Source organism: Callospermophilus lateralis, chromosome X (assembly GCF_048772815.1).
Source record: "Callospermophilus lateralis isolate mCalLat2 chromosome X, mCalLat2.hap1, whole genome shotgun sequence".
NCBI lineage: Eukaryota > Metazoa > Chordata > Mammalia > Rodentia > Sciuridae > Callospermophilus > Callospermophilus lateralis.
The window spans coordinates 11,995,132-12,134,651 of record NC_135325.1 but is presented as its reverse complement, the minus strand read 5'-3'; the positions used below and the strand labels follow the sequence as shown (position 1 = coordinate 12,134,651).

The 139,520-nt window shown below is 37.3% G+C and overlaps 2 protein-coding genes and 1 pseudogene across 5 annotated transcripts; 2 read left to right on the top strand and 1 right to left on the bottom strand.

The window, feature by feature from the left end:
* Nucleotides 1–40,464: 40,464 nt before the first annotated feature.
* Nucleotides 40,465–72,672, bottom strand: CXHXorf58 (chromosome X CXorf58 homolog). Its single transcript, XM_077106949.1, has 9 exons — nt 72,590–72,672; nt 69,414–69,543; nt 67,439–67,529; nt 58,956–59,050; nt 58,426–58,537; nt 53,271–53,402; nt 46,076–46,305; nt 43,310–43,469; nt 40,465–42,651 (listed from the first exon to the last, which is right to left on the bottom strand). Exons 2-9 carry the CDS (start codon nt 69,521–69,523, stop codon nt 42,475–42,477), a joined length of 1,107 nt encoding a protein of 368 aa, XP_076963064.1. The 5' UTR covers nt 69,524–69,543; nt 72,590–72,672; the 3' UTR covers nt 40,465–42,474.
* LOC143639380 (translation machinery-associated protein 7-like) lies at nt 63,667–64,004 on the top strand (annotated as a pseudogene).
* On the top strand, nt 72,104–127,413 carry Apoo (apolipoprotein O). 4 transcript variants are annotated; one of them, XM_077106950.1, is made up of 10 exons: nt 72,104–72,300; nt 90,366–90,473; nt 93,952–94,071; nt 97,438–97,492; nt 99,777–99,872; nt 104,770–104,805; nt 105,749–105,840; nt 109,657–109,737; nt 121,911–121,976; nt 126,117–127,413. In XM_077106950.1, the coding sequence occupies exons 1-9, from the start codon at nt 72,292–72,294 to the stop codon at nt 121,944–121,946; spliced, it is 633 nt and encodes a 210-aa protein (XP_076963065.1). In that variant the 5' UTR covers nt 72,104–72,291; the 3' UTR covers nt 121,947–121,976; nt 126,117–127,413. The 4 variants fall into 4 exon arrangements, with proteins under 4 accessions (XP_076963065.1, XP_076963066.1, XP_076963068.1 ...); XM_077106951.1 differs by lacking the exon at nt 121,911–121,976; XM_077106952.1 differs by lacking the exon at nt 104,770–104,805 and having other exon boundaries at nt 72,113–72,300.
* The last annotated feature ends 12,107 nt before the right edge of the window (nt 127,414–139,520 follow it).

The window sequence follows — 139,520 nt, the reverse complement described above, 5'->3', positions numbered from 1 at the left end:
CCTAGGAATTTTTTTCTCTCTCTCCCTCTTAACCCTATCATCTTAGTTCACCCAGCTCTATTACTTTAACTTAAACTGCCCTGTCCTCTGTTCTCTCCACCCATACTTTCCTAGTTCAGGCCCTCTCTTTTTTTTGTGGGGTACTGAGGGTGGATCCCAGGCACTCTACCACTGAGATACAGTGCCAACCTTCGTTCTTGCTAGACTCCTACTGGAGCTTTCTTTCTGATCTCCTACTTCCATAATGAGATTCAAACTCCCTAGTGTGCCACACAAGGCCTTTCATGTTTTGCTCCCTTTGTACCTGTTGAGTCTTAAACCCCATGCTCTAGCTATGCAAGCTAAGTGGAGTTCCTGAAAAGACCATATTTTCTCAAGCCTCACTGCTTTTGTACCCACTCTCTTCCACTTCCTCTCCTCGATCACCTTTTCTTGACTTTCAAGAACCAGCCTGGGCCTTAAGGCCTAAATCAAGTCTTTAACTTCTCTTCTTGATCTTACCATAGCTTCTGTGTTTACCTAGACCTCATTTTCTCTGATTATAGCTATCTTCTCCATTCCCACCCTTAACTGTACTCTGAGGGCAGATACTGTGTCTTTTTATCTTTATCTTCCAAGAATCTGACTTAATATCTGGCAGATGGTGTCATCCTCCTTAATAAAATTAGAATTCAGAAACTTGGAAGGTTACCAATAAAATGCACCTGGTGAGGAGGGGGAGTTGTATTAGAAAGCTTGATTGTCTGCCAAAATTGACCTCCCTGAGGAATTTCCTGCCATTCATTTCTACTACCACTGCTTGTGTGTCTGGAAGGTTGATGCATACATTTATCATAGTTGTAAACAAATACTTCCCTTAACATCTCACTATTCTGATTCAGGCTGAAAACATCAAGTAAAACAGACCAAAGGGTGTTTTTTTTTTTCCAGTACTAGGAATTAAACCCAGGGCCTCATGCATGCTAGGCAAGCACTCTACCACTGTGCTACATCCCCAGCCCCCAAAGGGTGTTTTGCACAACTTTACTTCCATGAAATGCTCTGAGAGGGTGGGGATGTTCAGTGGTCACAATAATCTTGAGACACATTATAGACCATTTCACTTAGAGAATCTCAACACACCTTAGCATATTGAAGGCTCTGAGAAGTCTTATTCATTTTGATTTTGTTTAGCTCAGTGTAAACCAAACATTTGACCACTGAGCTCTTTTTCTCATGGAATATAGATGATCATGAACACTCTTGAAAAAAAAGAGTCATTCTACATGATCATAGGAAGGGGCTGACTTTATTTGGAGAGAGCATGGAGAACCTCATTGAAGATCGTCTGAAATCTCAGTTGGGATTTGGGCTAGCAATAGACTGGCAGACAAAGCAGCCAGCCATTGAATAGGAAGATTTTGGGAATGAGACAGAATGGACCTTGATAAGATCCAACATTGTCCCTGGTGGGCTGGGAGGCAGTGCTCATGCACAGGGCTATGTGCACCCAAGAAGAGACCAAAAAGAGTCCTACCAAACTATTTGTCTTGGTATGTAAAGCCTTGAAAACACAGAAAATAAAAGCTAGAATAGCTCTGGAAACTGCTCAAGCTTTGGGTGCATTCCCTAGGCCACACATATTTGTCAGCAAAGGGTGGAAACTTTACTGGCTCAAGGTACTTTAAGCACACTTTCTGATTAATCATTGACCATTAAAGTTGTTGATTGAGGGGTGATCCCTGGGATCCAGGCTTAAAAGTAAAGATAATTTTTTAAAACCAACAGAAGACATCAGTAGTCACTGATGGAGTACCCAGGGAGGGAGGGATGGGTGGGGTAAAGATGCCACAGAATTAGTTCAGGCAAATCATTAAACAAAACAAAACTCAGCAAAACCACCCCCCATTGGGACACAGAATCCAGAGTTGCTGCAATACATTATCTAAAAGAAACAGGACATGCAAAGAAACAGAAAAGTATGACCCATGCACAGGAAAATAAGGAGTTAATGGAAAACTCTCAGGAGCCAGCCACAGTGGCACCATCCTGCCATCCCAGCAACTTGGGAGGTTGAAGCAGAAAGATCATAAGTTCAAGGTCAGCCTCTGCAACTTAGCAAGATGCTATCTCAGAAAGGGTTGGGGATGTGGTTCAGTGGTAGAGCACTCTTGGGTTCAATACTCTGAAAGGAAAGAAAGAAAAAATATCTCTGAGGAATCAGTGTAGAGATCAGTATAATTATAGCTTTGTATCCTTTTTTTTGCACAATTTTTTTGTTAGAAATAATTTCATAAGCCTTTAAAATTATCTTTAGTAGCTGGGGATTGAACTCAGGCACTTGACCACTGAGCTACAGCACCAGTCTTTTTTATTTTTTAAAGAGAGAGTGAAAGATAAAATTTTTTAATATTTATTTTTTAGTTTTCAGCGGACACAACATCTTTGTTTTTGTATGTGGTGCTGAGGATCGAACCCAGGCCACACGCATGCCAGGCGAGCACGCTACTGCTTGAGCCACATCCCCAGCCCAGTCTTTTTTATTTTTTGAGACAGGCTCTCACTAAGTCACCAAGGCTGGCCTCAAACTTGTGATCCTCTGGTCTCAGCCTCCCAAGTTGCTGGGATTACAGATGTATGCCACCAACCCTGGCAACCATTAATTTATGTTTTGGTACCAGGGATCAAACCCATGGATGCTTAACCACTGAGTAACATCCTCAGCCCCTTTTTGTATTTTATTTAGAGATGGTCTCACTGAGTTACTTGGGGCCTCACTAAGTTGCTGAGGCTGGCTTTGAACTTGTGATCCTTCTGTCTCAGCCTCCCAAGCCTCTGTGATTATAGGCATACACCTCTGTGCCTGGCTAAATTTTTTTTTAAAGTAGTATTTTTAGTGATTACTTGGTGTTTTATAATATGATCACACCATAATTTATTTAATCATGCCCCTAAATGAGATATACTACATTTTAAAGTTCTTTTCTTTTAATTAGTCTATTTATAGTGTTCACATTTTAGTTTTCTTAATGTAGTTTTCAAAAAATGGAATTTAAAATAAGTTATTTAAATTTTATTTACTTTTTTTTTTTTTGCAGTGCTGAGGATTGAACTCAGGGCCTTGCACATACTAGGCAAGCACTCTACCACTGATACCCCAACTCCAAAATGAACTATTTAAAGTCCTTCACAAATATTGCTAGATTAGGTTCTAGAAAAATTGTAGAATATTATCCCCACATCAGCATTATATATGATTTTACTGCCATATCTCCATTGGTGTTGAGTGGTATTCTTTAAAAAGAAGGAAACCATTAGTCATCTAATAGGTGAAAATTATATTTTCATTTCTATTTTATTATACTGTGTGTTGAGTAATTTTTCACATCCTTTTGCCAAATATATTCTGTGATTTCCTGTTCATGACACTTGTGAATTTTGCAGTGGCATTTTGGTGTTTCATTATGGACTTTTAAAGGATTCTTTATCTATACTTTGTCCTACTTGAGTATGCTATTCCAAAGTCATCTTTATTAAGTGATTATTTTTATCCTATAATCATCTTTCATTAAATGTGGAAAGCAAATGAAATAATTTGGAGAAAACAAAAGGGATGAGAATTATGCTGATGGAGCAAAATGATTAAGAATCATTTGAGAGAGAGGGAAGCTGACAAAGATATTGAAAAAGACACACTTTACAGATTCATGAGGAGACCTATTCAAAAGCTAACAAATAACATTCTAATTAGATATGGAGTATGAGAAGTTTCTTTGAAGTGTTCCATCTTCTGTAATGGAAACACATTTAAACTTTTATTGAATACCTGTCATGTGGGTGCCAGCAGGAGTGAAGTCAGGAAGTGAAAATCAAGTATGGTCTACTCTGCTTAATCTAATGAGGGAGCATAAATAACTAAAAAAATCACTGAAAACAGGAAAAAGTGCTTAGGAGAAAAAAAAAAGCAGCATATGTGGACCTCAGAAAGTTACAATCACCATTGATGAGAATCAGGAAAAGTTTCATGGAAGAATTGACTTTCTATTTGGTCATGGAGATTAAGTAGGATTTTTCTAGGTGGAGAATCAGAAAAGGACTTTCAAGAGGGGATGTGTAAAAATGCACAGAGAGGTCACATGAGGCTGGAGGTTCTAACCCAAAGCATGCACTCAGACTCCATGCCTTTACTCTTCCAGTAAATACTAGCAATCTTCTACTCAAATGTGTTCTAGTACTGATAGGAATAACAAAACTGTGCCTAGTAAACTTTGTTCTAAACAAACAAAATAGATTGAACGTATTTTAATTGATTAAAGAAAAATTTAACTCTCAAGAGTTAAAAAAAAATAATGACCATGGAAAAATAGAGTTGGTATTTTACCAACACAATAAAACAGACAATGGCAAAAACGAAATAAATTACATTTGTGGTCTTAGGTTGGGCTCCCCTGAAAAGAGCATGAGAGTAAAAGTCTGAAGTTACTTCAGGAAGCATCTGTAGGGGAGGGGAAGGCAAGGGAATGAAGTCAATGAAGGCTGTATCATCAAGCAGTTCACCACTGGGAACAACTCAGTTCAAGTCCCCCCCAGGGGAACCATAGACAGTGTACACATACTTGACATTCCTCAGAGTCCTACCAGCAGGACGAGGAAGTGAGGAAGCCAGGTGTTTCTCCTCCCAACTGCCACTGGTCCTTGGTTTAGGGTTGTTCTTAGGGATATTAACTCCCTAGCACTTTAGGCAGGGGTGGGGGGGGGTGGCGGGGAGGGGGGTTGCTGCCTGGAAGAAAACCCTCTGGTGGAGAGTTGCAGGTGCTCACATTGGGAACTGCTATTCTTGCCATTCTTGTGTTCTGAACACTGAGTGCTAAAGGGATATAGGTAGAGCATCCCTACTGTCTGCTACATTTGTTATCAAGAAGAAGCTTTCTGAAGAACGGAATAATCACATCTTGACAAAATTTAGACAAAATTTTCAACTGTGGAAAATTATAGAAATGATGTAACAGTAACTGGCTTGTAAAAAGTTAAAATTCATTGGGACCCATTTTTCTTGTTAACAAATATTCATGTTAATATTTATATGAACAAATATTTTCAGAGGAAAATATCAATAAAAATAAATATGTGAGAAAAATACTAGGAATATTGTATGTGTGGTCTATGGAAAATTGATATCAAGAAAGCAAGTGGATTTGAGTTTGCTCAGGGAAATACATTCTTCAAAAAATGTCATGCATGTTGGTATAGTCCATATTAAAATGTTTGGACTCACAAAAATGGAGTCATAGTGTCCACAGGCTCAAAAACAAAGGGACGTCCTGTTTTTGAGTTGCTAGAGGCCAAGAATGAAGGAGATTGTGTCAGGGGAAGCTGCACTGGTAAGTGTGGAGTGGAAAAGCATATGGAATGCTTTGGGAAGATGAATTCCACACTGAAAGAGCTATGGGAGCAGATGTCAAGCAAAAAACAAATCATATTCATGAATATTCTGTGAATCTTCAGATTACTTTGTTAAAAGAGGATAAGAAACAAATTGGATTTTACACCCCCTAGTGAAATGCCTCACAACTTTTCACTACCCCATGGCCTTATAGGAGAAGGATAAAATCCATTAAAATAGCAAGAGATTGACAAAGCATAATATAAAATTGTGAGCAGCCTTGAAAATAATTTTAAGGCAAATGGAGTTAGACTGACAAAAACAGATTCATTCTTCACTTTATGGAATACTCATGTTTTTAAGGTACATTGTTCTTGCTCTAAAGATGTTCTGACTCAAAGATTCAGGTCTTCACTTGCCAGAGGATTAGGCTTTCATCTCTTCATTCCCAGAAGCTACACTGTGAGGCAAGCAATTGATTTTGTTCCCAAGTTTTGACTTCTTGCTGCATCCCCTTCCCCATCTACCCATTGTCTTTTTACAATGAGACAACAATTCCTGCAATCAATTGGACAGGAAGTAAGGGTGCACTGGCACTAGCCACAGTATAAAGTTATTCTCTCCATTATCCACTCATTGTAGGTGACCAGAGAGATAGGGAGAACTGTCCCACTTGCTGCCACTGGCTTCCAGAATCAGTGGAGAGGATGATACTATCAGATTACAAAGAGGTACAACAAGGAAAAACTAATTAGAAACTGAAATGTGGACTAGAAACAGGACCTGTCAACTTGCTACTATTTTTTTTATTCAGGAATTTTATTTTTTGTTTGTTCCTTTTAAATATAAATGACAGTAGAGTGTGTTTTGACATATTATACGTACATGGAGTAAAACTTCCCATTCTTGTGGTTGTAAATGATGTGGAGTTTCACTGGTCATGTATTCATATATGAACAGGAAAGTTATGTCTGACTCATTCTACTGTCTTTCCCATTCCCATCAATTTGCTACTTTTCAACTTGCAGATTTATCAAGGGGGTGGACTCATTACCAAGTGAATATAAGTTGGGACTAAAGACTACCCACACACTCTGTTTTAACACACTTGAGTCTGGAAGGATCCTTCCTCATTTGGGTATGAATTACGAGAAAAAAACAAACTGGAATCTACCAACCAAGACTATGGGATAAAAGAAATAGAAGACTCAAAGAAAGAAAATGCTTCCAAAAGTTGTTTGCTTTCAGAAACAAGAAGATGTCAAACTTTGCAAATAGGAGGCTGGGGTTGTGGCTCAGTGGTAGAGCACTTGCCTAGCATGTATGAGGCACTGGGTTCAATCCCTAGCACCACATAAAAATAAATAAATAAAAGAAAGTCATTGCATCCATCCACAACTAAAAAAAAAGAAAGAAAAAGTTGCAAATAATTATGACCTCTGTGCACAAGAAGCAAAAGGTCAGGGATAGAAGAAGCAAAAGTTGAGAAGGTAGATGACTCAAAGAAAGATAGTAAGAAAATTCCAATGGCAAAAGCAGACTTAAGGGTCTGAGGTTCTGGCTCAGTGGTAGAACGCTTGACTAGCACCTCTGAGGCACTGGATTTGATCCTCAGCACCACATAAAAATCAATAAAATAAAGGTATTTTGTTCATCTATAAGTAAAAACACTTTTTTTTAGAAAAGCAAACTTAAAGCCTATACTGCACAGCTCAAGAGGCTGAGGCAGGAGGAATGTGAGTTCAAAGCCTGCCTCAGCAACTTAGCAAGGCCCTAAGCAATTTAGCTAGACCCTGTCTCTAAATACAAATACAAAAAAGGGCTAGGGATGTGGCTCAGTGGTTAAGTGCCCCTGAGTTTAACCTCTGGTACCTGAAAAAACAAAAGTCCATACTGCAGTCAGTAAAGAACAGAAAGACTGTTGTAGAGAATTCAATCATGAGTGTGAAAGACATCCTTGAGATACTTTCCCAGAATACAGATGAAAATCACAGAGATTTGGTTCTTCACCACCTGCTTAGTGAACACTGACTGTGTGCCACTTCCAGTGGTAGGTGTGGGATAAAAAGACCTTCACATTCTCCATTTTCAGAGTGGACAGGCAGCCATTAAACCCTTAAACACAGGTCAACATATAATTGCAAACTGTGATGGTCACTGCAAATGGAAGCCAGCACTACAAAGATTGCTCTGTAGAAACTGGTCCTGACTGGGTGCTCAGGGAAGGTCTCTGAAAGAAAGGAACATAACACTGGGGATATAAAGAGGAGTAAGAGATGGTGGAGGAAGAGTAAGAGAGCAGGAGTGGGCAGTCCTGCAGCAGAAAAGAGCCTGGGGCAGCCAAGAACCTGAAACAGGAGCAGAGCCTCTGGAAGAGGTGAGGAAGGCAAGGAATGTAGTACAAGATCAAGGGAGATACTGACACCAGATCATACGGGGACATGCACAGAAGGGATCATGAAGAGTTTGTATTTTATTCTAAGGGAATTTGCAAGTTCATGGAATGCTTCTAAGTAGGTGACTGATGTGACTTACGTTTTCTTTCTTTCCCTTTGAGATGGGGTCTCACTAAGTTGCCGAGGCTGTCCTACAATTCCTGGGCTCAAGCAATCCTCCTGCCTCAGGCTCCCAAGTAGCTGGGCCTACAGGCATGCACTACACCATGCCAGACTTGAGATTTGTTTTAAAAGGTCATCTGATTCGTGAAAGGAGATAAGGATGGAATTGGGAAGCTCAGTGAGGAAATCAGGGCAATGTTTAGGTGAGAATATCTTGGACAATGGTGGTGGCTGATACTGTAGAAAGAAATGAACAAACCCAGGACATATTCTGGAGGTTGAGACTGCAGAAGGTTGTGATGGTCTGGGTATAAAGATGGGGAAGATGGGTAAAAGAGCAGTTTTTACCAAAGAGAGAACAGCAAGAGTGTGGAGTTAGGTGCAGTAAACCTCAGATGCTTGTAAGATGTTGGAGAGAGAAGAGGTCAAAAAAGTCACTGGATACATAAATTGGGATGATTTTTTTTTGACCTCTCAGGTCAGAATGGGAGTGATACATTGGATGGTCATCCACTATTATAGCTAGTAGTTATTGATTTTGGTTTTATGTACTTTCTGCTTATGAAAATATTCAAACACATACAAAAGTATATACTATAGTTTGGATCCAGAATGTTCTCCATAGGCGTGTGTAGTAAAGGTTTGGTCCCCAGTGCAGCTATTGGAAGGCGGTGGGAGCTTTAAGAGCTGGGGCCTAGTGGAGGGAGAGTCTTCTAGTCATTCTAGGTGTGCCATCAAGGGGCAATGTAGGATCTTCCTGTCTCTTTCATTTGCTGCCCAGGAGGTGAGGGGTTTTCTCTGTCATGTGCCATTGCTATGGTGTCCTATCTTGCCACAGGCCCAAAAGTGATGGGGTCACTAGAACATGGACTAAAACCCTGAGCTGGAGAGCTGACTAACACAGTAGGCAAAAATATTATAATGAATCTCTAACAGACCATTATGGTACAAATTTTTTTTTGCCATTTCTCCTCAAGAGAAAGAAAAATATCGCAATTGCTGCTTATTATTCCCACCTCAGTTTTCTCATCTGCAAAGTGGAAATATTTTAATGTAATTCAGGGAGTCATGGTGAATATAAAATGAGATTAACCATGCCAATAATGTATGGTAACCAATATTAGCCATTGATATTTTGCCAATGTTGAGTGGGATACATTGATCCAATATTGGAGACAAAAATATATCAAGATTAGTGAGTAGAAACAAAATGAGTTAAGTATCTGAACTCAGGAGGAAGCATTCAAATCAATGGCTTTCATAGAGAGAATAAACAGAAGCTGCTGACATAACTTTGGAATCCTTGTAAAAGTAAGAGAAGCCAAGGACATAGCAAGAGAGAGCAATTAGTGTTAAGGTTTCAGAAGTTTGAATCATGTAAATAAGACTCCTTGGTGCTGAGTGCAGTGGTGCCCGCTTATAATCTCAGGGGTAGGAGAATTGTAAGTTCAAAGCCAGCCTCAGCATCTTAGCAAGGCCCTAATCAACTTAGTGAGACCCTGTCTCAAAATAAAACAGGCTAGGGATGTGGCTCAGTGATTAAGCACCCCTGGGTTCAATCCCCAGTACCAAAAAAAAAAAAAAAAATCAACCAAACAAAAAACCCCAAAATCTCATAGGTGCCTAGCAAGCAGGTTCCTCCACTTCTTAATAATATCATATTAAGGGGAAAATTCACATGAAAATGAAGATAATAGTAAGGAGAGTCAGATCATTACATGATCTGGTCTGATGAGGAGTTTGGAGGTTTTTTTTACTATAGAGAATGGCTTGGTGGGTAGAAAAAATGGATTATGAATCCCAAGGGTTAAACTGAGCCTGTTCCCTCAAACAGAGCTTCTCAAACTTTGATGTGTACACAAATTCCCAGAAATGCTATAAAAATGCTTATTCTAATTTAGTGGGTCCAGGATGGTGCCTGAGAGTCTGCATTTCCAGCAAGCTCAGATGATACCCTTGAATGCTTCTGGTCTGAGCAGAGGGGCTTCTGGGATTCTGCAGAGCTTTGCTTCTCCAGCCAGCTTTGCAGAGTCTGAGTCACTGGTAAGTCACACACTGCATGTCCTTGCCAGCACTGCTGCTAGGGAGACAACAGGGGCTGGGAAATGGCAGAAACCCGTTCCCTCAGGTGGCCTGTAGGAAGGGGCTGGGCTTTTGGAGGCCAATGGCTAAGATTCCTCCCTTGTGCCTGATGTGGCCCAGGAAGGTTGGGAGCAGCACAAGGAGTCAACTTCTCTTAGGATTACAACTTTTGCCCAAGGTCAGCCCCCAGGAGCTCCAACATTCAGAGGTGGGGAAGAGAAAATTCTGAGATGAGATATCCAGAGAGCAGAGAACGCAGAGAACGAAGCACCAGTGCACAGATAACAGTACTTGCTGTTCCAGCCAAGGGAGACAACAGTGACATATTTTAGAAAAAAAGATTTTCCCAAGCTTGAGAAAGATCTTTATCTGCAAACTGAAAGAACTTACCACATTTCAGGGAGAATTAACTCCCTACACCTAGACACGTTCAGCAACAAGTTTTTACTACAAAAGGAAAATCTCCTACAATGATTAAGAGGAGAAAATCATTCTTTCCTGAGCACTGGCCTTGGGTTTGGCACACTGCTGGGTGCTTCCTGGGAATTCTCATTCAATCCCCCCAGCAGCCCAACAAAGAGGCAGTGTGGCCTTGAAGTCAACTGGATTCAGGAGGTGACTGGGTTTAGGAACCCACGTTGCCAATATTGTGGGGATCCCTTTGCTCCCTAGCTGCTCAGCCTTTTTTTTCCCCCCCCAGTGTGATGCCCAAGTCTCTCCAAATGCAGACAGGCTTCCTGGAAAACAGCACAGGCAGCTCAAGACCCATGTTCTCCTAGCCCCAGGAGCCCAGGAAAGGAGGGAACATGTCTCCCTCCTGGTTCCCCCATGGGAAAACAAAACAGAAGCTATGATAAGTTTTGGAATTATTGCAAAGGTGACACAAGTCAAGGACACAGCCATGGAGACTAAGTAGAGTTAAGGTTTCAATGAAGTGTCAAATTTGCATAAGACTCCTGCCCGGACAATGGAGCCCCCACTTTATGGTAATTAGGTAAAAGGACTCAGCTATGTCCTCACACTTATATCCAACATAATGGCCAAAATAGTGGAGCATGATAGTTGGTCATGGGACAAAGCTTCTAAGATTGGAAATCCCACCAGAAATAAAAGGTTGGTGTGAGGGGGGAAAAAAAAAAGGAAGGAAGGTTTGGGCAACAAATGCAAAGGGTGCATGACAGAGAGGGCCTGCAAGTTGCCCCCACATTACACATGATGACAGTAAAGATTAGAGGTCCAGTAGTTTGCCGAAGGTCACAGATCCAGTAAGTGGGGGAGCCAGGATACAAACCAAGACAGGCTAACTCCAGAGCTCTTAACTGATCCTCTGTAAGCAAACAGATCCAGTTTGCTTTCAGACTTCTCTGCATAATTAGCTTTCAGAAGAAAATGGAGCAATAGCTAGATTTGTTGGATAAAAAGATTGTAACTGAAGATTCACATGCTCTGCCCAATTATCTTTGTGTGTGTGTGTGTGTGTGTGTGTGTGTGTGTGTGGTGCTGGGGATTGAACCTAGGGCCTTGTGTATGCAAGGCAAGCACTCTACCAACTGAGCTGTATTCCTAGCCCTGCCCAATTATCTTTTACTAACCAATATTAAACACATGCTGTATGACAGGTAGTGTTTTATATGATATATACATATATTGAGTCATTCAGTAATAACCTTATCAGATAGGATTTCTTATTATCTTCATTTTGCATAAGAGAAAACGGAAGCCCAAGGAGGTTAAGTAATTTATCAAAGAGCCGTAGCAGGCTGATGTTCTAAGCTCATGCTGTCAACTACTCTTCAATATGAACAGAATTTAAAAAAAGAAAAACATAACATTCTTCCTCTTCCTGTAAGCAGCCTGAGGTGATCTGTGAAAGTGGTCAGCTACTTTCTTGACCCAGAAAACCCCACAAAATCATGCTAATCAAGAGGTTCAAATCTTCATGTTAACTTTAAGAACACCTGTGAAACTGCATAGGCCATCAAGGGTGCAAAAAAAGCCACCAAGAAGTCACCAAGTACCTGAAAGATGTCATTTTAAAGAAGCAATGTGTACCATTTTGGCATTATAATGGTGACACTGGGAGGTGTGCCCAGGCCAAACAGTGGGACTGGACACAGGTATGGTGCCCCAAAAAGAATGCTGAATTTTTGCTGCACATGCTTAAAAATGCAGTAATGCTGAACTTAAGGGTTTAGATGTAGATTATCTGGTCACTGAACATATCTAGGTGAACAAAGCACCCAAGGTGCACCAAGGTACTTACAGAACTCATGGTCGGATTAACCCATACACAAGTTCCCCCTGCCACATTGAGATGATCCTCACTGAAAAGGAACTAATTGTTTCTAAACCAGAAGAGGAGTTTGCACAGCAGAAAAAGATATCCCAGAAGAAACTAAAGAAGCAAAAACTTATGGCATGAGAATAAATTCAGCATACAATAAATGCAAATGAAAGTAAAAAAAAAAAACAACCCTATAACATTAATGCACACTTCTCGAAAAAAAAAATCTAGTAAAAATATACCACTCTAGTAATGAAGGATCAAGCCACATGTGGTGACACACAACTCTGTTCCCAGTTACTCAGGAATCTGAGGCACAAGGATTGTTTGAGTTCCATAGTTCAGGGCCAGCCTGGACAATATAGTGAGACACGGTCTCAAAACCAAAACAAAGCATTACAAAAGATCAAAGCACCAAAGATCTAAAAAATGGGGAATTAATGTGAAAACTACAAAGGCAATTTTTTAAAGTCAAATAATTCATCTGTATCTAAACCTAAGGCTTTATTAATAAAAAGGTAAGAAAGTAAAAGTGAGCTCAACTAGGCAGAATCATGAGCAACTAAAAGGCTACCATCTTATTAAAAAATTTCTAATAAGCAGTATAGGGCATAGATTTTTGTTTTAAATAAATCATTGTTATCTGGGGTTGAAGGTGTAGAACAATGGTAGTGTATACTTAGCATGAATGAGGCCCTGGATTCAATCCCCAACACCAGAAAAATTGATATCCTGCTTGGATTTTTTTATTTAGAAGTTTTCCAAATGGAGTTTGTGTCATAAACTCCTCTAAAGGAAAACAATAAGGGTTTTTTTTTCCTTCTTTTTTTTTTTTTAAGGTAAATGGAAGGATTTCGTTTTTGGATAATATGATGAACTCACAGATTGAAACTTCTCTGTTGTTTTTCAGCCCACTGCTATTATCTATACTGATGTTTGCATTATCCCAATGTGGCTAGTGGGAACTTCTTTAATTTGGCTCCTGAGTCATTTTGCCATGAGATAGCTGTCTTTGATAGCTTTCTTACTGTCATAACACCTTGTGTGTGTTCTTCCCCAGACTTACAATGCTTCAAGGTCATACTTAGTAGGCCTAAAAAGAGTATATATACCCTTGAAAACATTTAAAAAGAAAAAAGCAAAGAAAATATTCATTAAAGAAAAAAAATTAGAAAAAGGAAAAAGCAATGAACTATTTAAAATAGCAAATAAAAATTATAAACTAAATGTAGTAGTTATAATGATAAATATAAATGAATTCCCATGTTTAAAAATAAAAGTTCCAAGATTGGATTTTTTAAAAAAAATCAACTCTCTGTTATTTATTATTATTAATTATTATTACTACTACTATTAGTACTATTATTATTGTTGGTACTAGGGACTGAACCCAGGGGTGCTTAATAACTGAGCCACATCCCAAGCCCTTTTTATTTTTTATTTTGAGACAATGTAAGAAAATATGAAAACATAAAAATTAGACACAAATTATGGGAAACCAAAGATCAAACTACTTAAATTGAAAGGATTTGAGACCAAAACCAATCTGAACAAAATGTCATTGAAATGTGTAAAGGTAAAATATGATGGAGACTCACTTAATAATATGGTTAGTCAGTCTTATTTAATAGCTTCCTGGAAAGAAACACGTATAGCAGACAGTACACTTTTTTTCCCCTAGTACCTGCACAGTGTTTACAAAAATTGAATATATAGCTGCACTAACAGTAGCATTTAAATAGGGTTCAAGGGCTAGGGTGCAGTTCAGTGGTAGAGCAAGTACTTAGCATGTGCAAGGCCATGGGTTCAATCCCCAGCACTAAAAATTAAAAAAAAAATTAAACCAGGGTTCAATTGCTAAAGGAGACTCACAAGACCTCAAATATCTACACTTTATAACAGTAAACACACTATGTCAAGAGCATGAAAGTCAGGCTACAGGTCAGGTGATGGCTTCTAATGTCCTCTCTCTGTGAAGGGCAGGCCAGATGTTTCCTGGATAGAGAATCAATGCTGTGTGTACAGAACAGTTCAGAACTGAGGAAAAGATAAAAGGAAGTATTTGCTGGGGTTGTTTATATGTTGCTGATCACCTAGGCATATTGCTACTGCAAAACTAGCAGATCTCCTGGGGAGGAGGATAAGATGGGGGTGGTTATCACATCTCATTGTTATCAATAAACAATCTTGACAAGTTGGGTCAAACTGCCCTGAAACTCTTTGGACTCATGGTTACATAGAGACACTATTAATCAATATGCTTCATGCTTTGACCAGGAGTCAGTGTCAAGAAAAATTTTTTAACCAAACATCTCATTCGAATTGCAGACCTACTGTGATTAACCCTTACAGTACCAAAGCACTGAATCTCAACAATTTCTAAAAAGGAAAACCATACAAGCTCCATTTTAGACCACAATTCAAAAAATGAATAAGCATGATGAATAAAAAGCAATCAAATTGCAAATTAAAACAAGGTACTTTTTTTTTTTAACAATGTAAGTCTGATGAAAATGAATAAGAATGTTAGTTCAGTATCTGTAAGGATCTGGGCAAACTTAGCCTCTTTATTTACTGCTTCTAGGACAAATTTGTGGAAACTTTCTCAGGTACCTCTTGGCAATATGTATCAAAATCCTTAAAAAGGTACATTCTCAATGCTCAGAAATTACATATTTGTCTTTTCATCCTGCGGAAACAATTAAGGGCTGACAAGGATGTTTATTACAGCAAAGCATGAAAAACAGAAAAATGTAGGAAAGAACCATGATGTCCAGCAATATACAGTGATTTCAGCAAGTTATATCTATATGAAATTATTCAAAATAATTTTGTAGAGGCTTACTTATTTTGCAGCAGACCCCATTAGTTGTATTACTAATATCCTTTCCTTTCTTCTATGCTAACAATCCAGATGTTGTTCAGGGTAGCAATATTCACTGTTCCCTACACAAAATTTTGACAATCCTGATCCCAGTCTCCCAGCTTCCCTGGTGACTAGGAGTGGCCACAAGTTCCAGTTCTAGTCAATGAGATGTATGGAAAGGTCTTAATAGGGGCTGCTTTTTTTTTTTTTTTAGTTGTAGATGGACACAATACCTTTATTTTATTTATTTATCTTTATGTGGTGCTGAGGATCGAACCCAGGGCCTCACATGTGCTAGGCAAGTGCTCTACCATTGAGCCACTACCCCAGTTCTAATAGGAACCTTTTTGAGAAAGTTTTTGGCTTTCCTAATAGGAGGGACCAATGCTGTTGATGTCAGGAATCGTCTACTGCAGACCTTGTGTTACATGAGAAAAATGAACTGTTTATTAAGCAAGGATCAGTTAGCTTTTCTGTTATGTGGAGCCAAAATTGTCTCTAAATGTGGTAGATTCTGTGATCCACCCTGGATCTCTCTTCAAAAACTCCCAGGTACCCTGTTAGCTAACTTCAGGAATTGTACTCAGCTGTACTTAGCTGTCTTGCCCAATGTCTTTGTAACCCCTTCCAGAGGCAGCCCACATCAACCTACACAGGGGTATAAAAGCCCAGCCTTCTTTCTTCCATTTGGTACCACTCTGTAGGGCCTTCTCAACTCCAAAGCTGAAGATCTTCTGGCTATTACAACATCACCTAACTTCCCCTACTGCTTTATCCTACCTTATTCTCTTCCCCCATAGGTATTGATCTCCAGAACATTCCCTAATAAATTTCCTGCACACAAATCTCTATCTCAATCTATTTCCTGGGGAACCACACCCGTAGCACTACTGACACATTTATTCATGCAAAAGATCTGATCTTCCGGGCTGGGGCTATGGCTTAGCAGTAGCACACTTGCCTGGCATGTGTGAGGCACTGGGTTCGATTCCCAGCACCACATATAAAAATAAATAAATAAAGGTCTATCAACAACTAAAAAATTATTTTAAAAAAGATCTTATCTTCAAAATATATTGTTGAATGACACAACTGGTTAAAAGCAGCACAATGGTATTTTTTATTATATAGATTACATATCTGCATGGAAAAAATTCTCCAAATAAATACACTTATATCTTAACAGCAGGACTTGTTTTTTCCAACAATATACTGCATTAGATGTTCAGAGAAACTTCTAGTTCAGAACACGTTAAGTGCCCAAAAAGTTTTAATATTTTAATATATAGGGTAATAGTGAGAAAATAAGGGAGTTCCTGTCAAGGTACAAATAACAGGAAAACACAAATCCACAAGAGCTAGAAATCATATTTACTATGGAGTTATCTACTGATACCTGTTGGCTTAGAGCCAAGTTTTAATGAGACCTTTCTGTGTGGGATGGGAAATGAAGCCCAGAGCTCAGGCAGTGGTCAAGGTCAGATTGGAGACCCTTGCATGTGAGAGTCAAGGACATACTATCTCAAAATATGCCAAATTAGTATATTGATTATTTCAAGCTGCACTCACTTGAGGAACTGTAACTGTCTCAGGAAGAGCCATTTGGCCTATCTTTCCCTACATGCAGTAAGCCATAAAAATTATTTTGGAAGGAATGTTCTTCACATACAAAGACCGGAAAATAGCCTTGATCACCAGAGACCGGTAACTGGGGCTTCAAAGAACCTGAATAAACAAACTCTTTCAAGTGACCCTTATCTTCTACTACACTGTACCCCATATATCTCTTAGTAACATCTATAGAATTTACTACTGTAGTCCAGATATCCATTTGTCCTGTCATTCCTTCACAAATGTATATTCTTTCCTTGAGTTATGTCATTAGACTCCATGCTCTTATGAAGATCCCCATATATATGTAAATTAATAAAGCTTTTATGCTTTCTCCTTGTTAATTAGCACTTGTATTAATTGGGTTCCTAGATCCAGTCAAAGAGCTCACAGAATAACTAAGAGGGGAGTGGTAAAAAAAAAAATTCCCCTTTTCCCTTACACATGAAATCAGGAACCAAAAAGCAACACTCTCAGGAAGTTAAATTTGAAAAAGCCCATCCATGGCTGGGGTCTGTGGTACACTCCTATAATCCCAGTGACTCAGGAGACTGAGCAGGAGGCTGAGGCAGGAAGATCAGAAATTCGAGACCAAGCATGAGCAATTTCACACGGGTGTGGCCAGATGGAAACCTCAATCTCAGGCCCAAAGTAACCTCAATGCCAAAAATAGAGTTCAAAGTGGTCCTGAGTAGTGCCTACAGGAAATTTAAAAATTCTCTGCAGATATACATCCTACAGACTTTAAAAAATTCCCATAAAGTTACAAATTCAGATTTTAAAAAGTTATCAAACCCATGAAGAAAGAAGCCATCATTAGGGCAGAAACATCAAACTTCAGAAGCAGGCACAGAAAAATGATGATAGATAGTGGGATTTTCAGATATTGTATATAAAGAATTAAAGATAAATTTGATAGAATTAGAAAATAAGAGACTATCAAAACTGTCCTGGAGATTAATATCCAAAATACATAAAGAACTCAAATAATTAGCTAGCAAAAAATAGTTAATATGATTAAAAAGTGGGCAATAGACCTAAATAGACATTTCTCAAAATAAGACATACAAATAGTCAACAGATATATGAAAAAATGTTCAACATCACTAATCATAAGGGACACGCAAATCAAAGTTACAATGAGATATCACTTCATTCCAGTTAGAATGGCTATTATCAGCCAGAATCATTATTGAATAATTATAATCCTAGTGGCTTGGGAGGGCGAGGCAGGAGGATCTCAAGTTCAAAGCCAGCCTCAGTAACTTAGCAAGGCCCTAAACAACTTAGTGAGACCCTGTATCTAAATAAAAATTATAACAGGCTGAGGATGTGCTTCAGTGGTTAAGCACCCGTGGGTTCAATCCTCATACCAATAAATAAATAAATAAGTAGGCTGCTAAATTTTGGGCTAATTTGTAATGCAGTAATAAACAATACACTGTCAATTCTCTCTGAATTGACTGAATGATTCATTGCAACCCCAACCAAAATCCTTTCAGAAAGACTTTGTAGAAACTGTCAAGCCAACTCTAAAATTAATATATTTTTAGGCAAAGAATCTATACTAATTATACAACTTTGAGAAAGAACAAAGCAAAGAACTCACAGTACCTGATTTCAAGATGTACAATGAAACTGGAGTAATCAAGATGGTGTGGTATTGGCAAAAGAATAGGCCCAGGGGCTGGGGCTGGGGCTCAGTGGTAGCACACTTGCCTGGCACGTTTGAGGTTCTGGGTTCGATTCTCAGAACCACATATAAATAAAGATCTGTCAACAACTAAAAAAATTTAATAATAATAATAAAAGAATAGGCCCAAAGGTTCATGGAATACAACAGAAAGTCGAGAAATAGAACCACACATATACGGCCAATTGATGTTTTAAAAATATTTTTTTTAGTTGTCGATGGACCTTTATTTATTTATATGTGGTGCTGAGAATCAAACCCAGTGCCTCACACATGCCAGGCAAGTGCTCTACCACTGAGCTACCACCCAAGCATGGCCAACTGATTTTGATGAAAGTGCAAAGGCAAATTTTAAAAGATAATCTCTTTAACAAATGTTGCTGGTGACATCCCTAACAAATAAACAAAAGAGCCACATTGTCTTCCCCATGTCCTGTGTAAAAAGGAACTAAAAATGGATCAGGGATCTAAATATAAAACCTAAAACAATAAAACTTGTAGAAGAAAATATTTTTTAACCTAGGTTAGACAAAGACTTCTCATTTCTTATATTAAAGGAATAATCCATAAAAAAGTTAAATTAAGAACTTCTGCTTTTTTGCAAAACACACTGTTAAGGGGTGAGGGAAAACCACAGCCTTGGGCTAGGGCTGGGGCTCAGCAGTAGAGCTCTTGCCTGGCATGTGTGAGGCACTGGGCTCGATTCTCTGTACCACATATAAATAAATAAAAAATAAAGGTCTATCAACAACTAAAAAAAAAAAAAAAAAAGAATGAAAGAAAGAAAATAAAACCATAGCCTAAGAAAAATATTTTGCAAAACACATATCTAATAGTTGGGCACAATAGCACATGCCTATAATCCCAGAAACTTGTGAGGCTGAGACAGGAGGATAGCAAGTTTGAGGTCAGCCTCAGCAACTTAGGGAGGCCCTAAGCAATTTAGTGGCACCCTGTCTCAAAATAATAATAAAAAAGGGCTGGAGATGTAGCTCAGTGCTCAGTGGTAAAGCATCCCTGGATCCAATCCCCTGTACCAAACCAAACCAAACAATCCCACACATATGATAAAGGAATTGTAAGCAGAATATATACAGAACTCTCAAAAGTCAATAATAACAACTGTGGTTCTAGGGATTGAACCCAAGGCCTTGCACATCCTAGACAAGTGGTCTACCACTGAGCTACATCCCTAGCCCTCTCTGGCCCAATTTTCTATGTGCAGTTTATAACCACAGTCATGCTTGACTAGGTACCCACCATTCACGCAGCAAGGATTCAAGGCCTAAGTTAGTTTTCTCCTCTTTGAAAATTATTTATTCTATTTTTTTTTGTACTGGGGATTGAACTCTCAACTGCTGAGCCACATCCCTAGCTCTTTTAAAATTTTTATTTATGGGGCTGAGATTGTGGCTCAGCCATAGAGTGCTTACCTAGTACAGGCAGGACCTGGGTTCGATCCTCAACACCACATAAAAATAAAGGCATTGTGTTGTGTCCATCTATACCTAAAAAATAAATATTAAAAAAATAAAATTTTTATTTAGACACAGGGTCTCACTAAGTTTGCTTAGGGCCTCCTTAAGTTGCTGAGGCTGGTTTGAACTCGATCCTCCTGCCTCAGCCTCCCAAGCTGCTAGATTTATTTGCTTTTAACTTTCAGATTAATCAGGTTCAATCCTGATTAATCAGTACAGATCAACATTGGGCTGAAAGAGAGAGAATTTTAATAAAGGCAGGAGGAAATCAATGAAAGATAAGAAAACAAAACTTAATTAAAAAATTCTATCATAAAGTGTTGCTCATTATTATTGTTGATCTCTCAGTATGAACAAAATACTAGTAAGTATTATTGATTTCAAGAGTGAGGAGCTTCTAATCTGGAACCAATAATGGAAAAAAATGGAGTCTTGTCAAAAAAGAAGTGTGACTGCATAATTCAACCTTTGTTCTAGCTATTGTAGTGTGCAAAGCCACACATTGTCAAACATTTATGCATCAAGAACATATAAGATGGGGTTGGGAATATAGCTCAGTTGGTAGAGTGCTTGCCTCGCATGCACTAAGGCCCTGGGTTCAATCCTCAGCAGCACACACACACACACACACACACAATATATACATATATATGGACGGGCACAGTGGTACACGCCTGTAATCCCAGCAGCTCGGGAGGCTGAGGCAGGAGGATTTCGAGTTCAAAGCCAGCCTCAGCAAAAGCGAGGCACTAAGCAACTAAGTGAGACCCTGTCAGACACTGTCTCTAAATAAAAAATACAAAAGAGGGCTGGGGATGTGGCTCTGTGGTCAAGTGCCCCTAAGTTCAATCCCTGATACCCACCCCCCAAAAAAAAGAACATATAAGAAAATAATATAAATAATTATTATGCAAGTTGGCATAATGTGGTGAATTTCTTCTTAAAAAAGACTTTCATGTTGGGCAAAGAAAATAAAACATAGTTATATGCTATTTATCAAAGACACATTGGACTGGGGTTGTGACTCAGTGGTAGAGCGCTTGCCTAACATGTGTGAGGCACTGGGTTTGATTCTCAACACCACATAAAAATAAGTAAAATAGGGCTGGGGTTGTGGCTCAGCAGTAAAGTGCTCACCTAGCATGTGCAAGGCCCTGGGTTTGATCCTCAGCACCACTTATAAATGAATAAAATAAAGGTATTGGGTCCAACTACAACTAAAAAATAAATATAAAAAAATAAGTAAAATAAATGTCCACTGACAAGTAGAAAAAGTACTTAAAAAAGACGCATCAATAAAGACAAAGTTGGGGCTGAGGTTGTGGCTCAGTGGCAAAGCACTTGCCTCACATATGTGAGACACTGGGTTTGATCCTCTGCACCACATTAAAAAAAATGAATAAATGAAATAAAGCTATTGCATCCATCTATAACTAAAAAATATTTAAAAATAAAATAAAATCTGAGCAAAGCTATATCAAGCAAATTCTGGCAAAAACAGAGCATTATGGAAATTTTAATAATAGGCAAAGTAGAATTCAAGAAAGCAAACTTTTAATAAGACAAAGATGGATATTTTACAATTACATAATATATAATCCATGAACCTTTATGTATGCCCAATAGTAGCAAAATATAGAAGAGCGGGTAGAAACACAAGAGTACAGCCATAGAAAAGGCAGAAAGGTCTTGCCCTGTGACAGCATTTCCACCCGAATGGGCAGGACAAACTCCTCTTCTTTATGCTTCTTGAACACTCTATTATGGCTTTTATAATGATTGGTAATTTGCATTTGCCAGAAATTTATGCATACCAATTTGTTTACTGTCCCAGGGGCTTATATTTTAAAGTACTTATATTATTTCTAATTGTGGCTTAAAAGATTCTTTCTTTAATTAAAGAGATTTTCCCATGTAAGTTAGTTGGGGAAAGGCAGGGCAATAACATGGCTTTTCCTGCAAGAACACCTGCTTCAGTCTTATTAGTGTGCCAAGTGAGGCGAGATCAAAAAGCATAGCAGAGTACATGGGCCAGGCTCCTTTTTCCCTCATCTCACTCCTATTCCTTGGCAGAAAGAATAATGAGGCACTGGGATGTGGTAGAAAACCCAATAGAGTAGAAGTAATGGTTCTAGCTCTAGCCAAGCCTTAACTAGTTTTATGTCAGTCTATACTTTAATCACTTGAAAAATGATGATAACCAAGAATACAAAACCAATAGTTAGTGTGTCTTTCCCTCTTTTGTTATAAACACATAACTCAGAAGATTTTTAAAAAGTAAAAAAAAATTTTTGGTTCTGGGTATTGAACCCAGGGATGCTTTACCACCGAGCTACATCCCCAGCCATTTTTATTATTTATTTTGAGATAGGGTCATACTAAATTGCTGAGGATCTTAATAAGTTGCTGAGGCAGCCTTGAACTTGTAGTCCTCCTGCCTCTGTCTCCTGAGTTGCTGGAATTACAGGCATGCACCACCACACCCAGCTTAAACTCAGAATTAAAAAAAAAAATTTACCTTGAAATAACTAAACCTATAGGAAGTGGCAAAAATTGTATAAAATGTCCCATGTACCTTTCTCTCAGTTTCCCCCAATGGTGATATTAAAAAAATTTTTTTTAGTTGCTGATGGACCTTTATTTATTTATTTAAATGCAGTGCTGAGAATCAAACCCAGTGCTTCACATGTGCTAGGCAAGCGCTCTACCACTGAGCTACAACCCCAGCCCCCCAATGGTGATATTTTATACAGTCATAGTATAATATATCAAACCCTAGAAAATGACACTGGTCAATTACTCTTAACTAACTATGCTGTTCATTAGACATTCAGTTTTCAATCATTTTTAATCTGCAGTCATTTTAATTTAGATCTTTAGGTGGGTGTATATTTTATCCACATGTAGATTTGGGTACCAACTACCACAATCAAAATATAAAACTGTTCCATACCCACTAAGAAATGCTTTCTCCCTACTTCTTTGTATTTGCATCCAGTCTCCATCCTATCTTCCTGTTCTTGTTGTTGCCTGGCAACCACTAATTTGTTCTCCACCTCTATAGTTTTGTTATTTCAAGCATATTATATAGATGAAATTATACAGTGTATAACCTTTTGAGACTGACTTTTTTCCCACTGACAATAATGCCCTTGAGGCCCATGCAAGTTATTTTGAGTATCAATAATTCATTTCTTCCTAAATACTATTCCATTCTAAAGATGAGTCAGAGTTTGTTCATTATTCACCCACTAAAAGAATTTGGGTTGTTTCTAGTATTTTCTAGTATTACAAACAAAGGTGCTATGAACATTCATGCACAGGTTTTCTCATTTCTCCAGGATAAATGCTCAACAGTGGAAATATTCACTCATGTGTTTAGTAAATGGTTAGTTTTGAAGAAACTGCTAACCTACTTTTTAGAATGGCTGTACTCACTTTACATTCCCACTAGCAAGGTATGAATGGTCTAGTTCCTCTGCATCCTCACAACCATTTGTTTTTTTTTATAAATATTTTATTTTTTAATTGTGGTTGGACACAATACCTTTATTTTATTTATTTATTTTTATGTGGTGCTGAAGATTGAACCCAGGGGCCTCACATGTGCTAGGCAAATGCTCTACCACTGAACCATAGCCCCTTCCCAACCATTTGTTATTTTTACCATTGTACCTTGTAGCCATTTTGATAAGTGAATGACAGTATTTCATTTTAGTTTTAATTTGGCTAAAATCTTGAACATATTTTCGTGTACTTATTGCCATCTGCATATACTTTTCAGTGAAACTTCTGTAGATTTCCTTTGTACATTTTCTAATTTTTAAAATATTTTTACTCTTTAGTTTTGATAGTTTTTTTAAAGAGAGAGTGAGAGAGAGAGAGAGAGAGAGAGAGAGAGAGAGAGAGAGAGAGAACTTTTAATATTTATTTTTAGTTTTCGGTGGACACAACATCTTTGTTCATATGTGGTGCTGAGGATCGAACCCGGGCCGCACACATGCCAGGCGAGCGCGCTACCGCTTGAGTCACATCCCCAGCCCTTTGATAGTTCTTTATATATATTCAAAATACAAGTCCTTTGATGGGTATGTGGCTTGCAAATATTTTCTCCTAGTATGTAGCTTGTCTTTTCATTCTCTCCCATTTTTGTGGGGGGTACCTGGAATTGAACTCAGGGGCACTCGGCCACTGAGCCACATCCCCAGCTCTATTTTGTATATTTTACTTAGAGACAGGCTCTCATTGAGTTGCTTAGCACCTCACTGTTGCTGAGGCTGGCTTTGAATTTATGATCCTCCTGCCTCAACCTCCTGAGCTGCTGGGATTACAGGTGTGCGCCACCACACCCAGCTGTCTTTTCATTCTCTTAACAGTGTGTTTCACAGTATGAAAGTCAATTTTCATGATGTCCAATTTATTAATTAGTATAGATTTTCCTTTTGGTGTTATGTCTAACAATACTGTTGAGCGCTAGTTCCTGAAGATTTTCTCTTATCTTTCTTCTAAAAGTTTTAGTTTTATGTGTTACACTGAAATCCATGATCTATTTTTAGTTATTTTTGTATACAGTTCAAACTAGGTTTTTTTTTTTTTGCAGTATTGCAGTTTAATTTTATTTATTTTTTGTCTATGGCTGTCAAGCATTGTTTGTTGAAAAGACTATTATTCTTCCATTGAATTGCTTTTGCATCTTTGTAAAAAAAAATTTTAGTGTGTTTTGGTCCATTTCTGAGATCTATTCTGTTCCATTGATCTGTGTGTCTATTTCTCCACCACATTTTTTGTGTGTATGGTGCTGGGGGTGGAACCCAGGGCCCACGCTGTCTTGATTACTGTAGCTGCATAGTATGTTGATATCAGGTAGAGTGATTATTCCTACTTCATTCCTCTTTTTCAAAATTGTTTTAGCTATTTTAGAGCCTTAGCTTTTCATATAACTTTTAAAATAAGCTTGTCTATATCTACACAAAAGTCCTGCTGGGATTCTGATAGGAATTTTGTTAAACCTGTATGTCAACTTGGAGAGAATTGACATCTTTACTGTACTGAGTTTGCCAATTCATGAATGCAGTATGTGTTTCCACTTATTTAAATCATGATTATTTTCATCAATATTTAAAAATTTTCAGCATATAAATCCTGCATATATTTTGTTAGATTTATACTCAGTATCTTTTTAAAAAAGTGATTTTAAATGGCATTGTGTTTTAATTTTGGCCATGAAATCTCCATGTTCATTGTTAGTTATAGAGAAATCGGATAGATTTTTATGTATTTTTCTTATACTCCACAATCTTGCTGAACTCATTAGATTTACAAGCTTTTTGTAGATTCCTGAGGGTTTTCTATATAGACAATTGTGTTGCCTGCAAATAAGGATAGTTTCCTTTCTTTATTTTCAATTTATATGCATCTTATTTCCATTTCTTGCTTTATTGCAACTTTTAAGACTCTCAGTACTATGTTGAATAAGGAACTATTACAGTGGTTTTAAGGGGAAATCATCAGTCTTTCACCATTAAGTATGATGTTACCTAAAACTTTAGATAGCTGGGTAGACACTTTTTATCAATTTGAGGAAGGTCCCTTGTATTCCTAACTTGTTGAGAATGTTTATCATGCATGGGTGTTAACTTTTGTCAGGTGTTTTTCTGAATCAATTATATTATCATGTGATTATTCTACTTTAGCCTGTTGATATGGAAAATTACAATGATTGATTTTTTTAAATATCAAATCATTATATCCTGGAGTACACCCCAATTGATCATGGTGTATAATTCTTTTTATATATTGCTGAATTTGATTTGCTAAATTTTTGAAAGAGTTTTTGTGTCTAAGTTCATGGTTGATAATATTCTATAGTTTTCATTATCTGTGCTGCCTCTGTCAGTTTTTGGTAATACTGTCCTCATAAGAAGAGTTGAGAAATAGTCTCTACTCTTCAATTTTATGGAAAAGTTTTTGTAGAATTAGTGCTAAAACTCATAGAATTTTAAGCTGAAAGACACCCTTGGAATCAGTACTGACTGGAACCTTGATTTGACTATAGTGACCCCAGAGACCCCATTTTTTTTTCTCTCCACGTAGCTAAAACCAATTGTAGATTTCTATATCTTGGAGTATTATCAAGAGGAATAAAGTGACTATTGTTGACACAGAGTACAAAGAAGACAGTATGTTCAGAAGTAGCTGAAAAGCCATTTCCTAACAAAGTTGACATTTTCTCTCTTCATTGCACCCAAACCAGGAAATGACAATGAATTCAAATGCAAAGGAAAGAATGAACCCAAGTAGTAAGGGCTGATGAGTCTTAGGTTGGTTTTGTCCAGAAGCTGATCCTGAGGCAAAGATTCTGGTGCAGATAGTTTATGTAGAAGGTGCAAAAACCATACAAAAACAAACAAACAAAATCCCTCAGTAAGAGATTGGGGAAATTAGTGGGGAAGTGATACCTTCAAGGAAGCAAGACAGCCAATAAACTGTGTGCTATTAAGTTGCTTACCACTGTGGGTGTCTGGAACTCAATTGTGCTGAGAAAAGTCTGAGAACCAGTATAAAACACACACATACACACATACCCCTTAGTTGTTCTACAGAAGCAGAAGGAGTTGGGACATCTATATACCAAGTTCTCTGAGGCATTGAGTAAGAGCTACCCTTGAGGGCCATTAGTCCTTGACACTTTGGGTCTGCTCGCATAAATACCAGGGGCAGGAGATACCCTAAACAAAGAACTCCAGAGGCTGGTAAGTTGGAAGTCAAGTGGCAAAGACCAGGAGATATGGGTAGACCACCCACAGTATCTGCCACAGCAGGGTAATTAGAAAATTACATTTCGGACATAGTGAGAAAAATTATTTTCCAGAGAAAGATTTTTATGATCTGAGAAGAAAAATATGAATACCTTGATTTAGTTTATTCCAAAATTACTTGAACTGTAGAAATATATTCCTGGGGTGACACTGTAAACCTTTTGTCAAAAGTAATATTCTTGCTGGGAATGGTGGCACATGCCTGTAGTCCTAGCTACTAGGTAGGCTGAGTCAGGAGGACTGCTTAAGCCCAGGAGTTTGAGGCCAGCCTGGGTAATAAGCAAGACCTCATCTAAAAAAATTCCTTTTATGCTGTGCCTTTAGAAGTAAACTGTGAAGGCAAAAAGAGACTGGCAAAGGATAGTCTTTGCACAGAGCATTGTAATTTATTTTAAATTAATGCAAACCTAAAGATCATCATCTGATCCAATTTAGTTTAGCATGTTAAAAAAATTACATTAACTTATTTGTTAATGTAAAATGCTAAATGAGAACGTACCATGAATAAGAAAAAAGTAATGGATTGCATGCTGAAAATAACCTATGGATTAATATTTCTAGTTTCTCAAGAGATGATGTCATAATAAAACTCCTTGGGACAGATAGTATAATGGCATTAGTCAGAGATTTCTGGAAATGCTGATCCAACATTTTTTAACACTGGAGACTTATTTATAGAAATCTGTAATAATTATTGATCTAAAATATGCTTAAGTTGTATTCAATTCTTAAAAAATTCTATTATAGGATGGTATAATTTTTGTATTTCTTTACTTGATCCATATCCTATCATATCTTGATATTTTCACTTTTAGATGTTTCTCATGTTTCTGCAAATGTTGGAGAATTTTGGAGAATATAATTTGACAGGTTAATTTGAGTGCCAAAGACTGTCATAATTTAATATTACCAGGGAAAAATGAATATTCACTTTTCCAAAAATACAGAAGGAAATGATTTACTCTTGGAGAACTTTAAAAAATGATACACATGAATATTTTAAACTTAATGTCATTTCTATGAATCATAGCTGAATAAAATACTGTAAATTTATAGACTAGGTTTGAAAATTTGGGGATTTGGGGCAATTTTCATTTTTTCACATCTTCTTGGCCCACAAATCTGAGCCTCTCACCTTACTTCCAAGCAAAAGATTTAATAGTAGAGATGAAGTAAGTTCTCATGTTGTAAAACTTCATTAATTTTATAAACAGTAAATTTTTTCACTAGTACATTATGAAACTGAGCACAAAACAATTTAAGCCACACTTAAAATGATTTAGTCAGGTACTGTTCATGAAAATGAAGACTTGATGTTTGATTTTAAGCAAATCAACATTTCTTCAAATTGTCATTTTTTTTCATTATTAGGGATTGAACCCAGGGCCTTGAACATGCTACAAAAGTGCTCTACTACTTAGCTACATTCCAGCCCTTTCAATTTTTTTTTTTAATTTTGAGATGGGGTCTCACTAAGATGTCCAGGATATCTTTGAACTTGCAATCTTTCTGTGTCAGCCTCCCACGTAAAGTTATTCAACATTATTCTACAAATAATTAGCATTATTTAGGGAAATTGTATTGTTGTTTCACCATAGGAAAAAGCTGCAAAGAGCCTCAAGTTATAGAATCTTATTCTGTGTATTTTTACTTAAGATTAGAAATATGCTGGGCTGGGGTTGTGGCTCAGTGGTAGAGTGCTTGTCTGGCATGTGTGAGGCAATGGGTTCAATTCTCAGCACGGCATATAAATAAATAAAAAATAAAGGATCATCAACAAATAAAAAAAATAAAAAATATTAAAAATGTGAGATGACATCTTTTTTCTTCTCTTTCAAAATTCTTGATTGTGTTCCTGCAAATTGTTCCTATGAAAACTGCAGCCATTGTCAGTGGTGTTTGGTCAATGTACCATTGTTAAAAATATCTTGAAAACCAGCAGCTTTTATACAAGTGGTTATGCAGGTAATAACTTTTTCCCCCTATTTTTATTGGTGCATTATAGTTCTACATAATGGTGGGATTTGTTACATATTTATTAATATATGCACACAATATAACAATATTATTTGGCCAATGTCATTCCCCATTATTTCCCCTTTTCCTACCTTCCTCTTTCCCCAGGTCCCTTTCCTCTACTCTACTGATCTCCCTTCAATTTTAATGACAGTTAATAATTTCTTTAGGAAGGCATTGCTGCACTACTTTTATACTATTATCAGAGTTCTTTTGTCAGTTAATGTCAGTTACTTCACATATAATGTCTAACATTTTTGAAGATGGCTCCTGAGTTGGAGATTGCTATTGTTGGAAGTGACCCCTAAAAGCCCATGTGTTAAAGGCTTAGTCCCCAGACTATACTGCTATGGGGAAGTGGTGAAATCTTCAAGAGGTGGGGACATGTGGGAGGAAGTTAGGTCATTGGGGGAGTGCCCTTGAAGGGGATATTATGACCCTGACCCCTTCCTGACTCTCTTTTTGCTTCTCTGCTGCCATAAGATGAATAGGTGGCCTCTGCCACAGACTTCCACCACATGTTCTGTGCTGCTACAGGTCCAAAGTAATAGAACCAAGTGACCATGGACTGAAACTCTGAAAATAAATCTTTCCTAATTATAAGTTGATTATCTCAGGTATTTTTGACACAGTGATGGAAAGCTGACTAATGCAGAGACAAAGCTAATGGTATAGAGTGAAATATAACAATTTGTCCCTCAAGAAGATTCTGTCAAGTTGCCCCCAAATGATGAAAATCCTTAATCATTACGTTATGTTTTTATTCTTTTCAGGTATGTAATATTCAACACACATTTGCTGAATTATTATTTTTGTGGTTGTCATTGTTTATAATAATAAAGATCGAATCTCTAGATCTAATCACCAATTTACAGGAAATACAGAGGACAGAGGAAGACATCAGCTATGCAATGGAAATTTAAACAGCACAATCTAGATCATGAGAGATGCTTCAGGATGAATGGAAAATCAACAAATTTTCAGGGGGAAAAAGATGTGGGTGGAGAATCTACAGAATAAAAAGAGGTAAAAGCAATATAAAATATGGGGTAAAATTGGTGTTGGGGATATAGCTCAGTGGTAGAGTGCTTGTCTAGCATGTATAAGATCCTGAGTTCAATTCCCAATACCACAAAAAACAAAAATAAAAAATAAAAAAAAGCTTTAAAAATATGGGGTGAAATTAAACCATAATGCATATGGATCATACATGCTTAGGATATGAAACTATAATGAAATGATTACCCTAAATGCAAGAAATATAGCATTCTTTGGAGATGTAGGGACAGGGGGAGGATTTCTGGGGTGGTCAGTCATGGTTCTAACATGGATGGTAGTTACCAAATTGTCTTGCCTTTTAAGAATGCATTAAACTGTACATTTGTTTTATATGGTTTTCCATGAGTAAATACATTTTTATCAATAAAAAAGTTTAAGAAATATGGGCTGGGGTTGTGGCTTAGAGGTAAAGCGCTCGCCTGGCATGCGAGAGGCACTAGGTTCAATCCTCAGCACCACATGAAAATAAAATAAAGATACTGTGTCCACCTATAACTAAAAAATAAGTATTTAAAAAGGTTTAAGAAATAAATAACAAAAATTTTATATATATATATAAATTACACACACACACACATACACAATTGTCACTAAAGGACCTGACCAGAACAACTATAAAGGAGGAAAAATTTATTTGAGGACTCACAGTGTTGGAGGTCTCAATCCATTGACAGAGGGCTCCATTTCCTCAGGGCTTGAGGTGAGGCTAAATACACATCATGTCAGAAGAGTGGGGTGGAAGGAAGTGGCTCACATGATGATCAGAAAGCAGAGAGAGAGAGAGACTCCACTCTTTAGATACAAAATATATATCCCATAGCCACACCCCCAACAAACCACTTCCTCTAGCCCACACACCACCTGCCTCCAGTCACCACCCAGTTAATCCCATCAGGGATCACTCCACTGATTAGGTTAAGGCTATGACCCAATCATTTCTTCTCCAAACTTTCTTGCATTGTATAATATGTGAGCTTTTAGAGGACATCACATATAAACCATTTTATATATAAAATTATATATATATATTTCAGGTTACCAACATGACATTGCACCACAGTTGGAATGAGAGGCCCAGTAACACACCATATGTAGCATTTCTACCATACAGATAGATATAAATAACATCAAGAGCACCGAACATTGTCAAACATAGTAAAATAATTAGAAGTGATGAGTTTTGGGCAGGGAGTATAGCTCAGTGCCAGATTACATGTGCTTAGAATGTGCATGATCCTGGATTCAATCCCCAGCACCCCCCAAAAAAAAGTAAAGAGTTTTGAGTGCTTAATCCTGAGCTTCTGGGGCTGGGGTTGTGGCTCAGTGGTATAGTGCTCATCTAGCATATATGAGGCACTGGGTTTGATCCCCAGCACCACATGAAAAAAAAAAAAAAAAAAAAACTAAACAAAATAAAGGTGTTGTGTCCATCTATAACTAAAAATATTTTTTTAAAAAAACCTGTGCTTCTGATATGGTTTACTTAGTTGAAAGTTTATACAATTCAGTTTTTCATTTTGACTGCATTTAACAACTGGCTCACGAAATTCCTGAAAATTTAAAAACCAGCGTGAGCAAGCTAAGTTATGAGCTTTTCCAGCACGTTTTTGTCTGTATCTTAACAATTCTCTTGCTTTCTTTTTTTTAACTTTAATTTTTGAAATGAAATGCATACATGCACAGAGTTTTAAAAATCAAATATTTCTATAATGACTGCTATAAAAAACACTAGACACTGCCCCTCTTTACTTTTTGATTGTTAGAGGCAACCATTTTAAATATTTTAACTGATTCTACTTTTTTGGGGGGGTGAGTACGAGGGATTGAACCCAAGGGTGCTCTCTCTACCACTGTGCTACACCCCTAGCCCTTCCTACTTTTAAAATTTTGAGCCAGGGTCTTGTTAAGTTGCTTAGGGTCTTGCTAAGTTCTTGAGGCTACTCAGAAGTTGTGATCCTCCTGCCTCAGCCTTCTGAGTTGCTGGGATTGCAAGCATGCACCACTGCACACACCTTACCTGATTCTTTTGGTATTTACCTGCATATCAATAAATTAGATACTTCTGTTTCTTTTTTTCATTTTTATTTACCTGCATATCTATAAATTAGATACTTCTGTTTCTTTTTTTCATTTTTTATTTTTGCCTTACTGGAGATGGAACCTGGATCCCAATGATGCTCTACTACTGAACTATATCCCTAGCCCTTTTTATTTTTTCCTTTGAGACAGGATCTCCCTAAATTGCCTGATCTGGCTTTAAACTTGCAGTTCCTCCTTTGCCTCGGCCTCTCGTCCTCTCAAGTCTCTAGGATTTAAATTAGATACTTATTAAGTTTTAGTTTTGGATATTGCTGTAGACTGAATGTTTCTACCTCTCTCCTCTTTACATGTTGAAATTCTAATCCTCAAGTGATGCTATTAGGAGGTGGGGGTCTTTGAGAAGTGATTAGGTCATAAAGATGGAGCTCTTACGAATGGGATTAGTGCCCTTATAGAAAGGTCCCCAGAGAGCTCACTTGGTGGTCAGATTCTTGAGATAAATCTTATCTAAACTTTCTGGAGAGTATAACTCTATCTCCCAGCATCATTAAGTGCTAAGTTGAGACAGAAGGCAGGGGTTTCAACATTCAATACATGAACTTTTGCTTAATTCCTGTTTGGTACAGTACCCTGGCCCTTAGTTGTGCCTTATGTTTTTTCTAGGCCAGAGAACTTTTGTTTTGCCCCCTCCAGACAAAAAAAAATCTAATCTTGTGCCTAAGTAAAGGAAGGGCATTTGTCTGACTGCAGGGTGGGCATATTAGTTTCCTAGGGCTGCTGTAACTGAATACCTCAAATGGGGTGGCTTAAAACAAGGGAAATGTGTTGTCTCACAGCTCTGGAAGCTAGAAATTCAAGGTTAAGATATTTGCAGGGCCATACTCCCTTTGGTGCTTTGCTGGCAATATTTGACCTCCCTTGGATTACAGCTGCATAACTCCAATGCCTTCATCATCACAAGGTCTTCTACGTGTCTGTCTTTACATGGCTGTCTTCTTATAAGGACAACAGTCATATTGAATTAGGGACCCACTGTACTCCAATATGACTTCATTTTAATTTAATTAAATTTGCAATAACCCTATTCTGAAATTCTGGGGTTTAGGACTTCAACACTTTTTTTTTTTAGTGGTTAGGGTTGCAATTCAATCCCTAATGGTGAGGAAGGGATTTGGTGTTGTGATTCCTCCTCTTCCTCCCCCCCTCTTTATTTGCAGTGCTGGAGGATGAACCCAGTGCCTCACACATGCTAGGTGAGTGTTCATCCATTGAGCTTAAACCTCCAGCCCCACTCATTGCTTCTTTTTTTAAAAAAATATTTTATTTAGCTGTAGATGGACACAATACTCCCCTACCAGTACCCAGCTTCTTCTTTGTTTTTAGTTGTAGTTGGACACAATACCTTTATTTCAAATATTTATTTTTATGTGGTGCTGAGGATTGAACCCAGGGTCTCGCACGTGCCAGGGTCTCACATGTGCGAGGCGAGTGCTCTACTGCTGAGCCACAACCTCAGCCCAGTACCCAGATTCTTTATTATCAAGTGATGAGAAAACAGCATGTCTACCTAGTAGGACATTTCCTAGTTTTGGTGCTTCCCAGGGCATTATCTACATAACAAAATTTCATGAGAGAATTTCACACGGTTAGCAGAACAAGAAAAGTGGCAAATGTTATAACAAACAAACTATTGCCTTGGAAGGGTCTAAAAGGCCCTGGATGCTGGTGGAGAATAGCACCAGTGATTCCCTAAGCCATGCCAGTTTTGAGCAGTCACAAAGTAGGTATGAGACAGAGAGACGCATCTCTGCTTCCCTCTGTTAATGGGCAGACTGACACCCAGGCCTGGGTAGGAGGGGCTGTGTCAATCACTCAGATGACTTTCTAGGATACAGAAATGGATTGTAAAACCCTGTGTTAGCAGTGATGATGCCATTGCCTTCTAGAATGAATCATAATACCTTTATTTTATTTATTTATTTTTATGTGATGCTAAGGATAAAACCCAGTGCCTCACACGTGCTAGGCAAATGCTCTACCACTGAGCTACAGACTCAGCCCCACTCATTGCTTCTTAAACAGATTTTCAATAAATTCCTTTGCCTTTACTCCTCACTTCTTTTTATTTTAAATGTAGATTGACACGATACCTTCATTTTATTTATTTATTTTTTGGTACAAGGGATTGAACTCATGGGCACTCAACCACTGAGCCACATCCTCAGCTCTATTTTGTATTTTATTTAGAGACAGGGTCTCAGTGAGTTGCTTAGTGCCTCGCCATTGCTGAGGCTGGCTTTGATCTCGTGATCCTTCTGCCTCAGCCTTCCAAGTCAATGGAATTACAGACTTGCACCACCATGCCAGGCTATTTACTTTATTTTTTATGTGGTGCTGAAGATTGAAACCCAGTGCCTCACACATTCTAGGCAAGGGCTCTACCACTGAGTTACAACCCCAGCCCCTACTCCTCACTTCTCAAGGTAAACTTTTGTTACCAATTCCTGACTCTCTGGGGATCCTTTGGTATAAACTAGTTTGCTTCTTAGCTTTCTTGAAGACCAGTTTAAGACTCCATTTTCCAGATCTGCTAAATCAACTAACACTCATTCATAGGCTTTCCAACTGAAAATTTACTACTGTTTTCTCTGATTTCTATTACTGAAAATTATCCCTGTTTTTAGAAAAATCCTCTTTATTCTAATTTTAGTAGGGTCTGAGGAGGGAGCAGAGGCACAGATATTCAAGCAAACATTTTTTTTTTTGAGACAGGGACTTGCTATGTTGCCCAGGCTGTCTTCAAACTCCTGGGCTTAAGCAATCCTACCTCAACCTCCTGAGTAGCTGGAACCATAGATGTGCACTACAGTGCATGGCTCAAGTCAGCATTTTTTTTTACTGTAATATTATTTTTCATTACTGTGATAGACCATTATGTTTTTTCTCCTTTAAAAATACATTAATGCCCATCATTATGTACACCAATAAAATATGGAAAAAATAAAAACATATTAATGTAATTTAAAAAAAATTGACCTGTGTTTTTCCTTTATTCTTTGTGATGTGCTATTGATTTTGTATTTTATTTTTATGGCATTTTATTATATGTGTATGAATGTGTATATATGAAATTCACTCAAAATATTTTCACTTTGTTCCTTTTGTGGCCGTAATTATTAGTTTTATTTCATCATTATTTCTTTTTTTTAAATATATATGTATATATATTTTAGTTGTAGGTGGACTGACACAATACCTTTATTTTATTAATATGGTGCTGAGGATTGAAATCAGTGCCTCACATGTGCTAGGCAAGTGCTCTACCACTGAGCCACAACCCCCAGCCCCTCATCATTATTTCTTAAAATAATTTTTATAGAGGAGGTTCTGTTAAAAAAAGCATCCACTTGGGATTGGGGCTATAGCTCAGTGGTACAGCACTTGCCCTGCAGCTGTGAGGCCCTGGGTTCAAGCCTCAGCACCACATAAAAACAAATAAATAAATAAAGATATTGTGTCCATCTACAACTAAAGAAATATTTTTCTAAAAAAGCATTCTGGGCTGGGGTTGTGGCTCAGTGGTAGAGTGCTTGCCTCACATGTGTGAGGCACTGGGTTCAATCCTCGGCACCACATAAAATAAACAACTAAAAAAAATTTTTTTAAATATAACTAAATATTTAAAAAAGTATCCACTTTACAAGCTGGGTATGGTGTGCATGTCTATAATCCCAGCAATTTGGGAGGCCTAGGCAGGAGGATTATAAGTTCAGGGCTAGCCTCAGCAATTTAGCAAGACCCTGTCTCAAAATAAAAAATAATAGGGCTGGGGATGCAGCTCAGTGATAAAGCACCCCTGAATTCAACCCCCAGTACCACAAACAAACAAGGATTTACTTTGTGTATCAAATGTGCTAGGTATTCCCCTAATATTTGGTATATATATAAATATTTATTGAATGAATGAACTAATTAATACCAGTAATGCTGATGGGCACATTATGAATATCTTCTTTTCTCAGAATTATTCACAGGATGCCTTAGGAAGACCTTACCCATATTGAAAATATATATTATATCTCCATAGTATATTTTCCTGACAGCATCAAAATTGTCCTTTTAATATGAAACTTAAATTGTGCTTTGCCTTTGCTGAAAACCCTCAAATACCTTTCCATATTATTCAGAATAGAATCCAGATTCCTTAGGATGACACAAAAATTCCCTATACAATATTTTTCCCTATCTCTGATCTTATTACTCCAGCCACATTCACCTTTAATTGCTATTCCTTCTGCATGGAATATTCTTCCCTAAATTCCTTCAGGACTTTTCTCAAATCACCATATCAGAGTTGTTTTTAACCTAATCTATATAAACCAGTAAAGTCCTGCCAATCCCCATACTGTTTTATTTTCTTTCATAGCATTTGGCACTTTGCAATATTTATTTCTCTCTCTTTTCTCCTGAAGCCATAAGCTTTATGAAATAAGCCACTATGTTTTGTTCTTCTTGGCATAGAGTTGGTGCTGAGTGACATAGTTTTAGAATGAATGAACTTGCTCATGTACAGTAGAGGTAACATGTTATTCTTGTAAGTATATAGTTATTTTTAAAGGCAGCTGGACTTGGATTTTATGTTCTTATCTAGATAAAATAACATATGCCTGAAACAAACAAAAAACCGAAAAGTTCTGCACCCAGGAAAATAACTTTTAACTGGACCATGGAGAATATTCTGAAAGCTCAAGCCAGTATTTTTAACCAGTTCTACATCTTCCCAAATGGAGCCTTCTTTCTGAATTCTGTCACATTTCAAGCCATAACAAAGCCTTTAAGAAAAACAATTTCTCTGATCTCTATATGTGAAGAGTAGAGAGATGGATGTAAGGATAGAAGGAGAGAGAGAACCACAATTGGTTGATTCAAAACTCACACTCTATTCTTATAGCACTCTGCCTCCATGAAGTAGATAAACAGCAATCTAGTACTTACCATTCAGAGAGAAAAATGGCTGGAAAGAAATATGACAATGGATACAAATAACTATATATAAAAATGCTTAACACCTCTGGTGTAAGTAGTATCACTCAAGATTTTATCCCAAGGATATAATTCAACACAATTAAATGACAGTGTGAGCTTTGACCTGCCCTGCTTCAAAAAAACCATACAAATCCTATGTAAAATGAAAAACAAATCTTTTAAAAGTCATAGTTGAGCTTGTAAGAAGGAAAATCTTCAGGACTAAAAAGTAAAGAGGGAATTGTATATATTAGCATGGTGAGTGACTGATGCCCTGAGCACAGTGTAGATACAGGAAACCTAAAATTTCACGATCTTGGACTTAGGGAAAGTAAGAGATTGGAATTGAGACCGCTGCATAAAGTCAGACCCAAAAAAGGAGAGTGAGATCAAAAGAAACAGAAATAGAGGGCTGGGGATGTAGCTCAGTCATGTAGAGTGCTTGCCTAGCATGCACAAGGCCCTGGGTTTAATCCCCAACATGAAATAAGGAAGGAAGAAAGGAGAGGAGGGAGGCAGAGAAATTAGAAGCTAGACAATGTGGGAGATTCATGGTTAACTGAAGAACACAAAATACAAAGAGAAAATCTTAAAGGTTGTTAGAAAAGAGAGATCATCTAAAGGCAATAACAATTAGGCTTGGCAGCAGCAACCAGAAGACAATGGAACAATAACTTCAGATTGCTGAACAATAACTTCAAACCACTGTTGATGTAGAATTTGATACATACTGAAATTACATATTTAAGAAAAGGACAACCAAAGCTGAAAGAATTCTCACCAACAGATGCTCATTAAAGAAACTTCTAAGAATACATGATAAAGAAAGGATAAAGAAAAATGATCCCAAAGGAAAGTCTGAGATTTACAAAATAATATCTAATTTGGAAGTTAAAAACAAGATAATGTTAAAATATCAGCTATAACAATAACTTGTCACAAGGGGATGGTGATTAGCAGCCTGCCTCTGAAGAGAGTGGAGCTGTTAACTTCAGACTTTTAATAGCAGGGTTTATTTTGACATATTCGTACATGCACATAATATGATCATTCTCATTTCCCAATATCCCCTTTCTTTCTCCTCCCTCCCTCTGATGTCCTCCCTTCTATTTTGGTGGGGGGCTTCTCGGGACTGAACCCAGGGGCTCTCTACCACTGAGCTACATCCCCAGCCCTTTTTATTTTGAGATAGGGTCTCACTAAATTACTGAAGTTGGCCTGGAACTTGCAATCCTCCTACCTCCCTAGTTGCTGGGATTATAAGCATGTACCACTGTGCCTGGCTCTAATTTTTTACATTAGTGTAACTTTAGCCTTAAGTACACATGACAAAATTTAAGAGTAATCTCTTAAGAATAGAAAGAGAGTGTAAGACTTCCAAAACAGTAAAGGTAAAAACGTGGAGTCAAAAGAATAATCTGAAAAGAAACAGGAAAAGAGGAAAAAAACAAAGAAAATGCAGGAAGAATAGCACAAAATAAAATAGTAAAAATAATTCCAAATACATCAACAATGAAATAAAATTATTATAAAGTATAAATGTAGTAAATTCACAAGTTAAAGAAAAGCATATGCAGATTGGATTAAAACAAAATGATCCAGATACTTTCTGTATCCTAGAGAAAGTCTAAAATACCAAGATATGGTTTATCAGAATAATTAATGTTAGCTGCTGTAACAAATAACCCACAAGATTGCTGGGCTTAACAGAACAAAATTTCAGTTTTTTTTTAATTTAATTTAATTTTTTTTTTTAGTGGTAGGGATCAAATCCAGGGCCTCAGGAATGCTAGACAGATTCTCTACCACTACATACCCAGCTTCAAAGTTTATTTTTTGACCACATCACAGTTCATCAAGCCAAGTTCCTGCTCTTCCTCAATCAGTGACTTAGGAATCTAGTATTCTTCACTCCTACTTCTACTACCTTGGAGTTCTTTGCCTCAGACCATGTGAACAGAGGAATGGGTAGGTAGGAACAGAAGATCACATACCCATGTACAATATTTTAGGGGCTAAGCCTAGAAGTGGTATACATCACTTCTGCCCACATTCCTTTGAAGAGAACTCATTCACAAGGTCCCAACATAACTACAAAACAGGTGTTTTGAAATTTGTTCCTAGGAAGAGGAAATGGAATTAGTGAGCATCTAGCCAGGACCTGTCACATGAAAACATTGAGAATAAAAAAGATGAAGGGGCTGGATGTGTAGCTCAGTGCTAAAGCACATGCTTATAAGCATGCACAAGGCCCTGGATTTAATCCATAGTACCAACCCTTCCAAAAAAATATAGGAAAGGATATGGATTTGCCAGGCTGACATTAAGCAACAGAAAGCTAGAAGCTTATGTGTGTTTGTGGTACAGTGGTGCATGCCTGTAATCCCAGTGGCTCAGGAGACTGAGGCAGGAGGATTGTGAGTTCAAAGCCAGCTTCAGCAAAAGTGAGGTGCTAGGCAACTCAGTGAGACCCTGTCTCTAAATAAAATACAAAAAATAGGGCTGGGGGACTGGGGATATAGCTCAGTTGGTAGAGTGCTTCCCTTGCATGCACAAGGCCCTGGGTTCAATCCCCAGAACCACAAAAAACTAACAAAAAATAGGGCTGGGGATGTGGTTCAGTGGTTGAGTGCCCCTGAGTTCAATCCCCAGTAATCTGCCCCTCCCCCAAAAAAGAAAGCTAGAGTAGCTCTGTTCATATTGGAGAAACAGTCTTCAAGGAAAAATGCGTTATTAGGAATAAAGAGAGTAACTATATAGTGATAATATATTTAATTCACAAGGAAAATATGTTAATTCTGAAATTATATATGTGCCTAATATTGTCTTCAAATAACATAAAGCAAAATTGACAAAAAAGTGTCAGTTTTCTATCACTATAACAAATACCTGGGAATCATCAACTTATGAAGAGAAAAGTTTACTTTTGGCTCACTGTTTTGGAGGTTTCTGAACATAATGAATTAGTTCTATTGTTTGGGCCTTTGGCAGCACATTGTGGTGATGGCTAGTGTCAGAGTAAAATGGATCACCTTGTGTTCAGGAAGGAAAACATAAAGGAAAAAGAAAGGGCTGGGGTCCCATTATCTTATTCAAGGGCATGTCCCCCCATGACCCGAAGACCTCCCACTAGGCCCCACCTGTTAAAGGTTCTACCACCTCCCAATAGCCAAGGATGAAACCTTTCTCACATGGACTTTTGGGGGACACCAAAGGTCAAAACTATAGCACAGAATTATGAGGCAAAACTGACAAGTCTACCCATTGTGGTAGGATATACATAACGTACACTTTTCTCAGTAATTGGTGTCACACAGACCAAGAATTAGGAGTATATAACAAAACATTACGAGTGTGTATATTCAGAAAGCATACTATACAGAAAATAATACAATTAACCAGCTTGATCAAAAGGACAAATACAGAACTTTGTATCCAACGTAGACAACGTATATTTTTTCTTAGGAATACAGGAAATATTTATGAAAACTAATCATGTACTTGGCTATAAAGCAAGTCTCAATGAGTTTCCCAGAATAACATACAAATCATGTTCTCTGATTACAGCGCAATTAGGTTAAAAATAAATGACAGAAAAATAAATTTTAAAATATAAATAACAGAAAGATAACCAAAAGAAAGAAGACTGAAAATATCTATCCTAGTATTTATTACCTACAGTAGTAAAGAATTAGAAACAACTGAAATATCCAATGAAATGAGTATGGCTAAGTAAATTTTGCTTTATCAACCCACTGGGCTCCCAGGTGACCCTTAAAACTTATTTTTTTTTCAATATTTATTTTTTTTAGTTGTAGTTGGATACAATACCTTTATTCCATTCACTTACTTTTATGTGGTGCTGAGGATCGAACCCAGGGCCCCACACATGCTAGGTGAGTGCTCTACCGCTGAGCCACAATCCCAGCCCCCTTAAAACTTATTTTTAAGTGCATTATGTTTAAGATATAATATTAAGTGAAAAGCTTAAATCTGTTACCTATGATTATAGTCATGTGAAAAATATATGGGCATTTAGACAGATTAAAAAGGTATAATCAAATGAAAATATTTTTGTATTATATTGTTAGGATTATCCACAATTTTGCTTTTCAAAGGATTTTCAGTCACGTGGTTATATTGTTTATGTGGGATATCATGAGGAGGAAGTTACAGTTAATGAAATATGAGAGGTGGGTACCCTGAGATACAGAGTGTGCCCTTCCTTTGTCCTTTTCCTCATCTTACTACCTGAAATCTCCCTTAGCTTTGTTACTTATTACATGGAATATGAGTGGATTGAATCTGACAGGCATTTGACTGGATAAGGAACTGCTTTGCAAATTAACAAAAAGATGCATGACTCATGAGGACAAATAGGTGTTTTTCTATTCAACCAGTGTACAGTACAAGCTGAAGACAAGGAGATTATCAAATATGTGTGTCTATGTGTGTTTGTGGTACTAGGGACTGAACCCAGGGGTGCTTTACTACTAAGCCACACTCCAGCCCTTTTTATTTTGAGACAAGGTCTCATTAAATTGCCCAGGCTGGCCTCAATCTTGCTATCCTCCTGCCTCTACCTCCCTAGTCACTGGGATTACAAGTGTGCACCACCAAGCCCAACTTCCCTCTTTTTTTGGATATCAAATGAAGATGTGTTAGTAACAAGGAGTGCATGTTTATGTTAAATATATTCTAGTGGGAATCATACATATTTTCTCCAATATTCTTTGCCATTAAAGAGAATATTTTAGCAGAAGATAAGATCCTTTTGTAGATTAATATGTCTGAGTTAGATCAGCAATCATGTATTTTAAATGTTAAGCAAAATTTAAAAATTGTATTTTTAAAATTCAATAAATAACTGCACTTTTTAAAATTATCACAATCTCTAGTAAGGTTTGATATATTCCAGTAGCCTGGATCACAGAAGAAATTAATAATTTGCACTGTATCAGGACTGTGAATTTATCAATTCAAAATGAAATTGATAAATATTACTCTAGTCTTTATACTTGAAAGATATCCAAGGTACAATATTAGAGCAGATGCAACATTCTGCCCCAGGTTCTTATAATGCTCAATTATGATTAGGTATGCTATGTCATGCCTACTGTAGCAACAAATCCATTATTATTTTTATTATAATTCAGAATAGGTCATTCATAAGCTGTTCTGTAAAAACAACATGTAACTAAAAAAAGACACTGTAGGCTGACTCAAGAGCATTCTTTTATCTTGTGAATTCTAATATTTATGCTAAGCATGGCCTGTTCAGATATTTTTTAAAATGAAAAAAATCAAAATTGGATAAAAGTCCCAGGGATTAATTACTTATCATTTCTTGAATAAAACTGTATTCTGCTAGTTTGAAGGCTTTTAGTAGAAATAATTTATTTAAATTAAAATCCTGTCAGTAAAAAATAATTGCACCCATGTTAATACAAAAGGCTTACAAATATGTCACACATTTGGTTAACACAGCAGACCCAGGACCTGTTTCTATTTGATTGTCCTTTATTTACAGACAGACAAGCAGATTGTTAAACTACTTTGGTTTTCTGTCAATTAGCTGTGTATCAACATGAGGGAGAATAATCAATATGCAAGTCTTGATACCAGGCAAATAATTCCTTTTCTTCTTTTTCCAATTCACTATCTGATGTAGATTCATTAACTTTCACAATGTCAAAAGAAGGGGTAGAGATGATGATTGTCTCTTGTTTCTTTGCACTTGCTGCATTCTTTTGCAGTTCCTAGGCAGAATTATAAATAAAAGTGTGAGTGTTTTATATTTGGCTTTTACTACTTTATATTTTTTGACTCTTTATACTTAGTCTAATCACCCCCAAATTTATAGCAGATTTTTAAAAATTTCCAAATAATACAAGAATACTTGTTCATTATAAATATTCTGACAATATGAAAGCATATTGAGGCAGACTTTACATAGTATAGCCTTTTATAAGTTTAGATAGAGCCATGCCTATAGTCTCATACTACTTGGGAGCCTGAGATGGGGGGCAGCTTGAGCCCAGAAGCTTGAAGCCAGGCTGGGCAACATAGTAAGACCCTATCTCTCAAAAACGACAACAACATTTTAGACAGAAATGTCTTCCATTCTGAGAAAACCACCATCGAGATGTGCTGAATTTAACAGCATCAACATACGGAGACAATAGCTTTTTTTGCCAACTCATGCTGATGTGAAGCCAAAACAGCTGGTGTTTTTCAGAACAGCTACTAAAATATGTGTTACTAAGATGAAAGTTGCTTTATACTATTTGAGGTATAACATGCCAAAAGTGTTTTGGCCTTGAAGTTGTAGATTAGGAAAATCTTACACAAGTAGAATTACTTATGGACAGTTTGAATATTGTTCAAAACAATGAATTATGTACAAGTTAAACTTACGGTCACCTCAGAAGTATTCATGTTTTTAGCCATCTTATAAGCTTTTCTCATTTTTTCAACTTTCATTCGAGCTTGCTTGGATCGACGACCTAGAGGTTTCATTTCACTTTGCTGCTGGTAGGGCTGTAATAAAGGCTGCATAATTGCAAAGGATGGACACCTAGAAAATGTTTGTATTATAGATGGAAAAAGCATTTAAAAATTTAAAATGTAAAGCAAGTTCCAAATTGTATTACAGCATTCCCTAGCAAATATATCATATACTTCAGTATATAAAGCAGCATTGTGTGTGAATTTTTTTTTGTATCAGGAATTGAACCCAAGGGCACTTTACTACTGAGTCACAATTCCAGCCATTTTTATTATTTTGAGACAGGTTCTCACCAAGTTGCTTAGGGCCTCACTAATTTGCTGAGTCCAGCTTTGAACTCGTAATCTTCCTGCCTCAGCCTCCCATGTCACTGGGATTACAGGAGTGTGTACCTACTTGTGTATGAGTTTTTAGTTTAACATCATCATTTCTGCTTGAGTTTACATAGGACTGTGCTTTATCTGGCACTTATGGAGGTGTACAGGTGATGATGTTGATGGTGATGAAAGTGGTAAAATGAAGTAGTAATTTAAATAAGCTTTCCTGGAAAGTACTGTGCAGTAGCCATTTGAATATTCTTTTACACCATATAGTAACACCAAAAAGCAGCATATTTCATAATAGTGAAAAAATAAATAAACTATTTTTTTTGGTACCAGGGATTGAACCCGGGGGTGCTTAACCACTGAACCACATCCCCAGACCTTTTTAAATGTTTATTTAGAGATAGGGTCCTGCTAAGTTGCTTAGGGCCTCGTTAAGTTGTTGAAGCTGGCTTTGAACTCCTGATTCTTCTGCCTCAGCCTCCTGAGCTACTGGGATTACAAGCCTGCACCACCGCACCTTGCTAAAACAAGCTATTTTTTAAAATTGATGTTGGGATTAGACACAGTTGGTGCCCTGCCTACAACCCCCTTGGCCTTACCATTGCAGGCACATCAGTTCAGTTTCTACCTGCCAGCATCTGCATCACTTCATCTGAGAGCTGTCTTTGAAAACAAGAGCCTGTTCGAGGAAGACTGAAAGTGCCCAAGAACTAATACCTCTCCTTCTAAACAATGCTAAAGCAATGACTAATGATACTCTGGCCCCTGTGGGATAGCTCTGAGTTGCATGTTCTACACTGGCTCTGATATTCCCAGGAGGGATTAAACTCCAGTTACCCACTGTGGTAACTTGCTTGCAAACACACAGTTTTGGCTGCCTTCCCTTCTCTGTTTCGCTTTTCTATCCTCTTCCATTAGTGGTTCCTGGGATCACCTCCCAAATAAACTACTCAAACTCAAATCCTGATCTCAAGGCTTGCTTCTGGGAGATCTCAGATTAAGACTGCATTCAACAATGGCTTTATGAAAATATATTTTACTCTTCAGTTGATTTAGAATTTGGCTACTTATGTGGCTCTTAAGTGACTCATCCTTGGATCATCAATAGCAATAATCCAAATAGCAGGGAGTCTCGGTTATATATGGTGGCAAAGAAAAAATTACATTATTTATTTGACCTTTGTGGTATTAGGGTTAAGTTCTATATTCAGTGCCTATAATGAATGAGTTAGAAAAAATGTATTTCATAGTGATAGACCATGCCCAACTAGGCCATCTGCTTGGCAAATGTATAGCCTTGATCATAAAATAAATGAGTTAAATTATATTACTGGGTCAGCACCACTCATCTATAATCCTGAAAAAAAAAGAACCCAGCATGTTTGCTTTACAGTGGATCATCAGTGTCTTCTTCATGTACTAAAGGAGTATTTTTCATTCCAAATGAGTACGTAGAAATAGATTGCCAGTATGTCCTCTTCTGTCTTACCATCTCTATCTTAGAAAAAAGTCAGCTTTATTTGTAAATAGGATGGACAAGGTGAGTCTTAGTAATGGAAAGAAAAAAAGGAATGTAATTGGAGCAATCACATTCTGTCCATGTTGTTTCAGATCATAATACATCTATTCTGCTACAACATCCATTTCCAAAAGGTGAACTGGTTCACATGCTATTGGTAAAGAAAGGAATAATGTCACTGTAATTTATATGCAATTTATCCTAGGCAAGGGGAGCCAGAATAGCAAGAACAGAATTACAACCTTCAGCACAAAAGGGAAAAAAAAATCCTTCGGCTCTGTGCTGCATAGGCAATAGGAGCCTTTTTTGATTTTATTTGTGAAAACAAAAATTAGTACTTGCACCCAGGGCTGTCTCCCCAGAGAGACACACCTATCCACCCCCAATCCACTCTTACTGCCTTCCATCCTCTTCCCCACTTTACATGGCTCTTAGTTCTTGCCAGGTTGCACTGCTTCTCATGTCCACTTAACAGGCAGCCATGCTGGCCTAAGGTTCCAATTTTATCTGCACTGTTTCCATGTACACAACCTGCTCTAATTAAAGAGTCACCAGCATTTCTCCTCTATCAATGTACAATTTTTATATTTGCTGTGGCAGCCTCCAGCCACCCTGAGTTGCCTATTCGTTGGTACAAGTTATCTCCCCAGGTACCAATTGTCCTTTTTGTTAGTGCTGTGTTTATGAAGTTGCATGTGTTTTGGGCAATCTGCCCCAATCTTATTTTCCCCAAATGCCCTATTATTTATCTTTAGTGAGTTCTTTGGCAGAATGTGAACATTTTTGGAACTGTCTTTAGCATTGTAAGCCTGAGGAAGGATCTCTTTTACCTAACTTGAGAAACAATCTTTAGCTGGTGCTGACGCATCTCTTCTGTCCGTGGTCTCTGTAACAGATACTTCATTTCTTTTTGTAAACGGTTTGAGATTACTCCAGACTCTGCATAATCAACTATGTCATATATCATCATTGTCCTGGGAATGTTTTCGAGATTTAATCTTCGCCAGTGGTTATTCCTGCCACCAGATGACGCAGGGGTCTCATCCAGGAGACTGGAATACTGTGTGGGAAAAAATGATTTGGAATGATTGGTTGCTGGCAATCTATAATGGCTTTAGACACATTTCCCAAGGTTCCATTCAAATGTCACTTAATCCAAGAGCCATTTCTTAGTCTCATCTCTGAACTCTATTGACATCTCTTCTATGACTCTTATCACCAACTAAATGTTCCATCTTTGTACATTTCAGCTCCATTGCTGAAAGGCAGGATTCAAGTCACACAGTATAACACATTTATGCTCACTAAATGTTTATTTAATGCATAAACACTTTTATGACACATATCACTCAGATAAATTAAACTCAGGAAAGGTCTAAAAATTAATACCCAGGTAGCTATGTGTTCTGCATATCGGTTGTGCTCGTTAATGACATAATTGGGTTCAGAGGACATTTGCACAAAACCTTTTTAGAAATAATGAGTTCATCTCTGGTCCTAGGTGTAGACCTTCACTATTCTCATTCAGTGTACTTGTAGAAATTCTACTTTTTTCAACTTACAATTATATCACATTAGGAATTTAAAAATATAAATATATATAATCAATTTAATATTATAAATGTGCATTTAAGAGAGAAATAGGGCAGGAGGAGCTATAATTCTAGGAAATAGGGTAATAGTGAGGTCTTTAGGGTATCCTATGCACAAATACACACACTCTCACACTTTCATGCACACATACACATTCATGGATACACATGTGCATATGCACACACACACACAGAGGCAATGCTCCCTTTGTACCACTTGGGCATGCACAAATTTCAATTACCACCATCTCACTGAATAATCACACCAATCCCCCAACAACATAGTGCCAATTTCAGTTAGCCTGGTGTAACTGGGAGCAATTGCATAAAGTAGAAACAATGCTGCTAGCTCTTCAATTCATAGATTACTACATAAATGACAAATGTGCATCATGATTAGTGACAAATCACAATTTTCAAAATCTGTCAGTGTTTAGTTAGTGCAGATCTGTATTGAGTTTACATGTGGATAGTAAATCATGTAATTGTGTTGCCTCTTTGTCTCACAGTGATAAACTCACGTGATATTTTACAAAAATGGTTAATCAAAAGAGGAGATTAGATGCTGTGCCTCGGAGTATGGTGCAGACATGTCGAGATGGCTACAGTTTCTAATCTAACATTTTCTGGAAAAGTGCCAACAAACCCTAACAATGAGGGAAAGCTGGCTTTTCTGGATATGTCTCTAGATGACATTATAATCCTTAAAAAGGTAGAAACTACCAGCAAGGACAAAAAAAAAAAAAAAGAATAAACAACAGAACAATAGAAAAACTGGAGCTTCAAGATGGCTATCAAATGCTGGTAGGCATCACAGGTAGAGAGGATGCATGAGATTCCAGAACAAGTTTGAGGAAAGAGATGATGATTAAAAAAAAAACAAAAACAAAAACAAAAAAACAAAAAACAAAAACAAAAACAAAAAAACAAAAAACAAAAAACAAGGACCTTTGGAGTGAAGTCTGGACAAAGCCCTTGAATAAGAAGCCTTCAATTGAGCAGGAGAAGTGCAATGACAATTATAAGGCCCAATCAGAGAGGAATCAAGACCAATCGGAGAAACAGCATCAATCAGAAGGAAATCAAGGCCACTTAGAGATCAGTGAGATCTCCTAGCAAATCCAAGAGATCTCATAGTCAATCAGAGAGATCTCATGGCCGATCAGAGAGATCTCATGGCTACACAGAAAGATCTCTTGGCCAATCAGAGAGATCTCATGGTCTCTTGGACGGATCTTGTGGTAGCTCTGAGAGATCTCGTGGTCACTTGGAGAGATCTAATGGTCATTCAGAAAAATATCATGTCATATTAGAGAGATCTCATGGTCAATCAGGGCTATCTTACGGCCAATCAGAGATTACTGAAGATGCTTACCAGGAGGAAGATTCAAATCATCACCTGAAACTGAGTCTGAGTTTGATAAGTTTTGCAATGGAAAAAAAAAAAAAAGGAACGAATACTTCCAGAGACCGGTACAACAAAGAAATAACAAATAACCTACTGAATATAAATTGAAAGATAACATCAGAAAATGAGTGCAACTCCAATGAAACTAAAAGAACTTATGAAAGATATGTGAGTCGTGGAATTGAAGCTTTCCAAATGAGAACTAAATATATAACCAAGAGTTCTCATAGCAGCCCAAAGGAATATTCCTGAATTTCAACTTTCAAGCACTGGGTAATCAGACTAAGCTTTCACTCAACAAGAGATTCTCTACGCTGAAAATTATGAGAAAAGCAGGATCTATCATCAACTGAAGACCAAAATGTCCTTTCTTTTTAGAGGTTCACTCGTAACAGGAAGACTGTAGTGAATTATATTCAAGAGCCTATATACAATTAACTTTGTACTGTTTTGTTAAAGTATTTTGCCTTATATAAGTTTTTTAAAGTTATTATTTATTTATTTTTATTTTTAAATGATTTTATTTATTTATTTATTTATTTTTTAATACATGACAACAGAGATATGAAAAATTGTGGTATATATGTGTATTAAGAATTGTAATGCAAAAAAGAGTACATGTATAATGCCTTATATAAGTTTTAATAGAGTAATTTGTCAAGACTAAGTAAATGAAAGAAGAAAAATGTTTAGCTTTATTTGCATAAAATAACAGGAAGGTAAGCAAGAAGGAGGTGATTTCAAATAATAGATTTTTAGGAAAAATAGCTCTTTTCAGAATTTTTGGCATTTGAGAATTTGTTTCTTTGTTTTGATTTTATTCCTTAAGCTCTAGAACCCACATGAGTCTTAAGTGGACTGCCTCCATTTCATCAGTATAGCAAGGTAATTGATAAGGATCTGTTATGATTCAATGTTCTATGCAACAAAGGTCAGTCTTAAAGATTGATTTATACTTTGATTATTAAAATGCTCAATTTGTATCCTAGCTTTTACATTAGTATAAAGATTTTGTGGTTTTATTTTTGACATGGATTTATTGGAAGAACTTTTAATTCTTCTACTGACATTTTTTTGTGAATATGTTAAAGGAATAAAGTTTAAATATAAATGGGAAAAAAGAGGAAATTGTCCAGCAAAGAAACAGAAAGTGGTAACACTGGAAGGGAAATTGGAATCAAATGTAAATGAAGTTCTGGAAGAAAGAGGTGACTATGGAATGCTGACATTGCCATCATTTAAAAGACTACAGATGAGCACCTAGAGGAACTTTGTGAAGGTGAACTTATCAACAAAAATGAGGAAAGTGGCTATGATGAAAATGATGAAGCTCTCCCAGAGTAAGTGATGCTGGCCCAAAACAGCTTCACATTAAAGGAACTCTGACATATTTTGCAACATATAATGTGCAAAGAATAAAATGTTGTTGACAGTTGATCTAAATTTAGGAGTATGACAACTCACCAGGACATGAAAGATGCTTGCTCCCTATTGTAAACTTCACAACAAAAACAAGAAGGCAAGCACTATTTTAAAATTACTTTTGATAAGTTGTTTTTCATAGCTTTCTTTCTTTTATTTGTGGCACTGGGGATCAAACTCAGGGCCATATGCATGCAAGGCAAGCACTCTACTACTGACTGGGCATATGCCCAGTCCATTTTCCACAACTTTATTGAGATTCATATACTATGCAATTCACCCACTCAGAGTTTACAATTCAATGGTTTGTTAGTATATTCATGTTGGTAAGCTTTTACAAAGAAATAAATATTTTCATTCTTAATGTTTCTAATATTTAAATTATAGCATATTAAATGTGTTAGGTTTTTTTTCCTTTCATTTTCCTATATGATAGTAAGGGAAAGATTTTAATGTTCTGACAAAAAATTTTGTAGGTCATGGGACAATCACAATTTTCCCCATTGATTAAGTTTTCCTTGCATGATTATAGCCTGCATTGTCATTTTTATGATTACACACTACCATGCATGGTGAGACTGCCTGTTTATTTTATTTTCCAAGAGTAGAGTAGTAAGATAAGTGAATGTCACAGAGCTGTCAATGATATTCTCTGTCACTTATTCACTGTGTGATCTTGGGCAAGTTTTTTTGAACCTTGTTAAGCCTCATTTTCTCATGTATAAAAAAGGTCACATGACATGTTCTGAAACTGATTGTAGTTGAGGTTCCACAACTTTCTGAAAATAGTAAGAGTATTAAACTCTACTTAAAATCTATACAGAGATAGTATGTAAATGATAGCTAATAAAAGTATTAACAACAACAAAAAAAAACAATAAAGAGGGTCACATGATGGGCTGGGGTTGTAGCTCAGTGGTAGAGCACTTGTCTAGCACATGTGAGGCCCTAGGTTCCATCCTCAGCACCACATAAAAATACATAAATAAAGTAAATAAATGTATTATGTCTATCTACAACTAAAAAATATTTAACAAACAAACAAACAAACAAAGGGTCACATGATTTACAGACCTGAAGATTAAAGGAGATAACATACTAGTAAAGAGCTAAAAATCAATGCCATGCATAGGAGCTCAATAAATGTTTGCAATCATATTATTTCTCTTTTCCAATATGCCTATCTGGGTCTTTATAGAGAGCTATGACACCAATCCTTGACATATTCACATCTCCAAGTATGTTACCCATGTTCTTAGCAAAGATAGTTGGCACCCCTGACTATGTATTTCCTGATCCAATTCCCTATCTCATAGGTTATCTCTTAAAAAAATAAAGAGGGCTGTAGATGTAGCTCAGTGGTAAAGTATCCCTGAGTTCAGTCCCCAGTACCAAAAAAAAAAGAAAAGAAAAGAAAAAAATCATCAAGAAGTCTCTAAGGCACTGCATTAATTTCATGTTTCACATTGAAGCAACTGAGTGCAGAGCTAAGGCCATATATTATCATTATTATGAGCCATAATTTTGTAGTCCCTTGTTTATTTAGAATTTGCAAAATGAGGATAATAACAGTACTTGCCTCTTTGTATTGTTATGAGAATAAAAGGAATTAGTGCTACAGAAGCATTTTCTGTTATTATTATTCAGGTACGTAATTTAAGCACCCTGATCCAGCACTGCTATCCATCCAGTTAGACAAACCAGAAACCTAGAAGTCATGCTGAATACCTTCCTTTAGCTTCCTTCTGTATCTGTCACCCAGGACAACTGCTTTTTCTCTAATTATCTCTTTCATCTCCAGACTCAGACTTTAAACCACGTTATCACCATTTCTCCTAGAATACTCAGGAGCCTCCAGGCTAATAAAGGACTCTTGCTGCCTTCTAATTCATTCTTTATGCTGCAGCCAGAGTGATCATATCACTCATTAGATTTGATCACCTTATTTCTTGTAACACCACATCAGCTTCTCATTGCACACAGAATAAACAAGAAAAAAAAAAAAACCCTTACCATTGTCTATAGCCCCATATGATCTCTTATCACCCTGCAGCCTGCCTGCATGCTACACCCTTTGTATGCTCTTTTTAAACCCCACAGACCTGTTTTGGAGCCTTGCAGCTCCTCCTGCCACAGAGCTTTTGCCTAAGTGTTGCCACCTGCTCACTCCCTACATTATTAATTATCTGTCCGACAACCATTTCCCACATCTCTCTTGCTCATAAAGCCCAGTTTTTATTCAGATATGGAATAGCAATATCCTCTGGGAAGGAGGGCCCCAGCATATGCACCATGACTGTTTTAACTCAATTGTGGGAAAAGATGCTGTTTCCTTTTATCAGTGATTGGTTTAGGGAGAGTTCTAACCGATGGGACCTGAGAAATCTGTTTGGGAATTCTGGGAAAGATTTTCTTTCTTGAGATGAAGATACCAGGAATTCCCATCTTCTTCTCTTCAAATGGAACTGAGGGGGAATATGATTATCATTCTTGTTACCATGAGAAGAAGCCAAGAGGATCAGAGAGTAGTTGACCCAGAACCCTGATATCCTTGAGCTACTGAATTAGCAAGCTCTGGAACCACCTATCTGAGGACTTCTTTCACAGGTCAATAAATAGCCTTTATTGCTTAAGTGTTTTATGTTGGGAATATTCTGTTATTGTAGCAGAGAGCTTCTAGAAAATAAGAGAACCCTTCCTTATGAGGTCAAATCCCCATCATTTACTATTCTAGTGCCATGTGATTTTTGTTTATTTATTTGCATGTGGTACTGAGGATCGAACCCAGAGCCTCACCTGTGCGAGGCAAACACTCCGCCACTGAGCCACAACCCCAACCCATAAAAGTCACTAAGCCATTTTAAAGTGTGCAACTCAGTGGGGTTTTCTGTTTGTTTGTTTGGTACTGGGGATTAAACCCAGGGGTGTCACATCCTCAGCCCTTTTTATTTTTTATTTTGAGACAGGGTCTCACTGAGCTGATTAGGGCCTTGCTAAGTTGCTGAGGCTGGCCTTGAATTTGAGATCCTCCTGCTTCAGCCTCCTGAGCCACTAGGGATACAGGTGTTGGCCACCATGCCTAGCTCAATTCAGTGGTTTTTAGTATATTTACAATGTGCAAAACCATTGCCTCTAATTCCAGAATATTCTTATCACCCCAAAAAGAAACCCCATATCCCTTAGCTATTATCTCTCCCCAGACCCAAAAAGCCACATATGACATTATGTCATATTACACGAAATATCTATACTAGGCAAATCCATGGAGACAGAAAGCAGACTGGTAGTTCATAGGGGCTGGAATGATGAAGAGTGAATGTTTATTGGATTCCTTCTGGGGAAATGAAAATATCCTGGAACTAGATGGTGGTGATAGTTATATAACACGGTGACTGTATTTAATGCCTCTGAATTATACACTTCTTTTTTTAAAAAATATTTATTTTTGAGTTGTAGTTGAACACAATACCTTTATTTCACTTATTTATTTTTTATGTGGTGCTGAGGATCGAACCCAGGGTCTCACACGAGTGAGGCGAGTGCTCTACCGCTGAGCCACAACCTCAGCCCTTGTTTATATTTTTCAACATCTAAATTCCTTACCTGCATGTAATCTTGCATGGTCACAATATCTACATGATCAGTTACTTTGAACTTCTGGAAAATATGTTCATCTTCCATAATTTGTTGATAAAATTTCTTTTTCCCCATTATCTTGCAAGCATCAACCATTGCCTAAGGAAAGAATAGGAAACAGATTTTTAAAAATACTAGTATAATACCTTTAATGATCAGCACACATTTTACACATATTTTTCTAACAATTATATATCAAACATGGTTACTTTTTCCTAGCAGCTTGCTACTGACTAGAAAGGCTACCTTTATAAAGAGGAGCATATAGAAATTTTAAAACCACTTAAAATTTGTTCTATAGCCATACCTACACAATTTTAAAATGTAGCTAGAGGAGTATTTGAGTTCACAATTCTTTTTTTAAAGACTTTTAAAAATATCTTTATTTTTATGTGGTTCTGAGGATCAAACCCAGGACCTCATGCATGTGAGGCAAGCACTCTACCACTGAGCCACAACCCCAGCCGGAGTCCACAATTCTTGGAGGATAGTTTTTTTTTTTTTTTTAATCTGCTTTTTCCCCTTAAAAAACCTTATTTTCCTTTAACAAAACAAATCTACAACGTCATTTGTGCTGTCAATGCAGAGAAAACTTAGCTGGCTATTAAATAGGTTGCCTTAGCAATGAAAGGTGTTACTAAGACTGACGCTCTTTTATGTGTTAACTAATACATTGCCCCCAAATGGAAACATGTAGGCATCAGATTGCTTAGGCCTTCCTTCCTTTCAGATTTCATTCTCAGTAGCCAAAGACAAGCAAATAAAGGATTTTTCTTTCTCTCTCAAATGTCAACAATTTATATTCAAGGAAAGCACCTGAGAGGTCAGAGAAAGAAGAATCACAGAACATACAGTCTCAAATGCTGTCTGGCTCTATTTGCATCATACCTTTTCCTGTACATCTATCCTCATGCTAAGGGGTATATGTACACTGGGAAGACAGACTTAAGTGCTTCCCACCCTCCCTAAGAATGTGCCAACTCTTCTAACACATATTTATATTCTGGATCTGTGCTTCTGGTCACAAAGGGTCTGCTTGTGAAGAGGAAGGCTGGCCCAGAAGAATATTCCCACTATCTGATTCCAGATCAGTTTCTCTTTCCTTTCGTATCTCAGAATGTATTATGAAAGTATGGGAACTCTGTTATAATGCCGATAGAAGGCCTTAAAAAGAGTGGTTGGGACAAGACCAAAAACCCAGAAAATCTGTTCTTTTTACTTAGCACATTACATAACAGCTAGTTCCTCCACACACACCACCATTGGGATCAAACCACAGGGTGCTCTATTACTGAGATGCATCTCCAGCCCTTTTTATTTTATTTATTTTTTAAAATTGTGGGACAGGGTCTCAATAAATTGCCCAAGCTGACCTCAAACTTCCGAACTTCCTGCCTTGACCTCCCAAGTAGCTGGGATTATAGGCATGCACCACCACACCCCTGTCACCTTCAAGTATTTTCTACTTCAATTCTATTATTACCCATAATCCTTTTTGCTTATTTTTTAAATTCCAAAGCTCTGAAGACATGTGAAAAGTGAAAAAAGAAGAAAATATCCAAATAGTAGTAGTTTTATTTCTAATGCAATAAATTGAAGGGACAGAAACAGTTTAGTAAAAATATGACATGGGGACTTCCTATAGGTAGGTCATTTTTGCTTTCCATTTCATTAATTTTTTTATACATTATTCATCTAAAGAAACAAATCAATATTGGAATATCTCTCCATTTTGCTTCCTTATAATTTATTTTCTGTGAGTTCTAATTAACCAGTCCCATAGTGACACTAAAGGTAAAAATAAATCAGTTTATACTGAACATGTATGGAAACCATGTAATTTCTGTTATAGGAATTTCTTAAGGCAAAAGTATATTTTACATTAGCTCAAATTATTTAGAAAAGTTATTTATTGTCAGTTCCTCCCTCCACTGCCCCACTCAGCCACCACCATCTATCTCTCCAATCCCCAATTTTCTTATTTGTGCAGTGCCTCAACTGTGTGGTTCATCTGTGTCTGTACCATTCCAGTCCCTTGGCCAAAGTAAAACATGCTTGGCAGCATAGGGCAAGCCCTCTTCCCATTTGAGAAGGATTTGAAAAAAGTTTGTTGTCCAATGGTCAAGATGTTCTTTGTCAGACATCTCCTGTCTCTGGACAAATTCAGGAAAGTCCTTCCTTATAGGAAGAAATGGAAGGCACTTTTAGGACAGTGCTGTCAAGCTGTATGGTGCATAGGATTACCTGGGGGCCCTACTAAAATGCAGATGCTCACTCAGGGGGTTTGGAGTAGGGTCTGAAAGTCTGCATTTCTAACAAGCTCCAATGGATGTCAGTGCTGTGGGACTGGAGACCATACTTTGAGTAGCAAGGCTTTAGAATATTGTCTGGTGGACTAACAATAATACTGACCTTCTGTACATAAGCATTGCTCAGAAAATAGATCATTAAAGTGGGCAGCTGAAATGAGATCTTTTTTTACACATGGCTATCCAACTGTTCTAGCACCATTTGAACTGTCTTGGCACCTTTGAAGAAAATCAATTGATCATTTATGTGTGGGTCTGTCTTTGAATTTTCTATTTTCGCCTGTTGATCTATATGCCTATTTTTAGGTCCTTGTCGTGATTACTGTGGCTTTATAAGACTTAAAATCAGTTACTGTAAATCCTCTAACTTTGTTGTTTTTCAAAGTTGTTTAGACTATTCTATATCCTTCCACCTGTTTTGCTTGTATTTTTTTGGTGAATATATAAGAAATGTAATTGGAAAATGACAAGAAAGGAAACTAGAAATGAAAATAAGGAGGAAAAGATGGAAAACAGGGCTGGGGTTGTGGCTCAGAGGTAGAGTGCTTGCCTAGCATGCATGAGGCACTGGGTTTGATCCTCAGCACCACATAAAAAATAAAATATTGTGTCCATCTTAAAAAAAAGATGGAAAACCAAAAATGTGTGAAATTCTACATTCTTTATAAGTGAACTTAGACTATGAAATATCTAAATGAACTAAAACCAACTCATTTGATTCATATTAATAAATAGGTAAACTTAGCCAGGCATGGTGGTGCACACCTGTAATCTCAGTGATTTAGGAGGTTAAGACAGGAGGATTGTAAATTCAAGGTCAGCCTCGGCAACTTAGTGAGACAGTGTATCAAAATAAAAAATAAATAAATAAATAAAAAGGGCTGGGGATATATCTCAGAGGTAAAGGTAAAACACCCCTGGATTCTACTCCCAATATTGCCAAAAAAGATAAAACTTTGAAGAGTTGGATAGGTTTGCTAAAGATATAACAGAATACCTTTGTTCAAAGAACAAAGGAGGTGAATAACCTTAGAGTGAGAAAAATTTCACTTTTGCAAATTTGTTTTTTATCAATCATGAATCTAAGTATTACTGAGTCTGCTTTGAAGCTGAATAAAAGGGACAAGGGAAACCCAAAATGTTCCCTTGAAGTTGGGTAGATCACTTAAAGCACATCATAATATTTAGTGAAACACTCAAGATGAAGAGTATGATCACATTTTACAATAAGTACAAATAAAATTATACAAGCTCTTTGTGTGAATATTTTCAGGGAAAAAAAATGAAGAATACGTAACAAACTAACAGTGACTATTCCACGAAAATGATAGTGATAGAAAAGAAAAAAAAGGCATAAATACATATTTTCTTTTTTAAATCTCTGGGCTATTTCCTTTTTTCTAACAATCACTTCCTTTTTTTCAAAAATTATTTCCTTATCAGAGAGTGAAGAAAGCAACAAAAATAAAACAAAAACATTTAATGAAGTAATTACACAGCATTCTAATGAGTTTTAATGTACACATAGGGTTTTCCGGTCACTGCCTCTAAGGTTCTCATTTTCTCAAGCCAAGGCACAGCAGGAACTTGCAGGAACTGACCCAGGAGAATTTCTGTTCCTGGAAAAGCCCCATTATATAACCTCAAAGAAGAAACAACTGATGATATTTTATAGAGACAGATATCAGCTTACTCCATAGATGAATGTGGCACAAATTTATCTCTCAAATGTAAGATAAACATATACTTTCCCTTCTGAAGTCAATCTATGTAAATGAACAAATACTAATGTTTTTGAAACACCATTTTCCTAAATGAAAATATGTAGTCCATTTAAATTCATTTCTGAAATAGAGTTCATTACTCTCTGATATTGTCTGAAAACATGGAACAAAGCAGCCCTGCTCCTTTTCTAATGCTCTTCAGGGACTAAATACCACATATGCTGGATCTGATCAGAGAAGCTGTCAGGCTGTATGGTCCTCTCTCCTGAACATATACTAGAACTTATAATTTCAGACAGGCTGCACTTTTTGTATGAGATATTTTCAGTAGGTGTTTTTTATGTGTGCGCGGTGCTAGGGATCAAATCCATGCCTTTGCACACGCCAAGCAAGTGCTCTACCACTGAGCTACACCCCCAGCCCAGGAAATTAACCTTTGATGTATGGTATTATTAAAGGTTAAATATGAAAACTGTAACTTTTCCCAAAACCAATTAAATATATTCAGGTATAAGGGTCAGAGAAGTAAAACCTCTACTGTAGATCCTTACTATTAAGAGTGTGGTCCACTGAACAGCAGCAGTGGCAGGATTTTAACAAGATCCCCAGATGATTCCTGTGCTGTAGTGACTATTCATGAAATGTAAAAGTAAGATGAGAACTCGTGTAAAAAGGAATAAATATCTTAAAAGTTCATTTTCAACAGTATAGTCCAGCACATTTTTAAAAAAATATGCTACTAGGATCAAAGAAAGAATAATATTTCATTAAAACAAACAAAATTTCATCAAACATTCTGTATAAGTCCTGACCAATAGACTGCTTTAGTCCATATTAACCAACAAAAATTTTAATACAAAGAAAATTGATGGATATTTTCTATAGCCTTATGTAAGTAATTCATTCCAAATGATTTTTTTAGCTAATAAATGGAGATACTTGGAAACATGGTGCTTTAAAAAAATGCTAACTGCTCAGTGGGCTGTTTAATGTCCAAATAACTTAGTCTGTACACTTTGAATGCAATTCAGACACCACATAGATGTTAAGAAGCTAAATTAACATAAAATGTACATCAGGAAACATCACCTCATTTGATGGCTGTAATAAATTTTTTCCACTGAAATACTTGTAACCACGGCCTTCAGTATGCAGAAAAATTTTAAAAACGATAAAAGGTGGAAACCTTTCACCACTAAATCTGAAATAAAGACCAAAAATAAGTCATTTACCATCAGTTTTTGGGCTCAATTACTTCTCCCCCCGTACTTCAGATAGTTCATATAGTTTCTTGAATACAGGGTAAAGGCTATGCCAACAGCATACAATAATCTAGTAATGAAATGAACTGCAGATGATGAGAGACTCAGCACTTTGGGGTGCTCATAACTATTCTCATACTGTCAGAATGGACACTGAATGGGAGATGAGTGCTACCCTCATGACAACTTTTAGTAAAACAGTTATGCCGTAGTTTCTTCATATGACAAATGCAAATAAAAACAACATTTACTTTGTAATTATATCCTGGGAAGTTATGAGGATTTAAAAAATTAATTTCTGAAATTTCTCCTTATTAACTAAGTATTCTTTGAGAGAAATCAGCATAGACACATTACCTGAATCTGACTTTACACTTCATGCTAGGATCTTTAATAAGTTCAGCCTCTAAGGGGCTCACTTTCTTCAGAATTTCATATGTCACATAATGTTCCTGAAATAGACAATGGCACTGTAAATGAAAAGTATCACACTAGCCAGATTTAATTTGCTGACTATAACAGAGGAAGCATGATGAAGTGGGCTTGGAGTTCTGAAGAGGTGTGCTCCTATCTTGGCTCCTACTTTGTCATCTATGTAGTTTGGAGTCAGTTACTTAATCTTTTGGGTATCCAAATTTGGGTATGTGTCCTTTTTGAGATCACAGGCATTATTCTTTCCCTATGACAATACTTTCCCAATCCATTGTAATTACCTGTAAACTTGACTATGTCTCCTACTAGTCTTTAAGTGACATGAAGGTAGAGACAATGTCTTTCTTCTTTACCACTATATCCCTAACATCTAGTACAGTGCCTGGAACATACAAGATGTTTAACAAGAATTTGATGTTGAATGAATCGCTGTAAAAATGAGGATGATAATAGTAATGCTACCAGCTTTTTAAGCACCTTTCATGTACCACAAAGTTTGTTAGATGCCTTATATATAAAAAAACCTTATTTAATCCTTACAACAACAATATTATTAGAATATTATCACTCTAGGGAGTGGAGTGGGAGGAAAGAATAGAACTTCAGTGGATTAGACAAAAGGGAATGAAGGAGCTGGGTGCAGTGGCACACACCTGTAATCCAAGCAGCTCGGGAGGCTGAGGCAGGAGGATCAAGAGTTCAAAGCCTGTCTCAGTAATGGTGAGACCCTGTCTCTAAATAAAATACAAAATAGGGCTGAGAATGTGGCTCAGTGGTTGAGTGCCCTGGAGTTCAATCGCTGGTAGCAAAAAAGAAAAAAAAAGAGGAATAAAGGGAAGTGGGGGTGGGAATAGGAAAGAGTAGAATGAATCAGACATAACTTTCCTATGTTCATATATGAATACACGATCAGTGAAACTCCAGATCATGTACAACCACAGAATGGGATAATAATTAGAATAAGTTATCCTCCATGTATGTATAATATGTCAAAATACACTCTACTGTCATATATATCTAAAAAGAATAAATAAAATAATTAAAAAATATATTGTCACTCCATTTTACAAATGAGAAAGCTGAGGCCTGGGGAGTTTTTGTAACTTACACAACAGCATACAGATAGCAAATAGGGAAGCCAGAATTTAAACTTTGATCTGTTTAACTCTAAAATTCCCACTATTTATCCTAAACAACCCCACTCAATCTTTATACCTATGATAATCATATAAAAATGTATAATAAAGGGCTTTTAATAAGATCAAGCATTATTAATGTATTGACTTGAAGCATTTGGATAACAGATGAAAAAAGAATTTATTTTCTTCTTTCTGTTGCTAAGAGTATAAAATTATGAGGAAACCTGTAATATAATACTTAAAACATGATCTGTATACAAAGACAATGGACAATGAGCCTGAAATGTCAAGAGTTTACTTGGGTGGGTTTTCTTTGGGATGTTCTATTTTTACTGACCTCAGAAATGGGTCCGTGCATCAGAGGGTGAAGAAGTGTACACACTGCTCAGAATTTATTATTTTCACTGCTAAAATTTCCTTTAATATGACTATCACTAATAGTAAACTACTGGAATTATGGGTTCTTCTTTTTAAAATATTTTTTTTAGTTGTAGTTGGACACAATACCTTTATTTATTTATTTAATTTTATGTTGTGCTGAGGATTGAACCCAGTGTCTCACATGCGCTAGGCAAGCTCTTTAATGCTGAGCCACATCCCTAGCCCCACTGGTTCTTTTATTAGGAGAGTATTTGGCAACTAGGGTTGCCAAAGTTGTTTACATAGGGGGGATTAAGGATATGCATCTGTTTCTGTTTTTTACTCAAATAGGATTATATTCTTCATATTGTTCTGACTTGACTTTTTCACTATCAAGCTATGCTGGTTATTTTTATATTGCAGAATATTTTAATGCTGTTAAGGTTTAACACTATGAAAACAGCCAACACTTATTTAATCTACATTCTATCAATGGACATTATGTGGTTCATTTTCTTTGCTATTATAATCAATGCTGCAATGAAGTTGTACATATATCACAGAATGGACTCTTAGAAGTGAAATTCTGCCAGGCATGGTGGTACATGCCTGTATTCCCAGTAGCTCCGGACGCTAAGACAGCAGGATCATGAGTTCAAAGCCAGCCTCAGCAAAAAGTAAGGTGCTAAGCAACTCAGTGAGACTCTGGCGCTAAATAAAATATAAAAAAAGGGATGAGGATGTGGTTCAGTGGTTGAGTGCCCCTGAGTTCAATCCCCATTACCAAAACAAAACAACAATAAAAAGAAGTGAAATTCCTAGGGGCAAGATGGGGGAATAGAGGGGTTGTTTCCCTAGTGGCTCAGTGGCATGAACCAAGAAAAGCAAACAGGCAGCTTTTCAGCAAGGTGGATGAATGATCAAGAATTAGGGGGGCAGGGCTACTCTACCACTCAGTGGTAGAGTGTTTGCTTAGCATACATGATGTACTGGGTTCAAGCCTCAGCACAACATAAAAATAAATAAATAAAAATATTGTATCCACCTAAAAAACTAAAAAATAAATATAAAAAAAGAGTTAGGGGGACTTTACTGGAATTTAATATTGGCCACTCAAAACAGATCAGGGACTCAGGAGATCTTGTATAATAAAATAAGGGGGATCAGCCCCATAGCCATGACAGTGGCTGAAGACGCAAACGAGAACAGTCCCTATGTGAACGCAGTAAAGCAATAAGGGAATTAAAGGAACCCCCATTCTCAGGAAGACTGAGGCATGTTGGGGTACAGAGAGTTTAGAGATCATACACTGCTCGAGAAAACAGTGAGTTGTGCTGCACAGTATCCAAGAATGGGAGGAAAGCTCCATCTCTTTTGGCAGTGTGCACAGAGGACAGCAGACGGAACCATTTTGTAGCTGTAACACAAGGGGCTAGCAGCTGGGGAAGCCAATTACTGGCAGACCAAAGTCTGGCCTGAAAAACAAGAGAGGCAAACTCATACAGCAGTGTGACAGAGAGTGTACCTAAGTGACCAGGAGAAATGGAAAGAGATTTACAGAGGGGAATACTGGTCACAGAAACCCACCTGGCTTCCCTCTCCCCCTCCAATCTGGCTGCTTACAGGACTGGCTAGGAGAGGTGCCTGACTGGGAATCAAAAGGGCTGGAGTGGAAGAGATTGAGCCTGGAGACTGAATTAGAGACCAGGAATTGTGGGGTCTGCAGGTGAAGTAGTGGGTTAAGAAAAGGCTCCTACACCACATGAGTGAAACCCAAGAGAAATCTCTGGGGTACAGTCTAGCAATTGCTGGGCCCTGGAGGTGCGCTGAGGTGCGCTCCAGACGGATTGGCACCCAGTGAAGAGACCAGAGCACACATAAGCCTATAAACTCACCTCCAGAAGCTCCACCTCCTGGACTAATTCTCTCACAAAAGCAAACCAACCATCCTAAGGGTGGTTCTTCTCTAAGATATCATCTCACTCTAGTCAGAATGGCAGCTATTATGAAGACAAACAACAATAAGTGTTGGCGAGGATGTGGGGAAAAAGGCACACTCATACACTGCTGGTGAGACTGCAAATTGGCGCAGCCAACATGGAAAGCAGTATGGAGATGGAGATTTTTTGGAAATCTGGGAATGGAACCACTATTTGACCCAGCTATCCCTCTCCTTGGTCTATACCCAAAGGACTTAAAGACAGCATACTACAGGGACACAGCCACATCAATGTTTATAGCAGCACAATTCACAATAGCTAAACTGTGGAGCCAACCTAGATGCCCTTCAGTGGATGAATGGATAAAGAAAATGTGGTATATGTACACAACAGAATTTTAATTAGCAATAAAAGAGTATAAAATCATGGCATTTGCAGGTAAATGGATGGCGATGGAGAAGATAATACTAAGTGAAGTTAGTCAATCCCAAAGAAACAAATGCTGAATATTTTCTCTGATATAAGGAGGCTGACTCATAGTAGGGAGGGGGAACATGGGACGAATAGATGAATTCTAGATAGGGAAGAGGGGAGGGAGAGAAAGGGAGGAGGCAGGGGATTAGCAAGGATAGTGGAATGTGATGGACATCATTATCCAAAGTACATGTATGATGACACAAATTTGGTGTCAACCTACTTTATATATAAAGAGATATAAAAAATTGTGGTATATATGTGTAATAAGAAAACAAAGTACATGTATAAAGATATGAATTGGTGTGAACATACTTAATATATAAAGATACGAAAAATTGTGCTCTATATGTATAAGAATTGTAATACATTCCGCTGTTGTGTATTTAAAAAAATAAAATCAATAAAAAGCTGGTTCTTTGGAAAAATAAATAAAATTGATAAGCCCTTAGCCAAGCTAACAAAGAGAGAGAGAAAACTTAAATGACTAAAGTTCGTGATGAAAAAGTAAATATCACAACAGACACTACTGAAATATAGAAGATAATTAAAAACTATTATGAAAATTTATTCTCCAGTAAAATAAAAAATCTTGAAAACATTGACAAATTTCTAGAGACACATGACCTACCCAAACAGAATCAGGAAGACATACACAATTTAAACAGGCCAATTTCAAGCAATGAAAGAGAAGATGCCATCAAAACCTACCAATTGAGGAGCAAGGTCTGGGGTAGGGGCGGCAGGAGCCATGTCCGGCCAGGAAGGTGGCAAGAAGAAGCCTCTGAAACAACCTAAGAAGCAGGCCAAGGAGATGGATGAGGAAGATAAGGCTTTCAAACAGAAACAAAAAGAGGAGCAGAAGAAACTTGAGAAGCTAAAATCGAGGCTGCGGGGAAGGGCCCCCTGGCCACAGGTGGAATTAAGAAATCTGGCAAAAAGTAAGCCGATTCTTGTGCCTGAAATGATGGTGACCGTTGATTCCATTCCTATTTAGACATCTGGATCTCCGCTATAACATCTTTTGCCACCTATAGCTAGAATGAAGTGTTATGTTGGAGTCTGTTGTAAATTTGATAAACTTTCATAAAATAATAATAATAATAATAATAATAATAATACACACACAAAAAAAGCCTACCAATTAAGAAAAGCCCAGGACCAGATGGATTCTCAGCCAAATTCTATAAGACCTTCAAAGAAGAATTAACACCACTAGTCCTCAAATTATTCCATGAATAGAAAAGGAGGAAACCCTTCTCAACTCATTCTATGATGCTAGTATCATACTGATAACAAAACCAGATAAAGACATATCAAGGAAAGAAAACTTCAGACCAATATCCCTGATGAACATAGATTCAAAAATTCTCAATGAAATTCTGGCAAATCACTTACAAAAACATATTTAAAAGATAGTGTAGGGGCTTGGGATATAGCTCAGTTGGTAGAGTGCTTGCTCTGCATGAACAAGGCACTGAGTTCGATCCTCAACACCACATAAAAAAATAAATAAAATAAAGGTTTATTTTGAAAAAAAGTCAGTGGGATATATATATATATATATATATATATATATATATATATATAAAGATAGTATACCATGATCAAGTGAAGTTCATCCCAGGGATGGAAGGTTGATTAAACATATGAAAATCAATAAATGTAATTTATCACGTCAATAGACTTAAAGAATCATATGATCATCTCAATAGGTGCAAAAAAAATTTGACAAAATACAGCACCGCTTCATGTTCAAAACACTAGAAAAACTAGAGATAGAAGGAACATACCTCAACATTGTAAAAGCTATATATGCCAAATACAATGCCAACATCATTCTAAATGGAGAAGAGCATTCTAAATGGAGGAGGCATTCCCTCTAAAAACTGAAACAAGACAGGGATGCCCCCTTTCACCACTTTTATTCAACATAGTCCTTGAACCCTAGTCAGAACAATTAGACAAAAGAAAGAAATTAAAGGGATACGGATAGAAAAAGAAGAACTCAAACTATTACTATGTGCCAATGACATGATTCTATATTTAGAAGACCCAAAAAATGATACCAGAAAATTTCTAGAACTAATAAATGAATTCAGCAAAGTAGCAGGATATAAAACTCACACCCATAAACCAAATGTGTTCCTATACATTAGTGATGAATCCACTGAAAGAGAAATTAGGAAAACTACTCCAATCACAATAGCCTCAAAAAATAAAATATTTGGGAATCAATATGACAAGAGGTGAAAGACCTCTACAATCTAAACTACAGAACGCAAAAGAAAGAAATTGAAGAAGACCTTAGAAGCTAGAAAGAACTTCCACGTTCCTGGAAAGGCTGAATTAACATTGTCAAAATGGCCATACTACCAAAAGCGTTATACCGATTTAATGCAATTTCTATTAAAATTCCAGTGACATTCTTCATAGAAATAAAAAAGCAATCATGAAATTCATTTGGAAAAATAAGAAACCCAGAATAGAAAAGCAATCCTTAGCAATAAAAGTGAAGCAGGAGGCATTACAATACCAGACCTTTATACTACAGAACTATAGTAACAAAAAACACCATGATATTGACACCAAAACAGACATGTAAACCAATGGTACAGAATAGAAGACACAGAGACAAACCCACATAAATACAGTTATCTCATACTAGACAAAGGCACTAAAAATATGTATTGGAGAAAAGATAGTATCTTCAACAAATAGTTCTAGGAAAACTGGAATCCATATATAGCAAAATGCAATTAAACCCCTATCTCTCACCCTGCACAAAACTCTAAGTGGATTTCTGTTCTAGGACTTAGGCACTAGAACAGAAACCCTGTGTTTTTAGACAATAGAAGAAAAAGCAGGCCAAAATTTCTATCATGTTGGCTTAGTACCTGACTTCCTTAACAAGACTCCTAAAGTGCAAGAAGTGAAAATAGGGATCAATAAATAGGATGGAATCAAACTAAAAAGTTTCTTCACAGCAAGATCATGATGAGAGAGCCTATAGAATGGGAGAAAATCTTTGCCACCTTCACCTCAGATAGAGCATTAATCTCCAGGATATCTAAACAATTAAAAAACTTAACACCAAAAAACCAAATAACCCAATAAATGGGCTAAGGAATGAACAGACACTTCACAGAAGAATATAGTCAATCAACAAATATATGAAAAAAATGTTCAACATCATTAGCAATTAGAGAAATGTAAATCACAACTACACTGAGATTTCATCTCACTCCAGTCAGAATAGCAATTATCAAGAATATAAGCAATGATAAGTGTTAATGAAGATGTGGGGAAAAAGGTCCACTCATACATTGCTGGTGGGACTGCAAATTGGTCCAACCACTCTGGAAAGCAGTACAGAGATTCCTGAGAAAGCTTAGAATGGAACCACTATTTGACCCAGTTATATCACTTCTTGGTTTATATTCAAAGAACTTAAAATCAGCATACTATAGTAATGCAGCCACATCAATGTTTATAACAGCTCAATTCACAATAGCTAAACCATGGAACCTACCTAGGTACCCTTCAACAGATGAATGGATAAAGAAACTGTGGTATATATACACAATGGAATATTACTCAGCCTTAAAGAAGAATGAAATTATGGCATTTGCCAGTAAATGGATGGAGCTGGAGAATATCATGATAAGTGAAATAAGCCAATCCCAAAGAACAAAAGGATGAATGTTTTCTCTGGTATGTGGATGCTAATTCACAATGGGGGCAGCTAGGGAATAATAGAGGTACTTTAGATTAGGCAGAGGGGAATGAAGGAGGGGAGGGGGTAAGGGGGTAGGAAGGATACTAGAATTGTACATTATTATCCTATGTAAATATATATGATTACATAACTGCTGTAATTCTACATCATGTACAACCAGAAAAATAAAAAGTTACAGTCCATTTATGTATGATGTGTGAAAATGCATTTTACTGTCATGTATAACTAATTTGAGCAAATAAAAAAATTAAAAAAAAGAAACAAAATTCCTGCATGGAAGGTAAGGGCATTTTTAGTTCAGAGTTTGGTTTGGTTTGGTTTGGTTTGGTGCTAGGGATTGAAACTAGGGTCTCCCACATGCTATGCATGGGCTCTACCACTTAGTCATACCCTCAGCCCCCTAATTCATCATTTAAAAATTACTTTTTTTTTTAACAGCGTTGGGGATTGAACTCAGCCTTGTGCATGCTTAATTCAGAGATTTTTTAATTGTTGGAAGATCTCTGTCTCATGCTTTCAAATAAGGAATAAAATTTTTTAAAAAGACAGTATTTTTACTTCAGAAAAAGAAATAATAGTCATCCATATTAAAAATAAATCCAGAAATATTCATTTGTAGCTAACAAAAGAATCAATTTCAGGACCCTATGCAATGTTATTAGATCAAAATGAAAGAGATAAAGAAGATTATTCATTCTATCTTTAGTTAACAGATATTTTAGCTGGGTAATTCTGTCAAAGAAAAAAAATACATACCGCTGCACAAACTGTATGTTTTAGGAGTTGAAATATTACTTTGTCCATATAAGTGAACCAAGATTTCTGTATTTTCTGAGCTGAAATTTCTCTATCAATTATGAGAAAAAAAAGAGGTTAATATATATGACATAAGTTTTAATTTTTGTAAAGTCTTGGAAAGCTCTCAATTTATGTTTATTTCTCCTATATCTCTTAATCTTCCATGCTAAGAACGACTTAATGAGGGACATTTGGACACAAGAAATGGAACTGGTAATTTGTAGAATCTAGTCAGAATGAAGACATGCATACTTGAGAATATCTCCCTTGAGATTAAAAAGAAAAGTCCTGGTAAAAACCTTATCATTTTAGGCAAATGTATCATAAATTTATCATTAAGACACATATAATACATAGGGCTGGGGGTATAGTTCAGTGATATAGCACTTGTCTACTATGTGTAAGGCCCTGAGTTTGATCCCAAACACCCCAAAAAGAGGCATATAATAAATAAGAATTGTGAAGAGATAAGCTTGCTTCCTAAAATGATTTGGTTACAGTTCTTTAAAACTGTCCAACTGGTTCAGGTGGAATGAAAATGGAATGTGGACTAGCTGAAGTTACAGGAGGCCCAGGTCTCTTCTGGGAGCTGATAACTACGCTCTAGAAAAAGAAACTCCCTTCTCCAATATTTGCTTGAACCAACTAGGCTAATCCTAGTCAAGTCAGACAATTATTCTCTATTAATCATATCCCAGCACTGGCTGATTGTGAGGGTCTTATCCTCCCACCTCATCATTATCCATGATAGAGCCATGTGCAGAGAGGGACTCTTTTTTTAATATTTATTTTTTACTTGTAGTTGGGCACAATACCTTTATTTTATTTATTTATTTTTTATGTGGTGCTGAGGATTAAATCCAGGGTCTCCCATGTGTGAGGCGAGCGCTTTATCACTAAGCAACAGACCCAGCCCCAGAGAGAGACTCTTTTTTTTTTTTAAAGAGAGAGTGGGAGAGAGAGAGAGAGAGAGAGAGAGAGAGAGAGAGAGAGAATTTTTTTTTTAAAGAGAGAGTGAGAGAGGGAGAGAGAATTTTTTTAATATTTATTTTTTAGTATTCGGCATACACAACATCTTTGTTTGTATGTGGTGCTGAGGATCGAACCTGGGCCGCACGCACGCCAGGTGAGCGCGCTACCGCTTGAGCCACATCCCCAGCCCCCAGAGAGAGACTCTTAATGCTGCTTATAGTTTACATTCTTTGTGTACTAGAATATGTGGTATGTTGGAAAGACAAGTGAATTTACCCATAGCCTTCTAATTAGACTGTTTAATGTCACCATTGACTGGCAAAATGCAGAATACAAGATGCAGAGAAGACCTGAAGTATGGAAATAAACCTTTGAATACTAGTTGATACCATTTATTAGTTTAACTTTCTGCAAGTCATTTATCTTCTACTAGTTGTTTCTTCCTCATTTATAAAATATAATAATAAGGGTCTGGGGTTGTGGCTCAGCAGTAGAGCACTGGCCTAGCACGTGCGGGGCACGGGGTTCCATCCTCAGCACCACATAAAAATAAAATAAAGATATTGTGTCCAACTTCAACTAAAACCCCAAATATTAAAAATATATAATAATAAAACTGTTTCATAAGGTTATATCAGGATCAAATAGATGTGTGTTAACCTGCTTTGTAAATTATAAAATACTATAATTATAGTGGTCATTCAACTTGACAATAATCTTAAAACATGAGAAACTTGGGCTGGGGTTGTAGCACAGTGGTAGAGTGCTTGCGTGAGGCACCGAGTTTGATAATCAGCGCCACACAGAAATAAATAAAATAAAGGTCCTTCAACAACTAAAAAACTTTTTTGAAAAACTTTAATTTACACAAGAAGTGTTTGAAGTTATCTGGGTAAATATGAATAAGTTTGGAAACTGTCCATTTGTGAAGAATGACACAAGGCATAAGATGGGTACTTACAGTCGTTTTGCCTTTGCAACATTTAGAAAATGTGCTTTGTGGTCTTTTCTTGGCTGTTGATTATCTGATTTTGGAATATGGGTGTCTGCTGCATTTGAAGAATGACTCATTTTCCTTATGATGAAGTAATCTGAAATTACATAAATTAAAGCCTTTTAAATTTATTTTTGGGACTGGAATTGAACCTAGTGGCATTTTACCACTAAGCTACATCCTCAGCCCTTGTAAACTTTTAAAAATTTTGTGACAGGGTCTAGCTAAGTCGCCCAGGCTGGCCTTGAACTTGCGATCCTCCTGCCTCAGCCTCTTTAGCAGTTGGGACTAAAGGCTAAATTAAGCTTTCGAGTCATAATCCATATTATTATACTCCTTGGACTTGACTCATGCTAAAATTGTTGTGCTAATTAGAGAATTCTTTAAAAAGGAAGGCATCATGGATCTCTTAATGTTGCTTATGATTTACATTCTTTGTGTACTAAAAATATTATTTGGTATGTAGGAAAGACAAATGGCTCTCCCCACAGTCTTCTAACTGGTCTTTGTCTCTAGTCTCTTTCTTCTTGTGTTCATTCTTTACACTACAGCTAGAGTTAACTTTTTAGAGCAATAATTCCAATAATTCAGTCTTATCACTCTCCTATTATCACCCAGAAATCCTGTTGAGGGCAGGAGGCACTTTTTTTTTTTAAACCAGGGATTGAACCCAGAGGCACTTAACCGCTGAGCCACATCCCTAGCCCTTTTTATTTTTTATTTAGAGATAGGGTCTCGATAAGTTGCTTAGGCCCTTGCTAATTTGCTAAGGCTGGTTTTGAACTTGTGATCCTCCTGCCTCAGCCTTCTGAGTGGCCAGGATTACAGGTATGACAACTGCACCCAGAAGGAGGCACTTTGATAACTGGTGCCTAGCAGAGTGAAGAGGTTTTACAAATTTGTATGAAAACTTTTCATCCTACATTTAGCAAATAGCCATAAGACTTTAGGCAAATCATGTAACTTCTTCATGTTCAACTCCCTCATTGGTAAAGCAAGAGGGTGTATACTGAATTACCTGATTCTGCCTCTAACTTTTTTAGTCTTTGAAGCATTACTCCAATTTGGATGCAGCTCCCAAATTCTTAGTCACATCATGAAAACATTTTAAAAGCAAAATTATAGTAATGTTTGTGTCTTCTTTATACATTAAATAAGAAATCTAATAGCTATTGTACTTTTGAAGTACTAATGAGCATAAATGATATTTTGAGCTGTCTGCCATGATTGCAACATGGTATGAAAATATCTGTGCTTTCTACTGATGACAAAGTCAGAGGTACTGTTAATACTACTGTGGGTTGTTGCCTACACTACAATTGAAAGAAATGCTAAAGTTCAGTTAGAGGTTAGTAAAAATGAAATTGTCATTTTTCCCAAAGTTCACATATCCCTTGAATTTAGAACATCTGCTCTAATTTATCACTATGCTTCACACTTTTATGTATAATGTTACATTATTAATGCAGAGACTTCAGAATCTATTCAATATTTCTTCTTAGGCATGGGGATGATTTTTAGAATATACAATATTCTTGAGAAAAGCAGTCCTAACATCTGAGAGTTAGCCTAGCACCCATAGCTGGGCCTCGCTGTTACCCCCACTTCCCAACAGAGCCTAATGCAAAGCAAAGCTCTGCTTTCTTGAACTTGCCCCCAAATCACCCAACCAAAGCCCAAATCCTAAAATGTTTCTAACACCTTCTTACTGAAATGTGCCACCTTCTCCCAGATGTGTGTTTTTCTAGCAGCAATGAGAAACCTCAACTTCTTCAAATACAGTTGTTTCCTAGTAGCCTTTGGCTGGTAGGCAGTGACATGACACTGCCCAAATTCCACAATCTTTCAGATGTCCATATGGATGGGACTTCCATTTTTCTATCTGATTAGGATGGAAATACAGAATGAAACATTCCCTTATTATTTAGAGAGTATAAAAGTTGTTTAGTCTGAGTACAGGTTTCAAAGGCACACTACCTGGGTTTGGACCCTGGTTTCGCATTCTCTATCTTTGTGGATTTGAATCAATAAATGACTTCACTGTGCCTCAGCTTCTTCATCTATAGATTGGGAATGGTAAGCGTGCCCATCTACTTGGGTTAGATGAGTATGTGTAACAAGCTTTGATCAGAGCTGTGCACATAGTGCTGTATTAGTGCCTGATATTCTTGTTAATAATTATTCCCATTATTACTTCTACAAGTATTAAGGGACAAATATTTGAGTCCCAGGGAGGAACTTCCACGTAAATATCTTAAAGAGAATAAAGAATGTTAGAACCTTTCGCGACTAAAGGACGTGGCAAATAAGTTTAAATTTAAACCCTGAGAAATGTCCAGCCCACGGTAAAAATCCAAAAAAACCTTTTGTGAGGTAAATCCAGGCCCTGATCAACGACTTCCGGCTGGGAGGCTTTCGAAGCTTCTCGAGGTCCGCCGAGCGCCCTCAGCCGGCCGCCTCCGCGTACAGGATTCCTAACTCAAACGGTGGAGCGCCCAATCGTGGCCGCGAAGGCAAATTCCCAGCGCCTCCCTCCTCGTGCCCCCGCGTGCAGCCCACACTGCCGCCTAGCAACAGCTAGCGCAGAGGCGGAGACTCCAGGAGGGCGGGACTTACGCTTGTCCATTGCCCCAGGCGCGACGCGCTGCAGCTCAACAAGGCTGCTTTTAGCCAAGGGTGGTTGAACTAAGCCTTCGCGGACCAAGGTGGTTGTACCGCTGTCAACCATAGGGCAGTCAGTGTGCGGCGCAGGAATCTGGGTCCTACCCGGCCTCCGTAGTTGCCTTTCTATAGTGGGCGGGGCCGAGGCCGGGGTGACCCTGCCGGAGCCGCCGCTGCCAGCGACATGTTCAAGGTGAGAGCTTGGAGCCGGGTCACAGCTGTCATCGCCCCCTCCCGGCCGCCCGGAGACCTCCCCACGTTCTCGTGGGGCCTCTCCGGGGACCAGGCCCGTCTCACCCCTGGGCTTTTCCCGCCTCCGAGCTGGCTGCGTCCCGGCCCCCTGGTTCATTCACCGGTCTTCTTGGGCAGCGTGCGGCTGCCGGGTGGAGGCGTGAGACCCCGGGGTGGGTGGGGTTGGCCCTTTGGGTCATACTCGTGAATAAAACACTTTGAAAAGTTGTGGCTTCCCCCAAAGTACCCACCTTCCCGGTGCACTCTTGGGATCGTGGGTAGGTGAGGCCAGTTCAGGACACTGCAGGGTTCGTGGCTTTGGTTGCTTGGAAGAGTCAGGTTTCAGAACCTGGAATGTGGGTGGGGGAGGGTCACCTTCGGAAAAGCTGCTCGAGGTTGTGGGGGAGGATGGCATGAAATGGATGCACGTGGAGGGAAGCTGGAGCTTTGCTCAACTCCTCAGCAAGCAGTATTGATATGGACAAGTCGATCCCCTTACGTTTTCTTTGAACTCGTGTGCTTTGAAAGAAATCTACTCATACAGTGAAGGTTATTTCGAAAAACCTGCCTTTTAGCATAAAGTCCCTATTCTACCTCTTTTTTAAAAAAGCATATTTTCAGTATAAAAAACAAATCCCATGCTGACGGAAACTTATCTACAGAAGTGAGTCTTCAAGAAACAGTATCCATAAAATAGTGCTAATGAAGTCTGGTGTGCTACTCATTTAAAAGTTTCATTGAGCTGTAGTGTGCTTTGGACACATTCTAGTAATGGCTATACAATCAGAGCATGGATTCTACTTTCCAAGTTTTCCTGTTGGTGAAATTAGGGTAATAGCTTACAACTCATAGGATTGTTAGAAGGAGTAAGTTGGTATGTGGAAAGCACATGGAAAAGGCCTTAACACATAGAATTGCCATCTGAGTATTTGCTTTTACTTGTTTTAGGCAGCTCAGTTGGGTCAGGAATACAGATCCCATAATCAACTTGCATTCATTTTATAAATTGTGTTAAACACCTGTTAAATACTGGGAACTCGGCTGTGTTACAAGATTACAAGCATGATGGGTATGCTATAATCAGCTAAACTGTGTTGGTATCAACAATGTAAGTATGGTAGTAAAAAGGAGAGTTGGATCTATTTGCCCTAACTGAGGGTTCTTAACCTTGGGTCCTCAACTCCTCAAATGGTCTGTAGCTAGAGCTCATGGGTTCCCTAATCTGTTGGAGGGAAAAATTTTTATTTTCACCAGTCTCCATCGGTAATGAGCATTTCCTTCAGTTATGAATATGGCTATTCATTTTAGTTATCTGTTGTTGGATAATGAACCACTGCAAACCAGTGCCTTAATATGATTTACTAATTCTCAGAATCTGTGGTTTGGCTGGGCAGTTCTGCTAGTAGCTTAACTGAAAGGTGGCCTTGCCCCAGTGTATGGAGGCTTTGTGCCCCTCCATGTGCCTCCTATGGGCTTTCTCATGAGGCTCTAGGAGGGCAGGTCCTAATGCACAAACACTTATCTGCATCACATTTGCTGCTGTCAAGCCATGTCCAGAGTTGATATGGTACAGGACTACACAAGGGCATGGACATGGAGAGGGCTGGTTGATTGGGGACCGTTGATTAAACAAGCTCCTATAGCAATAAACCACTGCAGGTACCTGTCATCAATAGAAGTCACAGTACCTGTGCAAGTCACAGACATTTTCTTATGTTACAGTTGTTGCAGATCTCAAAATATGATTCATGCTTATCACTATGTCAAACTTAGTTAAAAGTCTAGATCTTTAATAGGCTAGTAAACAAGCACATATTACTGTATCAGGAGTTTGAGTCTTAAAATATGATTATTTTAATGTAATTAGTATTTTATGCAATTAGTAGCATTATTTTGAGAAGGGTTCCTTGTTGTAAAAAAAAAAAATGGTAAGGAATCCCTGAGGAGTTCAGGGAAGGCTTCACAGAGGGGACATTTTAATTTAGTTTTGAAAGACAGGAATTTTAATCAGGTGAATGAACCTGGGGCATATCAGCAGTGGTACTCCAGCTGGTAGCTCACTTATTTTTTTGTACAGGGGATTGAAGCCAGGGACACTTAGCCACTGAACTATACTCCCAGACCCTTTTATTTTTTATTTTGAGACAGGGTCTTGCTAAGTTGCTGAGGCTGGCCTGGAACTTGTTATCCTCCTGCCTCAGCCTCCCAAACTGCTGAGATTACAGGTGTGTGCCACCACACCCAGGTGGAGGCTAACTTTTGATGTGTCAAGAGAAAGCTACAGTGAGCTGAAATTATTCCAGGTGAGCATGTATTTTGAGTAGAAAAGATCACAGCAAACCTTGGAGGACACCAAAATGTAAGGAGTAGGCAGAGGAAGAAGGGAGGCCAGGGATGGAGTAGTAACTTTTGAGAAGTAGACAAAAGAGTGATGTTTAGAAAATCAAGGGAGAAGGGGTACTAGATCTGTAGCTCCATGGTAGAGCTTATGCACGAAGCCCTGGGTTAGACCCCTAGTACTGTGGGATGGAAGGTTTGGGGCGGGGGAGAAAAACCAAGAGAGGAGGGTTTCAAGGAGGACAGACTATGCTTTTGTCTGGGAAAACCTAATCAATAAATAGTAACTCAGGGCTCATTGATTCAGTGTCATCAGGGACTGGTCTCTTCTTGGCTTTCCATGGTAATGTTGATTTCCCTTATACTTCCAAGATGACTGCAAGTAACATACACACTTTCTCATTCACTAGAGAGAAGACAAAACTCCCATGCTTCCTCCAGGTGTGATTGGATGAATTTAGGTCAGGTACCTAATCCAATAGTAGTTGCCAGAAGAATGCCATGCTCTGATTGGCTTAGACTATACAGGATCACTTTACCTTAATGGAAAAGGAATGAATTCATGAACACAGTAGGGTTCTTTGGGGAAGGAAGAGGTGGAATGGAGACTGGATGCACAACCAACAATGACTATTTTAGAGGGATAAGTTAGATTTGAGTTTGGATACATGCTCATTGATTTGGGCTCTTGGGAAAGCTTTCATGAACCTTATACATGTACATTTACTGATGGAAGTAAAATATTAGCATGAGTAGGTGACTCATAAATAAAAGGACATAGAGTTTACTGTTAAAGGAAGGAAAGAACTAATTAGAAGGAAATATTGGATCAAAATTCTAGAGTGGGGGGCTCGGGCTGTAGCTCAGTGGTAGAGCGCCCACCTCACACATGTGAGGCACTGGGTTCGATCCTTAGCACCACATAAAAATAAAGATTTTGTGTCCAACTACAACTAAAATAATAATAATAATAAAAGATTCTCGAGTGGTTTTGTGGTTGTAATAGCATTCAAGGTTTGGCAGTGTTTATGGTCTTGGGAGGAATGTAGAGAAGGAAGTTTTTTTTAAAAAGAGAATCCCTCAACTTCAAAAAGGGGCAAGAGACTCCTTTCTGTGAGATGGAAGGAAAAGAGTGGGAGTGATTATAGACCTATGGTTCTCAACTGAATGGTACCTGCCCCTTAAGGTACAATTTGGAAACTCAAGAGGTTGTTCTTTAAGTCTTTGGTTGTATTAAACATTTTTACACTGAAATAGAATTCTGATAAATCATTCCTTTTGTCATCTTTATATTACCATCAGATAAGTATGCTGATATCTTCTTTTGAGCTTTTGTTTGTTAGTGGATGATGGAATTTTATTACAGGATATCAAGAGTGTTACCAAATATTTGTCCTAAAATAGTGATGTTAGGTCTATTAGTTGAGAATCAGTGCTTGTCAAACTTTAATGTAAATGCAACTCTTGTTAAAATCCAGATTTTACAGATTCAAATTCAGTAGGTCTGGGATGGGCCCTCAGATTCTCCATCTTTTTAGTGAGCTTCCAGGTGCTATAGATGTTGCTGGTTCCCCCATCACACTTGCAATAGTTAAGAATTAATTAGTTAAGAATTAAGCTAAATTGATGGTGAATCATTTATTGTATTTTTGAGGTGGATGGTTTTATGAATTTGGCAGGATTGGGAAGACACAATGATTAAGAAACAAAAAAGGCCAGCAGCTAGGCTGGGGTTATAGCTCAGTGATAGAGAGCTTGCTTTAGCATGCAGGAGGTCCTGGTTCAATCTCTAGCACTGCAGAACAAAACAAACAGAAAGGCCAGAGGCATTGCTGATTGGGAACAGAATAAATGGTAGGATTGATATGTCTTTGGAAGTTAACTGCTTGGAGTAAATAGAACTGGAGGGCAAGAGAGTTGATAGTGTAGGTGTTGGTGGAATAGTACAATATGTATAACGAGTTATGTGCATGTTTAATAGCCATTGTTTTGATTTAGCTATTCATCTTGTAGTCAGTAGGGGGCATTAGTGGATTAAAAACACATTTGAAAAACTTCCCAGTATTTGCATTCTATTGTAGGAAGTTTTCTTAGTGCCAGTTCAGCAAGTTTGAATATTGAATATATACACCCAGTCCCCAGGTTCACATTACTATATTTCATTCATTTCTCAGATTTTATCACTGTCCAACTATAGGCTGTGTACCATGCTAGGACCCTGGTGTGTACAAGTGACATGACCCAGTTCTTACCTAAGACAGATGCTAAATCTGACCACACACCAGAATTATTTAAGGACAGAAGTAGCTTCCAGGGCCCTGCTCATGCTTCCAATTTACTTTCTTAGGTGGAATTCAGGAACTTTTAGGTTTGAAAAAGACCCCAGGTGATAATGAAACTTTCATTTCAGAAGCTCACATGTGGTTATCAGCACAGATATATATTAAAAAGTGTATTATAGTGCAGTGAGTCTCAACTTTGCATGTAAGAGCCCCTTGGGAAGCTTTTAAAAGTCCCTATGCCCAGTCTGAACCCCAGACCAATAATGTTAAAATCTCTAAGGGTGAGATCTAGGTATCAGGTTTTTGGAGCATTCATCCAACCTTGAGAACTACCAGCTTAGAAGGAAGAACACCAGCAGGGAGCAGTAGAAGACCTTATAGAGAAGAACATGCTTATGCTGACCTTTGAAGCTAGCCAAAACAAGGTTGAAAAGGACCTTCCAATCAGAAGGGAAAAAAAAAAAAAAACTCATGCAAGGACATAGGAATGAGAGTTCAGCACAGCATTAAGACCTTGAACCTCACCATGTTACGTTAAGTGAAATATAAAGGTCTTTTTAGCTGCTGCTTCATCTGTAAGGCAAGGGTAAGACTGGCACCAACTTCAAATAGTGTAGATTAAATTCATTCAAACCTAAAGCTTAGAACAGTGCTTGGTACAAAGGAAGTACTCAAGAAATGTGAGCCCAGATTTAGTTACCATCTTGAGGCCGCTAAGGTTGTATTGTGATAGTGTACAATCTTGGGACTCTCCAAAAAAATTTTTATTTCAAAAGTTGGTAGTTGATCAGATGTAACAGAGGAAGGAGGAGGAGGATTCAAGGACACTGTCCAGACTTTTGGTTTGGAAAATTGAGTGATTGTCAGGTCTATTCATTGAAATGAGAAAGTGGAAGAAGGCTGAGTTGGGGTGGTAGTAGGGAGGTAATAATTTGATTGAAGCATCTGTGGACATCGAGAGATAGTACTCAGCTTAACATGGAACCTGAGGGTATGGAGTTTTCCTGAAAGAGATGTGGTGGGCTGGAGATTGGAGATTCATCATCTGGTTTTCTGCTAACTGAGGCCTCTACCTTGAGAACGTGACCTAGTGAAAGCTGAGTCACTTCCTTGCTGAAGGGCAAAGATGTGACCTGTACTCAAAGCTTGCCACACAGAGGAGCCTGAGTAAATGTGTCCTTGGTTATAAGTCATTATTACCTCACACATTCTTTGTGGCTTGGTGTAATGCCTGTATTGCTTGTCTTCCTGAAATTAATTTTCTTACCATGTTACTAGCATGTTACTAATACAAACTGAGTGGAGAATTGCAATATTAAATGGAAAAAGAAAAGCATCTATAAATTAAAAGTATTTCTTTATACTGAATATTATTTGAAATGTCACCTATTTTGAAATATAGTCAAGAGTTTTTCCCCCCTTACAATTTAAACATATCTGCGGGAATTCTTGAGGAATTATAGTACATACATTTTTACTCACATAAATCACTTTTTATGTGCAGAATTAATTGGTTATTTTTTTTTTTCTTTCTAACCCTTCAAAGAAGTTGAACAGTAGATCACAAAGAAGAAGAAAAAACTGCCCTGCAGCTCTGGACGCAGTCTGAAAGCACAGGCTCAGGTTCTAGTTGTTGTGTTTCTTGTTTCTGGATGAGCAACCCTTGATGAGGTTTCTTAATCTCTCCAAGGCCCTGATCACGGTACTGTGGGAATAGTCATTTGCCCCTCCATATTTCATGGGGTTGTTGGGAGGTTCAAAAAGATAAAATAGAAAACATAAATCTTATGTGAGATAACAGATATGGAAAGCGTTATATGAATGTTTGATGTTTAACATCACTCCCGCATCACATCTGTTCACTAAAGTGATCTGTGGTTGCAGGTTAACCCTTTGCATACAGGTCCAGAGTGATTCAAACTTAGATAAATTCTCATCTTATTTAGAAGTGAATTCTCCCCACTGTAGCACTCTTCCATCTTCTTCTAAAATGCAAATAGCTTCCCAATTGCAAATAGCACTAGAAGGAAGAGGTGAAGCAGATGAATGATGACTGATGCTTTAAACGAATGGGGAAATCAGAAACAAAATGGAGGAGAAAAGTAAATAATTTAGTAAACATTTATGATAAATGAATTTATTACCCCATGAGGCCTGTTCATGTTTGTAGACTTTTATGACTTAAAGGTTTAATTTATCATCTATATGTAGATGTGTTTCACAGAACTTCTCAGAGGCTAAGAAATGAACTTTGATATTTGTATGGAAAGTTACCACAAGTAATTGTATGCACAAGAAATCTCTGTAGCAAGATACCTATCTGTTTTCAAAAGTTTAAAGTTGATTATTTATAATACAACAGCAATAGTGCCAAAAGATGTTTTTTTTAAATAGAAGAATCGAGTTTGTATCAGTTCCTTTTCCTCAATAATGTTTAAATGAAATTTTACAGTTCATATAACATGGAACTTTATGTAGTTATTTTCAGGGAGAAAAAAATCCACATCTAACGATATGTTTTACAATTTGGAAGTTATTTCTTGCTTTTTCTGGGTTTTTCCTAATTTTTGCATAGCTTCATGCCAGTTTTATTAGAAGACTTCAACAGTGCCAATTTCTTTCTGTGGTGTTTTTTTTTAAACTTGTGTTCATTATACACTGAAACTTGGAGAAGCAAGAATTTAGAGTAAGGGTCATAGCGTTTTCAATATACTAAATGCCTGTAAGTTTGAATATTAAGCCGTGTTTTCATGATTTTATAGCTTTATGCATTATAGATAGTATAATTATATTTTGGGTGAATTTTGTTTTAAATATGCTTTAAGTACAGTCACCCTTTGTCTTCCAACTTCTTTCTGAGTCTTTGAAGCAATTCAGTGTGTTTTATTCACAGCCCACACTGGCTCCCACTTAAGGACTTCTTTGTTTGGTTCCATGAGGATGAGAAGCCCTCTGTGAAAGCTAAAGAGAGATTCACAAGTGTGTGTTCATTTCCTTATTTGGGAGGGATAACCAGTAGATTCTTTTTCAGATATGTCTATTCATTCCTTTGAACAGTCTTTTTAAATACAATATGTGAAAATAATAAAAGATCTTTTCTTCTCTTTTTCCTCATTCCACAAATTCAGTTCTTCTGAAATAGCAACTTGTTTTCTTTATCTGGCTGAAATGAATCTGCTTTACTATTGGAGGGGCTGATTAATGTGTCATATTATGACATAGGTTAGATGGGTAAGTGAGCAAAAAGTGATACAAGAACTCCAGCAAGTTTCCTAAATTGTCTGTTGTTGATTTACGTCACTTTGCAAATATTGATTTTGAGCCTGTTTGTGGAGTCGGTCACACTGTTTGGGAACTCTGTTAGAGTTGCTGTGTATAGTCCAAATATTTATTTTTCTTGTTTTTATGCCTTATTTTTGCAGAGATTTTCATTATGAATTCAGATTATAATCAGCTGAATTGAGTCTTGCATATGATTGTCTTTCAAAACATTTTTGTATTCCTATTTTCCTTACAGAAGAAAAAGCACAAGAATAGCTGAGATGATGCTGGAGGCGTTTCTCACCAGAGTTCAGAGTTCTCTGTGCATATAGTCTATTAAGAAATGAAACTTGGGTCTAGATAAATTTTACTTTGACAGAGTTCTTCCTATTAATTTATGTACATTGTTTTTTAAAAATTTTTTTTAGTTGTAGATGGACACAATACTTTTATTTATATGTGGTGCCAGGGATTGAACCCAGTGCCTCACTCATGCTAGGCAAGTGCTCTACCACTGAGCCACAACCCCAACCCTGGTACATTGTTTTTAGTTGCTTGAAAACATAGACACATTTGCAAAGTAAGACTTGAAGTAAATGTTCCCCTACAATTTTTTCCTTTCTGTATTCCCTGAACTCAAAAGAGACTGAATGGATCTCAGGACCCATTCCAAGAGGGAGGAAAAAAGGATATATTTGGGAGTTTTAGGCAAGCAGCAATCAATTTCTGTCTGGATGAGGAAGTTTGAAATAAATTTGGAACCTGCTAAATTACATATCATCAGTGTTCCAAGTCTCTGAAACCAATTCAGACCAACTGGATAACTCAAAACCTTCCTAAATTAATAACTGTCTTACTTTTCAGTCTGAGGTTTCTTGTTTATCACACAAGTTTATTATTTTTCTACATAAATTTTATAGAACTTGATAGCTATTTTTAAGAAGTAGAAAATGAAACAATTATAGATTAAATATATTTTCTTTGCTTTGTTGATCTAATTTTGTGGGGAATTCTATCTCCCAAAGATAAAATAGAACTTCATTTTCTGTGAGAAGAAGATAATATTAATCTTGAAACAGCCTCATTTTTTTCTTGTCTTATCTTTTTAGATTAAAGTGTGTTTATAGTGGATGGGAAAAAATAGGAAATATCAGTATTATTATTCTAGTACAGAACTACAGAATTGAAAGTTTCTCATAAAATAATCTTGTTTAAAGTCTGAACTCTGAAAAATATTGGTTATATAATCCCCTTTACTATGGCCCAAACTGAAATGATTGTGGCTTCTATTGTTTCTGATAAATATGAGTGTCCCCAAATTTATAATCCAAATGAATGCCTGTCAAAGCTGTCATTTTGAGAATTTAGATTTAATTATTCTCTTGATATATTTATTCCCATAACTATTGCTGGTCACTATATTTATACAAAAACATCACAGAGCAAAACATTTTTACCCCTCTTTGTTTGGAATTATCTTAATATTTTGTGGCAAATTCTTTAAAATAACCTCAGGAGCTAATCATTTTTGTTCTTTGCATATTTTAAAATAAATCAGGGTTGGGGTCGTAGCTCAGTGGTAGAGCGCTTGCCTAGCATGTGCGAGACCCTGGGTTTGATCCTTAGCACCACATAAAAATAAATAAATAAAATAAAAAGGTATTGCGTCCATTTACAACTAAAAATATATATATATAGAAAAATCAATATTCATTGTAAAAATGTTAGGAAATACAGATAATACTAAAGAATCACCCTTAATATCACTACCTATACCACCTTTAATACCACAATCACCGTTAACATCTTTGGAATCTTACCACAAATTTCCTATCTTCCTCCTTTTAGTAACAACTGCTATTTTCTAATATGCATTCTCATTTTTATTTTAAATATACTGAGACTGAGTTTTTTCCTTCGTTCCTTCCTTCCAGGGATTGAGCCCAGAGCCCCATGCATGCTGGCAAGTGCTCTGCCACTGAGCCTTTTAAATATCACAAGCCCTAAAATTATTTTGTTTCAAATGAAAAATGCTTTCAGAATGGAAACTATTGCAGAAAAGGTTGGTTGAAGATCAAAGAACCAGTATAACATTTGGGCAAAAAAGAATATGGTTGTGCCCCTTTCTGTAAATAGGGGACTAATTTTAGATGCCATTTACTTTTAAAATATCCTCTGATACATTTATTTTCCACAGAGATTTAAAAAATTATATTATGCAAGAACTTTGGAAAGAACTTCATGTTTTAATATATAAGTTATATGACAGCTGAGTAAAATAATAGCTTAAATGAAATGATTAAAGCATTAAATTTGTTTATGCAGTTTTTTTTTTTTTTTTTTTGCAGTGCTTGGGATTGAACCCAGGTCCTCACACACACACAAGATAAGCACTCTACTACTGAGCCACATCCCCAGCATTTATACATTTTTTGTGTGTGTGTGTGTGGTGCTGGAGATTGAACCCAGGGGCTGTGCATGCAAGGCGAGCACTCTATCAACTGAGCTATACACCAGCCCTATGCAGTTTTCGATATCAAATTATTTTGAGTCATGAGACCCCTTCTGGTATATTAAAAAAGAACTACATTGGGTGGTGCATGCCTGTAAGTAACTCCAGCTACTCAGCAGGATTGCAAGTTTGAGGACAGCCTTAGCAACGCAATGAGACTCTGTCTTCAAACAAAGAATAAAAAAAGGCTGGGAGGGGCTGGGGTTGTGGCTCAGTAGTAGAGCACTTGCCTAGCATGTGTGAGGCACTGGGTTCGATTCTCAGCACTGAATATAAATAAATGAATAAAATAAAAATCCATCAACAACTAAAGACGTTAAAAAAAAAGAGCTGGAAATGAGCTCAGCGGTAAATACTGCTTCTATTCCCAGTAGCCCCCCCCCCCCCCGCCACAGGACTTCTTGATTATTTTTTTTTTTATATCACTCAAGCAGCAGCCATTAAGTGGTCTTCCAAGTTTTCTTTGTGTATTGATCATTTCTACTCATGGGTGTAGCTGAAAAGATTGTGGTATGTTGAAAATCATCTTCATGTTCCAGACCTTTAGTTTCTTTTGTTACTCCTCCTTGTAGAGGATGTTCCTAGTGGCACTTGGATTCTGGTTTTTTTTTTTTTTTTTAATTGTAGTTGGACACAATTACCTTTATTTAATTTATTTTTTTATGCGGTGCTGAGGATCAAACCCAGGGCCTCGCATGTGCTGGGCAAGTGCTGTATTGCTGAGCCACAACCCCAGCCTGTGGCACTGATTCTTAACCTCCAGTCTGTTGGGTGACTTTGCATTTAAAAAAAAAAAAGAAATTTATAAACTTTCTAATTGTTGATTTTGCCTCCTTTGTCCAATAGTTTTTTGGTTGTGGTACATTAGTTTGTCTTCTGTGTAAATTCTGCCCCTTGTCAGTTAGTACACTTATCACAGGTGGTGTTATAATTTCTTTCTCCACATTATTAGTTATACCAACTGAGGGTGAATAACTGGTCCCTGTGGAGGCCTGAACCACTTATTATCTTTGAAATCTGTTTTCATTGTTTCACTAAAGAGTTGCTTTGATGATGTTTTTTGTATGGCTTGTGGAAGCATTAAATGAGGAGAGAATCTGAGACAATTAGGTTTTTGGAAAAAGATAAATTTAAAATATCATGATGCACTCCTTAAATATATATATTTTAGAAGATTTTATATATATATATATGTATATATACACACACACACACACACATATACACATACACACACACACATGCATATACATGAAGTACTTTTCATTATCTCAAGAAAAAATGGCAGGGCTGGGGTTGTGGCTCAGTGGTAGAGCACTCGCCTAACGTGTGAAGCATTGGGTTTGATCCTCAGCACTACATAAAAAACATAAATAAATAAAATGAAGGTATTGTGTCCATCTACAACTAAAAAAAATTAAAAAAGAAAAAAAATGGGGGGGTCACTTTTGGATAGGTCTGATCTGAAGTAGCAATTGAAATGCCTGTCATATAACCTATATATTAAATGTCCATAAGGGAGTGAGACATATGAGCCCAAGCTTAGGCAGAAACCAGGCCTGTGTGTGTGTGTGTGTGTGTCTATATATGTATGTATGTATGTATGTATTTATTGGTACCAAGGATTAAACCCAGGGGCACTTTATCACTGAGCCATATCCCCATCCCTTTTTTATATTTTATTTAGAGACAGGGTCTTGCTGAGTTGCTTAGCACCTTACTAAGTTGCTGAGGCTGTTTTTGAACTCGAGATCCTCCTGCCTCAGTATCCTGAGCTGCTGGGATTACAAGCATGTGCCATGTAACTGACGGGGGGATATTGATTTAGCTATTGATAACAAGTGTGGGAGGAAAATAAATTAATTAAAAATAGATTTAAATGAAATTGCTCTGGAGTGTGAAGAGGAAAGGAGTCTGTCAACCCTAGGGCCTGTTCATGGGAACACAATGCCTAGAAGCAACCTTGCAGAATAGGGGCAAAGAAGAATTCTGGAAGCCAAGGAAAGAGTTTGAAGATGCTGGTTACCAGTTTCAGCATGCAGACAGGATGCCAGGTATCCAGTGGGGCCATTGGTGGCATTGGGAAGAATAGTTTTAGATGAGTTTGAGTGGTGAAGGGAGAAGGGGATAAAATCAATAAAGCGAGTTTATTTTTTGGGTTATAATATGCCATATATGAAAGTACATAGATCATAAGGGATTTTTTTTAACAAATGGAAGAGGCTAGTATACCTAGGATACTCTAGGAGTCCTTGTATTCCTTCTAAGTTACTACCTAGCTTGCTAAGGGTATATCCACTGCAAACCTCAGGAGGAGGAGAAGATTGGATACTTCATAGAGTTGAAAACAAAAGTACATTATCAGGGATTTGAGCCCCATCATTCATTAGAGTCTGAATAATTTTTGGAATGCCTCATTTAGATTGAGGAGTTTTATTTGTCTTTTAAAGCAATTTTACCAGGACACAATTAGAATAAGGTCTTGGAGCTAGAAAATTCTGGACAGTGCTCTTTTACTTGGAAAGCAAAAACAGTTTAGCTTTCTGGATACCCATTATGATCTGTTTATGGCCTCGCCAGGTTTATATCTTGGTTAACTGTGTTCAGGAACCCACCCTTGCTGCTGGAGCTGAAGGATAAACTCAAGTATGCCAGAGTCTTTTTAGAATACTAATTGAGTCTTTTTTAATAAACTCAAGCTTCCTGAAAGCTTTGTAAAGCAGGGATTGCATATACTTAGTTTGCCTGACATGGAGTAGGTGTGCATTGAGCATTTGTTTTTGAAATGAAATTCCAGTTGACCTCTTGTAATTGTTATATCATATATAACACTGCTTACCTGGCTAGATTTGTTTTGCAGTCATCAGTCCTTGCCAAGCTTCAGTGGAGTGAAAGAAGCAAATGAGTGCTTTTAAGATAATGGCAGCCTACCCCTTTATAGCAAATGTTAGGGCTACAACTAATCAAAGGCCAATCTTGTTGCTCAGTTTTCATTGACAATTAAGGTGCCTGTGGGCTGAATAAAACAAATGTTGAGAGATAGAGTCTTAGGTAGAGAATGTACTTTGATAGAGTGATATCTTGCTGGAAAATAGAATCACCCTAGAAAGAAAGATTTAGTCACATTGAGCCAAGAAATTCAGTGACATTCCTGAGTTTTGCAGAGCTGAGGGTCATTAACTCTATCTGAGCCAAATTTCAGTTTTCCTTATGACTGTGGATCTCATAGCTATATTCAAAAACTCAGACAAACCAGCACATTGGGGACCATCTTTTGTGACCCCTGCTACCACCATCTGAATCCCAAGAGTCAACTAGTAACTGAAGGGTGTAGTCCTGGGGGGCTGGATCTATAGAAACACAGCCTTTGGATCTAGTCTATAATCTAGCACTCATGAAAGATGCAGCTCTTAACAGAGTAGCTTTGATCTCCAAACCAGACTCATCAAATCTAGAGTAGGGAAGGTGGACATGTGCAGAGGCAGGGTAGAGTAGTCTCCCACCAAGAAAACCCCCCTTTAATGCCCCCCAAAGGGTGACCCCCCAAGGTGTTGAGTACATCAGCATCAATGAACTTTTTACTGAGGCTTCTATGGGTTTCCATACATCACACGGGGCAGTACTACCTAGTTCCTTACTATGGTTGGGTGTGTGGCTGACTCCTTAAGAATAATCCTTGGCCTAAAGTTCCCATCTTTATCTTGGCATGAACTTAGCATGGATGAGGTGTGCTGGAAGCTATATATTTTTAAAATGAAGTTTACATTCACAGATTTAAGATTGTACAATATTAGATATACAATGTGAGTTTTGACAAAAGCATACACTTTGTGTGACCCGTACCCCAATTAAGATATAGTTCATTTCTTTCACTACAGAATATTCCCTTCTGAGTTCACTCCCTTTTATCTCTGAGTGGAGACTATTCTGCTTTTCACTATGTGTGTTAGATTTAAGGCCATGAGTTAAAACATGGAGATTTTCATTAAGTCTGGATGATGAGAGATGTCAGAAGTTAATATTTATTCAAGTAAACCAGTGGTTCTTATTGTGGGGGTGTCTCCCCAGGAGGCATTTGGCAATGTCTAGAGACATTTTTGACTGTTGTGACTGGGAGGGGTACCACTGGCATCCAATGGGCAGAGGCCAGGGATGTGGCCAGACCTACAGTGCACAGGACAGCCCCACAACAAAGAATGATCTAGCCCAAATGTTAATAGTGCTGAGGTTGAAAAAGCTTAAGTAAATTATGTGCTCTCTATGGAGAGAACATCTGTGGATCTCCCAAGTCTTCCAGTTGAGGTTTGCTTTTCCTTTTTTTTTTAATCTGTCAAGAGCCTGTTAAAGCTAAGAGGGACTCTGCAGGGGCTTATTTCTTCTATTCTACCACTCTGTGGTTACACTTCTTGATGTGGGATGGGAGTTGGGCATCTTGGGAGGAAAACTAATAGGAGAAAAGAAAGGAGAAAACAATTTAGGCAGTAATGGGGGGGCAGATTTAGAATAATATTAAATCTACAAAAATGAGTAAGATAAGGGGGAAAATACAGTAGAAATTAATAGTTAAAAATTTAATGTTAAAAATGTAAATGAAGCCAATTGCGGTGGCACACACCTGTTATCTTAGCAACTAGGGAGGCTGAGGCAGGAGGATCACAGGTTTAAGGCCAGCTATGTCAGCTTAGTGAGATCCTGTCTCAAAAAAAGGCAAATGAGTTGAGCTTTAAAATCAAAGACGTGAGTGAGAATGTTCATTAAGAACTTAAAAGTTAGCTGGGCGCTGTGGCGCATGCCTGTAATCCCAGCACCTTGGATGCTGAGTCAAGAGAACTTTGAGTTCAAAGGCAGTCTCAGCAATTTAGCAAGGCCCTAAGCAAATTAGTGAGACCATGTCTCTAAATAAAATATATAATAAAGGCTGGAGGACGTGGTTCAGTGGGTAAGTGCCCCTGGGTTCAATCCCTGGTACCAAAAAAGAACATAAAAGTGAGAGTTGGGTGTAGCTTAGTAGTAATGTTTGCCTAGGATGTACAAGGCCCTGAGTTCTATCCCTGGCACTGAGGGGAAAAAAAGAACATAAAATGGAAAGAGCACTGGAAAGGTAGACCATGAGAAGGCAAATATAACATGTGAAAAGTAAGGTTTGAACACAGCAATTGAGAATAAAAAAAGGTCAACCTGAGGCAAGATATAAAACAAGGACAAGATGGGACACTGTGGATCCAAGCTGCCTAGTGATTTGAGGTACAAGTGCTAGATAGGGGAGTGAGGAGGGGTGCAGCAGCTAGAGCAGATAAGGGGAGGGCGGGAAACAAAGTCCTGAGGTGGGGCCAGCTCAACACCATGCAAAGTCCCCAGTTCAAGCAACCAGACACAGAAGGCAGAAAGCAATGGGTTCATGTCTCCAGATACCAGCAGCCTGTGTGCCTTTACTTCAGGCTCAGGAGGGACTCCATGGAAACTGCTTAGAACTCTTGGGTAACTCAAGCCTCAGATGACCTGTCCTCTTTAAAAGAGGCCAGGGGTGGGTAAAGAGCTACATGTTGATTAATCAAAACTGAATTTTTAAAAACCAGACCCTTTTGAAAGTCTTAGCAGTTTTCTAGGAGGGGTATTGATTTCCTTAGGTTGGATCAAGTATTGCTGGTCCTGCTGAATAATTGTGATGTACACAAACCACAGTGACCAATATCAGCAGAAGCAAAAGGAATCTGTAGGAACATTGTCTTGAAATTAAGACCTTTGAACAGGAACACTTAATACTTCAGGGTATGTTAATTGTTTTTATACCATTTAAGGTAATAACCATTTTTCTTTATGGCTTTTAGCTCTTTTTTCTGAAATATGAGAATTTATTTTTTGTGTGTACATGACTTTAGGTGTGTGTTTCAAGAGACATTTTTGTTATATATTATCTAGCATTGTATATTTTGTATTACAGGATAGTCTCATCTTTCACATTGCAGGCACTGCAAATCTTAGTAATATAATTTCTTTTATGCTAAGTCATACCTAACTAGATAGAACAAGACAACTACTCTTTTTTTTTTTTTTTTTTTTTTTACCTCTTTCTGTTTCTCATTGAGGCAGGCAGTGAATAGTTATTGAGTCTCTCTCTTATGTGCCAGGTACTGCCATAGCAATATTTAAGACACAGTCTTATCCTGAAAGTGATTCCAGTGTGGTAGGGAGAATTTAATAGACATAAGTAAATGGGTAAATAAAAAATAAAATAAAAACATGCATTCTCCCTGCTCTTAGGCAATTCTACTGAAAGACAAAGCAGATAGAGGAATTTTTAGAGGAATCAGCATGTGTGAACCCATGAAGCTGGAAAGCAGCATGAGAGAAATATAGGGAGTTCAGGTTTTGTGGGCAAGGGTGGGGTGACAGATGAGGTTAGAGAAGGCGGCTGTGGTCAGTCATAACAGACTTTTTGGTTGATGTACAAGTCCGAGGTAATAAATACCAAAAGATCTTAATTGAAGTTAAGACCTTTCAACATGAACACTTAATACTTCAGAGTGGGTTAATTGTTTTTATACCATTGAAAGTAATAACCATTTTTCTTTTGGCTTTAAGGTCTTTATTGATTATAGAACATAATCAAGGTTGTCATTTAGAAAAATCATTCTTTAAAAAAAAAAAAGAAAAATCACTCTTTCTTGTTTGGTGGTTTTAATCCTTAGAGGGCCAGTGACCAGTTAAGGATGCTGCTAAATAATCCAGGAAAGAAATGAGGGTCCAAGGAAAGATTGTATAGGAAGGGATACATAGGAAAAAGTAGCACTGAGATTATTTAATAGGCAGAATGGCAGGATTTAGTGATCCATAAGATGAGGGTGATGGTGAAGATGACCTCAGAATTTCCTTTTTAAATTATTGATCAATTAATTATAAATGGGCAAATAAAAATCATCTATTGTGTACTAAATATGATGTTTTGCAATATGTGTACATTATGGAATGGCTAAATCAAGGTAATTAACATGTTGCTTCATATATTTACCTTTTTTATGAAATCTGAAAATGTTGAACTAAGAGAAGCAGATATTAGAAAGGTCTGCTGGGGCTGGGAGGGTTGGGGGAGGGCATTGAAGAGATGTTGGTCAAATAATAAGAAATTTCTGTTAGACACAGGAAGAATAAGTTTGAGAGCTATATTGTACAATATAGTGTCTATTGACTAACATAGTTAATAACAATGTATTACATTTTTGAAAATTGCTAACTTCAGAGTTTCTGATGAGGTTGTCACAATTCCTGAGAGAGGAAATGGAGAAAGAAGGGCAGGTCTTAGGGAAAGATGATGAGTTGGTTTTGAACATGTTCCAAAGATTCAATATCTATTTATCTAGCTATATCTTTTTAATTTTTTACTGGAAAGCCTAGGTAGAGAAACTTAAGAACTATTGTCTTGTGAAAATCAAGATAAAGTTGAGTTGAAATTTTGTGTCTGTGGAAACATGTATTTTAGGTTCTGCCTTCCTCAGAACTTCAGGAATACATTTACTTCTCATGGAGTGCTCGTATGTGTCTTTCAGGGCAGGAGTGACTGAGCTTATGAATATGTCATGTTGTACATATTTGGTTTGTAGCATGGATACAAGGCTGAAAATTGCTTCTGCATTTCAGGTAATTCAGAGGTCCATGGGGCCAGCCAGCCTGAGCCTGCTCACCTTCAGAGTCTATGCAGCACCAAAAAAGGATGCGCCTCACAAAAATTCCATGAAAGTTGATGAGGTAACATGCTGTTCATGCAGTGATATATTTTGGACATCTGATTTAGTTACTGTAGAAGAGATTTTACAAATTGTATATAAGGAGGATAGTTAGAAGATAATTATTTTAATTTTTAATTTTTGCAGTGCTGTGGCCTTGTGCATTCTAGGTAAGCACTCTACCACTGAGCTATACCCCAGCTCAGTTAGAAGATATTTAAAAGGATTATTTGTGTTTTTCATTTGGTGTTAAGTTTTTTTTTTTTTTTAAGATAGAGAGGGGAGAGAGAGAGAATTTTAATATTTTATTTTTTAGTTATTGGCAGACACAACATCTTTGTTTGTATGTGGTGCTGAGGATCGAACCCGGGCCGCATGCATGCCAGGCGAGCGCACTACCACTTGAACCACATCCCCAGCCCGAGTGTTAAGTTTTTTGAGCTCTTTGTATATTCTGGATATTAATGTCCTGATTAGCAGTGGCAAAGATTTTCTCCCATCTGTAAATGGGCAAAGGAACTAAACAGACACTTCTCAAAAGGAGAAATACAAAGGGTCAACAGATATATTAAAAAAAAGTTCAATGTCTCCAGCAATTAAATGCAGATTAAAACTACATGAGATTTCATTTCCAATCAGAAAGGCAATTATCAATAATACAAGTAACAATGTTAGCAAGGATGTGAGGAGGAGGGTACACACATACATTGTTGGTGGCACTACAAATTAATATAACCTCTATGGAAAGCAGTATGGAGATTCCTCAAAAATCTAAAAATGGAACCACCATAGGACCTAGCTATCCCACTCCTTGGTATATATCCAGAGGATTTTAAATCAGCATACTAGGCTAGGGCTGTAGATCAGTGGCAGAATACTTGCCTAGCAAGTGTGAGGCACTGGCTTCTCAACAGTATATAAAAATAAAGTAAAAGTATTCTGTCCATCTGCAAAAAATTTTAAAAATAAAATCAGTATACTACAGTGATGCAGCCACATCAATGTTTATAGCAGCACAATTCACAATAGTTAAGCTGTGGAACCAACCTAGGTGCCCTTCAACAGATGAATGGATAAAGAAAGTATGATACACACACACACACACACACACACACACACACACACACATACACATACACACACATATGTATAATGAGTATTATTCAGCCATAAAGAAGACTGACTTTATGGCATTTGTTGGTAAATGAATGGAACAGGAGACTATCATAGTAAGTGAAATAAGCCAGTCCCCCCAAAATCAAAAGCCAAATATTTTCTCTGATATGTGGAAGCTAATCCTAAATAAGGGTGGGGAGGGATGTGAAAAAAAAAAGAATAGAAGAAAGATCAGAGGAGTAAACAAAGGGAAATGAAAGGAAGGGAGGAGCAATGCGATAGAGAAAGTCAGTGGAATGAACTTTCCTATGTACATATATAAATATACCACAGTGAATCTCATCATCACATACATCCATAAGATACTAATTAAAAAAAATAAGTAAATAGCAGGAGGATCAATAAAGTAGAGAGAAGGCAACAGGGTGTGGAAGAAAGGGAGGGGAAGGGGAAATACTGGGGACTGGCCTGGCATGGTGGCACATGCCTGTAATCCCAGGGTTCCCAGAGTTCAAAGCCAGCACAATTCATAATAGTTAAGCTGTGGAACCAATTGAGTTGCTTAGCACCTCACCATTGCTTAGGTGAGACCTGTCTTTAAATAAAATACAAAATTGGGCTGGGAATGTGGCTCAGTGATCCAGTGCCCCTGAGTTCAATCCCCAGTACCAAAGAAAGAAAGAAAGAAAGAAATACTGGGGACTGAATTAGAAGAAATTATATTCCATGCTTTTATAATTATGCCATAGTATATATTCTATTATCATATATAACTAAAAAGAAATATATTTCCTTACAGTTTGTTTTCTTTGTGGGAAATTAGTAAACTGCGGCTTTTTCAACAGATGAACTTTAATGGTGGTATTGAACTTTAACAGATGAACTAAGGGTAAAATTAAGAAATATTTTATAGATTTTTAATGGGGAAGCTGCCATGTCCCAGTAGATTATAAATACAGCTTAACTTTTTTTGGTGGTTTTTTGTTTTTTGTTTTTTTTTTTTTTTTTGGTACTAGGGATTGAATTTAGCCCAGAGCCACATCCCTAGTTCTTTTATTTTTCATTTTAAGGCAAGGTCTCACTAAGTTGCTTAGGGCCTTGCCAAATTGATCAGTCTGACCTTGAATTTGCAATCCTCCTGCCTCGGCCTCTGGAGCCACTGGAGTACTGGCATGTACCACCATGCCCAACTGCAACTCACTTTTCTAAGCAGCCTTCCTGATTCTGGACTGCTTGATCAAGCCAAGAAAATATTCACATTTTTCTTAAAGAAATCAGAGATCTGATTCTCTCTGCTTCTTGGCTGGTAAAAATCCTAAGTAGATACTTAGTATACATTAAATAATCAAACAAGAAATCTTCTTTACATTGTTCAGATTCTTTTTTTGTCTGTACTTCCCACTGATTATTTGGATATTCAGTTTCTGTTTCCTTTGAATAAATTGAGGAACAGTTTTACCTTTAGTCCCTTGTAGGGTTACTTGAAAGGTGTTTATATAAAGCTAATTAGCTTATCTTTTGCCCTTTACTCTTTTCTCAGGCTTTGGGACAATAGCATTGTTGAGAGTGAAGAGGGCAGCCAGTAGTGTCTAAGAAAATTCTTCTCTGGGTGGGGAACAAACCTGCTCTCCTTTGATTAGCACCAGACTGATCATTTGAACTATGTATTCAGTTATTCTTCAGTTACTCTCAAGCATTTTTAAACCCCTTCCTCAACCCATTCTTTTTATAATTTATTTTTTAGTTGTAGATAGACACAATATCTTTACTTCTTTATTTTTAAATATTTCTTTAGTCATTGATAGACCTTTATTTTATTTGCTTATTTATATATGGTGCTGGAAATGGAACACAGTGCCTCACACGTATGTGGTAAGCACTCTACTGCTGAGCTATACCCCAACCCCTCAACCCACTCTTTAGAGTGATAGACTCCTTTTTCTAAACTAAACCTGGGGTGAAATACCAGATACCAGGGTAAATGGATGAAAGAAAGGTGCTTTGTTTTCCATCAGTGGATGAGGAGGGATATGATACCATGTAACTCTGCCCTCTTATCCTTATCCTTATTTTTTTTAGTTGTAGATGGACATAATACCTTTATTTTATTTATTTTTATGTGGTGCTGAGGATCAAACCCAGTGCCTCACACATGCTAAGCAAGTGCTCTACCACTGAACTACAATCCAAGCCCCTTGTCCTTATCCTTATGATTAAGGAAATAATGTGCAAAGATCATCTGAAGTAAAGTTTTAGGTTGTGTGTAACCCTTAGAGTCATTGTAATTTATAAATTATTAGAAATATTGCACCTATAAATTTGATAATTTATTACATGATCTCATTACTGTGTATGCTTTTTTATTTTTGTTTGAATGTGTGCAGCTTTCACTCTACTCAGCTCCTGAGGGTCAATGTAAATATGTGGAGAAGCCAAGGACTCAACTTGAAGAAAGCATCTCACAGCTCCGACATCATTTTGAGCCGTATACAAGTTGGTGTCAGGTACAGCTGTTTAGAGTCAATAATGAAAAGTTTATATAGAGCCAGCATGGTAGCATATATCTGCAATCCTGGTGACTCAAGAGTGCACCTGTAATCCCAGCTCCTTGGGAGGATTGCAGGTTTGAGGCCAGCCCCAGCAATTTAGCAAGGCCTTAAGCAATTTAGCAATTCCCAGTCTCAAAATAAAGAATAAAAAGGGCTGGGACATAGTTCTGTGATAAAGTATCACTGGGTTCAGTCCTCTGGTACCAAAACAACAACAATAACAAAAAGGAAGAAAAAAAAGTCCATGTTGGATGCATGATTTTGGAAAAAGACATAATAAAAGGGTCCAAGTTAAGAGTTCTCTGCTTACAAATGTTCATCAGTGCCACAGGGAGAGCAGGTGCAACAGTGCCCTGGATTCCTTATGGCACCAGTTGCCGTAACTGCAAAGAAAAATTTCCTCTCCCTAGGTGGGGTTTGTACCTTGACTAGAGAGAAGAGGGCTGGTAATTGCCTTGTTGGTTGTGGTTATGAAAACATTGTGTTTATTAGAGAGCATATGGGACTGTAATGAAAGTAAATGGATATAATGTAAACATATTAAAACTGGGACATTTTTTTTTCCTAGAGATTCTATAAACTGAGCATCTCTAATCCCGGGGCATTTTGGATATTGGATTTTCAGAGTATAGTTTATGCAAGTATTCCAAAATAAAAAGAAAACTTCTAAAATATAAAATACTTCTAGTCCTAAGCATTTTACATAAGGTATACGACACCTGTATGTATCACTTTAAACAAATGGTTTTAGTGCATTTAAAATGCTGGAACAGAAAGATAGATGCCAAAATAGGGTAGAATTACGTATTTGAACTGTTTGTCCCAATGAACTATAGATACAGGTCGGCTTCTGTCTCTAACTTATGTTTTAGGTCAGACATTTGTCATGATGGGAGTGAAAGTATTTCTGTGTTTTTTTAACACCTGAAACCAAAGTTTGCAATTTACAGAATTTGTAGGTATTGACACATATTTGCCATATTTCATCTTGATTTTGAAAATTGAGGACCAATGAATAAAAACTAATATGTTGGTGTGTATGAAATGTCAGCTTTACTTTGCTTGAGATTTACAAGTTCAATTTTTATCCAGGGCTTGTCTTAAAATTTGAAAGTTTCATGTGCCACTGCTGAGTTTTTGTTTACCAAGTGAGATAAAAAAGTACTGCCCATGACCTCTATCAATAATATAATTTGGGCCTTTATACTTAAGTGAGTTATGAAATACCTAAAGACTTTATACGGGGCTGGGGATGTGGCTCAAGCGGTAGCACGCTCGCCTGGCATGCGTGCGGCCCGGGTTCGATCCTCAGCACCACATACAAACAAAGATATTGTGTCCGCCAAAAAAAACCTGGAAAATAAATATTAAAAAAATTCTCTCTGTCAGTCTCTCTCTCTCTCTCTCTCACCTCTCTCTTTAAAAAAAAAAGACTTTATATGTATTGTGTTGTAAAGTGCTTAGACTTTGTTATCTTGTTCTAGGTTTTTAATCTGTCTGTAAATAGTTTAGATAAAGTCAGCAAGGGGCTGAGGTGTAGCTCAATGATAGAGAGCATGTTTTGCGTGTATAAGGACCTGGATTCAATCCTTAGCACCATAAAATCAAACAACAACAACAAAAAAACAAAACAAAAAAGAAAGAAAAAAGATAAGGTCAATATATTTGTGTAAATATTTTTGTGTCATGTAAGCTTGACTACTGTTATTTCTGGTATGTCTGATTTTGTTTTGTTTTTGGTGCTGGGGATTGAACCTAGGGCCTTGTGCATGCTAAGTACATGATTTACCACTGAACTACACCCCCAGCCCAATATATTTTTTTAATGAAAGTATTTTATCTTTTTACCTTTCAACAACCTAATGTTGTTTTTGTCTTTTCCTTTTATGCATGATATTCAGTGCAGTAAAACACCTCTCTGGATGATAAAGTAGTTATCAGCATATCTGTTTGCACTACTTCTAAATGATTTTCTTCTAATTGTAATAGTTTTATTTTCCTGGGTGGAATGAAGTTTTCATGAATGGAAATATTTCTAATTCCTGGTTCCTTTTTCAGACCACCAATTTCTAGTCCTTCCTTGAAGATCTAATTTGTTTTAATAGTAAAATATTTTTTACCTTTATTTTATTTGTTTTTAAATTTTTTTTAATGTGGTGCTGGGGATCGAACCCAGTGCCTCACACATGCCAGGCAAGCACTCTACCACTGAGCTACAACCCCAGCCCCAATAGTAAAATATTAATCTAGCAAAAGAAGTGGACTGTCACTCTGTATTTCAACCTGTAGGTTTTCTTTCTCTTTAATGGGTGGAAAAGAAACCTATAATGGATTTTACTGAAGAAATATTCATTTCTTTGTGTCTTCCTCCAAATTCAGCATTTATTATTTAAGGCCATTTAAAATAATGAGAGTAACTTTTTTTGGCTTGAACTGAATTATCTAAAACAAATCCTTTTCTAAATGGCAGTTCTGATCCTTCTAATACCCTAATGTCTCCTTTTCCATCTTTGCTGTAGAGGTCTTGAAGGTGGATATCTTCTAGCTAGTCCCTGGTTTCCTTTAGGATCATCTGATGTTCATATACAAAGCTTTTCTTTTTTCTTTTTTCCTTTTTTGAGATGGAATCTCAATGTTGCCCAAGCTCCTCTCAAAACTTCTAGACTGAAGGATCCTCCCAGCTCAGCCTCAGGGAGTGCTAGAATTACAGGCCTATTCCACTGCCTGGCTACAAAGCTTTTTTTTTATTGTTATTAAAAATGTTTTTACTTCATTTGCTTCAGAATTTTGGGGTATCTCTCCAAACTGAGTCATTTGATCCTTTGTCTCATTAAAGCTGGTCATTTTCTGCTTCAAATGGGTACTTTCCAGATGTAAGCTATAAAATAATGGCAAAACCAGGAAATAGACAATATGAAACACAAATTCAATTTCATAGGAAAAGGATTGCCTCTAAATTATCAAGGGGATTGATCTTTAGTCTATTTTCTTCCATTTTAGGAGAAGAGTAAGAATGCTGGGTTGTTAAAAGCACTGTAGTTGGAATCTTTGCCCCTGTGGCAGTAGGAAACCATTCTGCTAAGCAGTTTGCAGTGAAGGGAAAATTACAAAAGAAAAAAAAAAGAACCCAGAAAGTATCTCTTTATTCAAAATCTGTTAATAGCTAGGGGTGTAGCTCAGTGGTAGAGCATGTTCTTAGCTCTCCCAGGGCCTTGGATTCAGTTCCCAGCATCAAAACCAAAATTGTTCAGTAAAGTATATATATTTTGTTACTTTGTAATCAGCAAATTCTACTCAGTCTGTTCCTTTTTACTTTTTTAGGAAACATACTCCAAAACTAAGCCCAAGATGCAAAGTTTGGTTCAATGGGGGCTGGGTAAGTCATTTTGTTATTAGGCATAATCAGTTACTTCAATAATATTGAACTGTTTAACTGGAGTTCTATGAATGGAATCTAGAGATATATGGATTTGTTTAAAGCTTACGCAGAATTTTTTTTTCTAGAAAGAAAATCTGTTCTTTTTATCCAGATTTCAGGGGGCTCATATCCCCTAAGTTTCTTCAACATTATTAAGATTATAGGGTTAGCAAGTGCAGATACACTGTGTTTTTAACAAAATGGATTTCCAGGTACAATGTAGTACAGCACACTAACTCATCAGTAGATTCCTAGAATCAAAGTAGTTAACTTACATTGCTATTATTACATGCTACAGAAGTTTAGAGGCAGGAAGGACCTGAGCTGCTGTGCCTGGGAAAGGTCTTATTGCATAATTAGTAGTGTTTCTACATTTTTTTCATTGTCCTTGATTGTTTCTCATATATAGACCACTTATCACCTACCTGTACTCATAAACTGAGCTCACAGTCTACATTCTGACTAATGTCAGGAACTGGTAAAACAGAGACTGATCATATTTCATTCCCCTCATTGTGCATCTTGGTGAATCAAAATCTTGTTTTTAAAAGGATGTGTTTTCATGATGGAACAACAACAACAAAAAAAAAACATGGGACTGAAGAAGCCTTTTCATTCATTATTTGCAGTATTTGTTTTGTTTTTTCTTTTCCTGGACTCAGTTACTGCAAAAACTCTAAAGCAGAAACATTCCATTATGAGTTATTATCTGCCAAAGCTCTCAGACCATTTTCCAGAAGCTACAGTGAAGGCATATTACCAGAAGCTGGGCTCTGGCTTCAAGTGCAATCTTAAAACATCATTTTCCCTATTTCTTTGTAATTTACCTACTTCTGCTCAGCCCACGAAAAGCCATCTGGGTCTCCTCCTGTCAACTGTTCTTATGTGTATGTCTAGAATTAAACAACACTATGCTGGTAGGCAAAAATAAAGGGAAGTAGAAAATTGCCTCAGAAGACCAAGTTGAGAGGATAGAAAGTCAAGACTAGATTGAAGACAAAATAAGTAAAAATTTTAACCAGGTGGAAGTTAATGCAAATGTATAACACAAGCCCTGTAATAGTGTTTAAAATGATTATCACATCTCCCAAAGAATCATGAAAGGAAAATTTTAAGTATCTGGTGTTTTCTGGGGGAGAGATTTACTCAGTATTCTAGCTTATTGTGGTTCAGTTCAGCATATGTTTGTCAAGTCACATCATGCCAGTCATTGAAGATCAAAGTTGATTAAGAAAGTGGTCACAACCAGTAAGATACATATAATAAATTATTCAATACTAATGCAAATACAGAAATAATTACAGACCACTATTGAAGGTACAGAGGAAGGAGACTAGTTGAATAGTGATTGGGGAGTTGGGAGCAGTGAGAGGAAGGATTTTTAAGATGAATCTTCAAGGTCCAGTGTTAGCCACACCAACACGTGGGTGTTGCAGACACAGTGTGATCAAGACTTGGAGGTGGGACTATAAGGAGATAGAGAGTGCTGAAGATGAGGCTGTGAGACATACAGGAGGGCTTTGTAAGCCATGACCTAGCTGAAATTCATTTGTTAATTCATCCAGTATTTCTCAACTCCTGTCAGTGTTCTTAATAAATGTCTGTGGAATGACTATCCCCTGTTAACACTGAGGGAAGATAACATGTAACAAGTATCACAAATCCACCATTTAGGAGCTTATATTCTCCAACTCTATAGCACACTGCACTTAACTATTCAGTTAAGTGCAGTGTGCTATAGAGTTAGGTACCAAGTGATGGTATAGAGAATAAATATGTGATTCCCAATGAAGACAAAAGGTCTGGGCTGATGAACTTAGAAAACACTCTTCTGAGGCGATAGGGCCCAAGCGAGTTCTTATCTGGATGAGATTGGCTCATTGAAGGGGAAAGGAGAGGATGCATTATGTGAATGGAGTCGCAAGGCATGGTGAATAGGCTTATATGTTATGTTTATTTTTATTTATTCTGTCACCACCAACAATTGGCTATTTCCCACAAGTTTCCTTCATTATCCAAATTTATTGTTCTTGAGTTCAAATAATGATTTCAGATGGCAAAGGATACTTATTTTTCCTAGGCTTATATATTTGGTTCCTGAAAGAATATAAAAGAAGTTTATTAGCAGCATACAAACAATATGTGGTTTGAAAAGCATTTGATACTGTGTGTACTACTTGTATGTAAGACTTTGGTTTTTAATGAGTAATTTATGATTTTTTCCAATCTGATTTTATTATAGATAGCTATGAATATCTCCAAAATGCACCTCCTGGATTTTTTCCAAGACTTGGTGTTATTGGTTTTGCTGGCCTTGTTGGATTCCTTTTCACTAGAGGTGGGTGCAATTTTTGTGGGTTTTTTTTTTTTTTGAACAGTCAGTTCTTGTGGAAAAGATAGGGTATGTTTGGTTCTTTACTTTCAATGAACAGTTTTCAGAATAATGAGTTGGTTCCTGAACATTGACTTCTTAATATGTAATTAATATAGTTGTTTACTCCATTCTGTTTAAGCAAATATAGAAATTTTGTACTCTTTGTGGAAAAGAAATTAGTTTTTTCTTATAAGTACATTTACTGTTCAACTCTTTACTGCTCTTAGGTACAGAGTGAATTATTATTATTATTATTATTATTATTATTATTATTATTTTGGCATTGGGGATTGAACTCAGGGGTACTCGACCACTGAGCTACATCCCCAGCCCTATTTTATATTTTATTTAGAGACAGGGTCTCACTGAGCTGTTCAGTGCCTCGCTTTTTGCTGAGGCTGGCTTTGATGTCGGGATCCTTCTGCCTCAGTCCCTGGAGTTTCTAGGATTATAGGCGTGCGCCACCATGCCTGGTTAGAGTGAATTTTTGTTCAGTCTTTCATAACTGAAAAATAAACTATTTCTAAATGTTTTACTGTTATGGTCAGGCTATTAATCACAGTAAATAGAGCACTAACTTAATAGAGAACTTATTAACTTTTTGATGTGTCATGACTTCAGTCAGTAATGATGTAAAAAATTTTAAAATGCTTAAAATTAAAGCTGGGTTTAGTGGCCTGTAATCCCAGCTACTCCGGAGGCTGAGGCAGGAGGATCAGAAGTTGAAGGCCAGCACTGGCAACTTAGCAGGACCCCATCTCAAAAAAAAAAGCTAACAAATGTTAACTTAAATATATTATGTAGGTACTGAAGGCATTGCTTAGTGATATAGCCCTTGCCTAGCATATATGAGGCCCTGGGTCAATCCCCAGCACCACCAACCCCAAAATAACACTACACTCACTGTTAGATTCCAGGACATTTATAAAAAATAAAGGATGATAAAAGACTTTACTATGATTAGTTTAAGTTTTTCTGAACTTCTTGAAGTTTTGCTGACTCTAAAATGAATGCTTATGGTATAAAATTCAGTTAAAGAATTCTTTTTCTTTTTTAATATTTTTTTAGTTGTCAATGGACCTTTATTTATTTATATGTGGTACCGAGAATCAAACCCAGTGCCTCACACATACTAGGCAAGCACTCTACCACTGAACTACAACCCCAGCTCCAGTTACAGGAATTCTTTTTTTTTAAATATTTATTTATTAGTTTTAGGTGGACGCAATATCTTTATTTTACATTTATGTGGTACTGAGGATCGAACCCAGTGCCTTGCACGTGCAAGGCAAGCGCTCTACAACTGAGCTTCAAACCTAAATTCTTAAAGAGAAGTTCCTATAAAGAACCCTGTAATCTGACCCCCCCTAAAACAGAACCATAGTTTGATACCTATTTCACCAGTTTTAGAACTCTTGATGCATTTAGAACTTCTTGATGCATTAATTGTTATTTTAGAATCTGGAGTGCAAATGCAGCCCTAGTGCTACTTCCAATTCACCTGCTGAATGAACGGTGTCTTGGTCTCCTTGCCTTTCTCTCATCTTGTACTAAGCAATGAGAATTAAATTTCCATTTCTTTTTTTTAGTAATCAATTTGCAAAGCAACACTATTTTTTCATACATCTTTCCCCTTATTTCCTGCAAAGCTGTTTAGAAAAGGATTCCATTGTCATTTAAATAGTGCTTGGGATTTATAAACATCCCAAGGCCAGGGGTATTGGAATTGTGGCTATGACTAGAACGTGGAATCCAGTGAGATAAGCTTCTACCTTCCTCTCTGTTGTTTGAGCATGTGGGGGAGTCTTGCAAGCCCAAAGAAAGCTTTCAGTGCTATGGGTAACTTCCTGTCCTATCAGGTGTTTGTCCGCCATCCTCTAGGGTGACCATCCTGAGGAGGGTTGGAGACTGCACTCTCCTGGGCAGAGTGTACCTGCTACCATGGGTCCTATCCCTTTGTGTTTGTTTGCTTATTTGTTCCTAGCTTTCTTTTTCCCTTCCTGGGAGGGCCTGGTAGCATTAAAATAATTTGAAACTTTGATTTCTTTTTTTAAAAAAATGTCCACATAGGCACATGCATGTGTGCATGCACACATTCATGCACTCACAGGTGACAGTAAATTTTTTTTCATGGCCATTTAGAAGGGCCTGAGGTGAAAAGCATCAGAGGGGTTCACTGAGCAAGATAAATGGGATGGTAGACTCATTTATGGGTGACAAGTGTGGTTTTCAGGCCTCTCCAGGGAGATAATCCCCTATGCAGCAGCAGGATGGGCTCAGAAGTCCCTCCTGGTAGGGTTTCTTGAGCACACCTGCTAAGTAGTGTGCCTAAGTTAATGAGGAGGCCTGTGACTATAATGGTGACATAGTGCTCCCAGAGTGGGAGCTGTGCCTTCTGGTGGCTCTTCCCCTCACTGACAGCCAGTGAGTGATTGTCCTCTCGCAATGCTGATACTCACTGCCTACACCACTGGCTTTTTGGGAGGGGTGAGCATGAAGGTGGGCATGCGGGCATGCAGTCATACCTCCTTCCTAAGGTGTGTGTGTGGACCTTCCAGCTCATTGTGTAGACCAGCAGGGCCCAAAAACCCAAGAGCTGCTACTTATCAGCTTTCCCTAGAGAAGTGAAAAATGAGTGTCGTTAGTTTTGCTGGTCTCTTCAGCTGGTCCCCACCTGCTTGGGCATAAAGCTTCAAGTGGACAGGGAAGACCTGAGGAATAACAGATTTTTCTGTTCCAGGATAATTATATCCTTTTAACCCAGGCAATAGGACTTGGAGAGAAACATTATTTTTTTAATATATTTTTTTTTAGTTGTAGATGAACACAATACTTTTATTTTGTTTATTTATTTATTTATATGTGGTGTTGAGGATCGAACCTAGTGCCTCACATGTGTGAGGCAAGCGCTCTACCACTGAACCACAACCCCAGCCCCGAAACATTCATTTATTAATAGTCTAGTTGATAATACTCATATTCTCAATAGCCCCAGTTTTATCTTTGAATATTTATCTGTTTAAAGTTTAAAACCAGGGGCTTGGAGTGTAGATCAGTGGTAGAGTGCTTGCCTAGCATGCCTGAGGCCCTGGGTTGAAAACCCAGCCCCACAAAATTTTTTTTAAGAAAAATAAAGTATAAAATTAATAAGCAGCACTTGCTTGGTAGAATTGTACATTATTAATACACATTACCCTAACGTGTATCCATCAAAAACACCATGCCTCTCAGTGGAGACTACTTCTTTTTTTTTTATTTTTTCATACACACACTCACACAGTTGTAGATGGACAAAATACATTTATTTTGTTTGCTTATTTTTATGTGGTGCTGAGGATTGAATACAGTGCTTCACACATGCTAGTCAAGCGCTCTGCTACTGAGCTACAACCACAGCCCTCAGTGACTATTTCTAATGTTAAGTCCACCTGCATTCTCCTTTTTCACCCTCTGCCACTTTTTGTTTTTACCTCATTCTCAGGTTTCTCCAAATTCAGCATCCTGTTGTTTATCAATTCCTCTTTTCTCCATAGCTCTTCATCCTCTGCAGCCTGACCTCAGACTTCAACACAGCTGTTGTTTTAGGACTTCCTTTATGCTCTCTTGGGCTTGAGCCCCCTGTTCTTATCTTCTGAGTTATCTTCTCCTTGGTTTATTTTGCCATGTTGTTCAACCGTATGCTTAAATTTCTTTTAAAAAAGAGTCTCTTTAAAATACATGGGAGACAAACTTTCCAAGACCTTGCATGTCTGCCCTTATACCAAGTGATAGTTTAGATAGTGATATCATTTGTTTTCCACTAAAACTTTGAAAACTGGGTCTTGTAGCATCTGGCATATAGATGGGAGAGTCAGTAGCCAGACCTGTTTCTTCTGAAGTCATTCTTTGTTTTCCCTCTTCGAACTTTTAAGGATCTTTTAAAATCTTTTGTTTTCTGAATTTCTATGGTGCTGTGACTATATAGATGTTTTCTTTCCTTGATTGGACATTGGGTGGCTCCCAGCCTTCAGCTAAAGGATGATATCTATATGGCACATCTTTGAAAATTTGCTGCACTTCTATTAATTAGCAGTTGAGTTGTTTAAAAATAACCCTATGTATCTTAATATTTTCTTGATTGTTTTGTTTCATTCATTTTAGATTTTTTTTTTTACTTTGTTCCTTTCCTTGAACTCTGTCTTATTCCCTGAATGTTCCTTTTTTCATAGAATTCTTTTTTCTTTTAATGTAGTTGCTTCTTGAATTTATTTGATGATACTTAATAACAGGTCTAGTTTTGTTTTGAAGTTCTGTTTCCCGTGGGTTTTTTTTCCTTCCTTGTCTTAGGTTCTAGGCTTTCCTCCAACAATTGGTGATCCTTGGTTGTCAGGTCAGGTTTCAGAATGGGGCAATTGAAATGCTAGTAAGCATGCTTTTGTGTTAGATGGGGCTTGCACAGACACTTCTGCCTCAGGGTGAGCTGGACTGGACTCAGGATCAGTTTTAGAAGGGCTTTACTCTCAAGCACTAACCGTGTGCACACACACACAACTATCTTGGTTGTTAGTAGAAAACCCCTGGCATTTCTTTAGTAAAACCCTGCCTGGCTTTAAAAATTTGGCCTGGCTTGAATTCCTGGCCATGGGCAGTTTTGCACTGGGATCGCATAGGGAAAGGAAGGGGTCAATTTGTCCATGTATAAGACTTGCACTTGTCCCCTGTCTTGATTCCTGGGTGTCACTTCCACTCTCCATAGTACATGCCATCTCTGCCTGGGACAGGTCTGCTCCCTCTTTAGCTATAACCCTTCTTCAAGACTTTAAGGCTACTTCTCTTCACTCTTCAGTTTCTGAAAATTGGTTAACACTTTTTTCTTTTGCAGTGCTGGGGATGGAACCTGGGCCTTTGCCTGTGATAGGCAAGTGCTGTACCATTGATCTACACCCCCAGTTGATTCTTCTTATCTGCCAGTGGCCTCTCCACACGTTTTTCTTCATGGTGGATTTTTAAATTTGTGTTTTATTCTTTTACTGTTATTTTATGAAGTCTCAGGAAGAAGAGGAAGGGAACAATTGTGTTTATTATTTAAATAGGAAGCCAGTTTGCTGTTAGAAAAACATAAACCTTAGAAACCAGAATTCTGATTTGTTTGTTTGATTTCAAAATAATGTTTTTCTGCTTCCTTAGAAATGGTGGTTCTCTTGAAAACATTTGCTGAGTGGTAGAAGCCAATGACAAAGGAACATATGATTCCATTTATATGAAATATTCAGAGTAGGCAAATCCATAGATATAGAAAGTGGATTATTGGTGGCCTAGGGCTGGCGGGGGGAGGGGAATTGGGAAGTGGCTGCCAATGGATATTGGTGGGTTTCTCTTTCTCTTTCTTTCTCTCTCCCCCCACCCCTCACCCTTACCTTCTACCTTCCCTTTTTCTCCCTCTCTCCTCTTCCTTTTCTCCTTCTTTCTTTGCCTTCCATTTCTCCCTCCCTCCTTTCCTTTCTCCTTCCTTCCTTCTTTCTGGAACCCAGGGTCTCCCACATGCCCAGCACATGCTGTACCACTGAGCTACACCCCCAGCCCAAAGGTATGAGTTTCTTTTGAGGATAATAAAATTGTTTTTGATGATGATTATGCAACTCTGTGAACATACTAAAAGCCATTAAATTTTGAACTTTAAATGGGTCAATTTTGTGAATTCTAATAAAGCTGTGGGAAAGGAATGTAAGTACTGTTACTAAATGCATTCTCTGAATTTAAGGTCAAAGCAATCTTGTTCAGTATTAAATGTATAAGGTAAATTGTAATGGTGAGACAGATAATGAATCATCTGATGGTGTGTACAACCTTTTGTTTATTAGGTTCAAAAATAAAGAAGCTTGTGTATCCACCTGCTTTCATGGGATTAGCTGCCTCTATCTATTACCCACAACAAGCCATTGCATTTGCTCAGGTGAGATAGACCCACTAAGTTAGTCTGTCCTTCATTCTTATGTGTGATATATGGATTTGCTGCTTAATTTTATTTTATTTTGTGGTTACAAAAACACCAGATTAAAATTTGGCTGCACGTATAGATGAACTACAACAAATTGAAATGTTTTTCTCCATTGTGTGCCTCAGCACTGGCTCTCCATTTATGATGCCAGTATTCAAATAATGCATGCTAATTTAAACATTAAGCCAAGAAAATGTAAGGCAATATTTCTGTATACTTACACAGAAGTCTAAAGACCCATTCTAAATTGATAATTATGGGTCACTCGGTTCAGATGTGTCTGGTCATAACCTCTCTTCAATAGACTTGCAGGCACAAGGCTGTGCTTTGGCCTCCATATCTTCCTAGTGCCAGCCTCGGTTTTCTCACTGGGGAATTGAGGGCATGTGGTCTCTTCTGCTGTTGCTCCTTTCTTGCCCTTCACACCTCAGCTTGATTGTATCCTGGAAGGAGGTAGATCACAGTGGTAGACAACATGGGTAAACTAAACCATTCTCCAAGGGTGGTTCCTGGACCAGCAGCATTAGCATCCCCTGGGAATTAGTTAGAGATGGAGATTCTCAGGCCCCACCACAGATCAACTGAATCAGACACTCTGAGGATAAAGGCCAGGCTTAGGAGATATTGTTCGGAGAATGGAATTCTAAACATAGGAGTCCCTAGGAAAACTGGTAAGAGTAAAGCAGGCTGTAGGTTTTTAGGTCCTGAACAGATTATGGAGATAGGGACCCAGTTGCCAGAACTGCCATATCACAAGGAGACTAAGTCCCAGAAGAGGACAATAGTGCAGTCACCAGTATTAGGCTCTGAGCTAGATAGGTTGATAATGAACTCCCTGGGTTCTACATGACAAATTCCTGGATGGGACTGTAGTTGTAGGTGGGATTCCAGTGGCCCCCAACTGTGAGAAATTGATGGCTTTGGAAGGGCCAGTATGATCTTCCCGGCATAGGTTTGATATTGTTTATAAGGTCCTGGAGGCAGTAGGTAATGTTTTTGCCCCTGCTCGTGTCCCAGCTCAGGAACAGGGAGTGACTTCTGATTGCCTTTAAAAAAATGATTAAACATCATCTCAGTCTATTATGATTTAAATAGTAAATGGCTGGGTTGGGGAAAGAGGCTGGGCTGCTGATTGAGAAGTAGATATAGCTGCCCCCAGAGTGGAGGTCTTTTTTTTTGTCTTAATGTGTCACAGCATGTTGCAAAACATCTTTTATGTTTACAACCAAGATAGTAGGATGTAAATCTGAGTTGATTCTTATTATTTTTAAAGTCAGTGGGAAGTAGTTTTGTCTTTTTTTTTGTACCTAAAATGAACCTGAACAAAACAATTAATTTGGGTTGGGAATATACCTCAATTGGTAGAGTGCTTGCCTCACATGCACAAGGCTCTGGGCTCAATCATCAGCACCACAAATAAATAAGTAAAAATAAGTCACAATATTCTTAAAATTTTTTTTATATTAACTTTATTTTCACTAGATATAAAACTTTTTGGGGCTGGGATTGTGGCTCAGTGGTAGAGCGCTTGCCTAGCATGTGTGAGGCACTGGGTTTGATCCTCAGCACCACTTAAAAATAAATAAAATAAAGGTCCATCAACACCTAATAAAATTTTTTAAAAAATTATGGATCTGTTGGAATGATGAAAATATTCTGGAAATGGAGAGTGGTTGTGGTTGTACAACATTGCACATAAACTTACTATCACTGAATTGTACACATAAAAGTGGTTACAGTGATCAACTTTGTGTTGTAAATATGTTTTGTCACTTTAAAATTTTTATTTTCTTTTTTAAAAAATTGTGTTATTGGGCTGGGGATGTGGCTCAAGCAGTAACATGCTTGCCTGGCATGCGCGGGGCGCTGGGTTCGATCCTCAGCACCACAAAAAAATAAAATAAAAATGTTGTGTCCACTGAAAACTAATATTAAAAAATTCTCTTTCTCTTTTTAAAAAAAAATTGTGTTATATATATATTGTGTATTTTTGTGTGTGTATTTGTGGTACTAGCGGTTGAACACAGGGGTGCTTTATTATCGAATCACATCCCCAGCCCTTTTTATTTTTTATTTTGAGATAGGGTCTTGCTATGTTGCTGAGGCTGGTCTCAAACTTGCAATCATCCTGTCTCAGCCTCCCAAGTTGCTGGGATTACATGTGTGTACCACCATGCCCAGCATTGCATATATTATCAGAATAAAACCAAACCAAATGAACATCAGTGATTGAAAGCAATTTTCTGATATTGTTTCAGTGTCATTTAGTTCCTATTTCACAGTTTGTTTTCTTTTTTATGAATATTTGGATCTTGGACAAGCCCCTTAATGGTTTATATTGTATTTTCTGTTCAGTAGCACTTAGATAAGTGCACTATAGGAAAATTCTCAGATTCATGGAGAATGTTATTTTCTTCTCAGAAATGTAAAATACAAGGAATAGCACCACATTATGTGTAATAAATGTTCAATGCATCTACCACTGGGTCCAAGAATCATATTATATATTTTAAAAACAGTAGGAGCAACTGAAAGAATATGATTTATAAGGAATCAGCATATTGCAAACACACTGAATTTACTTGCATTTGACTTTAGATGATTCACTTGTCCTGTAAGTGTCTCCTTTTAGTCTTGTCTCCTTGGTGTTATACAGGATAGAGATAAGTCATGTGAAAGTGCTTTGTAAATCAAGCACTATTATACAAATATTAATTACAAAAATTAGGAAGAGGCTAACATTTTCGGAAATTAGAAGTATGATAGAGAAGAGCAATCAACGTTCATAGGACCAATGAATACAAATTACTAGAAACATTTTTTTTGAAGGCTCAGTACTTTTAAAAAAAGTTTCCAGCAATTCAAGTCAGCTAGCTAAAGGTAGACAAGTGCATTTTAAGGTCATGAACTCCCTGAGCTTGCCTCTGATATTAGAGGAACAATTCTGGATTTTGTTACTTTCAAAAGCTCTGTACAAATCCAAAGACTTTATATTTAGGGGGGCTGGGAAAACTAAGATCATCTTCACTGGGTTCATTTACTGTTCCTCTGAGTCCCTAAAATGAGTGATTGACTTTCAACTTAGCAGATATGACTTGTTTAGTTGTAATGTACTAGGCAGGGTGCTAGATGGGATACATAGACACCTTTTTGCATGTGATTTTCAGAAATTTTCAATATTAACCATGGTCTCTTACTTTTTCTCTGAAGTTTCAAAAGTTTAGGATATATACATTTTGTGGGCTGGGATGTGACTCAGTGGTAGAGTACTTACCTCACATGCATGAGGCCCTGAGTTCCATTCCTAGTACCACAAATATATATATATATATACCTGTAATTTATAGCAAATTATTTTAAAAGATAACTTATACAACCAGACTGTTTTTCTTTTTTTAATTTTTAGTTGTAGATGGACACAATAACTTTGTTTTATTCATTTATTTTTATGTGGAGCTGAGGATCAAACCCAAGGCCTCAACACATGCCAGGCAAGGCCTCTAACACTGAGCCACAACCCCAACCCCAGACTACTTTTCTTCCTATGCTATCATTCTTACCTTTTTGTTTTAATTTTTTCCTCTTATTTCTTTTTTTTTTTTTTTTCATTCTTACTCTTCACTTGCTTATGTTACTCAGTTTTAATGTGTGTGTCCTAAGACTTCCTGTAGTGGTCATGTGCTTCAATGCAGTTCTTCCTGAAAACAGGGAATTCTCTTCCTCGGCAGTCATGTATGGAATAGCAACAGATCTTTTCCATTTCATTTCAAGGTCACTGGAGAGAAGTTATATGACTGGGGTTTACGAGGATACATAGTCATAGAAGATTTGTGGAAAGAGAACTTTCAGAAGGTGAGAAACATCATTTTTATTATCTTTCTTTTGGTTTAAATATGTGGTTTCTCTATGGTTTTGTAAAATACTTGATAACCCTGTTGTTTTACTTGCTTTTTCTGTTTGTTTTTAGTTGCATCTCCAGCTCGGACTTTTTAGTGGAGGAGCAATACAATTTCTGAGCACTTAGTTATTATCAGCAGGACCAAATCAATGGTGACCATAAAATGCATTCCACTGCAGCCTTAGACCCTAATTTCCACTCTAATCTATTTATTGTTGCTCAAAGTGTAGCACCTTATCCTAAAGTCTTATCAAAACTGGATTCAGAGCTGCATTGTGATACACACTTTTAATTTCAGGAGGCTGAGGCAGAAGGATCTTGAGTTTGAGGCCTGCTTAGGTTATTTAATGAGACCCTGTCTTAAAATAAAATCTTAAAAAGCTAGGGATTTAGCCAAGTAATAGAATCTTGCCTAGCATGTGTGAGGCCCTAGTTTCAATCCATAGTACTGAAGAAAAAGAAAGAAAGAAAAATAATTTGAAAAAAAAAATGGATTCAAAAGGAATATACTGTGCTCCCCAAAAAGACATAATTGAAATCCCCGCCTTTTTTTTTTTTTATCTTATCATAAACTCTGTTCTTTCCTTTGCCCGTACTGTGTCTTTTCATCACCCAGCTAAGGGTGTGAGCCATGGTGTGTTAGGGACTAGCCACCAGCTACAGGCCACATTCTTTGTGCCATCTGGTAGATGAACAGCAGAAGGAAGGGTTGTATAATCATAAGGATATGTTACCTCTCATCTCTCCCAGCAGTTACATAGCTAGAATGTGGCCTGTGTTTGCTAGTATGTTCTCCCTTTCTCCTGTTAAAGAAGAATGAGTACACAACAAGGTATCATGTTTCCTCTAAGCATTCAGAGGCACAGCTAGGGAGAATTAGGGTTCTTTCTTTCCTTTTTTTTTTTTTTGCAGTACTGGGGATGGAACCCAGGGCTTCATGCTGGCTAGGGAAGTGCTCTACCACTAAGCTACCTCACCATCTCTTTTTAAATATTTGTTTTGATAACAGAGTCTTGCTAAATTGCCCATGGCAGCCTCAAATTTACAGTTTTCCTGCCTCAGCCTCCCAAGTAACTGGGATTATAGGCCTGCACCACCACACCTAGCAGAATTAGGGTTCTTTTTTAAAAATAGTTTTTAGTTGTAGATGGACACAATACTTTTATTTTTATGTGATGCTCAGCATCGAACCCAGTGCTTGACATGTGCTAGGCAAGTGCTCTACTATTTAGCCACCTCCCCAGCCCAGAATTAGGGTTCTTTTATTAACATATCTTCTGCATCTTAGATTAAAGAAAATTCATTTAGATTCCAATGATTTGAAATGAAAATACTCTTAAAAATATATGGGACTAGGAGTCTAGTTCAGTAGTAGAGCACTTGCCTACCACGAGGCTCTGAGTTTGATCCCCAGCACTGAAGAAAGAAAACAAAAAAAGTATATATGTATATATAAATGGCATGGGGATGTAGATCAGTGATAAAAGCACATGTTTAACATGTGCGAAGATTGAATCTCTAGCACAGCTGTCTCAAAATTCAGAATTTTGAGCTAGAACGTGCAAAGTAACATTACAGAGCAAATTACAGACTAAGCTCAGTGGTATACACCTATAATCCTAGCTACTTGAGAGGCTAAGGCAGGAGGATCACAAGTTCAAGGCCAGCCTGGGCAATTTATTGAGACCCGTTCTCAAAATAAAATAATAAAAAAAAAAAAGGACTGGAGATATAACTCAGAGGCAGAACACTCCTGGGTTCACATACACATATACAAATAAAAGTAAATTACAGCACTCATTGTATACATAAATAATCTTCCAGTGAACTTTTTTTTTTTTTTTTTTGGTAACAGGGATTGAACCCAGAGGCACTTAACCACAGAGCCAATATCCTCAGCCCTTTTTATTTTGAGACAGGGTTTCACTAAGTTGCCTAGGGCCTTGCTAAATTGCTGAAGCTGACCTCAAACTTGCCATCCTCCTGCTTCAGCCTCCAGAGTCACTGGGATTATAGGTGTACATCACCATACCCAGCCCAGTGAAGTCTTAAGATTAATTAAGATTAATTTTTACACTGGTAGTTTGTAAAAAAAATGAGTCTCTCCCATCCCCCCCCACCTTTTTTTGAACTGTGGGTTGAACCCAGGTGTACTTAAACACTCAGCTACATCCCTGTTCCCTTTTATTTTTTTTAAAATCTGTGTTTGTTTTGGTATGAGATTGAACCTAGGGGCACTCAGCTACTGAGCTACATCTCCAGACCTTTTATTTTGAAACTGGATCTTGCTGTTGCTTGGGGCCTCATTGAGTTGCTGAGGCTGGCTTTGAACTTGTGATCCTTCTGCCTCAGCCTCCTGAGTCACTGGACACACACTCAGCCAAATGAAATCCCAAGATTAATTTTTACATTGGTGGTTTCTAAAGGAATGAGGCCTTCTTGAGCCTTTTTTAAGCTAGCTCTCAAGTAGGAAGTTCTATATTAGTATCAAGTGTACTCTGGCAATCCCTTTTAAAAAATAAACACAGTTTTATTTTCATTTCTCTGACATTTTCTTTGGATACTTTCTTTCCTATTTAATGAAAATTCATTAACAAGTCCACACCAGATTTTTATATGGGAAAGGAAATAAAATATCAGGAAAACTATCCACAGCCCTAAAAAGAAATATGGAAAGTGAGACTAAATCAGTCGCAATTCCTAGTGCTGGCTGTGGTGTGACCGCAGACTATGACACACCAAAGCCAGAGGGGATCCCCCAGGAGCCTCTAAGCCTCACTGTAGTGCCTGCAGCTGTGCATGCACATCAAGGCTAAAGTGAGGGCATCTTGCAAGCAGCTTTCTCTGACTGCTGGGAGAATTCAGCCAGTGCTGGCAGGATTGTGGTTGGAACACAAATTAAACAGGCCAGCATTATGTGGTGATTAATGCTACTCAGATTTCTATGCGAGTCTGCTGGGAGTGGGGTGGTAAAGATTTCTAATTAGCTCAAGATTGGTGTGCATTTTTTTCTTTCCAGTCTTTTCTACCTTTGTCCTCTTCAGAGTCTAGGAGAACTTAAAATGTTGTCCTATTTGTTTACCCTGAAGGCATAATTTTCCTGACAGCTGTTTGTTCTCAGTAGAAGGCAATAAAATTTATGTTGAATAGCTTGTTAAACATTTACAAGTTTGAAATGAAAAATACCAGAAAGCCCTAAGAATCGATATACGTAGGTTTCAGAAATTATTTGATAAGGAAGTACCTTTGGGGTTTGGTGACATATCCCCGCCCCCAGTGCCTTGTTGGGTTTCATAGATTTCATGAAATTTCATAGATTTCATTTTTGTTTTGTTAATGAGAACAAAGATTCAAATTCCCCTGGCACAGGAATATTTGGAGGCCGTGGGCAGAGTACATTTTCTTCATAGAATATCAAGTAATTTAAAAGTGTATGTGTATGTGTGTGTGTATATATATAATCTATAATCTAGTGAAAGAGATAAAGTATACAACCAAAATACAAGGCAAAATATGATAAAGTGCCAGAGGAAAGGCTCTTTGAAGGGAGTTAGGGGACACTTCATGAGGGGGGACTTTTGTTTGTTTCTTGGCTTGTTTGGAAGTTGGTTTTCAAGTTAAGTTTAATTATAGTCTCAATGAAGAATTTTCTAATTTATAATTGTTTATTACTCTAATGATATAACAGATATACATCCTTTGGGTTATATGCAAAGAAGCTTGTGGACATTATGTTTAAAACAGGGTCCTAAAATTTTAAATATTATGAATGATGTTTCAGTTCTTAATTGTATTATTTCCCATGTGATCATAGTACTCTCAAGTACCCAAAAACATGTCTGGTATTATGCTGCTCAGCCACTTCCCTTCTAACTGATTCTGAATGTTTGACCTATGTCTTCTACCAGTAGTTTTGATGAGAATGTCTTTCAGTCTTTCGTTTCAGTCATTGGTCATTTAAGAGATTTCATTTGCTTCAGCTAAAATGACTTCTGTTCAAACTGTGAAGCAAAGATAGGGGTGTCCAGAAATACTGTCATTGTATGGTCTAAGGTTTGTTTTTTTTTTATGTTTTCTATTAAAGAATATATAACATGTATACAGGTTAAAATTCAATAATGTAATGACCACACATATGAAAACCATCTATCTACCTTTGAAAATAGGAAATTGCCAATGCCTTCCCAGTCTTCCATGGGGCCCCTCTGTCTTCCCAGGGGCAACAACTATCTGGAATTTTGTAATTTCATTTCCTTGTTTCTCTTTTCTTTTTGTTTAACCACATATGTATATATTCTAAAACACCATGGTTTAGCTTGCTTGTCTTTTGCCTTTATAATATAAATGTACCAAATATGTGTTTGTGCATGCATATATATGTGTGTGTGTGTGTGTGTGTGTGTGTGTGCACCCGCGTGTGTGTGCGTGCGTGCGTGTGTGTGTGTGTGGTTTATCTCAAAGGAGCCTTTCTGTATTTATTTGCCTTAACATTCCCTTAACATTATGTTTATGGACTATATATGGCAGTAGTTTGTTCATTTCTCACTACTGTAACTTACATAGGGTACTGTACACACATAGGGTATTTCTGGGAAAATACCCCATGTTGATGGCTAGTTGGGTGACTTTCAACATAATTTTTTTACAACATACATCTGTGAGCATTTCTGTACCTACTTTATGATTTGTGAGTTTTTCTAGTCCAGTATTTCTGATTGCTGCTTCCTAGGATGTGCTTATCTTCAGTTTTTCTACATGATGCCAAATGGTTTTTTCACTTTTTGCCAATCTGGCGACTTTAAAATAGTTTTTCATTGTGGATGTGTGTGTGTGCACATATGGTATTACTTTATTCCCCAGTTTTTATTTTGAAAAAGTTTCAAAACTAGGTCAGTTACAGGACTAGTACAATGAATATGCTGCTCAGTTAGATTCACAAATTAGCATTTGTTACATTTGCATAGTGCTCTCATACACGTACTATGTATTCTTTTTTGGAACCATTTGAAAGTTAGTTGTAGATATCATTGTATTTTCCACCTATGTCTAATTCAGCATGTACTTCCAAACAACATGAAGAGTTACTTATATAATCACAATACCATTATCATACTCAAGAAAGTTAACATTTTGTTGTTGATATAATATTATCTAATATATAGCTTATATTCAAATTTCCCTTGTTGCCCTGTTACTGTCTAGGGTTCTTGGGTTTGTTGTCTCCATTCAGCAAAGAATTAAAGAACAGGACACAGAGATAGCAAGCGATAGCAACAGACTTCTCTGAAGAGAAGGGGCCCCAGAGCTTGGGGCCCATAAGAAAAGTTTTGGATTGTTCTTTTTATGGTCTCTCTAATTCCTCTTTTTTTTTTAATCTTCTCTCCTGTCCATGCTCTTCTCTCTATTGTTCATTGGTATTCTACATGTCCATTTGTGTATTTTAGTATATCTATTGGATCGTCCCCTACTTGTGTCCATGAGCACTTTTCACCAACCAGGATGTTGACCTCATTGGAGGACCTTCTTCATGTTTCTTTGGTCTACACCTGCCCTTGACTTCCTCATTCGCCATTTTGTCCTGGCTGCCTATATCCTTCTACATTTCCCTCAGCCCCGATAATGGGCTTTCCTAAGCTTTTTAATTTAGGGTAACTAAGTGAATTATTAAAAGGCAGACATCCTTGTAAGCCATTGTCTAAGGCAATAAAAAAAGGAACTTTGCCAGCCCCCCACAATTCCTCCATGTAGCTCATTCCAGGAAGACCTTTCCTTTCCTCCCAAAATCACTGCTCTCTTGACTTTTATTGTAATAGCTTTGTCTTTGTTTAGGACTTTCTTATTTAAGTACCCATCCCTGTCACTTTAGTCTTGCCCATTAGTTTTTACTTCTATGCCTTTTAATTAACTTCTTTTCTTTTGAGGTCATCATCTAAAGGTTTTCCTCCTTTTTAAAAATTTTCCTTACAGTTTAATTATTAAAAAATCTGGTAGCCTGGTGTAGTGACTCAAGCTTATAATCCTAGTGACTTGGGAGGCTGAAGCAGGAGGATCAAAAGTTTAAGGCCAGCCTCAGCAACTTAGAGAGACTTTGTCTGAAAATAAAAAAATAAAAAGGGCTGTGGGTATAGCTCAGTGGTAGCATGCCCCTGGTTGAAATTCTAGTACTGCAAAAAACCAAAACAAAAATTTTAAAAAAACATAGCATGTTTGGGGCTGGGGTTGTGGCTCAGTGATAGAGCACTTGCCTTGAATGTGTGAGGCACTGGGTTTGATTCTCAGCACCATATATAAATAAAAGTTTGTCAACAACTAAAATGAATAAAATAAATCAAATTTTAAAAAAACATAGCATGTTTAGCCTGTAGAGTTTTTAGCAGTTTGGGTTTTGCTGATTATCCACTTATGGTGCAGTTAACATGTTCTCTATATTTCCTGAAAATGGGCAGCTGCATCATGAGGCTGCTTGAGCTGGTTCATTTCTGATCCTTTGGCAAGGCTGTAAGTCTTGTTTTTGGTTTGCTTTTTTGATAACCCAGTACCAAGACTCATTGAATCATGGGGGTTGGAAAATGGTTATGTTGTACTCTGTCATTTCGTTTTCACATATTAGCTGTAATATTTTGGTAAGGAACCCCTTCCTTCCATCTACTGTTTAGTTGCCCAGTTCATAGTTTATATAGGAAAATAGGATAAATACTTGATTTTTTTTCTTATAAATAATCCGAATTCAAAATAGTGAATCACTTTCCTCTCATCCTCAGAAGGTCACCAATTAGTTTTTTAAGTATCATTATGAATTTGTAGATTTAGAAATATTTGATGATTTTAAATGCTTTGAAATTCTTATCTTTATTAAACTTCAAATTGTCCCATTTTGTAGTGGTAGTTGGCTCTGAGTCCTTTTGAACATGACTCAAATTGTCTGGAATAGTTTCCTCATTACCTGGCATGTCAGAATGTTCCTAATATTTCTCATTGTGGTTTTCATTTACATTTTCTTGGTTACTAATGAGATTGAATATTTTTCCACATATTTATTAGTTTCTTCTTGAAATGCCTGTTTATGTCTTTTGGCCAATTATTTTGTATGGGTTGTTTATCCCTTTCTTATTGACTTATAAGGAATTCTTTATTTTTTCCTAGATATCAATATTTTTGACTACATATTTACAGAGGTTTCCTAAATTTGGGATTTGTCTTTTCAGTTTTCTTCTGATGATAATCAAAAGTTGTTTTATTGATCTTCTGTATTGTGGTTTCACTCTTTTACTCTAGGAGCTTAAAATAAGCATGGATGTAATACTTATTGATTGTCCATTGCTAATCTGAAACTTTTCAGAATAGTCTAGCCTAAGATCTGAGTATCAGAATTGGAGGCTACTTGTAGGTGTCAGTCCTTAGTATCACAGATGGCTCTTTTGGAGTTGTTTTATAATGAGCTAAAAACAATGCCATGTCTCAGTAAATGTCATACTTTAGTTCATCACTAGGCTTTTAAACAATGCAACAAATTACTTTCAAAGAATTCTGGAATGACTGTTAAAGGCCAACAATAACTAATTATTTAAAGGGCAGGAAAACACATACAGATACATAAACCTGTTCCCAGCATGAAAACTGAGCAGAATTTCTAAAGCTGAGCTTTTAATAGCTTTATTCAGTCCTTTGCTAGCTCAGCAGGAAAATGAAAGGGAAGCAACAACCACCACCCTGAGTAAACATGCCCTGCTTTCTCTTCCTCTATTCCAAATTCCTCAGTTCTCTCAACACACTGGACAGTTTAGCTAAAAGTAAGTTATGTGATCTTAAAATATTTGTATTTGAAATAAACCAGACATAGGAGGACAAATACTGCATGATTCCACTATTGTGAGGTATCTAAAATTGTAAGCTCATAGAAACAGATAATAGAATGATATTTACCAGGGCCTGGGGGAGGGAGAAATGGGGAGTTGCTAATCAGTGGGTACAATGTTTCAGTCAAACAAGATGAATAAGTTCTAGAGATGTGCTATACAACACTGTGCCTTTAGAGGACAATCCTGTATCATACATTTAAAAGTATATTAAGGGCTGGGGATGTAGCTCAGCAGTAGAGTGCTTGCCCAGCATGCATGAGGCCCTGGGTTCAATCTCTAGCACTGCAAAAGAAAAAAAAAATCTGCTAAAAAATCTGCTAAGAGGGTAGATCTCATGTTAAATGTTCTTACCACTATAAATTTTTTTTTAAAAGGAAGGACAAATGGTAGGTTCTTCATAAAACCAAATTTGTTCTGAATTTGTACCTTTCTTATAAATCTAAATTCTAATAAATAAAAGTACTAGGCCATGATTTTTACATATATATTTTAAAATATCCTTAGTAAAATAAAAAGCTAGAAAATGTGGGGGGCGGAGGGTAATCATCTCTTGAGTAAAGTATATGCTTTTGGTACCAGAGAAGATTAGCTGGCAGAATGTAACATGGCCTGGTGGCTAAGAGGGTGGACTTGAGCAAAAGTACCAGACTCCCTCTAGGCCTCTACCTCATCCTAGCCTTGAAACCTTGGGAAATTACTTTAGCCCTCTGAGAAATAGGGATAGTGTCTCCTGTGCTGTTTTGAGGATTAAAGGAGCTTATCCAGATGAGGAGCATATAAAATGAATGGACTTTAGCACTTGATATCCATTAATCACCACTTATATACACTGCACAATTTTGCATCTGTCCGAGAAGATAGTCTATTGGGAGAAACTGGAATCATATAGCTTATACACCTCAGTCAAGAAGCCTTATATAATTGTTTTTGTTTCCTATTGCTTCTGAATAAATGGCTATAAATTTTCAGCCTGAATGTAATACAAATTTATCACCTCAGCTCCGTAGGTCAGAAGTCCAATACTAAATCAAGGTGTCAGCAGGGTCACATTCCTTTCTGGAGGCCCTAGAGGAGAATTTCCTGCTCATTTATGTTGTTGACAGAATTCAGTTCCTTGCAGCTATAAAACCAAGGTCTGTTTTACAGGCTGGCAGCCGAGGCTCTCCCAGCTTCTAGAAGCATTGCCTCACAGCCTTCTTCCATTTTTGAGGCTAGCAACAGCAGACCAAGTCCTTTTCAAGCCCCTTCTCTCTGACTCCTTCTTGTGCCTCCATTGTTAGACCCTACTAACTCTTAAGATTTGAGTGGCCCACCCAGAGGATTCAAGATAATCTCCCCATTTTTAAGGGCAACTGACTAGCAACCTTAATTCTAAAGCAGCTTCAATTTCCCTTTGTCATGTAAGGTAGTGTGGTCTCAGGTTCTAGAATTAGAGGACACAGACATCTTGCAGAAGTATTGTTCTGCTTACCACATTCCAGTGAACTAGAATTGCTATGTGGTAGATACTTGACCTGGGTACAATGTTTTTTGCTCAGGCAGAGTCTATTAATATCCCCATTCTATGAGTGAAGAAACTGCATTTCAGAGGAATCGTTATTGATGAAAATAACTCAACTGGTGGATGAGGGACTAAAATATTTCAGTAGGCTGCTATGTCTCAAAGATTTGCCTTGCAAACCCTCTTCATATGACAGTGTATACTAATTAGAAATCAATATTTTGATTTTTTTAAAAAAGTTCAGTTTTGTTAACAGAAATTGTTTGTTATTCATGTTCACGGATGTAGTAAGAAGATAAATTTAAAAACCAAAACCAGAGGGGCTGGGGTTGTCGCTCAGTAATAGAGCACTTGCCTGGCACATGTAAGGCCCTGGGTTCAATCCCCAGCACCACATAAAAATAAATAAAATAAAGGTATTGTGTCCAACTACAACTAAAAAATAATTTTTAAAAACCAGATATGTATTAAAATTATATTATATGGAAAATTAATTATAAAATATTTTAAAACAATTTCTGTCTGAAAATGAGAAAAAAAAAGATTTGTGGCTTGCGCTAAATCACAAACTGCCGTTTGAAGTCAGAATGTTATTTTCTGTGAGGTCATTGGCAGTCTCTGCCAAGAGGTTTGATTTGTAATAGGGTAGGTGGATGGGCCCAATCCTTTTTTAGTAGATATTTGACTCTCATGTTTTATTGTTCTATAAGTAATATATTAACCAAACAAGAAAATTTTCCTAGCAGCAGAGTTGTTTTCCTTAATCAGAAGAATGTTCTGTGTGCTTATTTTCTTATTGTCTAAAAGATTAAAACACTTTAAATTTAGCGTATTATTTTTGGAGATTGAGATACTGGGAATAGATAGTAGAATATCAAAGAATATCATTAGATATATTGGCAAGCATTATGTTAATTGAGACCTAAATATATTTAACTGAGTATAGAATCACATTGTTTTCATGGTAGACTCAGTTGTTAGCCATGGTTCTCTTCCTCACCTTCATAAGCCTCTTTTTATGTCTTGTTCTTCATGAATCATACACCCAGACTTTTAAAATATTCATCAGATCTCCAGGTTCTACCTTGCTCCATTTGTTTATTCACCACAGATTTTAATACTCTATGCTATGAGGCCCCAGGGATAGTATGTCCTCATGAAGCTTATAGATTAATGGAGGATTCAAACATGAAGGAAGTAATTTTACAAATCAAGAAGGACATGATTGTTATGAAAGTAAATAAAAGGGTCTCAGTTGAAAGGCAGGGCATGAAGAAATCCTTGACCCAAAGGACAGATTACATTTATCCAGGCAAAAATTGAGATTGACCACTCCAATGTATCCAAGGGATACATTGTACAAAAGTCATGTCCAGGAAGGAGTTGGCAAGTTTGAACAATGGCAAAAAGGCCTTGGGCTGTGGTGTGGCATGTGTGTACGCGTGTGTGTTCGCGTGTGTGTTCGCGTGTGTGCACACGTAGGGGCTAGGGTGGGGAGTGGCTCTGGAGAAGGAAGAGAGGTAGAGGACAAGAAAGCAGAGAGGTGCTGGGTCCTGTAGAGCTCTGTTCAGAGCATTAAGTAAATCTGAGTATTATATGTTGAATCATCAAGCAGTGCATATGGCCTTGTTCCCCAGAATTCCGTCATCAATTGAATATAGTGTGTAGATAAGGTGATCATATATAATTTATCATCCAAAGTAGGATACTATTGAGATTGAAAGGGGACACTGTTAATCATGCTGCAACAGTGGATATAAAGCAATACTTATAGACCAGTTCTCAATCACTCCAGGAAGCCACAAAGTTGCTTAGAAACTATACCCTGAAATTACAGGGTCAGTTGGGTGTTCCTGCTTTCTTATGAACCCCCACCCCAGCTTCACCATGAATACCTCTGAAAGAGGGCCCCCAGGAGAACTGTGCCAAGTCCAGACCAAAGGGGCACAGCCCCATTGCATGCCCAGCAGCAGCCTAGAGATTTTCAGACTGCCAGCTCATGGAGGCTCGACTATTGTCAAGTAGGTTTTATTCACAAGATTTCAGAATTAAAGTTTTAAAAACATGTAGGAAAGAAATTAAGGCCTTAAACATTTAGCATATTAACTTTTCCCACTAGAAACTTTCCTCCACCACTTCTCATGGATGATATGACCTAGTTATGTGTTCCTGGGTGGTGGCCAGGCAGACTGGGTGTGGTCCACTTTTAAACCTTTCAGTTTAAGTGTGTTTGGTGAATTGGCCCCTATGGTGGCTAATGCAGGGAAGGAGTACCTATAGGAAGCCCCCCCACAGGTATAAAGCCCTCTCCAGCAATGACAGTGGCATGAAGTAGTAAATCTAAATCTTTCAGGAAATACAAAATCTTTTCACTATTGATTTGATTTTTTTTTTATAGAATTAACTGTTTGGCTGAATCTGCATAATGGAGATTAATGGAGCTTTATTTACTGCTCTCTGTGCCGAAGTTACTTTCTACAGCAGGGCCCTCAGGGAGCCCTAGTAATCCTTCAGTTTACTGAGAAATGGGTCACTTTGCATTATGATATTTAATGGTCAATGACTGCAAGTCCGGCTGAGAATTTGGGATCTCATTGTCCTCCTCAGCCTTCTTTGATTTCCTCGAGCCCTTAAAAAAACTGGCTTGATACCCCTCAAGAAAATAATGACACTTAATGTTTGTATTCAGCCAAATACTGAAAACACTTTGAGGAGTTTCTCTATTACTTTTCAAACTGCATTAAAGCTTTCACTTTTGTTTTACAAGCCAGGAAATGTGAAGAATTCACCTGGAAATAAGTAGAAAACTCCATGTTCTGCCCATTTTAATCAGGTAAAGAACAAGAAATTTCTGGTTATTTTTGGCATTGTTCAGGCCAGCTGAAATGATTTCTTTTTAATTAATTTAATATATTATAGCAGTTTTCACCTTATGTGGAAAACATAGAGCTTATTTTTTTCCATCTTTAATTTCTGAGCTTAGGTGCCATGACTTAACTTCATTTGTTCCTGAAGAGCACCTGGGTTTTTTGTTTGTTTGTTTTAGGACAATCTAGAACCACGGAGTTGGGATTTATCTATGAATCTGTTGCCTGCCTGCCTTTCTTTCTTTCTTTCTTTCTTTCTTTTTTTTTTTTTTTTGCTTGGGATTGAACCCAGGGATGCTGTACCACTGAGGTAGATTCCCAATCCTTTTTTAGTTTTTATTTTGAGACAGAGTCTGGCTAAGTTGCTGAGACAGCCTTGAACTTGCAATCCTCCTGCTCTAGCCTCTTAAGTCACTGAGATTGTAGGCATGTGCCACAGTGCCCAACTACAAATCCATTTTAAACAGTCAAAAAATGCCCATTTTTTTTTAGTTTATTTTTTTCAAACAACCCTTTCTTATAATAAACATACTTGGATTCATCTAATACTAATTCAGTAAACATTTATTAAGTACATTACTATTGTAGGGAAGCTCAAGATTATGTAGCAATATTAAGTGACATAGGAAGTTCTTTATTCTTTCTTTATTATTAGGCATAATCATTTTCTTTGAAGATTAAATAATCTGAGGCTAGATAAACTTAAGGTTTATCAGATGAAGGCAGAAAATAAGTGTGATTTTTTTATCTTAAGTCCCTATTTTCATTTTTTTAATCAATATTTACTTATCAATCACCTGCTAAGTACAAAAACACTATTTATATTAATATTACTTTGTGTATATATTAAAAAAATTTACAATAGCTCTTATGATATCCTGATAGTTTGATTATATTGAATTTGTAAACAACCTAGAAAATAGTTTAATTATGGTATATTCATAAAGAGGAATATTATTCTGTTTCAAAAATATATGTGTTTGCATGGGAGTATATATACAATTATTATTCAGTGGAAAAAAGAAAATGGTAATATGTTACATTGTTAGACCATGATACATAAAAAATTTAAGTGTGCATCTTTCAGGTAGTAGGATTATTTTTATATTCTTTACAGCTTTTCTGTATTTTTAATATTTTCTGCAATGAATATGAATTTCCTTTTATAATGAGAATAATTTTGTGTGTGTGTGTGTGTATATGTGTGCGTGCACATGCGCACACATATGTGGTTCTGGGGTTTGATTCCCAGGCCTCTACCACTGAGCTATATCTCCAGCCCATATAATCAGAAAATTTCTTAACTTTTGTATTATATTTATTGAAAATTATGGTTACTATTTAAAATTCATGAGAGTGATGAATTTTAGTTTTTTTTTCTTCAAGCTATTTCCATATTTGTAGAGAGCCAGAAAGTCATATAGACTAAAAATTTGAGGGAGTACTGACCCAACCTAAGCCTCAAGCAGAATTCCTTATAACCCTGTGTGTTCTCCCTTTTACACCTCTACTGATAGGAAACACCAGACAGCACAACTGTCTTTGGACAGTTCTAATGTTTAGGAAGCTATTTCTTTTACTAAGTGAAGTCTCCTCTGACTCCTATGCAATGGTACTAATCCTGTTTTGGGTCATAGAAAACAATCCAGTTCCTCTTTCAGTTTATATATAGCAGGAAATTAAAGCGTGTATCTTTCAGGTAGTGGGATGAATTTTAAGTTTTTTGGGTTTTTTTGTAACTTTCTGTATTTTTTAAATTTTCTGCAAATATTATGCGTTTTCTTTTATAATCTAATCAGATTTTTTTCCTTTGGGATCAAACCCACAATTTAAACTTGCTAGGCAAATGCTGTACCACTGAGCTGCATCCCCAGTCCCTCATAAATATTTTCAAAGCTTTTCTTATCTTTATTCCTTTCCAAGAGGTAATTTTGGTTCATAATTTTAGTATCATTTTGTACTTTTTAGTTTATATATAATATATGTGTATGTGTGTGCGCACGAATGTTTATATAAATACATATATATGCATACATGCATGCTTTTGTTTTTTTGACAAGATGAGATCATAATCATAATTGTATTATGACAACTAAAGAAATTAACAGTAATTCCTGAGTACCATCGAATACCCAATCAGTGTACAAATTTCCATGATTGTCTCATTAATAAATTTTTGTTTTGGTAGTGGGAATTTTGAACCTAGGGGTACTCTACCACTGAGCTACATCCCCAGCCCTTTTTTATATTTTATTTTGTGACATGGTCTTGCTGAATTGCTGAGGCTAGCCTCAAACTTGCTGTCTTCCTTCTTTAGCTTCCCAGATCACTGGGATTACAGGCATATGCCACTGCACCTGACTCATTAATAACATTTTTGTAGTTTGAACCAGGATTCAAAAAAGGTCTGCCCCTTGTGCTTGACTTAAGTCTCTTTTTTAGTTGGTACTGATATTACCCATTAACTTTCTTTTTAAATTCTTTTTAGATATACATGACAGTAGGGTGCATTTTGACATATTCTACATAGGTGGAGTATAACTTTTAAATTGTGATAGTTCTGTCTGCCTCATTAATCCTTTACCATTTTTTTCATTGAAAACCTGGTTTATTTGTCCTTTAGAATTTACCATGTTCTGGCTGTGATTGAATACATCCATTTACTGTCACTCCATTGTTTCTTGGCTATTTTCTTTTCTTTTTTTTAAAGATATTGTTTAGTTGTCAATGGACCTTTATTTTATTTATTTATATGCGGTGCTGAGAATCGAACCCAGTGCCTCACACATGTTAGGCACGACTCTACCACTGAGCCCCAGCCCCTTGGTTCTTTTCTTCTATTTCCCATAAATAGGTAATTAGATCCAAAGACTTAACCATATTAGGTTCCATTTTTTGGTAAGAATACCTCTTGGATGGTAGTATGTTTAGCTATGTTGAATGAATGAATGGATGAATGACCCTACTTTTTTTTACTTAATATATTATGTACATAGTTTATTGTCAATAGTTATAGATCCATCTCATTCCTTCTTTTTTTCTTTTTTGTTTTTATTTTTCTTTTTGGTAATGGGGTTTGAATGCATACCACTGAGCCCACTTTTTTAAAAATTTAACATCCTCCCTCACTTTTTTTTTAAATTTTGAGACAGGGTCTCTTTAAGTTGCCAAGGCTGGCTTTGAACTTGCAATCCTCCTGCCTCAGCCTCCTGAATGGCTGGGATTACAGGTGTGTGGTACTGTGTGTGTGGCACTGTACCTGGCCTCATTCCCTTTTTATTTGTTTAATGATTTCCTAGTCTGGATTACTATCGTGGTTTGCTTAATCCTTGTTAATATAGGTTGTTTCCAGTTTTTAGAGTTTAACAATGTAGTAAACGTATCAAATTCTTAGAGAAGCCAAAAACAGATTAATAAATTGACATAGAAAAGATGTTAGTGGTCTATATGTTTAACTTACAATTTTGGGGGTTTGTATTAAATGATCAAGTGAATATTCACTGGCCTTTAAAATATTGGTTTTGAGGATGTAGTGCAGTGGTAGAGTGCTTGCCTAGCATGTGTGTGGTTCAATCCCCAGCATTTCAAAAACAATAAAATATTTATAAATCTCCAGTTACTTCTTTGTATTCATTACATATAAGGAAAAAAGCAATCTGGAGAGGACTCAGTTTGGCTTTGACATGTCTTTGAAATCACGTGTTTCATTCTGAACAACAATGATGAGGTGATATGAGGAGAGGTATATATCTAACTGAGGATAATATTCTCTCCTCTAGCAGATACATGGAACTGTAGTTGTTTGATCTTTAGAGGGAGAAAGAGGTATGGTGTGTGCTGTGCCATTTAGGCCTTTACTTCATATTCATCCATTTATCTGTTTAATTATGCATAGAGACACAGCCAGTTGAGAATCTGAGTGTTCATTTGTGAAATGAGAATAATTACAGTTTTCTCTGGCTCATGATCCTTAAGGTCATGTAATAATAACATAATATTTTATGTGGTTTCTCTATTTAAATCTAAAGATTTTCAAAATATTAAATTTTAGAGTCATTTTTTTCTGGCCCAGTTTGCTTATGTTTTCTTTTTTTTTTTTCTTTTAGTTGTAGGTAAACAGTGGAAACTCCAGACAGTAAATCAGTATTTCTACAGAAAAATGGCAGAGAAGTCAGTATTGAATATAATAAACTGGCCTTCTTCTTCAGGAAAATCTATAGTAGGCCTTTTCATTATCTTGGGTAATGCCATACTACAAGTGGACTACGCTGAAATCCTTTTACCTGGAGATAATGTACAAGCCTTAGAACTCTTCATTCTCATGTCACTATTTATGTACATAATTAAAATCCAAATTTAAAAAAAGGTGTCCTGCTTTCTTTACCGATATCATTGATAGTTTAAGCATATCTTTTATTCACATATATGCATAGTTAGTGTGCGTGGTGCATGTTTCTGTGTGTATGCATGTTGTTTGCTAAAGACAACATTAACTCTTCTTTGGACAGTAGCAGATAGTAGTCTGCAGAGTTTGATTCCCCAAACCCAAAGGAGGGCAGAGGAGAGGGTCTCTAGGTAAGAGACGATGCTTTAAAAATCAACACAAGGAAATGCTGGGGAGTGATATTGGCCAAATTATATTGTTATATTGTATGGATGTATGAATATGTAACAACAGATCCCATCAATATATATAACTACAAAACACCAATAAAAAATGTGGAAGAAGAAAAAACCAACACAAGGAACAATAAGTAACACAGTTTACATGTACTAATTAGAAGACATAACAGAAGAAAACTGTAATAGTAACCCTTGTTGTGACTGTCATCTCCCAGTTTATACAGATCTTCCAGATCTTGAATGGAAGTGAAATTCATAATGAAGCAGTATATGTGCTCTGCCAGTGGATGAATGGGGATGTGGCTATGTGTATCAGCTCTTTGTATAGCTTGTATCCTCCCACTTTGTGGCCCTTGAATGCACCACAGATGGATTTCTCTGTTCCCAGGGCAAGGAACAGCAGGAATCTCTTTTTTTTTGAATTGTCAACTAGCCAGGAAGGATGGCAAGGGCAATATGAGAGAATTTAAAATTTCCAAATTTTAGACTGTTTTGGAAACTGTAAGCCTTTGATGCTTGTCTTCAGTATAATTCCTAATTGTTGATCTTCCAGAATCGATAACGGTTGGGAAGATAGCTATGCACAAATAGAAATGCATGTATTAGTATTAAATACCTTTAATAGAACCAAAATGGCAGGAACACAGCTGGTATTGTTACTGAATTCAATGAGCTAAAGCAAAGTTGTACATGGGATAATCCTAGTCACCCAGAAATCTTACTTTTTTGTGTTACTGGACAAATCATACAAATATATTAAAGCTGTGCCTAAATTATAAATATGCTTTCTCCATTTGTCTTGAGTTTCTGTCACTCTGCAAAGTGGAAATTCCATGAGTTTCTTCATTGAGGTTGCTTGATCTATAGAATATTAAGAAGAAATGGCCTATACCTCAGCATGCTCTGGAGATGATTAATCAATAGGTATTTGAGTGCCTCCTTAATGTACAGTATTACTTCTCATTGCTAATCCTTCAGTCACTATTGAAATGTTTCTTTGAAACCTCTTAACTCCTCCATTTGGTGGTGGGGTTAGGTATCACCAAGCTCTACTATTGTTTGATCTGTGTTTAGTACAGCAGAGGAATTACCTACCAACACAGACAGCTTAGTTACCCTTTGAACTATTTTTAATTTATGGATGGTGGCCCAAAGATCTTTTCCTGGTTGTTTGTATTCAAGTGCAGCTTTCTTTTTATATTTAATACTTTCCATGCCTCCTATGTATATTAAACTATAGGGAATATAAAATATGCATATTTGGGGTTGGGAATGATGGTGCACGCCTGTAATCCTAGTGGCTTGGGAGGCTAAGGCAGAAGGATTGTGAGTTCAAAGCCAGCCTCAACAACTTAGCAAGGCCCTAAGCAATTTAATGAGACCCTGTCTCTAAATAAAATATGCAAAAAGGGCTGGGGATATGGTTCAATGGTTAAGCACCCTGGGTTCAATCCCCAGTACCAAAACAAAAAACAAATGCATATTTGGAGGCTAAGGATGTAGCTCGGTGGGGGAGCATAGACAGCATGCACAAGGCCCTGAGTTCAATGGCCTGAGTAGTGGCCCATATAATGCACCAAAAAATAAGTACTTTAGTCCCTAAAGTGTTTCTCTAATTCTTTATACTTTCAAAGTGCCATTTTCTCTCTCTCCTCTCTTGCCTTATTCCTGAATTCGGTACATTTGTACTTTATTTTTTTGGGGTGCTAGGGATTGGGCCAAGGTGTGCTCTACACTGAGCTACATCTCCAGCCCTTTTCATTTTTCATTTTTATTTTTTTTTTTAATTTTTTGGTGCCAGGGATTGAACCCAGGGGCACAACAACTGAGCCACATCCCCAGCCCTTTTTAAAATTTTTATTTAGAGACAGGGCCTCACTAAGTTGCCTAGGCCAGCTTTAAGTTGCAATCCTTCTGCTTCAGCTTTCTGAGCTACTAGGATTACAGGAATGTGCCACCATGCCCATCCCTTTTTATTTTTTTATTTTTAGCCAGGATATCACTATATTCCTGAGGCTGGCCTCCTGAGTTGCTGGGACTACATGCATGGGTCATCATGCCCAGATTTATTCTTTTTTTAAGCATTTTTTTAAATTTGTTTCAGTTGTAGTTGGACACAATAACCTTTATATTATTTTTATATGATGCTGAGGATCCAACCCAGTGACTCCCACATGATAGGCAAGCACTCTACCACTGAGCTACAGTCCCAGCCGCCAGCTTTATTCTTGTTATTCTTTTTCTGTCCCAAGATACTTCTATCTACTGTTATACTTCTTATTCCATCTTTTATGGTCATATCTCCTTATAATAAAAACCATGACTCTCCATCTACTTTATCTGCAACATAATCAACATAGTTCTGTAGTTCTATTTGAAGAACTTCAGGGACTCTGGAGGGAATGTTCTCTACCTTACAAATTGACTTAAACTCCTCTGAAGAGATAAATGTGGTTTGGTTTGTTCTGTGATGATAGATTCCCAAGAAAGAGTGTTTTGTAAAAAATTAAGATTGTTTCAGGGGAGGCGGTGCATGCCTACAATCCCAGAGGCTTGGGAGGCCGAGTCAGGAGGATTGCAAGTTCAAAGCCAGCTTTATCAATTTAGCAAGACCCTAAGCAACTTGGTGAGATCATGTTTCAAAATAAAAGATAAAAATGGCTGGGAATGTAGTTCAGTGGTTAAGTGCCCCTGGGATCCATACCTGATACCAAACAAACAACATCAACCAGAGGAAAGAAAGGATTAGGAATACTAAAGAATGCCTTCACCAATCTTACTACCTTTATCACACCTTGAGACAAAAGCTAAGCAGTAGTACATAGCAGAACCCAGAGCCAGTTGAGCTGACTGACAGTACCACCCAGAGTGTAGGGTAGAGGTGTCTAGGCCTGTGGGTCAGCAGCTTTTGTCCCAAGTGCAATGCTGGAACCCAGCCCAGGAGTGGCCCACATAACGCAGAGCACCTAACCCTAATGAATAAATCAATTATGTAAATACCCCAAAGAAAATCCAAAGCATAGGTGAAATGTGCGTTTTGCATATACAGGTGTTAAAAATAGGGCTTACTAGAGGTCAAACAGGAAGTCGATGAAAGTTAAAATTAGGCCATGTAGTGAGTATTACTGATTTTTATGAGTGTGAAACTATAATTCAGAATCCTTGATTTCTGAGAAAATAGATGGGACTTTTGTTGTCATTGTCATGTTTAATGAATGCACATTGCACTTATCGTTTGAGAAAAGCTAAATATTTAGAGAACTTTTCTTTGTGGCCAGCAGTATTCATTCCTATTGTATAAACTGACTAATAAATCATGAGTATGAAAGTTATCACTTTTTAGTTTATTAAGTCTAATGCAAAACAATTTTGAGGGGATCAGCATTATATTTGTGGAACTAAATTCTCTTTCAAGCTTAATTTTCTTTAAAGGCAAATATTTGAAATAATGATTTTGTTCACCGTGGGTTGAAAGAAACTTGGTTAAGGTATTGGTTTTCACTCTGTAAACCTCCTGTCTAATATCCTTCTATTCATGTTTCAGATCAGTAATTAGCCAGCACACAGGAGTAAAGGTACAATCAGGTCAAACTCCAGATGTGCCTGAAGTTCAGTCTTATTTATGTTTATGAAATTATGGACAAGGATATTTCTGAATGAAAGAAAAGTTTGTTTTTATAAGCAAGCATTTCACTTCACATTTTGTTCCTTTGACATACTGAATAAATCACCTATGTCTCATATTTAAGGGCTTTTATTTTCTTAATCAAGTGTAGTGCTTTGTTGCTGAACTCTGAAAGACAAAAGAATAGCCAAGGGAGTGACTCTTCTCCTGCCTACCTCAAACTGAAATAACCTTAATCAAAGTCCTTATAGGACTGGTGGAGTAGCTCAGTGGTAGAGTGCTTACCTAGCAAATATGAGGCTCTTGATTCCATCCCCAGAATCTTAAGAAAGAAGGAAAAAGGAAAAGAAAATCTTGTAAATCTCCCCCTTCAATGCTGCCCTATTGATGGCATTGTAGAAGACAGAAGAAAAGGTAAAAGGCAAAGATAGAAAAAAAAGCTAGGTACAGTGATGCTCACCTATAATCCCAGGGACTCAGCAAGCTGAGGCAGGAGGAATGCAAATTCAAGGCCAGCCTCAGAAACTTATCGAGGCTCTAAGCAATTTGGGGAGAGCTTGACTCAAAATTAAAAAATAAAAATAAAAAAAATTTTAAAAGCTGGATGTGTGGCACACATCTATAATCCCAGTGGCTCAGGAGGCTGAGGCAGGAGGATGACAAGTTCAAAACCAGTCTCAGCAATTTAGTGAAGCCTTAAGCAACTTTGCAAGATCCTGTCTCAAAATATTAAAAAACGGGCTGGGGATGTTGCTCAGTTGTTAAATGCCCCTTGGTCCAATCCCCAGTACCAATAAATAAGCAAGCTGTGGATGTAAATAAATGAATAAATAAATAGGCTGTGGGTGTAGCTCAGTGGTATGCCATCCCTGGATTCAATCCCCAACACCAAATGAATGAATGAATGAATGATGGAGAAAAATATGGAATTGAAAAACTGCTTCCCATACTCAGAAATAGTCATAGTGAATCCTTCAAATGCTTAGATGGTATAATACTGGGATTTTACCAGGAGTGACCCCAAATTTATGTATCATCAGGAGAATGATCTTAAATGTTTTGTTCACTACAGGGAAAACATCAGCTTCTAAGTATTAGCCATCTAAATTTATCTTCCATATCTCTTCTAAGTTTTGAGAAAATAGCACTCAGGTAATGGTAGTGTCTGAATTATATATACATTAGTTTCTCCTGGAACCCCAGGAAGATAAGAAGAAATGGATTTTTAAGATGGCTTTAGCACCTGGGGGAGAGGTTGATCAATGGGTATTGAGTTAGAGTTAGATAGGAGCAAGAAATTCTGCTGTGCTATTGTACAGTAGGGTGACTAGAGATAACAGGCACCATATATTTCAAAAAACTAAAAAATAGGAATTTGAATGTTTTCACTATAAAGAAATGGTGAATCAGGTCTGGGGTTGTGGCTCAGTGGTAGAGCACTTACCTAGCATGTGTGAGGCCCTGGGTTCGATTCCCAGCAGCACATATAAATAAATAAAAGTCCATTGACAACTAAAAATATTTTTTTAAATGGTGAATGTTAAGAAAGAAAAATGATAAATACTTGAGGAGATATGTTTACCCTGGCTTAAGCATTAGACACATATATCAGAATGTCACATGGTATCCCATAAATATGTACAACTTTTATGTTTTTATATATCAGTTAAAAATAAATGGGGATTGAGCTGGAATTGTAGCCCAGTGGTGGAACACTTGCCTATCACTTTCAATCCTCTGCACCACATAAAAATAAATAAAGGTATTATTTCCATCTACAACTAAAAATATTTTTTAAATAGGGTTTGATGTATAGCTAAATATAGAACTTTATAGTTCTATAAACTGTAGCAGAGTACTTGTCTAGCATGCATGAGGCACTAGGTTTGATCCCCAGCACTGCAAAATAAATAAAAATTAAAAATAAAAGAAAAATGGGAATGGGAGAGATGCCTTCATTACAGGAGGGGTGCCTGTGGACACATGGAACCAAAGTTTACAAAGTAAATACGAAATTCTTAATATTAACTTCTTCACTCAGTAGAGTGTTTGCTTAGCATTTAAGTTTAAATTTTAAAAGATATAATTAGCATACGAGAAAGGGATGGGGAGAGGGAGACAATAGGATTTCTGTGTTTTTGCAACAGACTTAGAAGAACTGTTTGATTCTTGAAACTCAGTGTCCATGTAACATTGATATAATAAAAATAATGAAAAGATTTAGAAACAGTTTCTACAAAAAGCAAGGAATTTAATCTCCCCAAACTCTTGAACTTCCTGATCACTTTCTAAATTTCTAGTGGCCTCATGGATGTTTCCCCTTTGTTAGTTCACACCTCATCTCCTCCGGTAGACTATAATTCTGAGGCCAGGGCAAGTGTCTTCTTAGTGTTCCAGCAGTGCTGACCTGATGTAACTGGTGTATATGTTGCCAATGTGTGCTGAGTGAATTATTGACAGTTCACAATTGCATTATGACTCTGTTTCAGTCAGAGCCTTTGGAAGGTATCTGTAGGTATTTGATTTGTTTGATTGCCACAAAGGTCAGGTTTTATGTCCCTTTATTTCTGACTTCAAATCTGAAAACAGGAGGTTGGCCTAGGTGCATCTTCAAAGGCCTTCTTATTCTGCAATTTTATCCCTGAAATTTATTAAGCATCTACTGAATGCATGGTCTAGATGATCTGTTAGCATGGGCAGGGTAGAGAAATACCATTCACAGTTCAGATTTGGAGACAAAAGTTAAGTGCATGAAACAATCAGAATAATTACAGGGCAGCAACATCATAATGTACAAATTAAATATCAATGATAGGTAATGGTTTCATGCATTGATCTTGTGAGAAAAAAGCACCCAAGGATGTTTGTTTAAGACCTGAATATAATATATCTAGGCAAGAGTTTTAAATTTGGGGGGCACAATAACTTTTTTTAGGTAAGGGAAATTAATCAGAGGAAACAAGCCTGGTAAAACAGGGGATGTTGACTTGGATGGATGATTTACTGAGTTAGGATTTATGTCATGCTCTTTGTGTTTTTCCTTGGGAGTACCTTTTGTCCCCCACAAATCTAGCAAGGGTTAGCCCAGAGATGAGCTTTTGGGGCACCTTTGATATATTCCTATAATTCAATCATGAATATTCATTAATGTTATGTACATAGAAAATAATTTCTAGGGCTGGGGATGTGGCTCAAGCAGTGGCGCACCGCCTGGCATGTGTGCGGCCCGGGTTCGATCCTCAGCACCACATACAAACAAAGATGTTGTGTCCGCCGATAACTAAAAAATAAATATTAAAAAATTCTCTCTCTCTCTCTCTCTCTCTCTCTCTCTTTAAAAAAAAAAAAAGAAAATAATTTATTGCTGGCCATGTTGGCCTGTAATCCCAGTGACTTGGGAGGCCAAGGCAGGAGGATTGCAAGTTTGAGGCCAGCCTCAGCAACTTAGCAAGGCCCTAAGTGGTTTAGCGAGATCCTGTCTCTAAGTCAAATATAAAAAAGGCTGGGAATGTGACTTAGTGGTAAGCACCCCACCCTGGGTTCATTTCCTGGAACCCAAAATAAAAAATAAAATAATCTCTTATTACTTTTATATATTGATAGGAATTGGAATGTCTGGTTAAGAATCCCATTGCTTGAGAGCCAACATGTCCTACTTTAATTAACAGGGATGTTTAACTTAGAATTAATATTGATTTGCATAATATAGTATGCCACTGTCCTTTAAAAGAAGTTATACAAGTGACAAACATGTCTTAGTAACTTACACATGCCATTGGATAATATTTGCTGAAGTATTATACTTAAATTTTTGTTCCTAGATAAGAAAAAGTTCAGCTCTCTGAAATGATACTAAATTTGGAATATTAACAAAACCAAATTTGCATGTTTCCTTAAGTAAACCTAAAATTTGAGCTTACATGAGAGCATGGCCTCTGTGGAGAAGAGATATACTTAACACAGCAGTCTTGAGCCTGCCATCTTTAGAACAGCCTGCTTGTAGGGTTGGCCCTTAGGAAATTACTTCCCAAAAGTTCCTATGCTTATAAGGCTGGGGTGCCAAACTCTGCTATATCAGGTAACAAAGATTGTGCAAATGGCATGAGTTATGGCCAACACCTGATTTTATTCTGGGACATTAGGTAGTTGCTATGCAGAGGGTGACTATTGTGCCAGCCCCAGTAAAATCCTTGAGTACTGAATCTCTAATATGCTTTGCTGGGCAGAAATAGTGCACCTGTGTAGCACCAGTTTTGCTGCTGGAGATGGGGACACATTGAATATGTCCCCTTCCAGGCCAGGAGGGAGAAAACATAGTAATCCTGTGTTTTTTTCCCTTGCTGGACCTGTCATATTTCCTTTGCGACAATAAACCTAAGCCATGAGCACAAATACATACTGGATCCTGTGAGATATTTTAGTGAATCTGGAGGATCCCCCCAAAAACAGCCTGTTAAGATGGTGTTTGTTTTATGTTGTTCCATCTTCCCCTCCACTTTACAGGAAAAACAAATAAAAGGACTATTATATTTACATTAAATATTTTCAGGTCACAAGACATTAAAAAGTTTTCAGTCATCTTTCTCGAGCAAAAAGTAAATAGTTTATGAAAGCCACAGAAAACTCTAAGCTCTCTTGTTTAGACCAAATCAGTGATTAGGGTGTTTTGTTGTTGTTGTTTTGGGGTTCCCCCCACCCGCGATTCTCACAGTAGAGTCTTTCTTCCCTCATGCTATGGCAGCAAGCTGTTTGGACTGGTTCATAAGCAAATAGGTCATAGATCGCACTCCATTCAAAAGTGACATCTTTTTTTTTTTTAAAGAAAGAGGGAGAGAGGCAGAGAGAGGGAGAGAGAGAGGCAGAGAGAGGGAGAGAGGCAGAGAGAGAGAGAGAGAATTTTAATATTTATTTTTTAGTTTTTCTGGTGGACACAACATCTTTGTCTGTATGTGGTGCTGAGGATTGAACCCGGGCCGCACGCATGCCAGGCGAGCACGCTACCGCATGAGCCACATCCCCAGCCCCAAAAGTGACATCTTTTTTTTTTCTGCATTTTATTTTTATTTATTTTTTTAATTAATTTTTATTGTTGGTTGTTCAAAACATTACATAGTTCTTGATATATCATATTTCACACTTTGATTCACAAAAGTGACATCTTTATGAAAGCATTTATTTGTTCTACAGAGAGCCCTGGCTCATTTCAAGTATTGTTCTCAACTGAGATCAGAATGCTGAAGAGTACACATTGTACATTTTGTTTTAAACACAATAGTTCATTTCTTTTTTTGATAGTGCCATGGTATTTCCCTGGGGAAGCACTACCAATAGGTAAGACTTGTAGAAGTCTGTGTGGGATCATATACCTAAATGACAGAGCTAATAAGACTATCAGAAGACAACATAGGAGTAAATCTTGGTAAAAGTAAATTTGGACCTTGGGTTGGGCAATGGTTTCTTAGATACAACACCAAAAGCACAACAAACTAACCATGAAGAAAAAAGTCAACCCATAGAATATGTGAAAATAAATATTTGCAATTCATATATCCGATAAGAGACTTGTATCCAGAATATATAAAGAACTTTTACAACTCAACAGTTATATATATTTGAAACTGGACAAAGGATTTAAACATTTTTCAAAAGAATTTACATAAGTGACAAACACATGAAAACATATTTACCATCATTAGTATTAGTCATCAGGAAAATAGGCATGAAAACCACAATGAAATACCCAACTGTTGACGATAATGTGGAGTAAACGGTCTGGTAGTTCCTCAAAATGTTAAGCATAGAGCTATGTGACTCAGCAGAGCCAGTCCTAGGTATATACTGAGAAATGAAACCTATGTCTACACAAAAACTTATATATAAATGTCCATAACAGTATTATTAATAATAGCCAAATAGTGGAAATAATTAAAGGTCTATCATCTGGTGCATTGATAGACAAAACATTTCCATGCAATGCAATATTATCCAGCCATAAAAGGAACCAAGTATTGATATATGCTACATTGGTGACACTTAAAAACATGCTAAGTGAAAGCCAGTCACAAAAGAGCACATGTTGTATGATCCCATGTATTTTAAATGTCTAGAATGGGCAAATCCATAGGGGCAAAAAAGCAGATTAATAGTTGCTTAGGACTCTCGGGGTGGGAGCCTTATCAATGGAAGTTCAGCCAAAGAAACTGATCAAGTAGGAGATACATACCGAGAAGTTTATTCCACAGGCAGAATTTCTTCTTCAGGAAAACCTCAGTTCTGCTCTTAATGACCTTTTTCTCTGATTGAGTCAGGCCCACTTAACTGAAGTCAACTGATCATGGACTTTAATCACACCTACAAGGCAACCTTCACGATAGCACCTAGATTAGTGTTTGGACACCTGGGAACTGCAGTCAAGTTGACGTATGAACTGACCATGGGGAGTGACTTCCAGTGGGATTTCTTTTGGGGGTGATGGTTGCACAACTCTGTACTGAAAAATATTACATTTTACACTTAATTTATATGTGTGAATTATATGGTATATGAATTATATCTTAATTAATACATTTTAAAAAGACTATGTACAGGGGCTGGTCTGGGGCTCAGTGGTAGTGCACTTGCCTGGCATGTTTGAGGTACGGGGTTAGATTCTCAGCACCACATATATATAAATAAAATAAAGGTCTATCAACAACTAAAAAATATTTTCTTAAAAAAGACTATGAGCTGGTGGCACTGCAAATTGGTGCATCGAATATGGAAAGCAGTATGGAGATTCCTTGGAAATCTGGGAATGGAACCACCATTTGACCCAGCTATCCCTCTCCTTGGTCTTACCCAAAGGACTTAAAATCATCATACTACAGGGACACAGCCACATCAATGTTTATAGCAGCACAATTCACAATAGCTAAACTGTGGAACCAACCTAGATGCCTTCAGTAGATAAATGTATAAAGAAAATGTGGCATATATATACACAACGGAATATTACGCAGCAATACAAGAGAATAAAATCATGGCATTTGAAGATAAATGGATGGAGTTAGAGAAGATAATGCTAAGTGAAGTTAGCCAATCCCCAAAAAACAAATGCTGAATGTCTTCTCTAATATAAGGAGGCTGATTCATAGTGGGGTAGGGAGTAGGAGCATGGGAGGAATAGATAAACTTTAGATAGGGCAGAAGGATGGGAGAGGAAGGGAGGGGGCATGGGGTAATTAATAATGGTGGAATGTGATGGACATTATTATCCAAAACATGTATGAAGACATGAATTGGTGTGAATATACTTTATAAACAACCAGAGATATGAAAAAAATGTTCTCTATATGTGTAGTAAGAATTGTAATGCATTCTGCTGTCATATATTAAGAAAAATCAATTTAAAAAAAGCTTGGAGGAAAAGGGTGAACAGTGTGAATAGTTTCTCTTTATGAACCTAGGTGCCTGAGCTAGGCAGGGCAAAGAAATCCACTGAGCAAAAGGTCAATTGTGTCTGGAAAGGAATCAACTCATTCCTTTAAGATACTGACATTTCCCTACCATTTCCCTTACCTACACCCCTTTTAAAGTTAATCTGTGTAAAATTCTGTACTTGACTTTGGAATTCCAGATAAAACATTAACACCCTTATGCAGAAGAAAAGATTTCAGGTTTCTGATTTGCACATCAAAATGGTAATAAATAGGTTATGAAAGAAAAAAAAGACTATGAGCATATGCTGGGCGCGGTGGTGCATGACTATAATCCCAATGGCTCAGGAAGCTAAGACAGAAGGATCACAAGTTCTAAGGCAGCCTCAGTTACTTAGCGGGACCTTGTCTCAAAAAATTAAAAGTAAAAAGAAAAGGCTGGGGATGTAGCTCAGTAGTAAAGTGCTCCTGGGTTAGATCCCAGTACCAAATTAAAAAAAAAATTAAAGACTGCATATTTGTAGATTCATGTTCATAGCAGAACTACTCACGATAGCCAAGAGGTGGAATTAACCCATATGTCCATCATCAGATAAATGGATGGACAACATGGTATGGCCATACAATTGCCGCAGTCTGGCTGGGCACAAAATCACGAGCCACCACACAGCTTGTAGATTCAAACAGCAATTCTTTATTCCCGTGGTCACACCGGCTGTCTACAAACATGTTCTGGGGAAATCCACGTTCTCTGCCCAAATCCACACCCTCTGCCTCCCCAAAAACTCTCTGAATCCCGGGAGAGACTCAAGGGGAACTCAGGCAGCAGGATACGCCCTATTCCCAGCAGGAATAATCTTAAACCTGGAACCGCCCTAAACCCGGATCCGCCCTGGTCCTTGAGCAAGGTTACCTTACATGCAATGTTACTGCAAAATGTCCTATTTCCCCGAGTCCTTCCATTAAGCAACATGGGGTATGCTGGCAAGGAAATTGTCATACCTACTTGGCTAGTGGCTCCCAGCATACAATGGAGTATTATTCAGTCTTTAAAAGAAAGGGGTATCCTTGGGGCTGGGGATGTGGCTTAAGCGGTAGCGCGCTCGCCTGGCATGCGTGTGGCCTGGGTTCGATCCTCAGCACCACATACAAACAAAGATGTTGTGTCCGCCAAGAACTAAAAAATAAATATAAAAAATAAAACTTTTAAAAATATTAAAATTCCCTCTCTCTCTCTCTCTCTCCCCCCCCCCTTTAAAAAAAAGAAAGGGAATCAGGGCTGGGTTTGTGGATCAGTGGTAGAGTGCTCACCTAGCATGTGTGGGGCACTGGGTTCAATCCTCAGCACCACATAAAAATAAAATAAAATAAAGATATTGTATCCACCTAAAACTAAAAAAATAAATATTAAAAAAGGGAATCATGCCACATAATACAGTATGGATAAAATGTGAAGACACTAAGTAAAATCAGCCAGTGACATAAATTCTGCAAAATTCCATTTAGGTGAGGTAAAGTAGTCAGATTCACAAAACCAGAAAGTAGAATGATGTTTTACTAGGGGTTAGGGGATGGAACAAAGGAGAATTATTTTTCATTAGTCATAGAGCTTCAGCAAGATAAAGTTTAGAGATCTGTTGCACAACGATGTAAATATACTTAAGTAACATATTCCCTTAAAAATGGTTAGAAGTGCATGCTTAATATGAACAGAGCCCTGGGTTTTATGTCCAGCACACACAAAAAAGTTGATGGTAAAATTTATGTTAAGCTGGGCATGATGGCACACACCCATAATCCCAGCCACTTGGGAGGCTAAGGCAGGAGGATTGCAAGTTCAAGCCAGC

Coding starts and splice junctions, on each gene's coding strand:
- CXHXorf58 (XM_077106949.1), bottom strand. CDS start 69,523: ATGAGTCATTCTTCAAATGCAGCAGACACCCATATTCCAAAATCAGAT. Junction 59,051..67,438: donor AACATACAGTTTGTGCAGCG/GTATGTATTTTT, acceptor TGTCTATTTCAG/GAACATTATGTGACATATGA. Junction 58,538..58,955: donor AAGTGTAAAGTCAGATTCAG/GTAATGTGTCTA, acceptor TCTTTATTTCAG/ATTTAGTGGTGAAAGGTTTC.
- Apoo (XM_077106950.1), top strand. Junction 99,873..104,769: donor TGGATTCCTTTTCACTAGAG/GTGGGTGCAATT, acceptor TTTCTTTTGCAG/TGCTGGGGATGGAACCTGGG. Junction 104,806..105,748: donor TGGGCCTTTGCCTGTGATAG/GCAAGTGCTGTA, acceptor TTTGTTTATTAG/GTTCAAAAATAAAGAAGCTT.